This window comes from Lacerta agilis, chromosome 11 (assembly GCF_009819535.1).
Source record: "Lacerta agilis isolate rLacAgi1 chromosome 11, rLacAgi1.pri, whole genome shotgun sequence".
Classification (NCBI taxonomy): Eukaryota; Metazoa; Chordata; class Lepidosauria; order Squamata; family Lacertidae; genus Lacerta; species Lacerta agilis.
Genome location: NC_046322.1, coordinates 20,737,459 through 20,861,706, shown reverse-complemented (window position 1 = coordinate 20,861,706; position 124,248 = coordinate 20,737,459). Strand labels below are relative to the sequence as shown.

The following is a 124,248-nucleotide window of genomic DNA, read 5'->3' as shown; positions in this document are numbered from 1 at the left end:
AGCCTCAACTTCAGGATCTAAAGAAAAATATTGCATAGGAACCTGGAATGTAAGAGTGTCATTTATGTCTTACCAAATGTTTTGTGTTTGCATTTTTCAGCTTAGGATGGAATTTCTGTTTGAAAAATTATACAGATTATTTCAAGACACAAACCCAAAATAATTTCTAGCTCATCTTTAAACAAATGTTGAAGGAGCTTATTAATATTTTGAAAGATAACTCTGGTGGCTTAAAACTTAATGCCACCAGCTCATGAATGAACCAAAAAGGAGTGGAAACCTACAAGCAAGAGAAGAGTGTTTATTCATGTGACAATTTTCATACAAAAAAAAGTACAGTTTTACCATTTTATCACAATGGTAATCCATTGAAATAAAGTTATTTAAATTAATTGATTTTAATAGGTCTCCTCTGGGTATATCTAATGTTGGCTATCACTTTTTGAAATACACATTCTTACACCTTTTGTGGACTTTTGTTACATCTTTCTGCTAAGATAATATTTTTTTCCAAATGGACTTCATTTTTTTCATTTTTTTTTAGAAACAAGCCACTTATATTACTTTACTTTTTTTATATAATGGCTCTGCCCTCTAAAAATCGGGTTCATGCAGCAAGAACTTGATGAAATGCACACCATGAATCAGCAGGATGTTTTCCTGGAGATGTGGTGATTCAAGATAAGCGTCTCATCTGATAAGGCCACACCTCCTCTCCCCCCCCCCCAGCATGCATGCTCACCCTGTATCAACACAAAATGTTGCAACTTCCTCTGAGGAACAATGTTAAGCAGTGTGGGAGAAGTCAGTGAGTCATTTAGATACAGTATGTACTAGTAAGGAAATTCTTAGAAATTCATGCAACAGATAATCTTGAATTTGGACGTTTACATGCAACAGCAATCATTTGTCCTTTTATGTCAACATTTTCATATTCTGCACCTGTGATCAAGTGTTGCACTTTCAAATGTCTACACTTTCAAATATAAAGAAAGCTGCTTCTGTTGTGGGAAAATCTCCAACACCAACGTTTTGTTCCTGGAAAAAACACATTTTCCATGAAAGAGGGGCTTTAGACATATACATATACATATATGTAAAAGGTAAAGGGACCCCTGACCATTAGGTCCAGTCGTGTCTGACTCTGGGGTTGTGGTGCTCATCTCACATTACTGGCCGAGGGAGCCAGTGTACAGCTTCCAGGTCATGTGGCCAGCATGACTAAGCCACTTCTGGTGAACCAGAGCAGTGCACGGAAACATATATACATATAATGACACACAAATACTTGGAGTGTGCTTTCCTTCTTTTTAATAGAGCAACGCCAAGAAGAATTTAGAAAGACCAAAAATAAAAACAAAAAACCTGTGCAGAAGCAAGCTCTTCTTTTCTACTGTTCTCTATCTTTAAAAATGTGTATCTCAAATAAATAAAAAAAATTAAAACATTGTCCAGTAGCACCTTAGAGACCAACTAAGTTTGCTGTGGGTATAAGCTTTCTCAAATAAGCTGCACAACACCAAAGCCATAATGCTCATTATTACCCGTTTCTCTTCTTCAGCTCTAGCATGAGGCCCTATCTGCACTCAACATTTAAAGCATCATCATATCACTTTAAACAGATCATTGGTCCAACCTCCACAGTATCATCAGCGCTGACTGGAAGCAGCTCTCCGGGGTTTCAGACAGGGGTGTATAGACGCCAGGGACTGAACCCTTGATGTTTTGCATGCAAACCAGGGTCTCTATCACTGAGCCATGTCCCTTCTAGCATTATGGTTAAGAAGCAGAGTTGAAGATTAAGAATGTAAGAGCCCTGTTGGATCAGGGCCAAGGCCCATCTAGTCAAACATCCTGTTCTCACAGTGGCCAACCAGATGCCTATGGGAGGCCCACAAGCAGGGCTTGAGTGCAACAGCAATATCCTCTCCTGTGGTTCAGATCTGTCACCTCTGGCTTGCCTAAGGCCACCTGGTGATTACTTTCTGTGCCCCATCAATAATAACTACACCTGACAGGGTTGTTGCATGAAATAATTCACGTGAAGCAGTCCAAACAGTAAAATAAAATCACAACTTCGTCCTACTGATTTCATTGGGTCACAGGCACAACTGATTTGGATTGCAATGCTATATACTTCATTCCTAGAAATGTAATTCAGTGGGACTTGCTTCGGAACAGACACTGAACGATAGTGCTGTGAGGTTGGATCCAGTTCATTACGATACTAGAAATTCCACATAAGGAGGGTGAAATAGAACGAGGCCAAGATTCACTATCTCATCTCTCCAGGTGCACAGCCGACTGATCTTGAGGAATTGCTCAAGAACTAGCAACCTTACAGAGTCATAATTATTCAGAAGTCTCAAGTTGTGGGTCTGTCTGTGGTTTCTGCTAAGTTATATTCACTAAACAAAGGGCTTCTTCAGACAGGATTGTGAAATTGTATTAGGAACAAGCATACACAAACAAACAGTATGCATTCAGGAATGAACTCATGGTTTGTTTCAGACTTACGAATGCTATGGATACTATAAAGCATGAATCAGATTCATTGCATCAATTTGATATAATCACTTAAAACAATAAATGAAAATTTATTTAACTCTGTGTATACTCAAATATATTTAAAACTAATGGTTTGATACTACTGGAATAAACCTTGAGCTAGCCCATTGTTTTGCCCTTCTTCCTGTCTCCTTGTGTTCTCTATTTCAATTAGTTAACTCTCATTTCAGTGCAAACCATAGCTTATGAAAACACGATGGGAAGAAGTGCACAGGGACAAGGCTGGTTCCTGTGGTTTGCTGTCATGTGTGAACTAGCTCATATGCATGTGCTCATTCTTGGGGATAGGAATAACCTACCAACCAAGAATAGTGAAAAATCCAGATAGGGTAGCATAAGAGATAAAACTTTTGAAATTAAACAATATGTACCAAGCTTACATTTAAAATATCCACATTTATATACACACAAAGCTACTCAAATTGTGAATGTACAGCAAAACATTTTCATAGTGCAGAAGAAAGGTGATATATTTGGGAAAAGATAATTAGACTTGCATTAAACAATATTAGATAACAATATGCAGGCAACTTTTTCCAGTAGAGCTCCACTGTCTTAAATTAGACTAAATGGGCCACTGAGTGCAATCTTCAGGCCATGATCCTAAGCAAGTTTACTTTTAAATTGAGTTCCATTAAAATGAATGGATTTCCCTTTTTTAAGTGGCTAATTGGAACAAGTTAGCTGTATCTAAATTTAGTGGGATTTGGGCCACTGTGTTTTGTGCTCTATTAGGATTTTAAACATTCTATCTATTTCAGTGTATTTCTATAGATACAGTGTACATAATAGTGTTTCAGACAGACACTTAACATAGCTACTGTTTAAATAATTCCTCGACACATAAGTAGCAAAACAGGAAAACCAAGGGAGGTCACCTTGCTTCATTGTAGCGCTAGGCTGTTGTTTCTTTTTAATTGCTTGATACTGTGATGCATTTCCCTGTAGGAATCAGTGTATAATCCTAAATCTGAGTTTCCATTCCTTTAATTTATGTGCAAATAACAGGATTCTCGACAAGTTTTTTTTGACAATGTCTTAAATGGCAAACAACAGAATCTCCAGTGTGAAATGTATGCCGTACCAAACAAATATGTGTGATTATGATCAATTCATGCTGTGAATTTCTCACACATCACAATTATGGCCACTTGCAATCTTCATGTAGTTATATGCTAATACAGCTGATCTGTAACCTTGTAGCAATAGGGCAACATAGATAAGTTTTGGATTTGGGCACCACTCCCTCCAATGGACATAATGATATTTGGTCATTCCACGAAATACTTCCTCGCATTTCCAAAATTCCAATGTGCCAGTTAAATTGGAAACAAATATTTAAGCAAATATTCCATTACAAGCCACATGTATGAGAGGATCTTTACTGACCGGCACTATTTTTTTTAAAGCAACAACATTGTCTACATCCTACCCACCCCCAATATAATTGCCAGATTAATGGAAGAAATATATTACAACCACAGTTAAATGCCCACCAGCACCACAGAGCTCACAACCACCCATATACATTTCCCCATCTCTTAAATGTTTGAAAAAGGTGTGTGCAGATTTGATTATCCTTTCGAAAGTCTTGGTGAAACCACAGAAACTAAGCTTGTCTAGGCACACAACCCTCCTTTTGTACAACAGTGAATGAATGAAAAATTTGGGCGGCGTCAGGAATGGACAGCACCAGCACTGCACTTGTATTTATATTTTTTGATGGCCATACAATAAATTGATCAAAACACATTCACGTGTCTCGTTATAAATACAGCAGGGAAGTCTTTCCTTTTCAAAACGATGCATTCTGAGGGTTATTGTTTGAGGCAAATGTCTGTCGCTCAAACCAACAGCTATGTTCAGGATTTGGAATTCAGGCTTACAGTGAAGTACCAAGCTTTGAATTCTTTTACTTATGGGAAATGATTCTTCACCTTCGCCCCTCTTTTGGAACAACAAAACATCAACTTTACAAAATGTTTGCTGTACGTATCAGAGACTGAGCCCAAATCCAATACCCTCTCTCAGCCTGGGGACGGATGGCTGTGCTGTCTGGGGCTAACGTGGCTGTATTCCAAAATATCAGGAGGGCGCCAGATGGGTGGGAAACCTGTCTTATCCGGAAGCGCATTCCATTTAGTTCAATAGAACACACTGCCCTATAAATGTGACAGCCTTAGAGGAGTGCTGCTCCGAAAGCAAACACCATTATTATTATTATTATTTGGGGGGGGGGGTATGACTGGGATCTACAGAGCTGCAGTGCTAAGCTAAGTTACCTTCAGCCAGTTGGTCCCAACCCCACAGCTCCACTGTTTTTTCCTTTCCTCTGTAGACCACTCTCCATTCTGGCCATATCACAAATTGCTTTTAAAGCTCTCCTCGGTTTTAAAAGGAGTCCGCATGCCCCATGGGAATGGGTTGCTGGTATGCAGAAGCAGAAAGTCTCCTTAGACACACAACATGTGCTGTATGCCTTTTCTATCATTGATTTGTTGGCTTCGTGTGTTTGTGTGTGTTTGTGTATGTGTGTGTTTAGTGTTAGGCACTTTCTGTTAGTGTTCAAGAAAACTTTTTGTGACCACCTAGATTGCTCCAAGTCAGTGTTTTACAGTCACATTTCTGAGGAAGACCTGAGGACAAGTCCTTGTAGAATTCCTAGTTTTCTTCTGGAGGGTTTCCCCTTCTCATTTCTCCATTTTCTTCCTTAAAGGCCTGTTGAAAAACCCAGCCTGAAAGGAAAGCGGTAACAACATTTTAATCCAGCTTTGAAAACTTGCAGGGATGTGCAGGGATTGGGGGGGGGGGATTCATTCATTTCCGTTTGTATTTAAGGCCACCCTACCTAACATGCAATTCTCTGCCAAGAGAGGTTTTGCCATTAAAAATCAAGTTTGGAATAACTGATTGTTATAAAACATCAGAAATAGGACACAGTCTCGCAAAGAATGGAAACAATTGAATTAAGACGATAATTGTGCAACTCCTAAGACGCTGATACTTGATTCAAATTGTGCTTACATATTAAATCTGCTTTGTGTTACTATATTTCTGTTCTTTTCTTTCTTTGGCTTTGACAAGGGCCCCCCCTTGTGGTCAAATGCTTAATGCCACCCAGATGCTTACTGCAATGGATGTCATCAGATACCACTTTATGTACTATGGGTGATATTCAATGCTAGAAATCAATGGATCTGTTCTGAGTATGAGTAACATTTAGTCAGCATTCTGTAGCTCTAGCTGTAGTCAGCATTCTGTTTCAGGAGCCCTCCTCACCCTTGAGTGTGTCCCCTCCCTTAAAATATGTTTTTTAACTTCTGCAAAACTTCAGGTTCGTTGAAATCAGCTAACACCTCCCCCCTTATGCATGGATGGTGCTATTTTGGCAGCATAAGAACCGACATTTGGGGAACTGAGATCATTATTCCTTTATATGATATTCCTGCTGCAACAATAGAGGCACAAGGCTGCCTTTATCTGTAAGATAATATGTAGGGAGCAATCAGATTCTGCTGTACTTCTTACTGATCACCCTGTTATGAATTTCACTGATTTTTCACTGAGGGGGTAATAATTCTGAAACACGAAATATGGCATACCTTCCATAATGCAAATATAAGCAGCGTAAGAATCAAAAGTCCAGCAAAAACGCTCAGCAGAATAACCCATAGTGGTACATGACCAGGAAGAAGCTCTTTGGAAATTTTAATAATGGTCTGAAAATTGAAAACACACACACAAATAAATCAGTATTTCAGTAATGATGGAACAAGGGTCTAGGTCTAACCTAATCTGTATTTAATTATGTCTTAACACGCACAAACTTTTAGTTGTATTTAATTTTGAAGTTTTCATGCAAGTGATGGGGTAAAAGAGGCTTTTCATAGCCTATTGTGTGGGATAATATCCTGGGAAAAGCTGTGTGAGAGTTTTGCTTCTACTAGTTACCTGTGCAAATTAGTGCTGTCCCAAAAAGTGTTTTGAAATAAAAACGGCTGCAATTGATCTCAAGGTTTTGTGTACACAAGTACTACTGAAGTCGATGAGATGTAATTACCAATCACTTTAGGCTGAATTCACAAACAAGGCATACTAGCAGCACAATCCAATACATGCTAACTCAGAAGTGCACTTAATCCAAATGCGTTTAATGAGACTTCCTTCCGATAAACTTTGTAAAGAACTGCATCCCAAGAGATCTGAGCAGCTGTTGTGTGATGCAACCACAGGCATGTTTACTCAGAAGTAAGCGTTTACTTGGGAGAAAGCCCCATTGGACTTACTTCTGGAAAAATATGCAGAGAATTGTGCTGCAAAGCTGCTAATGTTAAAAATAAGCACCTTCATTATGCATTAATTTAATTAAGAGTGCAATGGCAGATAAGACATTAGGTGGCTACTTTTCCACATTGTGTGAAAATCAATGAACAGAATGTTTTTCCTACCTTTCCATTGGATTTTAATTGGGAATCTGGTTAAATATTTCTGGACAAATGAGCAGCCAGTCTGCATGTTTACTTAGAAGTAAATTCAGTGAGCCTCATGGCATAATTCATACGTTTAGGATGGCACCCCTTTTTTCCTGCCTTAACTGGTTTGTGGATTGAGCTTCCAGCATTTGCAAGAGTCTGGTGGGACTTACCTCTATTCTTTCATTTTCTTTTTTCAATATTAGTAATGAGTTTCCGCTCCTAAGTAATGCTCTTACGTTGACCTCTGCACTATGAAGATTTGCCTAGAATAAAGCAGAATGAAGCATCAACTTCCAGAGATGAATCAGAACAGAGTATGATTTCTGCTTCTAAGAGGAAATTGTTTAAAAATGTGTAGAACAGCAGGTGGAAAACCTGCTTGACAGGTGATCTAAGAACTACAGTTCTTATCCCACCCACTGACTGGTATCTGGCACTCTGGCACAGAACTTTGCCATGTGCTGAGCATGTACCAATGCAACCCTCTCTCTGATAAACGTTGCCCCCCCCCCCACTTATGACATTCATTGCCACTGTCAGCTGTCTCGCTGAGATGGCCTTGGCACTTGCTTCTTGTCTTGTTGAACAGCTCCTCTTCCTTTCGGGTAAAATGTGGGAAATAAAGGAGCAAGTTAGTGGTTGTGTGCCTTTTTGTAACACTTGCCCCCCAGCTGTCCCCGCCCCTCCACTGCCACCAGAACAACACCAGTGTATTTATTTTACTCAATCTTAGGCATCAAGACAGAGGATGGGGTGGGAAATTTTCACTGGGACTGTACTGGTGTTTAACCCTTTTCTCCTGCAGCTGTGATCCCAACAAACATCCCTGCCTGGTCCAATGATACCTTTCTCCCATACAGCTATGAGTTATGTATAAGGGGGTGTGTCATTTTTGTGTGTCCTTTTTTTAACAAGCAAACGAAACATTCTCTGCTACTTTCTCCTGCTTTATAACAGGCCGGTTGTCTGTCATTAACGACTTCTTCATTTATTAAAAGCTATTAGTATCTTCTTCTTCTTCTTCTTCTTCTTCTTCTTCTTCTTCTTCTTCTTCTTCTTCTTCTTCTTCTTCTTCTTAATTTATATACCGCCCTATACCCAGAGGTCTCAGGGCAGTTCACAGAAAAGATCAACATAAAAACCACCATATATATCATCAAAATAAAAAACAACCCAATAACACCCACCCTCAAAAAAACTACATTTTAAAAGGGTATAGGACATCAATGAGATCAACCAAAGGCCTGGTTAAAAAGCAACGTTTTTGCCTGGTGCCTTAAAGGTGTATAATGAAGATGCCAGGCGAACTTCCCTGGGGAGAGCATTCCACAGATGGGGAGCCACTGCAGAGAAGGCCTGTTCTTATGTTACCACCCTCCGGACCTCTCGAGGAGGAGCCACACAAAAGAGGGCCTCAGAAGAAGATCTCAGGGTCCGGGTAGGTTCATATGTAGTATCCGGGTATGTAGTATCTACCCATTCAGTAACATACAATTACAGTTTCACCCTGGTTTTGCATCTCCTTCCCTGCTCCTGACTGAAAGCAGGGGGTCAGCTCAGCAGAACGCTCCTTCACGAGTGGCTTCTCTACGGGGAAGCCGCTTGCAAAGGAGCAACCTGCAGGATCGATGCCTCCATGCAACAGCTGAGGCATCAATCTTGTAGGGTGCCGCTTCAGAGATGAGACGTCAGGCAGCTGGTGATCAGGTAGGCCTCAGCCCTTTCATGGCGTTCCTTAGATTGCTCTGGGTTGCCCAACCTGTCCTCCAGTACTCCATGGCTACCCCAACCCAACACAGCTGACCAGGGCCAGATTTAGGTTTGATGAGGCCCTAAGCTACTGACGGTAATGGGGCCCTTTATATGACCAGCTGTCCTTTGTCAACAACAAATTTTCGCTGTTTTTGTGTGTTGAATATATGCTATATGGTAATTTATGGACCTAACAGGTATCTAAAGCCAATTGCACAAGTTGCCATGCAACCAGTCCATGCAGAATGTAGGCACCCTATATATAGAAATGAGCAAACCAGTGATATTTTAGGGAGCAGGCTAGCAGGCGGGGCCCATTACTTACATCATAGGAGCCTACACAACACAAAACACTGTTGCTGTATGTAGGTTTTATTTTACTTGTTTTTTATCTTATATTTTGGAAATGTACATCCAGTTTTTTCCCTTTAATTTTTTTGGGGGGCCCCCAAGAGAGTGGGGCCCTAAGCTATAGCTTGTTTAGCTTATACATAAATCTGGCATTGCAGCTGACACCCGAATTAGGTAGAGCTGATGTGGCTGTGGAGTCAGGCCTTGGCCAAATCCAGTGGGCAACCCTAATAGATACATTGGGCAATTATACCTACATATAGAACTGTGACAGTGGCATATTGTTTTGGACTCATGACTGTGACAAAGTTGGGGGTTCTCTTACCTTTTTAAAGGTACGTTTCCAGATTCGGAATGAAATGTTCACATGAGTTATATTTGATGGGGCCACCGTACAGTTAATAGATTCGCAGCGATAAAAATCACAGTTCTGTTTGAAGGATCATAGACAGACATTATTAATTAAACCTTTGCCAAACATGACTGCCCCAAATAGCCTGACTTCAGATATCCTGACAGCCATTTTCTTCACCCCACTGAAGTAAATGTCATTCAACATCTATTATTATAGATTATTTCTATTGAAATGCACAGAGTGGCAGTCATATAGGGTATGTGGTGAAAAAGGGTCCCACAGACTCTGAGACAGAGAGCAACTTAAACCAGTATGCATATTTCCGACTCATAAAATAATGGAAAAAAGAATCAGTTCACTGCAATGGAGTGATGGAGGAAACCAGTGCTGTCAAGTATCCCGTTTTCCCCGGGATTCTCCCTTATTTCAAGCAGTTTCCCGCTGCTCTCCCTTATTTTTTATTTCCCTTAAATTTCCCGTTTTTAATGGAAGCAGCTCCTCCCCTGCTGGCCAGGGACTGGGTGGGAAGACCTCGCCTACTTGGAGAGAAAAGCCTCAGCCCTCAAAGCAAGTGGGAGCCGTTTCCCGCGCTTACAGGGGGGTGTATTCCTTCCCCTGCATCAGCCCCTATCCATTGCCGCGGAGCCCCTCAGCCGGCCAATAGGGTTAGCTGGCGGGCGGAGCCTGGCTGCCTTTGAGCAGCTGCTGCTTCCTGTCCTGTTTTGATGGGATCAGACAAGAAGACGATGGGGCTCCATCGCGCAGAGCACCTGGCTGCCCTCCTCTTTGCTCCGCTCCGAGCCTGCTTGGAGTCTACATTGCTGCTCTGCCCACTTTTGCTTCTGGCTCCGCCCACCACTGACATGTGACTGTCCCCAGGATAGGTGAGACTGCTGATCCCTTATTTTCAAATCCGAAACTTGACAGCTATGGAGGAAACTCAGATCCAAAAGGCTATAAAGGCCCTCAAAACTCAAAACTATACTCCTAAGAAGTCAATCTTTTTGTTCACCATATCTAAATAAGGTGAAAACGTCTGTCAATGGGGCTATTGTAATTGCATGGGCTGGTTATCAGAAGCGGCTTACTGGGTGGAACAGAGCTACAGTGCTAGCTTCCAGGCAGGTGAGTTGCTTTTGCTTCTTGGAAGCGGCAAGGCAACGGTGAGGTCAGCATGGTGCAAATGCACCAGCAGGAGTCCTGGATTGGTTCTACAGTACATTTGCACTGTACATACCCTCTTTACCATCTCATCCGCCCACCTCATGCCCCTCCCACTAACCTGCTTCTCCTTATTATGCATTTCTTACTCCTCTGCATAATATTCCCAGCAAAGGCTAAGAAAAATATGATTATGATTACAGGTAACAATGACAGGAAAATGTTTCCTAACATAACCCAAACTGAAACTAGTCATGTGTGTGATAATATTCAGTTTAAGCGTCCCTAAGCAAACAGACATTTGGAGAAACATACTATTTTTGGATCCTTTAGAGGTTGTCTTATTCCTGATGTCTCGAAGGGAGGGTCACCACCAATTCCCAACGGATTTGTGGAGTGGCTGGAATTGCAGTTTACATTCTGTTAGCGGGGAAAGCAACCAGAAAACAAATATTATCGGCAGTCCAAGACAGTTTTAACCATGTTTAAGTTAATTTCACAAATAAGTTGGCTTATGTCTCTGCAGTTGTTATAAGCTGTATAAAGGATCAGAAAATAGTAATGTAAAAAGCAAAATAATTTTAAACAGGAAGAACAGAATTAGCCCAGCGCTAAGAAAAATATACCATAATAAACAGAAAAGGGTACAGCAAACAGGGTAGATTATTTTTAATCACCTTTCCACATTTTGTTATAACTAAAGCAGAGCACAAATAGTTCTACATGCCCATGTGAGCTTGGACATATAAAAAGAAATTTCTTGCCCAGACCACAACATTTGGTCCAAAGCTGGAGACGGCATCATGGATTTTCTGGTTTCTAACCTGAACAGAGCAGACTGTTCTATTCTTATCCCTTAAACTTCCTAGAAGTTTTTATTTAATTTCATTTACCAAAATTTATATGCCACTTGATTGTAGCAAAAACTTCTAAGCGTTTTGCAATAAATATTAAAGATGATTGTTTCCCATCTTTCATTTAGAAAGGTCAAAGGAAAGAGACATGGAACTTCTTGTCATTCACAATATTAAATCCACACAATGCAGACGAGAAGCTTAACTTCCAATGACTGGGCAATGCTGTTTTCATATAACTAACTTACCTCTGAGAAAGATATTGTGGTCAGGTAGAGGATATAGTTTTCGACTGAAGTCAGGTTAGGATATAAGATTTGCAGTGTAAGTGGCGGCATTGGAAAATGGTCACCTTTTTCAATCTGTGGACAAAAGGATGGAAGTTTCACTTTGATTAGTTCATTCATTCAGTGCTAAGGAACTCATTAATATCCAGCACCATCCTACTCCAGACCTCTTTGAACTATGCACTATGTTTTTTTTTATAAGCTAGGGAGCAATGGATATTGAATGTGCATAATACAGAATACTTGCTATGGTTTGGCACCTGTCCATAGGGTATTATAAGTTCTTACAATCCCAAAGCCTTACAGCATCCGATCATAGTATACTCTGTATAAATCATATAATTTCATAAATGGTAAATTAAATGGCATAAAAGGCTAAATTATAAAGAGGAACAGCTGTAATACTTTTTGATAAATAAATGGCTAAGAAAGACGTGCCAAGAAGTATCTCAGCTCTTTTTTCTGGCTGAATATGCTACTCCTGGATTAATAAGCAGAGGTACAAATACGTAACCAGGAAAAATGGTCTTGAAATGTATGGATGTATCCATTTAAAATGTAAGCGGGGACTAATTATCTTACTTTTGGCTCTGTTTGCAATTAAATTTTGAATATATTCATGAGTGGGGATTTTGACTTTGCTATCACTCTATCAGTCTCTCACTGAATCTCTTTCACCCCATGCCAACACTCTGACTGAAATAAAAAATGGCCCTTTATTCTAAGGTGCCTAAGGGCGGGTTACAAAGCACAAGTGATACAGTTCAAAACCAAATAAAAACAGTGTACGAAACAAAATCCACATTTTGACAATTATAAAGTTGATCACCACAACATGTTTTTCAACTGTCAGCAGAGGCTAGGGTAGATTTACATAGGTAAAATTTTGCTTTTACACATACACGGAAAAGAACAGCAGCCAGAAAATGTCGCAGGCGTTTTCTTACCATGTAGCTTATGTTAATTTCATCTCCGATGTTCTCAGTGGAATTAATATATTTAGGGAAAGTGTCATTTGCAGCAATAATGATGTGAAATGAACTGGGATCTCTGAAAAAAGAAACAAAACAAAAACGTATATAGCTATTTAGAGTTTTCAAAATGTCCCACGTACATCAATGCAGTAACATAAAACCCTCAAAAAGTAGATCAGTGTTCATTACAGTATACCCATGTTTTTAGATAGTGGTGCTGGGGCTGATGCTGAGAAAACCGTGCAGTGATGAAACAAAAACAGTGCTCTTTCACTCTATCAGCCATAGATGTCAAATACGGGTTACAGACTCCGCTAACTCAGAAGTAGTACCTTGGGTTAAGAACTTTGCCCCAGGATGAGAACAGAAATCACACGCTGGCTGCGCAGCGGCAGTGGGAGGCCCCCCATTAGCTAAAGTGGTGCTTCAGGCTAAGAACGGTTTCCGGAGCGGTACCTATTTATCTACTTGCACTTTGACGTGCTTTCGAACTGCTGGGTGGGCAGGAGCAGGGAGCGAGCAACGGGAGCTCATCCCGTTGTGGGGATTCGAACCGCCAACTTTATACCGCCAGACTGCAATCCTATACTCACATGGGAGCAAGCCCCATCTGATGATACTTCTGAGTAAATATGTATAGAATTATGCTTTAGAACAATTTTGCTCTGGCAAAATATATAGAGGTACCTTTTAAATATTAATCCACTTTCATATTTGACTGGTATCACAATACTTCCTCTGTTATCCGCGAGGGTCTCTTCGTGTTCTTCACTGTCACTGAAACAAAAAATTGTTAAGATCAAATATGAAATTCATGCACTACAAGTGGGTCAGATTTTGACAGATTGAAATGCTTGCTGTTGTGCATTAACATATCTATTTGTCTGTTGTTTTAAGCTACAACAGTTTTCAGCATAAAATGAAATATGTGTCCAAAAATAAGGTATATCGGACTAGGCTCCCCATTCAGGTAAGAAACCTGAAGACAAACTGCTGAAGACATAAAATTGTCCTCCTACCCAATAATTTTATTCTGTGGAATTTCTGGCAACAACCAATATTACATCAGGAAATAAAATGATTACAGATGAGCAGTTGTTTGAACCACAGGGCCCAACTTGACTGAGACATTACATTATGTTAAAGTATAAATCGGTTTTCTGAACACTTTGCCAAGGGGCAGCTATAAAACCAGATGCACTTGTACCTCAAGAATACAGACACATAGAATTGTAGAGTTGGAAGGAATATCAGGGATCATCTGGTCCAATTCACTGCAATGCAGGAATCACAACTAAAGAGTCCTTGACAGAAGGCCATCCAACCTCTGAAGAGGAGTCCATCACCTTCCGAGGTAGTCCATTCAATCACTGAACAGCTCTTCCCATCAGACAGTTCTTCCTAATATTTAGCCAGAATCTATTTCTTTAGCCTACTTGATTTGTTACCATCCATGTAATAAATAGCTAATGTCATTTTATAAATGGGGCCTTCATAAATGTTCATATGGAAATGGTATCTCGCTTAGTAGCCTAGGAAGCAAAATTGGGCATTGGTGGGGAGATTAACAATACACTACAAATAACGGTCAGAACTAACCTGGTGACAGAAAACTGAATCACAGTATTTTCCAGAAGCGAAGACACATTGAATTGGAATGCTATTTCGAAGAAGATCTAAATGAAAAGTGAATCAAATGAATGGTGTTCTCAAGTATTTGAAATAAAATGTCTAAATTGTAAAATATTGTTAATAGAAATAGAATGCAGTTTATCATCACTTCCCAGATGAAGAGTATGAGCTGAAAGCATATGAGACTACCACCTTGCTAAAGCTAAGCAGATCTGGGTTCTGTGATTATGTGGATGGATGACTGCTTTGTAACCCCATGCACATTGCCTTTGGTTCCATGATGGAAGACAGCAGGAAAATAGCACCTAAAAAATGGCCCCACCTGGCCTAGGGGGTGGGGCCCAGACTCACCAGCTCTACTAAAGAGGCTCCTCATGAGGCCAGAGGAACATTGCCTGGCCATTGTTTTATCGTTTTATTGATTTAATACGCTGTAAATCGCTTTGAGATTTTTATTAAAAATATAAAGCAGTATAGAAATTTAAAAAATACAAATATAAATATATATTAATAAATCAGGTGTCCTATGTGCAGACACACAGAACAGTAAATCAGTGGAACTAAATGACAAGACAGGAGACCCACCCCATTGAGAAGGAGGGCTGCACACCAACATTGCCCTCATGTTGCCACTGAAACTTGTCAGGAGATACAGCCACAAATTCTTAACATTTAGTCTGAATGGAGGGATACAAATTCAAAAAAAAGAGAGGTGACTCTCAACTACAGATTCATGTCTTTCCAGTTGTATTTTAAAATCTGAACATAGAAGAGGCAGTGGTGTATCCCATTAAAGATCCCAAGGGGGGAAATATCCATTTCATTTGTTCCTAACAGGCAGCCCAGTTTAGGGAAGCTTTTAATATCTGATGAATTATTGTATTTTAATATTGTGTTGGAAGCCGCCCAGAGTGGCTGGGGAGGCCCAGCCAGATGGGCGAGGTATAAATAAATTATTATTATTATTATTATTATTATTATTATTATTATTATTATTATTATTATTATTATTATTATTACTACTACTACTACTACTGGAGTGGCCTCTCTCTCTCTCTCTTCCGCCACCTTCCTACAGAGAGAGAGAGAGAGAGAGAGAGGGAGGGAGGGGAAGGAAAATTACTCTAGCGTAATGCTGTGCTGTATTTTCGGTCAGTACAATATCTTAACTTGAAACATTGGTTCCAATTTTATATAGTGAGTTGTACCAAAGATTGCAGGAGTGAACCTAAAAAGAGCCTGCTGGACCAGGTCAACGGCCTAGCATCCTGTCCTTCCAGTGGCCATCCAGATGCCATGGCAAACCCGCAAGCAGGACCTGAGCACAAGAGCCCTCTCCCCTCCTGCGGTTTCCAGTTAACTGGTATTCAGAAGCACATTGCTTTCAACTGTGGAGACAGAGCATAGCCATCATGGGTAGCAGCCGCTGACAGCCTTATCCTCTATGAATCTGTTGAATTCTCTTTTAAAGCCACCCAAGTTGGTGGTCACCCCTGGCTCCTGTGGGAGTGGGTAGCATAGCTTACCCATGCAGCCCATGAAGTCGTGATTTCTTTTATCTGTCCTGAATCTTCAAATGGAAGGCAGCTTACAATGGCTCTTTCCCTTCTCCCCCTGGAGACCCCAGTATCAGCTGGAAGGCATCTACAGAGGTTTGGTGGGGGGAACCCTCTAAACATCATAGGCTATGTCTTGCAAGGCTACAGTAAGCAGACAAACTGCCTGATACCACACAGGTGCCCAATTTTGACAATTCCCCTCTCCCACTGCTACTCCATAAGTTAACGGCCCACAACATTTGGTACATCTCCTGCAACCGCCTGGAGAGACTTTTTGATCTATACAGAGACCCGTGGCAATTGGCAGCTTCTTTTCCATTCTTGCAGCATGGATACAACCTAATATGTCACTCACATTTACTCTGAATTGCCACAGCATAATCGGGGCTGTTAAAAAGTATTTCGCGAACAATGCACAGAGACACTTCAATTGTTTAATCGTGTTGCTTTTAAGTCTCTGGAGAAGAAGTTGTGGGAAAGTTTGCCGTCAGCCAATTTAGTGTCAAGAGAACAGAGCCAGGTCACAGAATGGGGAACTGGGAATAAATTGAAATTCCACACAAGTTGTTTTTGTAAGGTTATTAAAAGCCTCGACGAAGTGTAGAATTTCACTTTTAAAAACAGAGCAGTGAGTTCCTTGGTTAATATAAAAGCTGAATATTTGAGGTCACCAGAGTAGAGCTGCTGTCAGCCTCAGCCTCAGAGCCTTTCCAGATAATCAGGGTGAAGAAAATCAGATAAACTTAACATTTTAACACATTGAGCACTTTAATTCCTTGTGATTTTAGACTTCCAGCAGAGGCTTTGGTGGATTGGTATGGGGCTTTCTTAGATTGTAATTTTGATCCTGGCTCCAACATTGTCACTGGAGGCTGAGGAGTGTGTGTTTCTAGCTGTGGCCTGTTTTAGACAGAGGTGACTTGGCCATTCCATGCTCTGGTAACTTCTAGATTGCATTATGGGATGGCCCTTGAAGACAACTTGGAATTTTTGTCTGGTCCAAAACACAGCAGCCAGATTGCTGGCTGGGGTTCCAGAACTTGCATGATGTAGCTGCATTGTTCACCTGTGTTCACATTGCTTTTTAAAGCCCTACATGACTGAGGCCCCAAATACCTGAAAGACTGACTCCTTCCCTGAGGACACTCTGAGGTGTTCAGATCAATAGAGGGGACCCTCATTGTGCCCTGGAAATAACTTTCTCTGTGACAACCCCTAAGCTGTGGGATCCCCTCCTCACAGAGGTGCACCTGACACCTTCATTGCTTAGTTTTTGTCATATGCTGAAGATGCGCCTCTTTATCTTTGACACCAGAGGGATATATATTTTGCGTACCCTACTGATTTTAACACTTAGGGCAGGTGAGAAATCCTATTAGCAACAGCAATAGGTAGTTTCACCTCCTACACAACTCTCAGGCTGTATTTTCACACCTTAAGAACGTACCCCTGTTATTGCATGTGGCCAATACAGTGTGCTATAATCTTTGAATTCAGGTTTTTTGTGCCCCCAAAGCAAAAAAAGATTACATGTTGAAGGATTTTAATTGGTCATCTGCTAGACCCTCAGGCAGAATTCAGAAACACAAGGTCTCAGCATTTACCAGACCTGATCTGTGAGTGACCTGATTTGAAATGAATGCAGCTCCCCCACCCACATTGTAGGCTTTGAGACTCTACCCACCCCACGCTAGGATCCTGAAACTGTTTGCGCCCCCATGCTGGCAATTTGTGAAGGGTGTGGCTTTGGAGAGTGTGTGCCGTGGGGAGAGTCTCAAGGGCTGCATGTGGCCCACAGGCCTGTAACTTCCCAATCCTGCCTTAGGGATTCATTTTCAAATCCATACTGGCTGTTTTCTAGCCATTACTGCAGTGAAGATAAGCTTCGAAGTATGTCAGCAAGGCCTAATGAAGAGAAATCACTGAATATGATTTCCACTGGTTGGAGGAATGGGCTTGGTTTATGTCCTCTGTACAGGATAAATGATGTGACCTAAGCCTTGCTAACATTCTCTCCTGGGAAGTAGCTTATGCAAGGAAAGTTTGTAGTGTGTGCATGTAGGCCAAAGTGCATTTTTCCTCCTACATGCACTGAAATAAGATCTCTGGTCCTCAGCGGAAGCTCTAAATGAAGAGATCTTTTGCATAAACTTTGTCCATCTGCAGAAACGAGACTCTTCCGTTGTACAAAGGCTGCAAGGGCAGCTGCCGAGACTAAGAAGATCCCAAGGCAAAGACTGCAAAGTCCTCTGACTTCTGCAACAAAACCCTTTCTGACCCAGGGATTAAACAATAAATAAATATGCTGGCTGCAGGATGGTGCCGTCAGATACTAGGACCACTCTAGAAGCTACTGTTTATATATTCCCATGTACACCATGGTCCTAGGATTCAAATTCTGGCACAGTCAGAGCTTCAAAGCAATGTCCAAGGCAAACATCACACGCTATTGCTTCAACCCTGTTTTGAAAACACTTCCTGTGTCCCAAATGTATGCTTCACAGTTCATGGGTGCCACTCAAAGTAACTGAAGAAGAATCTCTCAGTATACAATTAAAGGTAGAGTGGGAATTCCAATCCAGTGTTCTGATGGTAGGAAAACAGGTGATGAATAGGATAGGGAAAGGTCCTTTGCTTGTAACACACATGCTCTACCACAGATCTATAGCCCTTTTCACCACCGAAAAGTGTCATTTCCCTGTATTTATTACTTGTACGAATAAAAAATAATATAGAAAGCATCCCTGTTTACTGAAGGAAGGGGAAGTGGTGGGTGAGAATTCAGGCTCTGTACTGTTATTTAATGTTTGATCTATGGTATTTGTTTTCACTGGAGGAGACTCTTGAGAGTCCCATGGACTGCAAGAAGATCAAACCTATCCATTCTTAAAGAAATCAGCCCTGAGTGCTCACTGAGTGCTCACATGAGTTTGGCCAAACTGCGAGAGGCAGTGAAGGATAGGCATGCCTGGCGTGCTCTGGTCCATGGGGTCACGAAGAGTCGGACACGACTGAACGACTGAACAACAACAATTTGTTTTCACATTATGGTGTTTTAAATGTCATTAGCTGCCAATGATGGGGCATGAAGACTGGGACATACACATTTTTTCATTAAGAACACATTAGCAAGCTTCGGCTCAAAAAGAACCTGATGTTAGAAATATATAATTAACCAAAACAGCTCATTCACAACAACTCACCTCCTCTCCAGGTGTTAGGAAGGGGTAGCCCACTTTGCAAGTGATATTAGGCCCAGATTCACAGCTATCTTTTGATATTTTCTGCACATAAAATGATAGAAATTATTTCACCTTGATGTAATGTGAGGTATTTCTGATTTATTTTTGAAGAAAAAAAGCTGCAAAATCTGAAGATAAAAATTCAGTAATATACCCCCAAAGAAGACTGTAACAGCCTTATTTGCATGCCACCTTTTTCTTCTTCCCAGGAGCTCATTGTGAAGAGGTATCTTCACCAACACTGCATGAACTAGGCTGAGAGACACTGACTTAAGTCAACTTCATACATGAACAGGGATTTGAACCCAGCCCAATGTCCAAGTTGAACACTCAAGCCACTACAACAGACCTGGGAAACTTAGGTTCCTTCAGAAGTTGTTGGACTACAACTCCCATAATCCCTGAACATTGACTGTGCTGGCTGGGGACTGATGAGTGTTGGAGGCCAACATCTTGAGGGGCATGAGTACCCTGCCCCTGAACTACATCATGCTGGCTGTAACACAATAATATACAGTTATATGTGTCTATTTGCAGAGCAAAGGACCAATATCTACCTACAGGAAAAAATCAATGATTGCATAGGAATCCCTGGCTCTGTGTGGTGTAGTGGTTAAGAGTGGTAGACCTATAATCTGGTGAACCAGGTTCGCGTCTCCACTCCTCCACATGCAGCTGCTGGGTGACCTTGGGCTAGTCACACTTCTTTGAAGTCTCTCAGCCCCACTCACCTCACAGAGTGTTTGTTGTGGGGGAGGAAGGGAAAGGAGAATGTTAGCCGCTTTGAGACTCCTTCGGGTAGTGATAAAGCGGGATATCAAACCCAAACTCTTCTTCTCTAACCTGAATTATTATACATATAAATTCCATCAAACGGACAAGCTGGCTCTACTAGTTCTCCATCACAACAAGACAAGAGGATTATTTTTAAAATAAAAAATAAAAGCATGTACCTCAATGCCAGCAAAAATAATATTTGGAGAATACTGAACAATGACTCTGGTATTATAAGCACTGTCTTTTTTATTCTTAACAAGCATCCGGACCCAGAACTTCAGATTGCTCGACCTGATGATGAATGGTGATGAACTGAAAAATAAACAAATCATTTTAATTTTATTATGAATTTTATTTTCAGTTTTCAAGAATTTACAAATACTCATCTTATAGTCACATACTTCCAATACAAATACATATCTGGCTTCCCTCCCCCACCCCTTTTGTGGTTCCTTCTCTTACCTAAATTTTTAACACTGCATTTTCCACTTTATTCCATTTCTGAATTATTCGACAATTATTCTTGATTATACTTTTGACTACTTGATTTAAGTCAACCCTACCAATGCACTTAGTTGCATACCATGATTTTTCAAATATTCCACAAATATTCCCCATTCCTTAATAACTTTCCCCCCTCTTGGTTTCCTAGCACACCCATTAATTTTGCCATTTTGTCATAATCCATCAATTTAATCAGCCGAAAACAAAACATTTTTAGGTAATAAACAATTTCGAAACAGTTCTGGCTTATGCCTTCTGTAACAATAGTTTCATTGACCCAACCATGCTGAATGTTGTATAAGATATCTATACAAGCATAATTTTGCATGTGTATATAAAAAGGTAGCTTTGTCCAGGTTACCTGTTTCCTTCTATGGCTGCATTGGCAGTCAGCTGTAGATCGGTGATACATTTCTCTTTGGTTCCACAATCCTTTGTGAAAGGGATCTGCAAGAAGTTTAGTCATTCATTCATTTATTTATTCCACAACCTTTATATGTCGCTTGACTGTAATAAAACCTCAGAGTGGTTTACAAAGCAGTTTATGGACTGTGCAACAAGTTCCTCTATGCCTCAGAAGTTCTTGCTGAAGAGCATACTAATAATTTGGGACAATACTTGTCAGGGAACTGTCCCCAATGCAGCGGAAGGTGGTGGAAGGGCTCTCTGGATGCTACAGAGAGCCCCAGTCCCACCTTGCCAGCAGCTCCTCCTCTGGTAGCGAAAGGAGCAGCGAGAGGTCCAGTGGGGAGGGGGAGACTTCACAGGGGAAAGGGAGTAGAGGCTCTGGGGATGCAAGAGAGACCCAGCACTCCCACAGTCCCGAGGGCGATAAAGGGGGAACGCAATTTCCGTCACCCCAAAGACGTCGTGGGGTGAAGAGAAAGGATGGAAGACGGGGTTTTTGTATACCAAAACTCTTTTGTTGGAGTCAGAACCAGAAGGGGCCATTCCCGGATTCTGACACCGCTTGATACAGACATGAACTTTTTAGTTTGCACAATAAAATCTTTAAAGGAAAGAGCGGAGTCCTGGCTGCTTACTCATGAGCAACTAACTGAGAACCTTATAATACTTCTCCAGCTTAGCTCAATGTTAACCCTCAGATGTTTCTTGAACATATTTTTTAATGTTTAATGTTGAGAAGCCTCTTCACTTCTTTTTCTTTCCTTTTTTAGATGAGCCAGTCAGTTTTGTGATTATTTTGCATTGTTCTGTGGTATCTTATGGCATCATTTTGTATTGTTTTATGGTGTCTTATGCTCTCCACCTCCTTGATATTTTTTACGTGAGTTTATAAATTAAATAAATACAGGAATAGATTGATGCACTAATTCACATATCAGATCAAGAAACCAGACCACTTTCCACATTGTAACGACTCACATATTCATATATTGAGTTGGGCATTGCACTGTCCAGGATCGGTCCACTCTCTGGATCAGAGAAGTTGAAGTCCAACAAAACCTTTACAGAATCACGAAAGTCAGGCTGGTCCTAGAAACAAAGCGAAGGCAAAGAAAGCAGTCATTGCAACCTTTCCCCTTCTTCCAATCTTCAGAGTACTAAAAAGAAAGGCATGCTTTTAAAAAGACTATTGGTGGGTGGTCTATACTTTGTATTATTTGCATAAAAGGAAACATGCCAAACAGCAAATTCAAGACAGAACAGGGAGCTTAAGGACCATACTACATAACATATCCAAAGGATTTTCCCTTATGGACTCCAATTGACCCATTTTCTTATCTTGAAATTGCAGACTATGAGTCAGAGCCCAGGTTTCACTGAATAAAAAGCAACCTTCAGGTTTTTCCAGCTAGGCTCATCATAGCAGGCCGCAGACCACAAACACTTTTAAAAAATAGAGAGAATTTAAGATGCAGTCTGGTGTGCCAGCTATGACAACAATGGAAAATAAACCCCAGGAGCACAGATTTTTTCCCCCTGCATCCCATCCCAAAGAAAATGGCTGGGTCTCAGTAAAAGACCAACAGACTTTGTAAGGCCCCAAGCATGTACAAAGTGCCTGTGTAATGATTTTTGTTTTTTGTTTTGGTAGCAACCCTTAACATCAAATAGAATGATACTGTTGAGGGTCCCACTGTCTTCAGATATAGCTAGTCTGGGATATAGAAGGGATGGAGAGAAATCTGGTTCAGTTTGAATTTATCTATTTATGTACAAAATTCTTGTGTACCACAATTCCTGATGTCTGCTTGATTCCTTTTTAGTATGAAATGAAGCTGCATATAATTCTAAGCACCCTATCTTATGCACACCATTATAATATAAGCATTTTTGTACAAATGATTCGATTGGAGGACTTAATGGTGTTATTTTTTATGATGTTCAAGTTCCCCAACTCACTGAGGAGTCTGATTTGCATCCCTGTGCGGGGCAGACAGAGGGCGACATGCTCTTTTTATATGTAGCTTCCTTGTGGGATGGGATGGCCCACTTTGGGAGGGGAGAGCCAATCTGCTATATTTCTTGGGACTTCCCAAGGCAGGGAGTGGACCAGACTGAAGACTCCATTTGGTCTGGTCCAGTTCCAGATTATAAAAGGGATTTTTCCTAAATGTGATGCATACTCAATTGTCAATAAATCATCAGTCTAATATATAGAAATCAATGCATAGCAAACTTATTGGGTTGTCTGCAAGCACTGATAAAGAGAAATGAAATGATACCCAAGAGAGTAAAGAGAATATTGTCCACATACAAATCAGTATAAATTCTCTCTAACTAATTCATTACATAAAAACCACTATTATTTTTAATTGTATGCATCCTTTCCACTAATGCAAAAAAGGGGGGAGAGAGAGAAGGCAATAAGGGGGGGGGTAGCCACTTGATATGATTTACTTGCCAACATGTAGAAGTTATGGTTAACACATTCTGACCCTTTGACTGTGATATTTTTTTGCAACTTCCGTTCAAGAGTTTCTGTGAAAAGGCTTCGTGACAACTTTCTTTGGGCGTCAAGTGTAATCCAGTACTGGATACCTAAGGGGGTGGTGGTGAACAGGTACAATTAATTGCATTTGTGGAGCTTGACCCCAAAATAGTTTTCCTCCCTGAAAGCCCTCCCCCCATCTGCTCCAAATGGTTCCCCAACTCCCTGGAAAAGAAATTCAGGTGAGGAGAGGCGAGGAGAGGAGATGAGGGCGAAGTGTATTGGAGAAGCAGAAGTCTCTTGCAAGAGTGGGATGACAACATTGGGTACAACCCATTGTCTCTTTCGCTGTCCTTTGCTTTGTTGCTTTTCTTGGCCACTTCAGATAGTCTGAAGGAGTGACAGAAGATGCATGAGTAACAAACACTTATTCTCCTACCATCTAAAAGGCTGTCATCTTCCATGCTGACCTGCCTACTCCCTAGAATCTAGTGAAGAGGCCTTTCTCTGTGTCCCATCTTAAGAGAATCTCTACCCAGGCCTGGGAGCTCTATATAACATTGTAAATAAATAACTTAAATTATGACTGCCTGTGTGAAGCTTAAACCCCACAATCCAGGTTCAATCAAGCATGGAAATGGAAACACAAATCCATAATGTTTCCCTTATTTCTGCTTCTTTAGGACATGGGAACTGACCTTCTCTTTATTAATGTTTACCATGCCTTAGATGATGGAATCTCCTGATTACTGCTTTAGTCTAATGTGAAATACAATATTGTAATGGAAAGAACAGTTTATAAAACAGTAATTCTATTGTATCTTTGCATGCAGCAAATGAAAATGCAGTAAAGCCTTTGGCCTACAGTCATTTACCTGTAGGTTCTCCAGCAAATTCTCAAGGAACTGCTATAAAGTGAGAGGTTTTTTGTTTTTGTTTTTAAGTTGGTAGACAATCTACGTAGCAAAATCCAGTGCAATCTACTTACTTGTTTCATTCATTGTGGCCTCCACTGATTTTAATTTGACTTGAAAACAAATTGTGGCATTGATGAACACCCGTTGCTTTTGCATGTCATTGTTTATCTTCTGGATATTAATTTTGCTGGGCGTGAATTCCATGGAAGCATTTACTTCAGCAACATCTCGAGACCTAAGACAGATGCCATCCATGAAACACAAACATGAGATTCCTCAGAAAAGCGTTTTCTAACTTTTTAATTTAAAAATGCTTTTTCTTCTTAGAGCCCCTCCTATTGTTGAATTTCAGTCCTCCTCCAGATTATATCAGATATGGACTCCCCTATTTTGTCATTTTTAATGTGGACCCACTTTCAAAACTGTTCAGTATTTTAATATTGTTGAAAGAAATAATGGGCTGCATCCATCTAAGTTACAGAGTTGACCCATTGAAATTAATGGACCTAAGGTAGAGAGCAATCTTATGCATAAGAAGCTAGCATAAAGCAAGTTAGTGTAAATTAGCTGGCATAAAGTTATACTGATCCAAACCCCATTCAGCAGAGGGAAAACAAGCCTTTAGAACAGGCATAGGCAAACTTGGCCCTCCAGATGTTTTGGGACTACAATTCCCATCATCCCTGACCACTGGTCCTGTTAACTAGGGATCATGGGAGTCCCAAAACATCTGGAGGGCCGAGTTTGCCTATGCCTGCTTTAGAATAGTGTTCTATGCCAGGTCATGTGACTAAGCAATATGGGCTTAGGATCCAACCTAAGTACCTCCCTCTCTGGTCCTGCCCTGCCACACCCCCAGAATGCCCCTTTTGGGGACTTTCACCAGCCTTGGCTCAGCCAGTTTCAATTTAGGTGGCTGAGCCCTGGGCTGAGCTGGGATGAGCAAATGACACTGTTGCATTTTTGGCGGAGACAAAACTGCGGATGTTGGCTGAGATTGGTTGAGCTGGGAATCAGCTGACTGACCCAGCAATCTGCTGCATCCTAATCTACTCATCCCAGTGGATCTTTGCCCTAGAATTGCCCCCTTAGTCATATTACTCTAAGTAGGATTAACATTGAATGTAATGCAATTGGCTTGTCCTATATTCCTATATTTCTGCAGTTGTCCCCCAGTCCTTCCTTCATCTACCAATATGAACTAACAATTAAAAAAAATTAATACAAAATTAAACAAGCCCAAATTTCTCAAGACAAAAGAGTTTCTGGAGCAAAACTGCTGGAGGATTTTACCTCTCCCTTCATAATATTTGGCCTCTCACTGCAGTTTTTCCACCCAGAAATAGTGTGGATAATTTTGCCTCTGTCCTAGCCAATATGAATGATGTTTGTGCTGTTTTGGGTAGACAAGGATCCACACACTTAAGGAACGAGTTAACTAAAAGTCCCAGGTAACAATTACTGACAAACTGAAAGCTTTATCATAAATACCAGAAGAGGGCTGCCCCTCCAAGCCCTCCAATAGTGACATCTGTCAGTCCATCTCCATTCAAATCCATTTCACCATGTATCGACTGGCCAAAAAATTTCATCTTTTCCCCATCGCCACCTGATGCAATGCGCTGTGGAAAGCACAATGACTTTATTACAGTGAACAGGGAAATACAGTGTTTGACACTTCAAGATGGCAGTGTGGATAGGGATACTACTTATTTCTTTACTTTTTTGTTCAACACTCTTAAAGAATTAAATCCTTTCCTGCATTTAAAAATGTATGAAACCAGACAGGCACCAAGTCCCAAATATACTTTTAGAATTGAATTTTAGAGCCTTATAAATACCCAAATATTCGCATTACAGGAAGTATCTAAAATTTAGTTAATGCTGACATTCAAATGTAAATCTAAGCCAGGTTCAGACTGATATTCATCAAAATGTGTCATTTGCTAACATATTAAATTAATCTAAACATAGAAAGTCACTCCAGAGTGACTTTGTAAACAAATCTGTGAATTTTGCAAAATCGAGTACTCCCAAGTTTCTAGCAGTCCCCCATTTCTCCCACCTTCAATCCCACCCCACCCCCCATTCTTGTATCTAGACATACTCTTAATTTTCTTCCATACCTGGGCATATTCTTTCCTTATAGTGTTTCCATTGCCATGGTAAACATACACAGCTCCTCGATGATCATCTTCAAGGGGGGCACCTATGACTATATCATTAAACCCATCAAGGTTGAGGTCTTTTACTGAAGCAATTGAAGTTCCAAAACGGGCCCCACAAGGTTCATTCTTGTTGTGATTTGAGCAGTCATTGTGCTTCAGTAGCGAGCAGCATGTTTGCTTTATAGGCTCAAGGTTCATCTGATGTTCAAATGTTTTCTGTGGAAAAAATAACAATGGATTTCTATCTACTTTGCTAACTTTTCCTGGCTGATGCTCTTCTAGTGCATCTTGCCCATAATACTAGAAGTCCTTCTCATAATACTACAACTCGGAATCATCTAATTTGGAAGATTCAGAACAGACCAGAGGAAGTTCTTCTTCCTCCCACAGTGCAAGGTTAAACCATGGAATCTGTTTCCTACAAGACTGGCTACCAGAACTGGATGGCTGTAAATGAGGGTTAGATAAATTCATGCAGGATAAAGCTATCAGTGGCTACTAGCCACAATAGTAATGTTCTGCTTCATACCACTTGCTAGGAATTACAAGTGGGGAGCACATCATCACACCCACATTTGGCTTACAGGCTTCCCATAGGCATCTGGTTGCCAATGTGAGAAAAGGATGTTGGACATGCTGGAGTAATTGGACATGAGCGAGGCTTAATGGGCGTAAATCACCCCATAGATAAGCTAATTGCAGGTGCAAGTTCAGCTAAGCCAGTTGCTATGGTAATGGAACAGGGCCCCAACTATATCTGTGATTAATGCACGTCAGCTCAATGGTGAGTCAGTCTGTGAGCCTGAAGTTAGTCTGTCTTTCGTTGGTACTACTTTTCCAGTGAGATATCTTGAATTGCTGAACTTATTTAGTGCAACGGAGATATTTTGTCCTTGTATCTATCTCTATATATCTGTATCTGCAAAAGCTTACAAGCTATATATATCTGCATTCAGAACTCTTTTACTGAGCCTTATCTTCTGCAACAGTAAACAATCTGAACCTTTCTCTGCTTCTGACTGGTACTGGGAGCAACTTCCACTGCATGGGTATCTCATCTAAGATTCCTAACATGACAGGTCTTTGGCCTGATCTAGCTGGATTCTTCTTATGCTCTTGCTGTTTAAATCCCAACACAGTTCATTTCTTCCTTACCTGGTTCAATGAATAAACATACACCTTGCCTTGTTCTTCTTTTTCGGTCCCCATGTACATAGGTGCTCCCACGAGAAGAATATCAGTAAATTTATCTTTGTCAATGTCAATGGTTGTGATAACACTTCCAAAATAGGAGCCAATCTGTAATTGTACAAAATAGGATCCCCTCATGTTTGTAATCAATATGCATTTTATTCTTATTTAATGTATAAACCATGTATCGTTAAAGATGCCAAAGCAGTGTGTTCAAAAATGAAGAGATACTCAGTAAAAATAAAAGGAGGAGGATGCTGTTGCTGGTTCTAGAAGTGGGGAGTGGAAACAGCGGCAGCTACTGACTTGTCTACCACACCACAAAAAAGACAAGAGGGTTGCTGCAGTGTGGTCGGTTGTTGCTGAGCTAACCCTGGAGGCTCAATTCCTACAATTTGTAGGGACTCTGGAGGTATGATCCCAAAGACCACTAGGGCACCACCTCCTTCAACTATCTGTTGCTGAATTTATTATATGAATACATGACTGCATCTGATACTTGAAATAAACATTGTGTAGTCATACGTTCAGCATTACTGATTTATAAGCGGCTTCAGACACAGGGTAGAATTGTTCAGAACTGTAGCAATGATTCATGCTCTATTGGTTTTTCTCTACTGTTCACACTTTTTTCTGGCAATATTCAGTATGACACAAATATATATCGTTCTGAAGTATGTAAATTACAATAACCCCACTTACTTGCTCCCCATTTAATCTTTGAAGTATTTCTATATCTGCTCCTCTCATTCGATATATGATAACTTGACCAGTGTGATTATATCGAGGCTGGCCAGCAATGTACAGCACATCTCCAGGCACTGAAGCTGAATTTACTGTATAACCTAAAGTAAAGAATGGGAGAGACAACATTCATTCTCAGGATACTTTGATAATAGCTACTTGTGCTTCTAAAAAAAGAAGGGAAAAGCATGCATAAATATATTTCCAATAGGCCAATGCACTACAATCCTAACTAAGGGTATACATCAGGTTGGCTAGCTGAGAGAAAAGAATGAATTGGAATATTGGAGTCACCTAAGTATGCTGCAAGAGGCTCATTTCTTTCCGAAGACTTGTTATAAAATGTGTCATTTCTTGGGATTTGAAAGGCATTGTCCTTTAGCATGACGACAGTTCCATTCCAGTCATATGCTCCAACCGCTCCAAGCATGATCCAATCCTTGCATAGTAGGAGAAATCAATTAGTTACATAAACCATCTACTTTTAACTATCTCTATGACGACTCTCATTTTACATACCCTTGAGAAAGAGAATGTGTCCTGGAAAAAGAGGATATATGGGAACCCTATGTGGGTGACCTCATAGGAATTATACGTACATATGCCCAGTGTTTTTTTTTCTATTTTAAAAAAATGTTTAGGGGTATTCTCATTCCGTCTGAGGCTCAGGAAACACCGTGACAGGAAATGAGGCCGCCACCGGGGGTAGCAACAGAACTGATGATTCACTGTGCTAGATGCTAGAAAAGAAACTAAGATTCTTTTAAGATTCTTCTTCTGTTAGCTTCACAAAATGTTTAGGGGTCTTGCGTCCCCCCAGAAAAAAGCACTGCACATGCCACCTTGAGTTCCATGATGTTAGAAAGATGAGATATAAATTTCATTTATTTATTTATTTCATTTATTTATTAATTTTCAACTAAAATATGTTGCCCCCGTTTTCAAGGTGGCTAATAATCTCTCATTCCACACTTCCCCTGCCAATTAGCACTCATGTGGTAAATCCACATACGGGCAGGAGCAGGGCCATGCCAACTAGCTCCAGCCCTAACATTGCACATGCCAGCTTGCCCCATGCCTGGCACCTGCACATTCAGCACAAACGTCTGCAATGAGCAACATGTGCCACTGTGCGTGCAAAATTGTCCATGTGATCTGGAACCCCATTTGCAGAGGCTTCCAGGTTGCATGGATGACTTTGCATGCACAGATGTATACAGGAAATCTACCCCACTGCAGATTGTCATGCTAAGCCATTATGGGCGGGACACATCAGTGCTTCCCTTCTTCTTGCTTGAGCATTTGTTTCGAATAGGGCTAGTATCCCCACATCATCAGAAAAGCAGTCTGTGCACACACCCAATGATTTGCCATGTTCATATGTGGGGATGAAGTGAGACCCCCAAAAGGGGAAAAGTCGTCAAGTCCTACCGTGCAGCAACGCAATGAGACATGTCTGAATGGTGCAATGATACTGTTTGGAAGTGTTTAGAAATTGTACGGAGTTTGAAAGGAGGGAGTTATCATCTGTATTTTGGGTAAATGGTAATTTTTAAAAATAACACACACCTAGCCAAAGCATTACAGTGATCTTTCTGTTTGAAGTATTCAAGATCAAACCCCTTCCTTCTTAAGAACAATTTATTTTAAAGAATAGCTATAGCTATAGATGACTGGTTAGTTTACCTGGGAATAATGAGCACTGAATCCAGTTTGAGACATTTCCATTTCAAAAGAGGATGCCAGCTGGTCTTTTGTAGCTATAAAACAGGAAATGCTTATTGTTTCAACACAAATGGATCAAAATGCTGACTATAAATAATTCCAAACTAGAGGAAAGACTAGACCATTTATTAAGAGCTACCAGCACCTTAACTTGGACACTGAGAGAAATATTTCAAACAGATATATTTTATTAGAAGAAATGTCAAAAATCTATCCAGTTCTCTCAAGTAGCAAAATCCTGAATTCTTGAAGTATCAACCATCAGGTGCCTTGTCATTCATCAGATGTCTTCAAATCCCTACCCAGCTCACCAGGTGACTTTGAGCTAGTCATTACTTCTTAGACTAACCTACCTCACAGGGTTGCTGTGAAAATAAAATGTTTGAAGGTGTCTTGTCCAAGCCTGGTTTAAAAATAATCATTTAATGGAGAGCATGATGATTAACTCAGAACCATTGAGTGGGGTCTACTCAAAGTTAAACTTAATTGAATACAACTCAAACATTTTATGCAAATTGTGCCCTGTCTTCCCCTTTGGGGAGGATGCACTTTTTTGGCAACTCACAAATGGCCTTCCTATTGCCAACTGTCTCCCTTCTTTAAAAGTGCCAAAGCTATTAATTTTCAAAAGTACAATCAGGGATAATAAGTAACAGATGTGTTCTCTGTTTCATTATTTTGCGGTTTGAAAGTTATTTTTTATCAGGTCATTAGGTTGACTAACATCTCCAATTACATGTAGGATGAGAGGACAGGAATATTATGCAGCTGGATTTTTTTGCATTTTTTTTTAACAGCAGACTATAAATGTTGAGAGTGAACACCACATGTATCACCAGAATTATTATCTATGGGTTGCACTACCAGGCAACTTAACCAGTTGTGGGCTGGAAGTTATGACATCAAAAGAAATCCAAGTGGAAGATTCACTCATAGGCATCAGTATATTGAACTAAGGCAGTCTCATTAAGTTGAGAGGAAGAATATAACTGTAGTATTGGATCTAGTTACAGTATTTGTTAAAATCATTAATAATCTTCTTTCCAGTCAAGAAACTGAAAGTCATTTGCAAAATAAAATGCAACACTAAAATGTTACAACAAAATAAAAAATAAAAAAATTCCTTCCAGTAGCACCTTAGAGACCAACTAAGTTTGTTCCTGGTATGAGCTTTCGTGTGCATGCACACTTCTTCAGATACCAAAGCACACAAAAGTTCATACCAAGAACAAACTTAGTTGGTCTCTAAGGTGCTACTGGAAGGAATTTTTTTTATTTTTTATTTTGTTTTGACTATGGCAGACCAACACGGCTACCTACCTGTAACTAAAATGTTACAGTTTGCAATTTCTGTGCCAGCTATTCATAGACTTGACAGGGACTTCAAAGGACATCACCTGCCATAGGAATTCTACTACTTCAGCAGAATCCCTCAGAGTTGGCCATCCAGCCTCTGCTTAATCCCCACGTCACACCGCTGAAGAGGCTAGCCATGGTTCTGCTGAAAAGGCAGCTGTCCTCTTCAGCAGCATGAAGCGCTGCTGTGGAAATGGCAACAAAATATCTGGCTGTATAGATTGTTTTCCATTTGCACATACAGATACACAGAGCTCGGCTGGAATACAACCAATTTATAAGTGAGGAAATGAATACTTTTCACTAGCCAACAATATATATATCCCCCTTAATTGAAACAAGCTGCAATGCTGAGAAGCCATTGTGCCCAAACATTGTTTCTGTACAAATCCAATCATTCTAATGAGGTTCCTAATTATTTCTTAGCAATGAAATGCTAATTTGTGTATTTTCATAAGTGAATTCCTATATTTATGCTCTCTGTTGACACTGATGCAAATGTCACCCACAAGCAAGCCTATAATGATTATTCAGGAAAGACTGAGATTTTTCAATGTGAAGTATCCACAGATGTTTTCCCTGCTAGGAAATATAATCATTTACAAATTACTTGTACTGTCGCCTAACATTTTAAAGCACCACTAGCACATTAAGCACCAGAAAGAACACAGAAGCAACACTGTTCCTGCCAAGATGGCTTAGAAAGCAACGAACAGATTAGAATAGAGGCATGCAAAAGATTAACAAGAACAGAAGTTTGACTGATATTTAACATGCCAGGGCTTTAGGTCACAGCAGGCCCTGAATCTTGGTTCCAAAGGATATCTGTCAATAACCCAGCCTGTGCGACGCTGTGATCTTCTGGTGTTTCTGTAAATAATATTGTGTGCATGTATAACATTTTTGCGGCCTTGTGGGATGTTTTCAGGAGAAGAAAAGGCTAAGGAGTAAACCCTACACAAATCCAGAGTAGAGTCCCTAAGGCGACTAGATGACCCCTATTATGCCTCCTTCTGGCAACTCCTGCAGCCAAGCTGGTGCCAAACGTATTGCTCTGCTTTCCTTTAGACCACATCAGCTAGGCCAAGAGGTCACCTGGGCAGCCCAGAGCCTCCATACACTCCTTGCGTCCAGGGAGGTCACTTTGATGCTGCTACGCAGTGGTTTGACCTCACCCCTGGAGGCACACTCCATTGTCTCTCGAGACAGATGGATGCCAACAATATGTAACAATACAAGTGTCATTAGGGTAAAAGTGTCGGTAAGTATAACATGTAGATGTAGGTTGGGGTGGGGGTGGGAGAGGGTATCTGGGAAAGTTGGAAGTCATTGGATAAGGGTTAGAAAGTTTGAATCCTGGTGGGAGACAGTTTAAGAGTCAGTTGAGTTTGAGAATGGGTGGTAGCTGCAGTGAAAGTTGTAGGCGGAGAGAGCATTTGGATGGCAGCAGGATTGGTTTGATAAGTAGCATCAGCATTGTTACATCAGTCATTGTTTTTTTGTGATAAGAAGTAACAAATCAAATAATACAAAACTGACCCCATATGTTTCTGCACACTAAGTGATAAAAAATTGCTTATTTATTTGTGTTAATAAATTGTTGGATTACACCACATGCCTACGTCAAAAGTGGGAAATGTTCAGGTACTATGGTGGCAGCAGTAACAGGTTTTCTATCAGAGACTGAGCTCAGATCCGTACACCTTACGAAGAGTGAACAGGCACGTCGGGGCGAGTCTGAGTAGTGCCAGGCACTACGTAGCCTTGTGGGCAAGGGTGGCATGACAAAATGCACACACCCTCCACCTTTTCACAGATTAAGGTCACTCCTGTATAACCAGGAGATTGAATTTGTACAACATGTTATACTCCTTTGCCCTTTTCATGCTGAAGCTCGTCATCAAATAATTTCCCCTTATTGTCCCAGCTAGCAGGAAGGTCAGCTCAATGCTATGTTAAATATTTGCTGGGAAATAAAATCCCATGGGTGTTAGTAGCGACCAATTTTCTAGCAATGGTAGTGAGAACCTATTAACCATCTGAAGCTGGAATAATCATTATGTGAATATTTGAGCTGATGGTGTTTACGATACGGTTTGCTTTATATTTTGCTTTGTGCTTAAGATGAAGGTATGTACTGTATACAGGATGTTTTTATTTTTCTGGACTCTGGAATGTAATAGATTGATGACTATCTATATAAGGAGGTTGGACCAGTGTCGAATCCAGCACCATGTCAAGGGGCCGATAAGACATAACCCTGACTCAACAGTACCCTGAGTAGAAAGTAACAACTAAAACAACTCATGCGAGAAGATGGTTACAGAAGAGAAAAGCAGGGAAGCAAACTGCAAGCAGATCCTGCATAGACACTAAACTGCATTTATGTCACTTAAGTTGATATTGACTCCATTTAACAGCTGAGGAACACTGAGGCATAATATTAACCAACTAGCCTAAGAACAGTAATTGAATCTGTGGCAGAAAACCCCTGTGTCATCTTCCCTACTAGCTGAAGTCTGGCTATGGCTGATGGGACTTGTAGTCCAAAACAAAGTTTTTAGCCAATGCTGAATCCTGCTGCCACGTCATGAAAGTTCAAATGGACCATTGATCACAGGATTGGCCAAGACACTGTGCAACACGAGGCAGCCGCTTCAAACCGCCTAATGGTAGGACCAGCTCTGATTAGTCTGGCCTCATGCAGCAATTGTTATTTTATTGTATTCCTAAAAATGAAAAAAGGGAATTTCACTGTTGACACTGGAGTGAAAAGAAGAATTCCAAAATTGCCCTTTCTTCATTCATCTGCATAATGGAAAACTCCAGCAGCAGGAAACCATTTCTCCCTCATGAATATTATGCAGGGAAACATTCAAATTAAAGAAAAGAGGCAACCAAAACATACCTTCTAGAGCAAATATTCTCTCTCCAAGAGCTTCAACAATAGTAAGCAGGGCTAATTCATCCGAGACATTGAAGAAATGCTTCTCTGTTGGCTCACTTGCAATCGATTTTATTTCCTCAACCAATTTTTCAGTGCTTAGGTTGCCTCTGTTGTAGTGGCCAAGAATCTATGGCATTTCCAAAAAGACATGCTAGTGTTGCAAGGTTTTAAAAAGACATTCCTGTAGCTCACAAGTGGTACCATATGGAAAATTGAAGAAGCAAATACAGGAACCGTTGCCTTGGGAGATCGCTTAGCCATGGATGTTATATAACTATATAAATAGCCCTGCTGGGACCAGCCCAGACAGAAACACCACTCAAGTCTGGACCTGGCCTGTGGCATTCAGCAATCAGGTCGCATGATGGAGAAAGTCTGGGAGGCTCCCACCACTGAACCTTCTGCTGGGATGTGTGTCCTTGGCAGATGCCTGACTATGCCATCTGTTGATGTTGGCCATGATCTAGAGAGCACTGTCCAAGGTTGCAAAGCCAGCCATATTGTAGCATTATTGCTTCACCGGCCAATTTTGAGAAACAATATACCCCAGCAAGGAAAAGCTTTGTGGGTGCCAAATATGTGATTGTACAATGGGAGCTGGCCATTTAACATAAGAAGAACCTGATGGATCAGGCCAACAACCCATCTAGTCTAGCATCCTTGTCTCACTGTGGCCAACTAGATGCCTATGGAAATCATCCATAAGATCTATATTATAGAAATGTGCTACGTGGATTTATTATGGTGGGAACTGGGAGAAGCCCAAAGCTAAACATATCCATTTCCCAAAGAGGAGCTAAGCTTTGCCAGATCTCCTTAGTCATTGTCTCTATTCAGACCCAAACAAAGAGAATCAAACTTATGTGCACAGTTTGTACAGGCACATAAAGTCCTCCCTCACTTAGCTCTTCATCTGCAAAGTGAAGAAAATAATATAGATCTACCTTGTATGTGGTAGGAATTACTGGGTTGATGTAGGCAATGAGCTACACCTTTATTACTCAATTCTGAAAAGATGGTCATGTAGCTAATGTAGCATGTTTCCAGATAAACTTGAGGGAAATGGAAGCAGAACATTCTACGGATCTTTAGGCTCCTGAAAGTGCCACCCTTCACTTACAGCAATCGAAAATCTCTGTATATTTTCTTTTTCACAATCTTCAATCACTTTCTTTAATCGGAAGTTGTCGTGAGATTCTCCATCTGTCACAACTACCATGACTTTCTGGACCCCTGGGCGTGCTCCACGAGCTTCTGTAAAAGCTTCTTTCCTAAACAGTCAGAGAAAGAGAGCAATGCAAAAGAGAAAAGCAGCTGCAAACATTCTCCCAGCTAACGGCTGCAACCAATTATAAGCAGTAAGTACCAAACTAAGCAGGATCAACAGTCAAAATAAGCAATTATTTATTAAAGCCTAATATTACATCTGTAGAACCAGCAGAATTATATTGGCTGAACAGAGTTTCTGCAACAGGGATGACTAACCTGTCACCCTTTAGTGCAGTTGGACTCCAACTTCCATCAGCCCCAGCCAGCATGACCACTGGTCAGGGATGGTGGGAGTTGTAGTCTAGCAACCTCTGGAAGGTCACAGTCTCCCCATCATTGGGTTGGGGTGTTTGACTTGGGTTCAAATCCTTGCTCAGACATGAAGCTCACTGGGTCAGTCACCCTTCCTTACCCAGACCTTGTATTATGGTAAACAAATGTTCTAAATAAGTAAACAAACTTGGAATTATATCCAACAAAGTCATCCCATTTGTGCGAGTACTTATAATTGTGGACCAGAATTTTCCTTCCCCTTTCCTTTTACCACAGTCCTCCAGATCCTGCAACCCTACTTTCAGGCAGATAGGCCAAGTTAATTCCAGCATCAACAGGACCACATTACAAATATTAACTTGCACAAAACCAACTTGTAAATTGGTGACAATTGGCGAGCATATGAAAAACCAACATATACCAGCTCATGGGGGCTGGTATAGCATATTAACCTTGATAAATATTGCACTGTATGCAGTACTTACCTTGCTGTATCAATTCCAAGAGCTGTCATGGTTTGGCGTCCTTGCCGCTGACCAATTTTCTTTGCTGCAACAAGCACTTCTTCCGTAGTTGTATATGTATTGAGGTTAAATTCATGGGTGACATTTTCTCCATATTGAACAATCCCAACCTATAACACATAAAGTCTGCTAAAGTAAGCATTGCAATGATGGAAGAAGAAGAAGAAGAAGAAGAAGAAGAAGAAGAAGAAGAAGAAGAAGAAGAAGAAGAAGAAGAAGAAGTTGTTGTTTTTTGTACCTCGCCCATCTGACTGGGTGGCTTCCAACAGAATATACAAAAACACAATAGAACTACTCTTGGCACCTGCTCTGACAAGTGGAGGGGGGTGGGAGAGAAGGAGACACACAGCAGCAGTCTGCATGCATCTCCTTCTCCTGCCCTCCAAACTGTATGCTTTACACCAATACCCTCCAACATTTCTCTGATGAAAATAGAGACATCCCATTCCATAATGATAATCCTCACGAGTAAAAGGCAATGACTCAGAATCTGTATATTTACATCAGTTTATTATACAGATATGTACAATAAGAGCTCAAATTCCATGACCGTCTTAGTCACTCTCAGATTCCGGAAGTGGCGCTTTGCGAGAGCGCCTCCAATGAAACAACCTGGGGACCCCAAGTCTCCTCCTTCCGTTTGAGGCCCCTACGTAGTTGGGGCGATGGAACTACCGATTCCCCCTCCGTCCCTGAACTGCTGAGTTGGTGTCGGGACCCTGCAACATCTGACTGCCCCTCCGCCACGGTCCCTCCCTCCACCTCAGCTGGCTCTCCGCTGCCTCTGGAGGATCCCCTGACACCCACACATCTTACTGGGCTGCTTGCCCAGGCAAACTTATGTAAAAACATAATAAAACATTAAACATAAAAAACCTTCCCGATACAGGATTGCCTTCAGGCGGCTCAAGGTTCGGATAACTCCATACTCTCCAACATTTATTCAGTGAAAACAGGGATATCCCACCATACCCTCCAACATTTCTCCAATGAAAATAGGGACATCCTAAGGAAAAGTGTGACATTCTGGGATCAAATCAGAAACTGGGATGGCTTCTCTAAATCTGGGGTGTCCCTGGAAAATAGGGACACTTAGAGGGTCCCAATTAAAGAAGTGCAAGGCCGTCAAATCAAGGCCACTCCAGAGCACCAGATCGGGCCCTGAATGGGGTTGTGCAGAGCCCACATCTATGCGCTTATAGTGGGTTCCTCTTGCTTTCTGCTCAAGACAGAGAAGCCATCTGAAATGTGAAAACTGATTCACACTTGGCAAAAGCTTCCTAATGGAAAACCTGTTCTGGGTAGGACATTAGTACGGATCATACTTGTAACAAATCCTTACATATCCATCACATGAACACATGGCAGGAAGTCGCTGCTGGTGGCAGCTACCCTCTTGCGCTTTTGGCAGTATGGTTGCACGTGCGCGTGCTCATCAAACACACACTGTACACGAATTTCCCAACTTCGCTTGTAAAAGAAACACGAAACAAGAAAAAAAGAAAAAAAGAAAGAAAGATAAACAACTCTCCCCCCACTCTGAAAATAACCTCTTTCTTCATCTCCACTTGCTTTGATGTTATGGGAGGTTCTTGACTAGAGGTGATCTGTGCAATGTTCCATTAGCATATTTCAAGTTTATGTTTGCCTTTGATATTTTGAGTACACGCCGCTCAGTTGTGGGGTGAAAATGCACCTTGATTTGGCATATTTATCTGTTCCTCATCTATTATTAAAAGCCCTGTAACATTGACAGATTGAATATCAATAAGGCCTCTACAGGTTTTATCTAATCGTATTCTTTTATAGCTGGGCCAGTTTGCATTTTTAGTTTAGGCTTTGCAGATGTGCTTCCCAATCAGTTTTATAACCCATCTCTTTTTAGTAAAAAACATCTTTGTTTACTGGCACTCACTGGTGCCATTTTAACCAAAGAACGTGAACGGAAGCACAGATGTTTTACGGTTGCAAAAATTAAAATAATGATACCACAGTTATTACTGCAAATTGCAATTACAGAGTTTCACCTGAAGGAAACATGAAAACCACAGTTATTAAAATAAAATGTTAGTATGGCAGTTCATAGTTATTTTATTACAAATCTGAAACTCCTGGCGCAAGTTGCAGTCATTCCAACCTCCACCTTTGACTATGAGGTTTCTGTTTCAAGTGTGACATGCCTTTACAAATGCGTTACAGCTAAAAGAAAAAGGAAGCAGGCCGAAGACTGGGGTGCAGGAAATGAGAAGGAGCAAGTTCACATTATGATTGCAGAAAAGAAACTAGATACAAACATTCTTCCCCCACCAGTTATACTAGAATTCAGGACTGCGTGAACCAGTAACAAAAAAGTAGTCGATTTGAGACCCACAACACAAAACCTTTGTTCTGGTGTTTACTGAGATCTTTGTTTCCATGTACTCAAATTTTGCCTTGAGACCTTTTTTGGTTTGTTTGTTTTTTAAGAAAGGTGGCTGAAAATGCAAATAACAACACAAAGTCTATAAAAGGGGCTAGATGAACCACTCTAGGAAAAGAGATCCAGAGCCTGGGTGTAGCCGGTGAAAAGGCCCTCTTCTAAGGCCTCACCACACACACCTTAGATAGAGGTAGGACATAGGCTGCCACATATTGGAGAAAAGTGTCCTTCAGGTCAGTGAAGGATATTTTCAGCCATAACCAACACTTTTAATACCATTATCAAAAACAGATTTGAGGAGGCATGTGCTGGAAGGAGAGGGAGGAGAAGTTCTGTTGCATAAGCAGAAGTCCTTCCGCTAATGGCATGACTTCATTGGATACAAAACTATATGCCTGCAACATAAATATCATTGGTTATATAGCTTACAGTGTAATGCTGCACATTTTTAGCTAGAAATTTAACCAATACTCAGAAGCAAGCTTCATCAAGTTCATTGAGACTTACTTCCAGCTAAGTAGATTCAGGACTTCAGCCTTACTCTTTTCCCTTCATCCCCCATCAAAAACGGAAGACAAAACGTGTTTTTCGCCATACCTGTGTCTCTTTGGGGCCTATGTCCATATTTTTCAGCAGGCTGTCCAAGAAAGCAGTGACACTCTCCCATGGGTAAATACTGTTGGAGCCATCAAGAACAATAACAATGTCCAGCTGGGTCTTGCATTCTGCAACGTGAATTGTTGGATCTTAAAGAAGTGCTCCAAGGCATCAGGAGGAAATTAACAATGCCTTTAAAAAAACTAAACTAAATCTTAGCTGGCACTCTCGATGCTTTACTTGCAAGGACCCCTCCCCTTTACTTTCAGTGGAAATCACTTTTAGGTAAATATGCTGAAATCACAGGCTGCAACATTTAATTGTTCGGTCTTGATGGCGTTACTTATACCTCTTCTTCTGCATCCCATTGACATTTCTTCCTCTGGAGTTAATTTCTACAACTGAGACTTGCCGAGACTCTAAATGGGAACTCTGAAAGCAGGAGTATAGGGAGGAAACCTGTGGCCTTCCAGGTCTTATTGGGCTTCAGCTTCCATTACCCCTGAGTACTGGCTGTGTTAACTGAGGCTGATGGGAGTTGGCATCCAAAAACATCTGGAAGGTCACAGGTTTCCCATCCCAGAGCTAATGAAGAAGATTATCAGTTGTTGACCTTTAAAATCAGTGCCTAGAGCAGCCTAGGAAGCCTGATTGCTGGGCAAGAGCATTAGGATGACAAAGGTGAATAGAAAAATTAATATTCAATTACCCTGATATATTATATTCCGATGCATGTCACTGTGTGCAATATTCACCACATTAATGCTTGCCAACCAGATAGTGGACATACAGCTGAGGGTGGAGTTTAGTAAGGAACAGTAAATTTATTACAGTAGTGGTACATAGAAAAGGATACTTTTGTTGGGAAGTATCTAAGGCGGTGGAAGTGTGAACCCAGACACTTTGGCAGTGGCACACTAGTGCCTATTTCCTTGTGCTACTAGAACCATGTTGCAGGCAGAGGGAACAGCTGCCCTTATCCCTAATGCACTACAGCTCAGGATTTCATTGGCATTCCAAATGAGAAACTACCCAGTTCACACTTTTTGAGCCAATATGTGAACTGAAGCACAGCTAACCTTTGAAATTCACACTTCCCCAAATTTTGTGACACTATCTTGCAGCCAAATAATGTGATCACAAATATGTACACTAGGGAATGTTTGCATAAAAACACATACTTTTTTTGGGGGGGGGGAACCAAGATGAACACAAAACTGCAAAGGTGATGTTGGTATCTGACTGTTTTGGATTCTGACTCAATCTGAATCGAGGATTCTGACTCCCAGTTGTTTCAGAAAGGGCATTTTATACTAGTGATCATCCTCAATAGATAGTTCAGATATTTTTACACTTGCCACAAGTTTTTTCAGTTGCTGGCTATCCCAGAGCATGTGATTATGCGCATAAATAAAACACGTTATCCAATTTGCTGTTACTGGCTGGCTGAAATGTCTGATTTCCAATAGAAAGGATGCCTCCAAGATCACAGGAATTGCCGCAACTAATAATATCCAGCATTTCCTGGCTCTCACGTACTTTGACATGTGCAAAAATGTCTGCGATGGGTCACATATGTCAGGGGGGTGCGAGGTATGCAACATTCAAAGTGGCCCTAATTCAAGAAAACAACTGTTCTGGCTTCTTCTGTTATGACTCAGACAAAACCAAAGAAATATGGTTAGTCTGGCATTACTTATAATTGTCCTCAGCCAGGGAGCAAGAAGAAAAACTGGAGAAAGAAAAAGTAAAACCATATGTTCCCACAGCATGCTCTCTGGGAAACGGATCATAAAGTAATTATGAAAACAAGACAGCGCATTTCTTCAATGGGATCTACCTCTGGGAATCAATATAAATAATGGAATGCCATTAAAATAACAGTAGGACAGGTTGGTAATATGTTGAACATCTTGCCTTGCGGGTCAGTCAAGTCACATACTGGAAAGGTCCAGGAGAAACCTAAAAACCTCTCTAGTAGTGTAGGTTTTATATGGGTGGGATCTGAAATGTACCATTGTTTAGGATTCCAGCCACTCCAATCTAGCACCACCTGTGAATTCCTCCACCTCCAACATTCAGTCAGTGTTCCATGGCCACTGAATATGGCCACTCCTAAAGAGGTTCTTTTGGGTCCTCGCTAGGGATGGGTGGAACTGTCAATTTTTGTTTCTCTCATTTTCTCATTTTCCCCCCAATCTAAAGTTCAGTGTTCCACATCAGTTCCTGGGTCCCCCCCCCCCCGTTTCCTAGAAAATTCACCAGCATTTTACTGGGAATGTCTCCTAAAATATAAATGTCTGCACCCTATTTTGCCCAGCACATTTTTCCAAAGCAGTTCCCCCTACAACAGGCACCCCCAAACTCGGCCCTCCAGATGTTTTGGGACTACAACACCCATCATCCATAGCTAACAGGACCGGTTGTCAGGGATGATGGGAATTGTAGTTCCAAAACATCTGGAGGGCAGAATTTGGGGATGCCTGCCCTACAATAATGCATTTATTTATTTTACTAAACTATCTGTTTTCATGGACATTTTGTTCCATTATATGCCTTTTCGTACACACTGCTTGGCTTGAGAACTGCACCTCAAAATTCAGGCAAATGCAAATTTCCAAGGATGACTGTGTTTTGGTTCCAAATTTCTTCCCCATTCCTAATCCTCACCTAGCATTTTCTTACAAAGGTTTCACATCTCTCTACAAAATTTGGGGTTCCCTCAAGCCTGATTTATATTTTATTTCGTGCATGGGGTGTCCTTTTGGCAACATAACCAATGACGTTCACAGCCTGAACATCAGAAATAGAATGAGAGTGGAGCGGCAGCCGCCAGGCCATTTTATGCAAAAATACTGCAGCTTGTGGAATGCCTTCCCAAGGGAAGCTTGCCTGGCCCCTTGTGAAGATGCCATTTCAGTGCCTGGTGCAGGCATTTTCCCAGGCCGTTTAATTATTTGAAGCTGTTGAGAACTAACATGTTTATTATGCTCTGTTGGGTTTTATGTGCTGCGTTCCACTGCTGTTTTAAATTGTTGCTGTGTTGTAAATTATTATTTTATCATTATTATATATATTCTGGACTTTTATAAGTTGACCTGCTACCTGGTGGCAAAAGTGTGGGATATAAATCTTAGGAACAAAAAATAAATAAAAGGTTCCTTTGAAATATAGCCATGATGTTTCATGATGGGTAAGTTCTAGCAGCTGAAAATATGTATTTGCTTTCTAGATAGAATCACATGTCTTTCTATGGACTACTGCCAAGAAGAAATATGGGTACTACTACTGCTGCTGCTGCTGCTACTAATAATAATAATGGCAGGTAAGGTAACGGTAGAAGACCCCTGGATGGTTAAGTCCAGTCAAGGGTGACTATGGGGTTGCGGTGCTCATCTCGCTTTCAGGCCAAGGGAGCTGGCATTTGTCCACAGACAGCTTTCCGGGTCATGTGGCCAGCAGGACTAAACCGCTTCTAGCGCAATGGGACACTGTGAAAGCAACCAGTTTGAATGGAAACACTGTTTACCTTCCTGCCACAGCGGTACCTATTTATCTACTTGCACTGGAGTGCTTTTGAACTGCTAGGTTGGCAGGAGCTGGGACAGAGGAACGGAAGCTCACTCCGTTGCGGGGATTCGAACAGCCGACCTTCCGATCACCCAAATGTACACAATTGCACCAGAACCAATTTGTTCTGCAAGCACGAGGATTTCTACTTCTGCAACAGAACTTACTGTCTCCTTTTGCTCCTGCACCCTCCCCAAATCTGCTCCAGGAGATTGGGGAAAACCCCAGAAGAGATTTAGGGGACACATGGGGGTAAGAGAGGCAGTGGAAGTTCCATTTTGCAAGCAGAAATCTTTGAACTGATGGAACAAGTGAGTTAGACACTGTCCCTTGTTTTCGAGGGAGTTTTATTCTGGGATCTAAACTTGAGCAGGACCTCTCGCACTCCAGATATCAAACAATAGTCAACTAAACAAGTTTATGAGGGCATTTGTCTTCTTAATCTAAAGAGGCACTCAGTTCGCTGTGACTACATAAAGATTATTTTTAGCCTGATCCTCGCCCGTGACAAAGCATCCCAAACTCTGTTTATGCTAAGCAGCAGCCAGAGGCAGCAAGCAGTTAGGTAATATACAGACTATGATAACATTTACTTAACTTGGTAATGCTGGTGGCCTTGAAAAATAGCTTCTGCTTTTTGGTATGCTTCTGTGTATACATTCGTCTCCCTCGGTGCTCAATAATTTCAGCACATAGAAGAGCAGCAGCCTCATATACATACCTTGTACAGATGGGGCGATGGAGTTTACAACCTCAAAAGTGGAGCTGACATTGGAGCAGATACCAGTGGTGTAATGTAAGCGCCCACATTTGTAAGCATAAAGAGGCCCACATGCCTTAAGCAAAGGAGAAAAGGGTTACAGTTTGAAGAAGTCAGCTTACTTCATAATAATTCGAGGTCTGGGGATATCACAAAATGGCAGCGTAAAACACATGGCAAAACCAGTGTGATGCCACATTAGGGAAACTTCTTGTTGTTGTTTCAGTGTTGTGATTTATATATCCTTATGTGAACCACTTTGAGTTCTTCTGGTGATGAAAAGTGGTATATGAAAACATAAAACAAACATAATTGTGAGGCAGAGATGACCCTAACTACAGCTGGACTGGCTAATAGACAACCCATGAACCAGATCTGTTCCCCATAACAATTTGTGAAAATAAAATTTATATATATATATACACACACACACACACACACACACACACACACACACACACAATTCAGAACCCTCTTATCTCTACCAGATTTTTACCAAGGTATAAATAAGGGAAACACAACCAGTAACGTTATATAAAAACTCAACTTGTAAGAAACAGATGTTCCATGCTTTGAGTTGTATCTGCCTCACTCATATTCAAGACTGACCCACTGAAGTCAATAGACCTGCTAGGCTAGCTTGGTGCCAACATTAATATGCAAGAGGAAACAAATTTGTGTCACACAATTAACTCTGGACTGGGCGACCACCCAGAGGTGACAAAGGGGGCGGGAGGAAGAGAGTATTAGTGAAAATTGCCTCTTTCCAATACTTTTTTTTTTTGCAGAAACTCTATGCAAGCCCATGTTGCAAAGAGAAGGGACATTTCTTTAAGTTGAATGACTCCCTCCATTCATAGAAAGACTCTGCTGGTCCAAGGCATTATATACCATATATACTTGAGTATAAGCCTAGTTTTTCAGCACATTTTTTGTGCTGAAAAAGCTGCCCTCGGCTTATACTCGAGTGAGGCGGGCGGTGGGGGTGGCGAGAAAGAAGCCCTTTCTCTCCGCTTGTGCTGCCACCCGCTCTCCCCAGTCAACCATTCCTTAAGAAGCATACAAGAACAGCGGTTCTTTACTCTCCCCAGGCAGCTTGTTCCATTCCTGAACTGCTCGCATAAATGCAAACTTGGCAAAGGAGGAAGAGGAAGGGGCAGCCCAAAGGGCTGCTTTCGGGCTGCTCGTTCCTCCTCCTCCTCCACAGCGGCAAAGGTGAACCAGCTTATACTCGAGTCAATAAGCTTTCCCAGGTTTTTGTAGGAAAATTAGGTGCCTCGGTTTATATTCGGGTCGGCTTATATTCGGGTATATACGGTAAACACATCTACTAAATATTTTGGAAAGCAGTTTTCTGGTTGCGGTGCATTTGGAGGGTACTTAAGATACTGTAACAAGGTTTTGTCTGTAGGTTCAGGAGATCAAGGAGTAGATTTTCATCTATACTTCTATACAGTTGGACACCATTTTGAATCAATATGGCAGACTGAACATTTCAAAACTGCACTGATTTCAACCACTGATTTCAAAACTGCCCTGATTCCCCCCCCCCCACTCAGAATTGCCAAGCAATGCTGGGTATGAGGCTGCTGGCCACTTGTTTCCTTAAAATACTTTATTCGCTCACCAGAAATCCTCCATTTGGGTTAGTCACTAATGTTGCTCCAAGGGTCATGTTCTCCTTTACTTCCGCTACGTGAGGAATGGAGATGTCATCTATAAATAGATCAGAAATGTAAAATATGTGGAAATGTGCAAGCAAGACATTAAATCATGTAGCAGTTTCTCTTAACTAAAACACCCAACCTTTTATATACAAAACACAGTCTTTTTCTGTTTCCCTTCCTCCTCCCTCTTGATTCGGATTCTGATGAACAAGTCAAAGGCCTGGCTCTCATCCCAGAAACTTGGTCTGGGACACTGCTTCACATAGTTTTCTTGATCCTCAAAGAGGATGTCAAAACAGCAATGCAGTGACAGAAGGAGACAAGCATTCACATAAATTACAAATGAGAACAAATCAAACCTTTCCAACTCCTTTCTTGTAAAACTTCTAAATTACTTGGTAGGATATTAAAAGATCAGCAGCATTTGTGACAGTTCAATGAGTAGAAAGGTGAAATAGTTATTGGACAGGATATGTACGTATTAGAATTCACACTGGTCCCCCTATTAGTAAGTTGACCCATGTAGGGACACATTTAAGTACAATTCTTTAATTGTACATTGAAATGGAAAATAACTCTGTATGTGTACTGCTAGAGGGATAATATGGAAACATCTATTGAGCAAAACAAAATCTCTCAGAGCGCCTAACAGATTAATGTATCTCTGCTGCTTTGACACAAGGTGTTTAACTTAGGTCACATGAAAAAGACTGATTTTTCAGCCTTATGCATATGTTAATCTGTGAGCATCCATTTTGTGTGAGACTTTGTTCTCAATCCATGGAAGAGGGTGGTGTGCTAATGACATTATCTCCAGGAGAAAACAGCCTCCAGGCTAATGGAATCTGGGCTGGAGAGCCAGAGCTTTGATTTCAGCTCTGGATAGAATAAATTCATATTTCTAAGATGTTCAGCCTGTGCTGGGCCCACATATATTATGCAACTATCTGGCTGTCATATGGGTTGGACTCAACGACATCATACTCAGAGTAGACCCATTGAAATGACCAAACTTAGTCACGACTGTTAAAATTAAGAGTAGGACTTAGTAAGAATTAGTTGAATGGCACCCCATACCCACTTTGGCGGGAGCAGTCCGAAAGCATAGTAAACTATCTGCCTCTTGAGCCTCTCCAATAGTTGATTCAGATTTCACTCTAGAGTCAGGTGTCAAAAAGGGTTTTTAAAAAAATCAAAAAACTTGTTCCTGCTTTTATGTATAACTGTACAGTCATAAAAGTCCTGTGAAGTCAGGACTGTCAACAGCTTTGCAAATGTTCCAGAAAAGAAACAGGCAGCAATTTAATGCATGATTTGAAAACTAAGAGTCCCGCCTGATAGCTAAACGTTTTTCACACTCTGGAAGAAAGGCAGAGATCAACCAAAGCAGTTAGTACAGAATGGTGCAGCAGGACTGTCAACAGGACACAGAGTATGTTACACTTCTATGCAAAGATCTTCATTGGCTGCTGATTTGTTACCAAGCCAAAAGCAAGGTGTTACTATTTGTATATAAATCCCTTAACAGCTTAGGACTAGTTTACTTAAAAGATCACCTTACACTATACGTACCCACTGGACTGATGTAATAGGTTGAAGTGGAACTTTTACAACTTCCATATAATATTCTTTCTGCACTTGCAGGGGATCAATCTTTTAGTATGGTGTCACCTATGCTCCGGAACTCCGTCCGTTAGTATTAAGCAAGAACTTTCATTGTTCTGTTTTCACTGAACTTTGTCAGGATTCTGCAAAAACTGAAACTAAACTCCGCAGCTGCCCGCAAGAAGGGGAACACACAAGCCCAAAGCTTTGCTTAGGCTTGTTTCAGCAGTTGTGTGCAGTATTAAGCCAAGGTTTACAGTAACAAAAGTAGGGATCTAACGAAGCGAGAGCAAAATGCACGAAGCGCAAAATGTTTTAAATAAATATCTTGTTTATATTGTATCTCATAGAGACTAGTTCAAGGCCTGCTTATTTTTCTCCACACTATTGTATTCAGGTGCTTGACTGTACAGAGGCATATTAGTGTTAACATTGCAGCATCATGGAGATGTTCTTCTGCGATCTCAGCTGCATTTATCCCCAATCTACCCCATTCCACCAATTGCCCTGGTTCATCCCATATAGTGCCTTGCTTTGTACTTTTTCACAACCTCAGGTAATCTGCATGTGTATGGGAAAATGACGAGGTGCAAACCGGCCTTAAAAACAAACATGGGCCTGCACGAGAGAAGAAACATTCACATCATATTTTACATGTAGTGATGCACATGAGAATATTTTCCATGGATAAATATAGATCTAGGAAGAATGCCATATGTGACACAACCCCACGATGATGCAGAGAATTACAAAGAAAATACAGACAAGGTCTTAAACATTCCTGTGTTGGACCTACTCCAAATTTCTGCCAGCCACTTACATTCTTACCTGGTAAGTTTAGTTTTACACATGGCAAACCATGGCCCTGTCCCACAGGGCATTTATAGACATCACCTGTTTTCTTCTGAGGTTGGCCAGCTAAAGGAGAACCAATAAGCACCCTGAAAAACCAAAGAAAGGCGGTCACCTTTTCAATATAGCAGGTAATTTTACTGTTGTTCCCTATAAAGCAGGAACAGGGAGCCTGTGGTCTTGAAGGTATTTCTGGGCTGCAACTCCTTAGCTTCCTATATATATATATTGTGTCACAATGGAATTTTAATGTGGCTTTAAATATTTTAATATGTGTGGTGCTTTTGTTTTACGTTTACATACTGTGAACAGCTCTGGTTTTGCTCAGATGAAGAACGGTGTATAAATAGGTTAAATAAAATAAATTAAATGTGATCAGCTGAATAGAGCAAATAATATGCAGAGCTAAGATCCGAGAGTAAAACACATTTCTGAAAGAGAAGGTGGGAAGGGTTTATGTTTATGTATGTGTGTGTTTTTTTTCTGGCAGGGGAAGAATAAACCCCCCCCCCAAACGTACCATTTTCCTTCTTCATTTTCAAACTGTTGAACAGTGTATCCAAACATATCTTCCACTGGGCCACTGAAGGTCATTGTATCTTTCACATCAACATTGAATGACAGAGCAAGATGCAACAGCGCTGTGAAAAAGAAAAATGTAGGGGGAAAGAATATGAATCACTGTGACTCCATTGTTGGGGGTCAATGTCTGAACACCAGTTCCTGGGAATTACAAGTAGAGAGAGGGCCATAGTGCTCATGTCCTGCTTGGCGGCTTCCCAGTCATCGTAGTCACAGCTGGCCACTATGAGAGCAGGATATGGAACTAGATGAAACATGGTGTGTTCAGTGTATGTGCAAATATGATTACTCTGCCTTTGTGACAGCCTATGGCCAGTTTTATCGAGTGGCTAGACCCAGGCGATCCAACTTTTCATACCAAGTGGGCCGCAAGAGTATTTCAACATGGAACCTGTGGGCTGCACACTGCCTTGTCGTGTCAGAAGGGAGGGAGTCCAAACTTGATGTCCACACCAACCTTCATGCTGTCTTCCCAAAGCTGGCTAAGTAAGGCCCTGGGTTTTGGGGAGGTGTGAGATTTGTGTCTTGAGTCCTAGAACTTTTCTACCTCCTTCTCAAAGCTGGGAAAGCACTAACTAGGCTTTGGAAAGGAGGATGAAGGAGTCTAGGACCCTGTCAGAGCCCTTATATCCCTTTCCCAAAGCCCAGCGCTTCATTTACCCAGCTTTGAGAAAACAGCATGAGGCTGGGGCGGGGAGGGGCTTGATGGGAGAAGCTCAGCATCATAGGTTTCCAAGGATTGATTCAAGTGGACCAAAGTAAGGCCAAACTGCCTAACATGGTGTTTTATCTAAACAACAGACTCGGTTCTTCAGTGGCTACCTTCCTCAACCTGGTGCCCTCCAGATGTTTCAGACGGCAACTCTTACATTCTTCAAACGATGGCCTTGCTGACTGGGGTTGTAGTACAAAACTTCTAGAGGACTACAGGATCTCCAAGTAAAGGCTAAGAGCCAAAGGGTCCAGTCCTACGTAGGCCAAAATAAAACTAAGAAGAGATGCAAAAAGAGTATGATCACGTTTCTTTTGCTCCTCCCTTTTCTTTTAATGGACATTGTAATGAAGGTGTTTCTTGTGGGTTATGTTCTCTGGAGAAGAAGAGTGCATCTCATAAAAAGTTGTTGATAATTAAGTGATGCTAGGATTCACAATGCATTTTATGAGGCCATGATCAAGCTTTTCAGTGCCTTTTACAGTAGTTGAATTCGATAAAAAGAACAGAATTATTGCTTGTAAAAGTCTTGTTGTTTCCATTAGTGCTCTTATGATCCCCAGAAAACAGCAAAAAAGTAGTTTTAAAAGTTATTGTCAGTAAAGGAGAAAGGAAGAGACGTTTTTTGGCTCTGCTCTTTTGACCAATAAATAAAGGAAAATGAATCACACTGCTGTGTTATTTATTCTCCAACAAAATACTTTCAGGTGGCAGCCCGCTAGAAGGCTGTAGAAGTAAAAACCTGAATGCAAAGAAAACTATTGTCATTAGAGAAAAATCCATTGAAAAAGTGAAGTCTCTTGTTGTTACCTATATATTATTGCCAACTAATTTTCCCCAAACACCAATGCTTATGCAGCCAAAACAAGAAGGAAGCATCAGCAAATTTGGGGCATTCTCAAGGTGTTCAGAAATACACACATATATATTGGAAGAAATCCCCTTGGGGTGGAACTCCCAAACAGCTGCATAAGAACTTAATGACATGAGATGTTGAGACACCACATGGGGAAGAACTGTCAAAAGGGTGAGATGAGGCAATGGATTTGAGCAACCTGAAGGGAGAAGCAAAGACGACGATATAAAAAAGGGGGAGGAACCTATCTCCATGCCTGGGTAGGCAATTTCCTGCTTCATACTGAAAAACTATTGTTCCCAGGGATAAAAGATAGGGATGTCTGCAATTGTCAGCTGGGCAACAGTATATCCACCCAGGGACATTTGCAAGATTTTTATTTTTTAGCAACAGTAATGAATTGGTCCATCTAACAAGTGTTTGCACTAGCTTGATGCAACTACTCAGTTGCAAACAGGGCATTCCTAGCCCTACCTGGAAATGCTAGGGATTGAACCTGGGACTTTGTGCATGTGGAGCAGATACTGTCCTACTGAGCTCTGGCCTTCTCTTGTACACTAAATCTACTCCTCCATTGTTACACCTGGCATCCAGACATCTCCTAAACACTGAAACCATTAATTCTTTCATTGACTTCCTCCAGTCCTTAATGGCACCACTGATACAATCAACTTCAGAGCACACTGCAGTTCCCTGGGGGGGGGGGGATGCTCAACATGCGAGAATAATGCAACACCTAGCATTTCTGGGTTGTCATGTATTACTCTAACCCCAGCTTTCCTCCAGCAAAATGTACATCACATACAGAGTATGTGCATTTTTCACAGCTCTTGTAACCCTCACTCTCTCAAAATACTGCAACTGAAATTCATATGGCAATTAATTTCATTTGTGACTAAACACCAGTATTTCAGATAAAACCTTATACAAATCTTTCAGTTTTCCAGCTCAGAATTCGAATCTGCCAATTCCCCTCCCCACAGACCATAAAAGAACTTTTGTTTGAGCTTCTCTGCCTTAATCTTTAACCTTTGCAGAATAATAAACTAAGATTCTGGAGAATTTCCAGTGAACTATACAAAAGAATTAGAATGCTGTTTGTAAAAAAGTAGACAACTGTCTACTAGAGCAAAACAGAGCTAAGGATCTTGCAGATGACTCAGATTTCATAATTAACAGTTGTTCAGATCCAATACTAGGCTTTGTTCAAATTCAGCAAATAATGGGAATTCAAACCCAGAGCACCTTAATTCTAATTCATCTCAACGTAAGAATCTGTTGCATAAACCCAGTGGCCTGTGTAGTACAGCCTCTTCTATTTTCACAGTTACTGAACAGATGCCTGTGGGAAACCTGCCGGCAGAAACAGAGCACAAGAGCACTCTTCCCTCCTGTGGTGTCAAGCAACTGGTAAAAGGCACTAGGACATACTGGCCTTGGTATACAGTTAATTGAGTTCCATTTTCTTGAGCTCTATTGCCCCCCCACAAAAGTCTCCCAGTTTTCTCAGCTTGGGTAAAAGTACAAAGCCTTGATTTAGTACATTTATCAGTTTAACATAGCATTGGTAAGCAGTGAGAAGTGCAAATAACAGTATACGCCAGTGAAGAAACCTTTTCTGCAAAGAAGTTAGCTGAATATTCACCAGTCTCTTGATCTATACCAGCCTTCACCAACCTGTGGCCCTCCAAATGTTTTGGAGCAAAACTCCTATCAGGTCCAACCAGGATGGTCAATAGTCAAGGATGATGGAAGGCATGAAGGTGGTGGACACTATATCACAGCACTATTAATGGAATATAAAGGTTGGGAGGAGCAGAGAAAAATTATGAGACACAGTCTTGAGCTCCTTAAAGGCAAGGTGATCAAGTGCAATAAATAAGGGAAGGAACTATCTGAAGAACTGTTGTGAGAAACTGATACAAGTATACGCCTCAACAATAAATGGATAACTTTCAAAGAGTGAAAGCAGTGGTTAAGGACAGTTATCTAATAGTGCTTTTGCCAAATAAATAAATTTAAGCCATGCATGGGTTCCTTCCATGGAGACCACTTTCCTTCCTGTGTGCATTGGATTGTGGCCTACATAACCTTCCACATATCCAACTACTTCTTGCAGCAAATACATTTTAATAAATATGGAATACATCAAAGAATAAATGTACCAGAGTGTAAATTCATTAAGGATTTCCTCAATGACAGGTTATTAAATTAAAAAGACGACAAAAAGCAGCATTGTTAAGTTAAACTTTTTCTTAACCCAATGCTATTTCCCCAAAAATCAGAGTAAAAAAGATTTGGGAATATTTAACAAATACCTGCTTTGTGCAAAATGTTAGGAAGAGATTTTACATACTGTTTTTATTCTTTCTAGCCGTATCTCAACCATCTTGTCATGTTAATGCAACTAGCATAGCCTGCATGTGGTCTTGCATTCACAGATATTTCATTTAAAATACTAGTATGTTTGTTAATTGATCATTAACTGCAATAACATTCTGGAGTTACAGGAATCAACTATGTCAAATTCAGAGTACGCCCAATGAAATCAGTAGTTATGACTAACTTAAGACCTCAGTAATCGCTAAGGAATATAAATAATATAGCTAAATACAAATATCATGGACCTGACACAGCAACATCCTTCTTTATAATCTAGCCCCGTCTTTACCAAACTGAGGCTGGCTGGGGCTAATGGAAGTTGTAATCCCAAACATCTGGAAAGTGCCAGGTTGGTGAAAACTCACCTAGCACAAGGCAAACATTGTTCTAGTCCAAAGAGGCTACCTGTGTGTTGTAAAAGTTTTCATCTCTCATAAAAAACACTAATTGGTCCTTGAAAGTACTGAATACTGTGGGAATATTTAAATGAACCCAGCTTAAAGAGGGAAATGGCTTTCAGTATTCCTCTGGTGGTCTTAGGTCTAGAGTTCAAGTAAAGAGTCTATAATCCCAAATCCAGAAGATTAGAAACACACATGATAACAAGTTTTGGGATTGCAGAATCCAAGCCCACAAGGAAAAGAAAATATTCCTGAATAACAGTGCAATCTTATATATGTTGACTTGCAAGTAAGCCTAACAGATTTCAATAGAACGTATCTTTAGAGAAAGGTGCCTAGAACTGAGGCCTAAGTTCAGTAGACTGCACACTGGGAACAAAGACTTCCTTCCCCCAACCCAACCACCTTCCAGCTCATTCTTTCACTGATTTTGTTTAGCTGCTCACTTATTGAATCTGTGCTTACTTCCTAATAAAATAAACTAATAGGACACATGAGCAAGACTAGTAAAATCCTCACAAAGTAAGTTTGTTGCCAACATTTTATTAAAACATATGTTTTAGCTTTTTCGTGATTATACTCTTCTATGAAAACTGCCTTTTATGATCTAGGTGGCCATGAGAAATGTGCCATTGTTATGATTAACCCAGCAATAACGATATTTAATAAAATATGGGTAGGCCACACATGACCTGCCTTACGCATTAACAGTGTCCATGGAGTTCTGCTTAAAATCCTTTTTTAATAAATCAAATATTATTTTTGCTTTTAATTTTTTAAAATAGTTATTTGTTGCAACTAAAATTCTCAATTCAACAACAGAGTAAATCAATGGTCGTGTTGGCATGATCAAATCACAGCTTAATAAGTGATATATACTCAAGCATCATGCACCCATATCCAGCCCCTGTGCTCTCACTTCACTTCTCTGTTCATGTAAGTTAGGAAACAAGACTGGAATCCAGTTACCCATACCTTCCTGTTACTTGAATCTATAATTAATGGCTTCCAAACAATTTTATATTGTGGCTTTGTATACTGGCTTGTTTGGAAGCCATTAACCTTTGTTTTGCCACTCATGTGAAGAAAGGAATAAAACAGCTACATGTGGGTGCCTGTAGCTTGTGCCCATCTCAGTGGTAAGTTGAAAGGATTGTGCAAAATCAGCCACAATCTTTCAGACACACAAATTACGACTAAAACACAATTATACTTATAGTATGTCACACCATCTCAACTTAATAAACACTTCAACAATAATCAGTTATAACATCCTAGCATTTAAACAAGTTCCCATGATAACAAGGGGGAGGGGAGAGAAACTTCTGTGTGTGCGCAAAACACAGAAAATACTTAAGCAAAACATTATCTTCTTTCATGGTTTCAGTTTATTGGTTTTCCACATGTTCCACAAAGCACCAGCAATGTTTTCCAATCAGTTGTGTCAGTCCAGTTTTGTTAAGAGAGAACTATCATAATCATTACCACTCACACAAGGAAAATGTATAAATATGCAATATTCTAGAGCAGCACACTAAATGCTCACCTTACCAGTCACTTAAAAAAAATAGTGTTCCCATTGTTTTTCCTTTTGGTAAGGCATGGTACAAAAGCATATAATATTTGGGACAAAGACACCCCCTCCCCTGCTGAAGCAGTCATTACATGAGAAGGGTGAATGAGTACACCATCATCAATCTTCTTCAGAACTGGAATCTTCTTCCTGATCAGAGAGCTCAGCAACAGGAAAACGCAGAATGGCAGCCACACCTGTTAGTTGCCCAAGCTGTTCCCCAGACACATGAAGACTGGAGAAGATGCGAACAGTGCCCATGTTGTCACGCACACTATCAACTAGCCGGACATAACGACTGCGTGCAGCCACATCCTGATGCCTAAAAAGTTCATCACTGATCAATAAGGTATCAATAGCCATGGCTTCATTGGCTTTTTCCACATGCTTGAGACCATAAAAAGCCCGGTCAGGCTCATGTTGTAGCATCTTGTAGAAATCATCTAAGGCTTTGACTTCACCAGCTGCTTTAGTATCAGCAAGTCGACTAGTCACAGCTGGGTCACACAGAGCTTCTTTTAATGCATATTTATGTCCAGAGGAAGAGTGTACCTAGAACAAAAAAGAAAGAAAAGAAACAACTTTGATAATGACTTTTATTTCTCTTGAAAACTGAATTCCTTAAATTTGAGTTGTTTTCAGGTCAGGTAAAGGTTCTCGAATGCAAATAAGGTTTTTTGAACAAATTTCAGTGATGCACATACTACATAGAGTAAGGGTTGAGAATGCATGGCCCTTCTGATGTTGCCGGACTACACCTCCCATCACAAGCTGACCACTGGCAATGCAGGCTGGGCCTATAGCAGTTTAACAATATCTGGAAGGTGGCAGGTTCTCCAACACTGTTGCAGAACATTTCACTTTTTACAAGCATCAGAAGGACTGCCATGTTAAGCATGCTTACTAGTTTTAAGTCTAATTGAACTTATGATAACTTTTGTGTAAACATGTGTAGGATCATACACTACTTCACAAACTTTATGGCCCGCTAGGAAGAGTTCTTAATCACATCCTCCATATTAAGGGCAAGTAGCACAATAGGACACAGTTTCATTAGCATGAGAATTTGCTTCAAAAAGCTCAAACATTTCATGCTCATGCAGGCATTTTTAAAATATAGAATAAAAACTGGTATTTAGTACTGCCACTCTCCTTTCACATATATAGTTTAAGAATCTTAAATTTTGGGAAGGTTTCATTGGCATTAGAAGCATGCTTGCACCTCTCCGTTCCAAAAGCTACATGCAGTTAGAAGTTAAATAATACTTCTGATGGATTTACATACAACCCACAATATTTTGTTCTTTTCATTGAGCAGTATTTATTCAGTCATGCTTTAAAGCTGTTTTAATCTTATTACTTCTTATACCAAAAGTTTCAGCACTGTCATGTATGCCTACAGTAATTTCCAGAGGACCATGCATACAGTTTGAAAGATATTAAGTTTACCAAGTACAATTCTGCATAGCAGAAATTAATAAATCTGAGCAATCTAATAATGCAATGCAACTTATATTAGCATGCATAAATATTGCAGATTTATGTATCAAATAAATGTTGAAGAGTGGATCTCCTTACATCATTCATGACAGGGCATTAGGCACAAATTGATTTTCTGGTTCTTTCAACCAATGTACACTAAAAACAAGTTCCAAGGGAACTGGCAACAAAAAAAGGAAAGGCCCGGGTAAATGATTATCAGTGCAATCTTACACTTGTCAACTGAGAAAGCAAGTCTCAGTAAGGTCAATTGTGTTTATCCCCAGGTAAAGGGACACAGGATTGCAACCAAAGTAACAAGATGAGATTGTATTAGACTGTCATCTGAAGCTGATGTATATAAGCCGATTAAACATGCTTTTTTCATAAATAAGTTCCACAAAAGTCAGTCAACTTACGTAAAAGTAACCATGCTTAGGGCTGAAGCCTTCAAAGGAAGGGATTCAAAGCATCAGTCTTACAGATACTTATCCCAAGTGGATGGGAAGAAAGCCTTCAAAGGACATTAAGTCCCACTTATCTGGACAGGTCTACTTTAAATCTAATTGCCCAATCCAATGCATGTCTGTTCAGAAGTGAGCGCCATTTAATCAACGGTACTTACTCCCAGATAAGGCCTGCATTCACATCCAACCTGCAGCATTGAACTTGGCATCCCCAAGTTGGCTGAATAAGCATTTGTGAAAGGATTTGGATACCATTACACTTAATACAAGTGAACATTATAGGCTGGCCGTTAATGTATTGTGAACATTTTCTTTGCGGCTGTCTTAGATGCATTCACCTAGTTTTATGTAGACACGTGCTGATATTTTGCATGCTCTGGCAAATCACGTTTGCACACCCGCCAACACACACACACACACATATATAATCCATTCCACTTTCGAATAACGATCACCCCTCCCTTGAACTTAAACGGAGCACACTGCCTTGAACTTTACCTGCAAAAACTTGGAGCGGTTCTCCAGCAACAACTTGTTGTCCGTCTTCACAGCCTGCTGGAACATGTAGTCGCAAAACTGCTCCCTCACGAAGCCCGGGCTGGCCACCAGCACGCACTTCACCACGTCGAAGTTGATGTGGCGCTGGATGGCCTGCGCCACCTGCTCGTAGAACCTCTCCAGCGCCCGGTCGTGCTGCGCGCAGCTGCCCTTCCGCTTCCGAGGGATGTTCACCTCCACCTTGGCCCGAGTCAGGGTCATGCTGGGCGTCACCAGGCAGACGTGCGCCAGCCCTTCCTGCATCACCACGGCCGCCACGTCGGCGCTCCACGCCGGGTCGCAGGCCTGCTCGATCCTGTCGAGGACCACGCTGTCCCACTGCTTCTTGGCCAGCGTGAACTGGCGGTTGGGCTCCAGCTCGATGGTGTGGTAGGCGCCCATCTTGACGTACTCGTTCTCCTGGATGTTGGTGCCTTTGACGCGCAGCTGGCACGCCTGGGAGTCGAAGTCGATGGTCTCCACGCACAGCGTCAGGGTGGTGCGCACCCGGTTGCTGCCCACGCTGCCCGTGGCCGACTCCGTCTGCACCTTGCGGATGGTGGAGGCCCTCAAGCTGTCCCCGACCTGAAGCAAGTTGTAGGCGTGCCACATGTCCTCGGCCTCCTCGGGGATGAGCGTCACCTGCCCGGCGTTGTCTTTCTCGATGTCCTTCCGCACCAGCTTCATCCTGCCGGCGCCTCAGGGAGCAGGCGGGCGGCCCTGCCGCACCCGCCTCAAGCCCCGGGAAGAGGGGAAAACGCCAGGCCGCCGCCTCAGAGGCCTGGTTCCTCTCAGCGAGTTCAAAGGATGCGGGGGGTCAGCTATTCATGACTGGGCTGCCGAGGGCGAGGCCTCCCGATGCGGCGCGAGAGAAAATTCCCCTCAGCGACCCATCCCTTCAGCACCGGCGGCCCAACAGCCGCGCTCCGGCCGCTTCTCTCACGCGCTTGCGCGCCCGCCGGGTCCTGATAGGAGGGAGCCCGGCCAAGAGTCGTCGGCTTTTCCTCCTCCCCTCCCTCCGAGCATGCGCGTTGGCGCCACTACGCTCCCGCCGCCTTAGGAGCGCCTGCGCTGTGCTCCCCGCGTCGCGTCATCGGGCAGCGGAAAGTCGCCGGCTGGCAAGGCGGCCGGACGTTCCGCCAGCCGAGCCCCGCGGCGCATGCGCGGAGCTGCCGGCCGGCCGGCTCTGCCCGGGAATCGTGGTCGCAGCAGTTGGGAGTGGCTCGCTGACTTTGTGCTATACAGCGCATGCGCGTCTTTGCCCGCCGCCGCGCAAGTTTCTGGTTTTAATGCAGTACTATAGTTTTAAGAATGAATAGCCTCTTCTAGGAAATGCGCTCGAGTTGCTTGACACTGCAAGCTTTTGCTCGCCCGCAAGGCGAGTACACCCCGTTACATGCAGTGGAGTTTATTCTTGCCTAATAATTTCCAGAAAGACTTCGTTTCTGCAATGCATACATTCCTGAGAGTAAGCCCTATTCAGTTAGAATTGCTTGCGTGCAAATATAAATAAAATAAGGTGTTTTTGAGCTGTTCAGCACTTCTCCTGGCATAGCTGGTTCTTAAACCAGATTTCAATTTTTGGAACTACTGCACATTTCCAGCTCCTGATCTCTTGCTTTTACAGCCCTTGAACAGCAAAACATTTAAATGGAGCTGGTAATACTCTGGCTCAAGTGCCGCTGAATGCTTAAAGGCTGGTATTTAATAAGGGAGTGCTGCTGCTCATGCATGCACGTTTTTCACAGCGTCCATGTGACTTTGATAGCATCAAAGTGTTAGACCATATTCCCCCCCATCCTTTCTATGGAAAATCCATAAAAAAACCAAAACTGGTTTCCAGTATCCTGTTTGCCATATCTAAATGATCTGTTAAGCCCTGGTCTGGAAAAACTGACTGCATACACACCATGCATTTAAAGCACATTGCTTCCCCCAAAGAATCATGGGAGTTGTAGTTTACCCATCACAGAGCTACAATTATCAGCATCCTTAACAAACTACCCTCTGCTTTGCACCATCTTTCCAGTGTGCTAATATCCTGCTTGTGGGAGGAGATCAAATTATGCAGAAACAGTGACTCTGCCTCAGTGGTTCAGCAGGTTTCCTACTGAGGCAGAGTCACTGTTTCTGCATAGTGCCTTGCTTGCCATATAAAGGCAATAGAAACAGCCAATCTTAAGCATCCTGTGCTATAAATTACCTATATAAATTACTCTGAAAGCAAGAACTGTAGCTCTATGTGAATCTCAGTGTGCTTCCTGACTTGCTTTTTGCTAGTGGGATTCCGTGTATAACCGCAAATTCAGGTTGTGCATTTGAAATAGATTTGGGCTCTTGCACAACGGACCCTGTTTAAAAAAATTAAAAACAGACATTTGCAGCAATGAATGTGATGGGGAAATGCATGGGAAAGTGTGGGAAGACAGGTAGTTGATGCAACATCATATAACCTCCCCACAAACTTTGTGCAAACAAATCAGGATCAGTGCCCAGTAAACAGGTAGTATGCAAGTGACTTCATTCTAACTCTTAGGATGGTGCAATCAACAATCTGTGATAAACACTTCAATCAAATAAGTAAATTATTTTTGCAGGGCTAGCATTCCTGTTCAATATAATAGATTAAGTTTCTGATCTACTTTGTAACCTAGAATATTTTTTTTAATAATAAGTGGGTCTTCAGTAGAAGATGTTCAGTTGACCCTTGTGCAATGTTCAGAAAGTGATTAGGAAATACTTTTGCAGTTACTTTGGTTTATTTATTAGGAAAACCAACTATGCAAAAGAGAACTCAGTTGAAAACAACAGTCACAAAATGCATTAGTAATTGGTTTCATTACAAATCCTTATTTTTTCAGTTCTAAGAACATTTGAACAGAAAATGATGTGCCTTAACATCTTTTCTTTTTAAAAACAGGTAATAAACAGTGAAGCTATTCCACTGCAGCATATGGCAAGCTCTTTGTTCACCACTTTTTATTACAACTCCTAGTCTGACAAATATTTAAATTGATGGCATTATTTCACAACTGTAAAGTTAGTCATATCAAATGCCATCAACTCTCATTTTCATCATTTAGCTTACTAAAGAAACAGCTTTTTAAGGCGGAAGTAGTGGATCATGTTTTCAGAACAATTATAATACTGAGGCTTAATATGAAATACTATTGCCACTATTATGGAGATATATCATGATATTATCTCTCTTAATTGAAACCCAAACTTGGAAACAATTGCTGGATGGAGAAATAACAACAAATTATTAGACTATTCTTTTGTTATATAGGAATAGAAAATATTTGATAAATCGCAAATAAGATAGGAAAGGAGCTTGTTGAGAAATAGATGGTCTTATGGTAGACATTTTTAACATTTTCTACAGTTCAGCCACCTATACTTCTTTAAAAAATATTGTTGCAGATCTCGGGAACCAGAGTCTGGGGGTGCAAACAGTGGTGGAGCTTTATGCACCGGGAGGCAGAGAGCAGGCGGGGGCGGGGCTGGCGTGCATCCCGGGGGTGGGGGGCGCCACTCGCAGGGATCCCATCTGCAGGGGCACGGCGCCCAGTGCAGGTGGGGGAGCAGCCGCAATGGCACCCCACAGGGATTGCGCTGCCGGGGGCAGTGTGCTCCCCCCACACTTCTCTTCCTCTGCCAGTGGGTGCAAAGGCGCTCATAATTCTAGGAAGTTAGTGAATGTTAGAAATTAATGAATGTCAGAATTTAGCTAAAACTTGGGGTGGGAAAATACAGGCTTCAGCAATTCTCCTGCAAACTAGTCTGGCTAGACTAGATGAATGGGAGCTTCCGGACAGGTGACTTGGAGTGGCCACTGGGACCATATAACAACAGTCCTAAAAGACCTACATTGGCTCCCAGTACATTTCTGAGCACAATTCAAAGTGTTGGTGCTGACCTTTAAAGCCCTAAACGGCCTTGGTCCAGTATACCTGAAGGAGCGTCTCCACCCCCATCATTCTGCCCAGACACTGAGGTCCAGTGCCGAGGGCCTTCTGGCAGTTCTCTCATTGCAGGAAGTGAAGTTACAAGAAACCAGGCAGAGGGCCATCTCGGTAGTGGCGCCCGGCCTGTGGAATGCCCTCCCATCAGATGTCAGAAGAGATGACCATTTATGCAACCTTCCGTAGACATCTGAAGGCAGCCCTGTATCGGGAAGCTTTTAATGACTGATGTATCATCTGTTTCTTGTATTCTGTTGGAAGCTGCCCAGAGTGGTTAGGGCAACCCATTCGGATGGGTGGGGTACAAGTAATAAATTATGGTGGTGATGAAACAATGGTGAGTCACCAACACATCAAATAAATAACCTTGGGTCTGTGCAAAATGGGGGTTGCCATTACTGTGTGTGTGTGGTGCCACACAGGAAAAACGTGTCCCTTTTAAAACAGAGGTTTGGAGAAGGGAAGGGGCCACTTAGCAAAGGTTCCTGGGAGGGATAAGGATGGTGCTAGAACTGGAGGGAGAGGGCATATGGGGCAGAACCATCTTACCAGGCTGGGTTAGAGGCACAGTAATGGTGTGCAAAATGCCTTGGACCCCAATGCTATGCTGCTAAGGGGAACAACCCCCTCTCAAGATATAATGCTGTGAATTCTCTTCCTCCACCTAGACCCAGGTGTATATAGGTGTAAAATAAACCATACATCTTAAAACACTACCGTTTCCGACAGGCCTGAATTCCCAATGGAAACACGGCCCTAATGTCTGGGTAAATGTCTGGAACCCACAGGAATCTTGCTACTGCTCAGCAGAGATTGGGAGTGGCATGAAACCTCTGCAACAATATGCTATTTCAATACAGAAAAACACAGATTTTCATCACCTGTAGCTCAGTTCTTCACATGCACAGGGAAAAGGGAAATAAATATTCTGAGAAAGATACCAAGTCGATGAGCCTATGTTAAAAAGAAAGAATTGGAGAACTTTAAAGAAAATCCTCAAAAATGCCAAATAGCTGGTTTATACTGGACTATAATTTTGGCCTAATAAAAGACACAATGGGGCTTCTGTATTTGGGATCAGAAATTTGGCCTTATGAAAAAAGTTTCATTTATGTCAGCTCTATACCCTTTCCTGTTCAGTCACATTTGAAAATCTTTAAAGTTCATGTTTATATTTTGCTTAGCATCAGTTCAGAAACTACCATGGAAAGTATGCAGTATTATCCTGCAAATCCTTAACTTTTATATTCTGTTCGGTTTTCAAAAAGGGGAAGGAAAATTGGAAGGCAGTGGCCCCATCAGGCCTATAGCTCAATCCTTAGACATATTTGACTGGCTTGCTATGAAGCGTTCTTAGATCTGTAATCTTAGCTTCAACTCTTGTTCAGTTGTTGTTGTTGTTCAGTCGTTCAGTCGTGTCCGACTCTTCGTGACCCCATGGACCAGAGCACGCCAGGCACGCCTATCCTTCACTGCCTCTCGCAGTTTGGCCAAACTCATGTTAGTAGATTCGAGAACACTGTCCAACCATCTCATCCTCTGTCGTCCCCTTCTCCTTGTGCCCTCCATCTTCCCCAACATCAGGGTCTTTTCTAGGGATTCTTCTCTTCTCATGAGGTGGCCAAAGTACTGGAGCCTCAACTTCAGGACCTGTCCTTCTAGTGAGTACTCAGGGCTGATTTCTTTGAGAATGGATAGGTTTGATCTTCTTGCAGTCCATGGGACTCTCAAGAGTCTCCTCCAGCACCATAATTCAAAAGCATCAATTCTACGGCGATCAGCCTTCTTTATGGTCCAGCTCTCACTTCCGTACATTACTACTGGGAAAACCATAGCTTTAACTATACGGACCTTTGTCGGCAAGGTGATGTCTTTGCTTTTTAAGATGTTGTCTAGGTTTGTCATTGCTTTTCTCCCAAGAAGCAGGCGTCTTCTAATTTCGTGACTGCTGTCACCATCTGCAGTGATCATGGAACCCAAGAAAGTGAAATCTCTCACTGCCTCCATTTCTTCCCCTTCTATTTGCCAGGAGGTGATGGGACCAGTGGCCATGATCTTAGTTTTTTTGATGTTGAGCTTCAGACCATATTTTGCGCTCTCTTCTTTCACCCTCATTAAAAGGTTCTTTAATTCTTCCTCACTTTCTGCCATCAAGGTAGTATCATCAGCATATCTGAGGTTGTTGATATTTTTTCCGGCAATCTTAATTCCGGTTTGGGATTCAACCAGTCCAGCCTTTCGCATGATGAATTCTGCATATAAGTTAAATAAGCAGGGAGACAATATACAGCCTTGTCGTACTCCTTTCCCAATTTTGAACCAATCAGTTGTTCCATATCCAGTTCTAACTGTAGCTTCTTGTCCCACATAGAGATTTCTCAGGAGACAAATGAGGTGATCCGGCACTCCCATTTCTTTAAGAACTTGCCATAGTTTGCTATGGTCAACACAGTCAAATGCTTTTGCATAGTCAATGAAGCAGAAGTAGATGTTTTTCTGGAACTCTCTGGCTTTCTCCATAATCCAGCGCATGTTTGCAATTTGGTCTCTGGTTCCTCTGCCCCTTCGAAATCCAGCTTGCACTTCTGGGAGTTCTCGGTCCACATACTGCTTAAGCCTGCCTTGTAGAATTTTAAGCATAACCTTGCTAGCGTGTGAAATGAGTGCAATTGTGCGGTAGTTGGAGCATTCTTTGGCACTGCCCTTCTTTGGGATTGGGATGTAGACTGATCTTCTCCAATCCTCTGGCCACTGCTGAGTTTTCCAAACTTGCTGGCATATTGAGTGTAGCACCTTAACAGCATCCTCTTTTAGAATTTTAAATAGTTCAGCTGGAATATCATCACTTCCACTGGCCTTGTTGCTAGCAAGGCTTTCTAAGGCCCATTTGACTTCACTCTCCAGGATGTCTGGCTCAAGGTCAGCAACCACATTACCTGGGGTGTATGAGACCTCCATATCTTTCTGGTATAATTCCTCTGTGTATTCTTGCCACCTCCTCTTAATGTCTTCTGCTTCTGTTAGGTCCTTTCCACTTTTGTCCTTAATTGTGGTAATCTTTGTACGAAATGTTCCTTTCATATCTCCAATTTTCTTGAATAAATCTCTGGTTTTTCCCATTCTGTTATTTTCCTCTATTTCTTTGCATTGCTCGTTTAGAAAGGCCCTCTTGTCTCTCCTTGCTATTCTTTGGAAATCTGCATTCAATTTCCTGTATCTTTCACGATCTCCTTCGCATTTTGCTTGTCTTCTCTCCCCCGCTATCTGTAAGGCCTCAATGGACAGCCACTTTGCTTTCTTGCATTTCTTTTTCATTGGGATGGTTTTTGTTGCTGTCTCCTGTATAATGTTACGAGCCTCCATCCACAGTTCTTCAGGTACTCTATCCACCAAATCTAAATCCTTGAACCTGTTCTTCACTTCAACTGTGTATTCATAAGGAATTTGATTTAGATTGAATCTTACTGGCCCAGTGGTTTTTCCTACTTTCTTCAGTTTAAGCTGGAATTTTGCTATAAGAAGCTGATGATCTGAGCCACAGTCAGCTCCAGGTCTTGTTTTTGCTGAGTGTATAGAGCTTCTCCATCTTTGGCTGCAGAGAATATAATCAATCTGATTTCGATGTTGCCCATCTGGTGATGTCCATGTGTAGAGTCGTCTCTTGTGTTGTTGGAAAAGAGTGTTTGTGATGACCAGCTTGTTCTCTTGACAGAACTCTATTAGCCTTTGCCCTGCTTCATTTTGATCTCCAAGGCCAAACTTGCCAGTTGTTCCTTTTATCTCTTGACTCCCTACTTTAGCATTCCAATCCCCTATAATGAGAAGAACATCCTTCTTTGGTGTCATTTCTATAAGGTGTTGTAAGTCTTCATAGAATTGGTCAATTTCGGTTTCTTCTGCACTGGTAGTTGGTGCATAAACTTGGATTACTGTGATGTTAAAAGGTCTGCCTTGGATTCGTATCGAGATCATTCTATCATTTTTGAAATTGCATCCCAGTACAGCTTTCGCCACTCTTTTGTTGACTATGAGGGCCACTCCATTTCTTTTACGGGATTCCTGTCCACAGTAGTAGATATGATAGTCATCCGAACTGAATTCGCCCATTCCTGTCCATTTTAGTTCACTGATGCCTAGGATGTCAATGTTTATTCTTGCCATCTCATTTTTTACCACATCCAGCTTACCAAGGTTCATGGTTCTTACATTCCAGGTTCCTATGCAATACTTTTCTTTACAGCATTGGACTTTCCTTTCGCTTCCAGGCATATCCGCAACTGAGCGTCCTTTCGGCTTTGGCCCAGCTGCTTCATCAGCTCTGAATCTACTTGTACTTGTCCTCCGCTCTTCCCCAGTAGCATGTTGGACGCCTTCCGACCTGAGGGGCTCATCTTCCAGCGTCATATCTTTTATATGCCTGTTGTCTTTGTCCATGGAGTTTTCTTGGCAGGGATACTGGAGTGGCTTGCCAGTTCCTTCTCCAGGTGGATCACGTTTGGTCCAAACTCTCCACTATGACCTGTCCATCTTGACCTGTCCATAGCTTCCCTGAGTAATTCAAGCCCCTTCGCCACGACAAGGCAGTGATCCATGAAGGGGCTTGTTCAGTTAGATGTTGGCAATGACTGTGATGTTGCTGTAGAACTGATGGTCTGATAAGAGCTGGCTTTTATCAGATTTTGTCTTTCAGTATGATCAACAAGGGTCTCTTGCTCTATACGTCCTTTACCCTATATTCATCTCTTACTCGGTATGTCCAAGCTAGATCAGTTTCAGTTCTACATGTAAGGAACGTAAAAATTGAACCTAGGCAAAGCATCAGTTGGAGGGGGAAGAGAAAACAAACAAGAAAAAATTAACCTGAAGGTCAATTCATACTTTTGTTCATCAGTTGACGCCTAAATGAGTATGAAGTATGAATTTTGAGACAAGACACCAGCCTAAATTTCTGTATTCACATTATGTTAAACGTTATCTGGTAAACAGTTCAGACATCCAGCTAGCAAGTCATCAAGAACTGACAAATCAAATGATGAGAAGGGCATGACGTGTGGCAGCCCACACTTCTTTGAAGTTCACAATTCTTAGAAATTCTAACCTCCATCCTGTCTTCAACAACGACATAAATGGATACTATACTGAAGAGGAAAATAACCAACCACCTAAAGCAATAATGGAATATTCCACCCTGTGTTTACCCTCTGCTATCTTCCAGGAATTTGGATGGTATCTAATGACCAACAATCTATGCACTGACTATATGCTGCTGTACAAGTCCAATACTTCCTTTCAATCAAGTGGCCTACGTTTGTGTTTAGATGTTCAGCTCAGAGAGCTCAGAGTAAATTCAACAGTAAATTATTCAACTACTAGTAGCTGGAAGGTGTTGCAGAGCTTGTTGAAAAAGAAATCCAGAAATGGAGTAACAAAACAGTTCATTATCTGTATGAAAAACATCCTTAAACATCACCACCACTGTGTATAGGAAGGAGAATAGTACCATGCTATAATTTTTAGATGTTATAATAATATGACTTGTGCTGCCATTGCTTGGTAAGCTGGGATCACTATAATCAGGCATTGCTGCAACTGCAGTGCACATTTCCGAAGGACAACCCCCAAAGCAAAGACAAAAAGTTGAAAATTTAAACCAAAGTTTAATCCCAAAGTTGTCTCATTAAAAATAAATAAAACTAGCCTGTCGAAAGTGAGTTACAAACTATTAGAGCCAAGCCAAACATTACAAAAGACACAAGCGACAGAAAATAATATTTTCATTTCCCCTTGGGGTGATTTCTGTAAGATTTCCTGGTTACTCTCAGCCTTTGTCAATGTGATGCTCCCCTCCCCACTATTTTTTTTTGTTTTTTGCTTCGCCCACATACTTCAGCAAACCATCCCTCCGAGACCCACAAAGCATTGAGCAATTGCAATTGTGTTCATTTCCTCTCCCACTTCCATTTCCATTTCCTCCCATTCCACCGCCCCAAAACAGAAAATGGTTTGTGTCAGGAAAAGCTGAACTCCCCTGAGTCTATGGTGCTCTAAGAAATCCTCGAGAACACAGAATCCTGAAATGGAAACACCACATGTTTCACTGGCAGTGTTATGCTAAGCAGGAGTAAATCAGTCCCCTTGTCTCCTGTGCAGTTAAGGGGACGCAATTAGCTTCACTGTCCAAAATGATTTGCAAAAGTGAAAGTCAAGCTTGCGCAACAGTCCATTTCAACCCGGTCACCCCCTTCCTCGCTTGCCTAGTTCTATGATTTCTTATTTCCCACTTCCCCCTTTCTTTGCATCTTTCCGTTTAGTTTTAAACAGTTTGTCACCCAAAATCACTGAATCGCTGGTTGTAAAGTTGACTTAAAACTCGGGGTGGGGTGTGTGTGTAATTGGCTGAAAAGCAGACAGACTGAAGGAAGTGGGAATGATGAATTGCTCAATTCTGGGGAGATCCAAAAGGAGAGGGAGAGGTTTCTTCCCTCTCCCAGTTTGGCAGATGCGAAGCCTTCGGAAAGAAGAGAAAGATGTTCTCACCTGTCAGTACCAAGCAGGGGACAGCGACACCTGGAATGCTGCTGCTGGGACTGAGGGAGCAGGAGCCCATGGTTGCAATTGCAAAAAGGAACCCGTGCAGGGGAAAAAATAAGAAAGAAACGAGGCAACCTTGTTAGCAACAGGGGTTCTCTTGTTCGGCTGCTAACTTCACAGCCCTGTTGCCGCTGCCGCTGCCGCTCTTGCTTCTGGTCCCTTCTGCATTAGCAGCAGCAGCAGCAGCAGCCCAGCCAGGCATTTCCTGTTTGTTGTTCAAGCCCTTTAAGTTTCTTTCCCCCTACACATCAAGATGAATTGCACCCCCCTCTCCCCAGCCCCCCTCCCTCTCCTGTTCCAAGTGGGCTCTGAGCCTTTGAAACCCCCACGTGGCTGGATCCCGTAGCTCAGAGACATGTACAAATAAAGTCAGATCTTTAACAGCTCGTGTTTAGGCTGAAGTCGGCAGGCTGCGAAGCAAACCTTAAAGGGACATCTGCATGCTTATAATTAATGGGTGTATCCAGCTACCAGCCAGCCTCTACCAAATGCTGACAGTGAGAAGGCAGGTTTTGGGAACTACCCCTTCCCTCTCCCTCTCTCTCCCTCCACCCCCACCTTTCTTCCCAAACCGTGGTCCTAAATAATACTCTCTTCTTTGCAAGACTGCAAAGATCCCTATTAAGAAGTGTGTGTGTGTCAAATTCAGATTTCGAGACACTTCCAAGCTGAAGCTGCCCTTTGTGGGTCTAATTTTTCCTCCACTTACATCACTCTTTAAAAATGTTTCTCTTCTGTATTGTAGCATATATACTAAATCAAGCCTTTGTAGAAGGCGGTGGCAGTGGGGGGTGGGGGTGGGGAGACTGCAAATTCTCTCATGCAATTTGTATTTAAGATTAACACCTACTGCTTATTTGGATCATTCCTGTTAGCATTAATTGCTCTACAGGCCTTGTCACATACAGTTCTAAATCTGCAGTCAAGCTGCTATCTTTCAGCCCCAGTTACCCTAGCTGTATATTGGGAATAACAGAGACAGTCTCAGAGAGCTATGGTAAGACCAAGGAAAGTGCTATATCATTAATGAAAATTCTAGTTTCCTGTTTGGTGACTATCCTGCCCCCCACCCACGACAGCCTATATATTCTGAATTGTTCAGTGACCAGCAATATTCGATCCACTTCTGTACCAGTTTGTCATTCTGGTTTTGCCATAGTATTGCTTCAGTGTTCTTTGACAGCTGGGAGTCCCTGCACAGCCTAGAATGAAAAAAACATTGTTGTTTGTGAAGGTGGCACCCTCTCGGCAAAGAGATGGGCAGAGAGGTGTGATTTGCCTTCAGATTAAGTGCCTTGAGATTAAGGAACCAACCAAAACAGCAAGCAGGCTTCTAAACTGTCCATATCTATTCCTGAGGCTAGATGTGAGGAAGAAGTCTGGAGACCTCAAAAACTTGCTCACTATTGTATGACATTTTTGTTGGACCTAATAAAGGTATGGGCCAACTATGGATTTTGGGGTGGGGGTGGAGTCCCTTATGGATCTTCAGAATCCTTGCCTGGAAATCTGGCACATGGATAGTCTGTTTATGCACCTCCAATATGTTCTGCTTGCATACTGTATCCGTAAATAATTCAAAACAAGCAACGTAGCCCTTCTTACCACTAGGGATTGTGGATCACATAGCTCTGGAACTTTGGAAAGTAACTGAGCAGGTGTGTGTAGCAGGATGGAGCGAATCACAGCAGTCAACATAAATTTTAGCATCCTTGAGAAATCAAGCAAATAAGGCATTTGAGGAAGAACCTAAAATAAAAGTGAAGGAGAATAGGAGGGGGGGGGGGTTTAAAGAGAAGGGTGAACATTTAGCTAGAGAGATTCCAGTTGTGCCTGGCCAAGGAATTCCAGGAGGCGGATCAGCAACTGATAGGCTTGGACTGTGGAATATTACAGCCAGTATCTAATCAGGAGACTGCCAACAGTGGTGGGAATGCAAAGGTGGTGGAAGAATCCCAGGAAATGGAAGCTGCTAGGAAATCAAATTACAGGAAGAGATGATTAGCAGTCCACTCATTAAGGGAACGACATGGAAGAAGGGACCAGCTGAGCAGAAATGGGGGACTTGTGGCCTTCCATATGTTGTTGGATTCACATCCAACAACTCTGGCTAGGATGTCCAATGGTCAGGGACAATGGGGATTGTAGTCTAGCAACATTTGGAGATCCACAAGTTCTGAGCTACAGACTGCAGACCTGGCTGAAGAAAGAGACCATATACAGTTTTGTTTTTTTAATCCAGTTGTTTCCTATGAGTATTTTAGTGGGTGGGATCAGTTCCCTAAAACTCATATATACTGGCAGGTGCCTAGGGTGATATCCAATGCCAGTCATACTCAGAGCAAACCCTCTGAAATTGATTTCAGTGACACAGTTCTGAATAGGACTGAGCTGGTATCTTGCCTTAGTGTAATCATGAATTTTGCAAGAATAATGAGACCCAAAGCCCATCTTTCTCAGCAGACACCCTTGCCCCTATAGGGACTGGGACAATGGAGAGAAAATGAGTTTACTTGCAGTTGCCTGGACAGAATGGACCTGGCCTGCTAGTCGGGCACAGCATACCCTGGGGCAAGCAATTGTTCAAGGCTTTAGATTGGCCTTCCTCATCCTGGCACATGTCAGAGGTTTGGGACTACAACCTCCATTATTCCTGACTATGCTGGTAGGAGCTGATGGGAATTGTAGCTGAAACATCTGGGGGACACACCAGTTTTTGAGAAGGCTGCCTTAGATCTACAGTTGGTTTTAGGGTATGAGTTAGATTGTCCTGGGAATTAGTTCAGGAGCAGCAGGAGAAAGAAAGGGGTACCCTTTTCAGAGTAGATTAGAGGAGTCCTTTGATTTTGGGGCATATGGAGATGCCTGCTGCGACGCATGATGGGAGACCTTAGCAAAGACCACTTCACTGAGAATGTGATTGGAATTTTTAGATGATTATGATGGCAATGTAGCCAGAGATCATTTGCCAAGCAGCAGGAATCACACACAGGCATACAACAATTCTATTCAGCCAAAGGACAAAAGTGAAGAGAAGCCAAGGCTCACATCAAGGGAATAGTACTGGGTGAACACAACTCCCCCCCCCCAATTTAAATGGGGTATGTTAGAATCATGGTAAACTGACATTTGAGACAAACGAGAAGTTATCGACTGGAACAAAGATACATTTCAGGGGACTGGCGATAGCAAAAGCCTGGGAGGGGGACATGCATTTGCCTCAAAAACTGACCACAAAGGATTTTACTGGCACCCTTTTGCAATATTTGTGCCAGTGTGGAGTAATTTACTCTGCATGGGGAAATGTGTTTGGATGGTGCTGCTCAATGCTCCCAGCAATAGAGCACTGGGATGCCTAGGAACTGCAAGCTCTGGCTTGCCAAATGTTTTGCCTTTGGGGGCAGCAGGGGGGAAAAGGGGGGTTGGCAAATACACAGACGATTAGGGCTCTCAGTGGTAAGAGAGAATGTCTACACTTTGCTGTAACCACATTGGTAAATTCATTGATGTTAGAAAACAGGGGCGTACCCAGGATCAAAACTGGGGGGGGGGCAAGCCATGGTCGTTCAGGTTGTGACATTTCAGCACGGAAAGGCGAATGAAACCAAAATTTTAGGGAAATTATATATAATTATAGCAGTGCTTTATTACGGTAATTATTAAATTATTTGCTTGATTTTTTTTAATTTTTATTCTAGTTACATGTCTTATACCAGGGATGGCCAACTCCCAAGAGACTGTGATCTACTTTCAGCAGTGATCTATTTTTTGGGAGGGGGAGAAAGACCAGTAGTTGAGCTTTTTTAGGAGAGCTTTTTTTTCCTTTTAGGCTGCCGATAACCTTTTTTTTTTTTGCTGGGGGGGGGGCAGTTGCCCCCCCTGCCCCCCTGGGTACGCCCATGTTAGAAAATATGTTAAATAATGGACCTAGAACAGAGAAAGGGGCAGGGAACAAAGCATTGAAGTAAGTATCATGCAGCCTCTCTCTCTACAGCTTCCATGCCTGATCAGTTATAGCAGGTTGGGGAAAGGGGTTTCTTACATGTCTGGGGAAGGGGGACAGGCAGGGAAAGCCATAACTGCTGCCTTAGCTCCTGCTGCTCTGGGAGATTTAAAGATATTTGATTTATTAACGTTCTCCAGCTTTGAATGTAAGAAACCTAAATATAACAAAGGCACCATAAGTCTCCAGATCTCTCTCATCTAAAAGTAACTAAACAGGGCAGTGCTATCCTTGGGCTTAACAATACATTGCCCAGAGCCATTTGAAGAATCAACTGAGAATATAGTGTTTGAAACCCAGCTCTTATCCAGCATTACCCATAGTTGCCAGGGCTGGCTCCAGAGGATGGCAGGGTTGGGCATGTGTCAGGACCCCAAAACTCGCAGTGGGCCCACTGCCTTAAGAGTGCTGTTGTTTCCACTTTGCACAGGTTGTTCAAGGAGATCAGATACAGCTTCAGAGAGTTCTCAGTTTGCATGTTCCACCTCTTTCAACTTAGGTCCCCCCCCCAAAAAAAAACCTGAAGTCAGTAGAGATAGTTGCTTTTATTCTGACATGCTTTGCAGTGTGGACAAAAGCAAAAAGCAAAACTTAATTCTACTCAGTACAGTATACAGATTTTAGATTCCTTTTCAGGGTCCTTTAAACCCTTCCTCTTGGAAATTCTCCATATATTCCACTAGCATTAAACTCCTAAGCTGTTATCATGTTCTGGCCATTTTTAAATGTTTGCTTCACAGTGTTAGCTCTCTAGTTTGCAATTCTTTCTCCCCCCCAACTTTCTCTATACATTCCTTTTTCTAATCACTTTCCTTTCAAAGTGCCTCTTTTACAGTTCAGCTTTTGATCTCATTGTATCATTGTTTGCAAAACAGTAGGAGCTAAGAGCACATCTTTCTGCAGCAAGCATGCAGCTCAAACCAGACTTATCTCAAATATTTGGAGATATTGGGATTAGTAATGACTCTCTTCACCCACACCCTCCTGAGCTGGAGCCAGGATTTTGGCGAATAATCGGAAGTTCATGGAATTTTCCTCTGCTCCTTTGAGGGTAATAAAAAACGGCTGCTAATGACTGCAAGCACTAGTTAAAATGTAGCTGCTATTTTGGTCTTGGATTTTGTGAGAACTCGTTGAACCTACTTTCTATATGTCAGTCCTCTAAAAGAGGCAATTTTCAGGAATCTGCAAATATTTAAGACTAAATTACAACACGCAGCCAGAAGCTACAGAAAAAATGAATGCTCTTATGTCCATCCATATTCATTCAGGGCTGCCAGATCATTCCAGGACTGGGGGAAATTGCCCATTGTTAATATACACGAAATATTTGGTTTAAAAATCAGTATGTAGCATTTTTTTTAAAAAACCTGTTATAGGAATTATGGTTAGCCATTCACTAACCCTAAACCTAGACTGTGCATTCAGCTTGTGAATATGTGTGGGTTGGTGACATTGATTTGAAGTATTGTAGAACTGTAGAGCCAAAGTCAACATTGTGTGTGTTTCCCCTGACCCCAAATTGACAAACCACAATAGAAATAGATTTTTGGCTTATAGAAATATGCGTAGTGGACAGGGAGAGGTTTCGCTCCCTCTTCTAGAAATACCAGAGCCTGGAACCATAGATTGAGCTATCTAGGGGTGCTAACTTGAACAAAATATTGGGGGGGACCCAGGTAAGCCCTGCCTCACATAACTGATCACAAGACGCAGCACACATGCACCATTTAAATGGCAGTGCCTATCAACTTGGGGGGGGGGGTTGCTGGTCCCCTCAAATATATTATGGTGAAGGGAGTTTGGCTCCTAGGAGTTGGCTCCCAAGGAGCTATGCATTCAATGAAGGCAAATGGCAGGAGAACTTAGGGCAGACATTAGGGAAGGGCTGTAGCTCAATGGCAGAGCATCTGTATTGCATGTGAAAGGTCCCAGAAAGAAACTCCTTTAGGATGAACGGTTACAACATCTGAGGCCTTTTCACTTTGAAAAAAGCCAAGGAGGGTCAGGTGTGGCATGATAGAGGGGTACAGAATCATCTATGGTGTGGAGTAAGTGGGGAGAGAGAAGCTGAAGCTGACTGCTGGAAGATCCAAGATAAAGAAAGGATGTCCTTTTTTCACACAGTGTCCACCTAAACTATGGAATTTGCTGTGACAGGATGCAGGGATGGCCACCAAATTGGATGGTTTAAAAAGGACATTAGACAAATTATGAAAGATAATGGCTTCAAGGCTGCTGGCTATGTTGTCATCCAATGTCAGAGGCAATTTGATCCTGAACATCAGTTGCTTGGGTGAGTGTGAGAGAAGTATTGTATTTCCTGCTCACGTAGGGTTGGCATACGTCCGGAATTTCCAGGACAAATCTGGGATTTGTCCGTCAAAAATAGCATCTGGGGGGAATGTTCAAAAACTGGTTAAAATGTATGGGCAGCCCACATCGGAAGTGAAGATTTGTTGGTGAATTTCCAAAAAAATAGCTCAAAAACTTCTTTTTTGGGGGAGATTTTGCAAAAAATAAAAAATAAAAAAACAACAACAACCCAAAAACACACCAACTCAACAACTTTGGCCCCCAAAAGCTCAAGGTAACCCTACATCATGGGTTTCTGATAGGCATCTTGTTAGCAACTGTGAGTAGAGAATGCTACACTAGATGGATCATTGGCCTGACCCAGAACGATTCTTCTTAGGATTTTATGAAAAGTCATAAAAATAGGGATGAGAAGCATTCTGTGGTACTTTCAGGAAAGGGGGTGGGTGGGCTAAAATGTGATCTACAAAGCAGATTAGCATGCTCTTCACATTATATGCCACAGCTGCAGCTAGCTAGACTACTACATGCAAGGAACTGGAAAGGAAAGATTATTCCCACAAAGGAAGGTTGGATATGTAAATTAAGCAAATTCACCGAGTTGGCGAAGTTAACAGCAACCATAAGGCATCAGACTAATCAGAATTTAAGGTCAGAATGGCAATGCTTTTAGGATTACATGAAAAAACACTGTTCTAAGGATATGTTGATATGTATAGATTATGTTTGAAATGTAGAACTAGAAAAAAGTAATTTATTAAGGATATTAAGAATGACCCAAAGATGCAATGTTAATAAGAATCTAAAGATTAAGAGATGACGAGTATTGGGGGAGGGAAGCCACATAGGTGTATGATTTGTTTGTTTGTTTTTTGGTTGGTTTGGTTATTATTTTGTACAGTGGTACCTCTGGTTGCGAACGGGATCCGTTCCGGAGGCTCATTCGCAACATGAAAAGAGCGCAACCTGAAGTGCTGAATCTGCACACGTGCATGGCGTGATTTAGCCAAACCGGGAAGTAACCCATTCCAGTACTTCCAGGTTCAGCGCATTTGTATCCCGTGATGAACGAAACCCGCAGCGAACGCAACCAGAGGTATGACTGTATTGTTATTGCTAATTGAATATTGTGTACCTTTGGAAAATAAAATAGAAGTATGGGAGGGGGGGGAGAGAATGTGATCTACAAAGCAGTTCAGCACGGCACACTTCGGCTCTTCACATTGCAGGAAAAAGCATTGGGTCCCTCCACTCGCTCCAGTAGTCTAACCTTCAACATTCAGGCTTTGCCAATACATATGACTCGCAGTGAGATGAGAGCTGACTTGAGAGAAGTCACCTACAATTCTCCAAATTCTTGCACGTAGGCGGCTTGGCAGAAACTTGAATTGCTGCATTCAAGTTTCTTTGGAGTGGTTGTTAAGTGTGCTAATATTAGTTATCAGAAAATAGGCAGGTAAGGTTGAACCACCTATTACATTTGCACTTTGCTCCGTTATTGTAGTACAAGAAGGCACCAAGGACAAAAATGAAATAAGGAACAACAAGAAGGAACTAAGGGTCTTCATAAGCATTGGTGGTGGGAGAGACTCAATTCCTCAAGTGCTGGGGCAGCCACCAAGGACATTACAAGAAAGGGAAAAAAATAAGTTCACAAAGAAGGAGTGGAAGGCAAGCAAACTGCCCTGTTCTCCACTAATGTTGTCAGAGACAACAACCCAGTGTTATTTTCTGATAACTGAGGCAGGCCTTCTTCTTCTTCTTCTTCTTCTTCTTCTTCTTCTTCTTCTTCTTCTTCTTCTTCTTCTTCTTCTTCTCTTTACTTTTTCATTCTGCAGAACGAGGTGGCCACTGCAGGCAGCTATTTGGGGTATCATGAAAGAGAAGGAAATTTTTAGGAATTTAATATCTGTATTTTTTTTTTACTGTCCTTTGAAGAGAAGCACCTGTGAGGGTTTTCTGCTAAGGTGCCAAAATAATTTGACTGGCCTTAGGTACCAAGGTACCTTGGCCTGGGGGAAGGGCACCAGGATGTATCAGGGCCAGCCTTGATAACTGGGAGCACTTTTCATTGCTAACACCTCCAGTGTTAACTTTAGCATGTTGAACTGGTAAGAGTCCTTCCCTAAGAGAGAAGCACACCCCTTGCAGTCTGTGTGAGTCAGTGTTCTGAAAATGCTTCCTGGTTGGAAAAGCAATGGTCCAAAATGCTATGAGAGATGCACAGCCAGTCTGAAGTGCTTAAATGTTCCATTCAAAACTGATACAGAGAGACAGTAGAGTTACTCACCTTCAGTTGAACCCAATCGCAGAGAGAGAAGGCCAGAGTAGTGAGCCATGCAGGGATGCAGCAGGAAGTTTCCTGCTAGGACTCCAATGATGGCCAACCAGTGATCATGCAGAAGACCACCCTTATGGTTCAATAGGAGAAGGATTCAATCCAACCATATCCCAGTTGCTTGGTCAGCAAAGGCAGAACTGAGGTTAGTCGAGAGGGGAACCAGAATATAGGGAGACATGGCTCAGCAGCCATGGCAACCATGAATGGAAGCCCAAATGGGATGGCTGGCCACTCAGTGTTCCTGCCAAACCTGTATGTGGCTGTTCATAAGTCAGCCAGAAACCCAGACCTCTCTAGTGGCAGAGAGAGAATTAAGAGTGTCTTGTTTTTGTGTTCCTGCAATTAGACTTAGATTTTTGTGTGAACTGCTTTGAGCACAGATTTACTTGTGCAGAATGTGATATACCGGTATTTAAAAAATTGCCAGTGACAACAACGACTCTTGGTGATGCTTGTACACCCACATTCAATCTAGCAACGAGTCAACTATCTACAGGTAGATTTTCAGTTTTCTGGTATCTGCCTAACTTACCATGGTTTCTGAAATCAGGTCTTCTGGTTTAAGTATGTGGCATCATTGTGCTATTAATAATAAAAATCAATGTGATTTGATCAAATTGGTTTTAATGTGTATTTCATCCTATTCAGGGCTGCATTTAGGTTTGATGAAGCCCTAAGCTACTGAAGGTAATGGGTCCCTTTATATGTCCAGCTGTCATTTGTCAACAACAAATTGTCGCTGTTGATTGTGTTGAATATATGCTATATGGTAATTTATGGACCTAATAGCTATCTAACCAGTGATGTTTTAGGGAGCAGGCTAGCAGGCAGGGCCCATTACTTGCATCATAGGAGCCTACACAACACAAAACACTGTTGTACACTGTTGTTTTCCTTTAATTTTTTGGGGGGCCCCCAAGAGAGTGGGGCCCTAAGCTATAGTTTGTTTAGCTTATACGTAAATCTGGCACTGATCCTATTTCATTTTGTGAACAGCTCTGGTATTATTCAGATCAGGTGTGGGGAACCTTTGCCCCTCCAGATGTTGCTGAGCTACAACTCCCAACATTCATTGCTGGCTGTAGTTGATGGGAGTTGTTGCTCAGCAACATCTGGAGGGGCAAAGGTTCCCCGCACCTGATTTACATGAAGAACAGCACTTAAATATTTCCAAATAAATAAAGAACAAGAAATTCTAATCTCGTTCTCTCCCATCAGACACAGCACAGTCATGCTAACGAAAACTAAATAAGCTACAGTTTTAATTTAGGATATGCCTTGGCTGGCTTTGAATTCATCACATGATTCATATAATGATTATTCACATGCTAGCAATATCTTTCAGGGAATCCACCTCGTTCTTATTTGGCTGCAGGAAATACAAGACAGACGGATTCTATACAATTGGAAGAATTGTGGAGAAGGCATTCAACATTTCTTTGTGGCAACTGTGACTAAAAAGCAAGTCCTAGGAAACAGCAGTTGCTGAAAGTTAGTGCCGAAAGCCAGCCACTCCTTTTCCTGAAATGCAGGATGCAAATGCTCCTTTTGTTAAAATTGACCCAGAACATGGAAGGAAATGCTCTAAGACGCTATTCTACAACTATTGTGTGTGTACAAGAATTCAATTTATCGCCTGGAATAAAAGGACTAGTCCATAGGGCAATTTATATTTTATGGTGAGGCAAAGATGGGGAATGTCAGGCACAGCAACCAAGTGCAGGCCTTTCTAGGGCCCTTGGGATTCTCCTTGGCCATGCCCTCAACCTAGAACACACCCTACCCCAGCTCTACTTTGCACCTTTCTTCACTGCTTTCCTCTGCTGTAATGTGTCCTCAAACTGTGATGGCACCTCTTGCTTGGTAGTGGGTGCATGATGGACCACTCCACTCTCTTGAGCTCACATTTTCCAGGGCTGGCTTTCTCCCCACCCCCCGCAAGACTCCAACATGTCCTCACTAGCTGCATCTCAAGAAGAAACCATCAGTCCATATGTCTGAAGGACAGCCTGGTGACATTGACCGTTGGCTTGGGATTTCAGGGCAATATGATCCTGAGTCTGTGGCAGGCCTATCTTGATGTCACAGATACCGCCTCTTGGAAACTTTTCACACGCACCAGATTAACCCCAGCAAATTAAGAAATGGGTTGTGGATGCAGGACAAACTAGAAGACACCCAAATGCCCTGGTTAGCACAACATCAACTGCATGCCCTCTTAAACAACCCACAATAAAACAGACAGTCACAGGGACAAAAAATTACAGAGACTAGAGTAAACTAAAGCCATGAAAATCTCTAGAATGGGTAGTTATAATATATAGTTCAATATAAGGAAAATACAACAATTTAACATAAATTGCCTGACAGAAAAATATACAGAGCCTAAATAAGGACAACAATGCCCACTTACACCACAAAGAACTCATAACCCATTTACTCTTAGCAGCCAGAAACATCATAACCAGACACTGGAGAGACCTGTCAGGAGTAAGCATGGACCAATGGTACCAAGTAGTATGGGAAACAGCCCTACTAGAAAAACTAACCAATAAGCTGAAACTGACACGGGGACAAGTAGAAGAAGACACCTTCACCCCGGTATGGATCCCCTTCATCACACACAAAGCCCAACAAGACAATGACAAAAATCTACCGACAGCATACAAATCAATATGGCTAACCTGATCAAAAACACTCATCCATCCCACTCACACAGGAAACCAAAGACCACCACAGCCAACCACAAATGAACAATCACACGCTACGCCAACCCCGACCTCTCTCACCACCAAAGGAGCACAAGCGAACAACAGAGAACCTGCACAAACGACGCTGACACCAAACCCTACATATATTAAGTAAAGTAGAAACATCGCCACCCCACCCCACCCATATCTCCATCCCTCCCACCTCCCTCCCCTTTTCTTCCTAATGTCTCAACAAACGAATCTGATGCGTAAAAATGTTACATGGAAAAATACGAGAGACACATTGCATATACCTTTGTAAAACAAGAAAATCCTTAATAAAAATATTTTTTAAAATGTCATTTTGGACTTCCCCATGAAAAGAATACAAAGTCCACCCCACCTGGGAAGCCTTCATGTAACCATGAGCTGTTCTATCCACTTAGGGCTCCTTTTCCAGTCACCGTGCTCCTATCACCAAGCATTGAAGCTGGGCCTTCGCTGAACACACAGAGGGTTCTCCTTGTGTTTAACCTGCAGTTACACGTACTTTTGCAGAGGGAAAGGAGGCCATTTACTGTGTTTTTCCTACAGATGTTTTGTGAACTCAGGTTAGGAAGGTACAATGAGAAGTGACCCTGAACAACTGATCAGTATGAGAATGCCAGTCTCTTGCTGCATGATGTTAGGTCTCTAGCTTCCATCTGTTTCTTCTTTTTCAGTAAATGCTTCATTTCAGAGAGCAGCGGCAAACACTCAATAAGAGGAAATGCTCATTTAGCTCTTCAATACATCAAACTATCTCATTTTGTTCCATAACTACCAGTTACAGTGTGCTCTGCTGAAGATGATATATATTCTCTCCTGGAAGGCAGTTATTAGTATCTGCAGTGGCAATTAAGATTATATTGCATTTTCACATGGCTTTCTAAAGATTTATTTATAGTTTGTAATTAAAGTAGCTATTCAGCCCTACAGATCAGCATTGCTGTGGATCAAAGAGGGAGTAAACAGCAGAAATGTCTGGTTATCGTGTTAAGAAAGCATGCAGAGCTAAAAGGCTTCGTGAAAGATTAAAGAACACAGTCGTTGACAGTGCAATCTACTCAGAGGAAAGCCAGCACCATAGAATTATAGAGTTGGAAGAGACCCCAAGGATCATCTAGTCCAACCCCCTGCAGTGTAGGAATATGCAGATGTCCCTTATGGGGACTGAACCTGCAACCTTGGCATTTTCAGCACGATCAGTGCTTCCCCCCCTAGAAAAATAGGTGCTGTTACTCACCATGAAGTTTTTACAGTAAGTGCCACACTTTTTAAGAACAAAAAAAGAAGTGCCACTAATGCAGATCCTTGAGTAACCCCTGAAAAAAAAGCACTAAGCACGATGCTCTAACCAACCTAGCTATTCACACAGTTGAATGGGTTGCGTGTTGAGACCCCAAAGCCGCCCTCCCAGGAATGAAATAAAAACACCAGGACACAGAATATAAGGTTAATGTGATTGGGTAAAAATTTGGCCACAACTTTATTGGTTACAGCATGTGAGCGGTATTGGCTTAGGCATTGAGTGGACCTGACTATATCTGACTCCTGCCCGCAGAGCAGGAAGTCCAGTAAGGGTAAACCACTGATAAGGGGAGCCCCGTCGATTCAGACCAACTCGAGTTCCCCTTGGGTTCCAATGGGGTCATGGCATGGCCCTAGCCCCGCCCCGGGCTTCGGACAAGATCCCACACCCCTGGATTCCTTTAACGGACTACCCTTAAGCTTGAAGGGGCAGGCGATGGCCAGGCCTCCCCTCCCCCAACATTAGGTCACTCAATGCCTAACCGCCACAAGGAAGCGAGCCGAAAGGAGGTCTCTCGGCTTGCGCCTCTCCTTTGAAAGGGAGCCCCAGGCCACGCCCCCAGCCGGCTGATTGGCCGGTTGCCTGCTGACGTGGCCGGGGACTCCTCCGAGCAGCGAGGGACAAAGTCCCCCGCCCACAGGAAGTGTGGAGAGCGGCTCTGCGGTCCACCGCAACTCCTCCCCACGAGGAGGTGGAGCGGATTTGTTCACCCTGGATTTTGGTTAACATATTGGTTTGGGAAGAGTGAACAAATTTCTCTCCCTTCCCTAGGTATATGCTAGATACTGCAAAGCTACTGAGACTGAGCCAGCAGCCAAGACTGGGATTATAGACACAGTGATAGTATCCAAAATTTTGTCTTCTTTCTCATTCCAGAGTGTCACTGACTGTAAGACTAAGAGGTCATGTCATGTTCCTTTCTGTTTTAGTTACCCATAACAGAACATGAAATGAGTTTATATACTTAAAATTCCTCCACATGCCTTGAAAGTCATAACGTTGACCTCTTAAAACATCCATAATTTGACCGGCCTTTCCTGTTTCTTCTGCGTTTCACCCGCCAAAAAAGAGATGCAAAGCAGACAGGCAGCTGAGAATATACAAAATACTACATGGTAGGTAACAGCAGGGCGAAACTAAATCTCCTACTGATCAAACTGGTCAGCCTATTAAAATAAATAGCAATCTATTATAAAATAGGAATGGTGAGAAGGAAAGGTGAACAGCTCATATCCTCCCAAACAGGATGCGACCAAATCATAACTCCTCTCCTCCAAAGAGGGAGTAGGCAATATTTTTTTAAGAAATAAAAACAAGCCTCATATCAAGTTTCCTGCTGGAAAGCATTCTGATGACTTTTTAATGCTGATAATAAATTGGGTTGTGTGTTTAATGTAGTTTAATTTTTTTGTAAGCTGCATTGGAAGGGTTTGGATCCTGATAGGCAGGATATAAATAATTGTGATTAATAAATAATTTCAGTGGGACTGTTGCAGCCTAAAGCTCATATCTTGCAGAGTGTGTGAGAACCTGAATTCATGTTTTCTTATTGCCAAGGAGAAATACAATGGAAAGCAATAGCTTAGCTCCCATAATGATTTCCTAAACATTGCATAAGATACACTTCCAGAACTTAGGGAAACATTTCAATGCTTATGCCAAACATTAGCCCCCCCCCCCCCAAATTACGCAAAGTGTTGCTGGTCCTTTTTGTAACTTGGTTGCGATGAAATGTGCATACCAGCCACAGTCTGTTAGGCTTGTATAACCAGATGAAATTTTGGGACATGAAATGTGCTTGCGGAAATTATTCATTCTGAGCTCTAAGCCCATGTGTTTTTCTTTTTTCCTTTTAGGCAACTGAGTTTGATTTAGCAGGCATGTGAAAAGTGTTTGCAGAATTTGCAGCCCGAAAACCTTCAAAGCAAAGCCAAAATGTATTTGTGAATCATGTATTCAAATTGTATCTGTTTGTGGTTTCAAAGCACTCAAGTTTTTTGAGTCATTTTTTCTTCTTAAAAGCTTAAGAAAATGAAAACTGAATTAATGTTCATCTCAAGTTTTGAAATCAAGTTTTTTTTTTTAAAAAAAACCTCCATGTTAATGATGCTGGAAGAACAGTTATTTGGCAATCTTGCATTTACTACATAATTTAATTTGGCTTGCTGGATTTAATTACTTACTAAAAGACTATTTAGTTTTATGTCTGAACATTTGTTTCTATCACAAATCAAGGATCATATGAAAAAGATGTGGATTTCTTGTTTTAAACATAATAGTTTGTGTGGTTAGCTAACTTATTACACCACTATGATCCATAGATGTGAATGTTACTTCTGGAATTTACTTAATGAAATGAAGTTTTGTTTCCTCATTGCAGACTTTTGAGATGTTTTCAGAAAGGAACATCAATGCATCCTCTTTTTTGCCTTTCAAAAGAAAAGGAAAATAGAAGCTTCTCAAGGTGCTTTCCCCTTTGCAACAACTTTATGCTTCTCTTAATATAAAATTGTGCCCATTTGCCTTTGGAAACCAGTTGTTTAGGACAACAAACCTTCTACCTTCTCCTTTTGGCGGGTCCACACCACACATTTATAGCACATCCAACACAGCTTTAAACCACACGACTTCTCTGAAAGAACTCCGAGAAGCCAGTAGATGCCATTTCCTGGTGACACAGTTCTGTTGACACTTGTCATTTGCTGATCCCAACCTGACACCGGTGGTGATGTTGACAACTATGACAACAAACAGAAGCATACAAACCTCTGGTGCAGCCTTCCCCAACTTGGTGCCCTCCAGATGTTTTGGACCACGGCTCCCATCCACTTCAGCCAGCATCGTTGTGCTAGCTGGGGTTGATGGGAGTTGTGGTTCCAAAACATCTGGATTGCACCCGGTTGGGGAAAGCTGCTCTATTCCATGCCAACATGTGAAGCAGCGATGCTCTTCTTAATCTCCAGATGTTCGTTTCTGTCTCTCAAATGGGCTGGCTTAATATTTATGCTTTCTCCTGGGAAAGTAGGGAAAACCCAGTCTCCAGATTTCCCACTCTTTGAAAGACCCAGGAATACTATCTCTCACACTTCTTCTTGGCTGACCTCGGAATGTAAGGACATGCATCTGACAAGCTCGGGTGTCTCTCTCACTATAGATGACGCTTCACGCCACATGTGAAATTACATTGTTTTATCATGTGCCTAAATAAAAGCATAAATAGCATCACACATATTTCTGCTGAAAAATACAATGGTGTATCCTTCCTTATTGTACGGCATTCCTGATGGCCTGACATGCTGCCTAAATTTCCCAAATGCTTTTAGTTCATAGAAACTAAATGCCAGTTTTATGGTAGCAGTGCATCAACCAGAAGAGATCCCCATGATAGTTATCTGGACACCCACTGCAGGCCCAATAAAACGATTATAGCAAAGCATCAAAGTGCATTCGAACCTGCCTTTTAAGGCTTGTGTTGCACATTTAATGACTGTGGTGATAGCTGCTTGAAGGATTCGTTATGGAGCCGCCTCCATTGTGATGAATGAGTTTTCAAAACAGAGAGGCGAGTGGGAAAGATTCTCTTTTGATATTGGAGCGGATAGACCACCACAGAGCACAACTTCTCTAGGTAATAAAATGAAGATTTAGTTGAGCAATAGCCTGACAGGGAGAAGAAAACAGAGGCAGAATAATAAAAATGAAATTCATTTGGAAGAAAAAAAAACTCCTTTGTGTCAGGCATAAATCCCATGCTGTTTGGGTATGAATAAAAACCCTTGGGGGAGTGTCAGAGGAGGGAATAGGAGCAGTTTTATTTCCTTATTTATTTTTTTGCCAGTACTGAAAGGTTTTGTTTTGTTAAGCAATTTAAGAGAGCTCACCTTAAGAAGATAGTGGAGAAGCTGAGGTGGTTATATATGGGTTGCACAGTGGCAGGCTGTCTTATTTCGCACTCCTTTAATGGCAGCCTTACAAAAGAAAGCCCCTCCTTGTACATTCTAAGTCAGAATGAGTTAAGGCCTCATCTTTACAGCCACTTTAGTCTATCATGTCTGCAGCAAACATACAGGCCCATACAGGCTCACAATTGCATCGCCTCACAATGAAGTGGTTATGTATGTGCCCTCACCATAAATGGAACTCGGCCTGGATTGACTTTCACTACAAATTCCCCTTTGACCATTTGCAGTTCTTTGCCAATAGTTAATCTAGATTGAATGAAATTAGCCCATGGAAGGGTTGAAAATTGCCATGGCCTAGACCAGGCATAGGCAAACTCGGCCCTCCAGATGTTTTGGGACTACAACTCCCATCATCCCTAGCTAACAGGACCAGTGGTCAGGGATGATGGAAATTGTAGTCTGAAAACATCCGGAGGGCTGAGTTTGCCTATGCCTGGCCTAGACTTTTTACTATATTCTATTTAATGCATCTATACATCTCAGCTATTCTCCAAGGAGTTCAAGGTCATCGGGGGAAGGGTATGTACATATCCCCCTGCCTGTATCCATGGACACAGAGTGCACCCGAAAGTCTGTGGGCAATGACTAAGCTAAGCTGAACTACACTATGGGTGGTTCTAGAAACCACAGGAAGAAAACTAGACCATGATGAGTGTTTATGTTATGCCACTGTCATATCTTCAAATTTAGGGTATGTTCACATTTCCCTCCACTGCATTTCAAGCTGCACGTGCATGCTGCTGTTCACCAGAGAGGGGGTGGGGATGTCTTCATCCAACGCCATGACCCTTTTGGTTCCACTGCACACCCCACACCCTGAATTTCTATTTATGAAGTTCTCCTCTGAGCATTCGAGCTCATGTACACACGTGTGACGGCTGTCTCAAATATTCACTTGACCACTTACGCCACATTCAGTTTTCTGGTCAGATTGATGCTGACTTGAGAAAAAGAAAATGCTTCTATTTTCAATAAACTACAGGATATATATGGACTGTGGCTAATGTTGTTTGAATGTAGTTTTGAAACAGATATAGGCAACCTCAGCCCTCCAGACGTTTTGGGACTACAACTGCCACCATCCCTAGCTAACAGGACCAGTGGTCAGGGATGATGGGAATTGTAGTCTCAAAACATCTGGAGGGCCGAGGTTGCCTATGCCTGCTTTTAAAAACTAGCAGAGGAGTATGCTGAATGTTGAGTAAGTGGCGATGTGAGCATACCCTTAGTCTCAGTTGGCTTTCGGTGTATCACTGTAAATTGCTCAGCGTGCGATATGATTAGCCACATGTGCACAGCACCATCAATACACATGCTGAAGTGGGAGAGGCACTCAGAGATGGTAGGAGCGTAATCCTGGAAAAGAGCTGAGCTTTGCCCAAGAATTCTCTGAGAAAGTTGTTGGTGCTGTAAGGTCTGCAAATACCATTGTGATAGGAGAACATCTGGAATCTAGAAACTGCCAAAAGAACAATGCACAATATGAGATTCTTTAATGGACTACAAAACCCAGAGCATTTCCAGGCTGCACGATGGGACTTTATTTCTTGCACGACTTCAAAAGATCTCCATAACTCTCTCAATTTCCCAATGCATGAAGCATGGACATCTGAAGACTTCTCCCATTGATATATCCATATGCTTTGATGCTATCTGAGTGATAGAACATGGCATTATCTCTTGTTTGTTGTAGTATTTTGCATATGTTCATGAAACCTTTTAAAAAAGAAAGTTGTTATTGCTAAGGTGATTCCAAGTTCACCCATCAGCAGAATGTGTGGAGAGCTTCTATCTATTATCACTGAGACCCAAGGCTTGAGCTGATGAACTTCTTCTTAGGATAGTCACTGCCCTCCATGGTGGCTGACTGTTGCACCAAACAAGTAAGAATACCCAGTACCTTTCCTGAGGTGTTCAGCTTCAGTTACTAAAACTCAGCCTTTTGCTATGGGATGCCTTCCAGTTGTTGGTCTACAACTCCCATCAGCCGTAGTCAGCACGAGCAATGGCTAGTGATGATGGGAATTGTACTCCAACAACATCTGGAGGGCATCAGTGTGGGGAAGGCTGCTAACCTCATGGGGGGTCACAATAGGTAAACAAACTGTATCCCATGTTATGCTTGCTGTTACCCAAAGGAAATGTGTTGCACAGGAAATGTCTCCAAGTGACCGAGCCCCAGAGTCCTTTTCTGAACTTTGTGCTGTTTTTACAGATGGTTTGATAACACAAACAAGCTAAACATGGGTGTGATTGGCCCCTCCTGTGGCAGGCCAAAAGGGAAAGAAATTCTCTGTGAGGATCTTCTCTTTCAAAGAGGAGTCATTGTATGTCCTCATAGAGATGGCTCTAAGCCACATACAATATGAAGAAAAAGCTGTCAAAAGAAGAAGCAGCAGGATTTGCTCATCTGGATGTTTGGTTTCATGCTTTTGGGATGCTTGGTGAATCTCTTAACCACATAAGAAGGTGAAGCTACTTGCAGTGGATGTGACACAATCTAATTCAGGATCCATCCTCATGTTGTCATGCTTTACTTATTTAAGCTGCTCAGGCTATGTTTTATCTTTGACTGCATCAGTTGGTGAAGCTGTAGCTAATACTGGAGTTTAGTCACCAAGCTAGTTTTGATGGCACACCACTTTCTGTTTTCCTTGAGAACTCAGCATGTTTAAACTATACATTTCTTTTGTGTCATAATGGAACACATATCGTTCTCAGGGAGTTTCCCATCCAGACGTTGACCAGACCTAGGCCTGCTTAATTCCCACAAGTTTGCTTGTATCTTTGGACCAGCCAATGCAACACCTTCCAGATGGTGGTAGACTACAACTTCTGCCATACCTGACCATTGGCCGTGATGACTAGGGCTGATGGGAGTTGCAGTCATTTGGAGGGTGCCATGTTTGCTTTCTCTTATGGAGAAAGCTAGAGAGTTCCAGAAAAACATCTACTTCTGCTTCATTGACTACGCAAAAGCATTTGACTGTGTCGACCACAGCAAACTATGGAAAGTTCTTAAAGAAATGGGAGTGCCGGATCACCTCATCTGTCTCCTGAGAAATCTCTATTTGGGACAAGAAGCTACAGTTAGAACTGGATATGGAATAACTGATTGGTTCAAAATTGGGAAAGGAGTACGACAAGGCTGTATATTGTCTCCCTGCTTATTTAACTTATATGCAGAATTCATCATGCGAAAGGCTGGGCTGGATGAATCCCAAACCGGAATTAAGATTGCCGGAAAAAATATCAACAACCTCAGATATGCTGATGATACAACCTTGATGGCAGGAAGTGAGGAGGCATTAAAGAACCTTTTAATGAGGGTGAAAGAGGAAAGCGCAAAATATGGTCTGAAGCTCAACATCAAAAAAACTAAGATCATGGCCACTGGTCCCATCACCTCCTGGCAAATAGAAGGGGAAGAAATGGAGGCAGTGAGAGATTTCACTTTCTTGGGTTCCATGATCACTGCAGATGGTGACAGCAGTCACGAAATTAGAAGACGCCTGCTTCTTGGGAGAAAAGCAATGACAAACCTAGACAGCATCTTAAAAAGCAAAGACATCACCTTGCCAACAAAGGTCCGTATAGTTAAAGCTATGGTTTTCCCAGTAGTAATGTACGGAAGTGAGAGCTGGACCATCAAGAAGGCTGATCGCCGAAGAATTGATGCTTTTGAATTATGGTGCTGGAGGAGACTCTTGAGAGTCCCATGGACTGCAAGAAGATCAAACCTATCCATTCTCAAGGAAATCGGCCCTGAGTGCTCACTAGAAGGACAGATCCTGAAGTTGAGGCTCCAGTACTTTGGCCACCTCATGAGAAGAGAAGACTCCCTGGAAAAGACCCTGATGTTGGGAAAGATGGAGGGCACAAGGAGAAGGGGACGACAAAGGATGAGATGGTTGGACAGTATTCTCGAAGCTACTAACATGAGTTTGGCCAAACTGCGGGAGGCAGTGAAGGATAGGCGTGCCTGGCGTGCTCTGGTCCATGGGGTCACGAAGAGTCGGACACGACTGAACGACTGAACAACAACAACATGTTTGCTACACCTGCCCCTGTTCACCCGTTGCATTTGTGTGATGGAGTAACAGTGCGAGTTCATTCCCTCTTAGTATGCACCTAACACTGAGCATGAAGAAGAAGCTGCACTTGAAGGACTGATTCATCAACAGAACCAGGTGTTTATGCAGAGTCTAGTTCACCACTGATATTCAGTGTCTTGAGGATAGAAGAGTCCCACATTGCTCTTCAATGCAAATTGAATAGCAGCTCTGGGGGAAGGTCTGAACTTGGGCTTAGCGCTTTATGTTATGAAGCATTCTGTATCCTCCCAAATGATCCCAGTGATGTTGGGTCCTTTTTTGGCAGTAGAGTTACATTTTCATTATTATTTCCATGTTGAAGTTTGCATATTGTAATAGATATGTATGGTGTAAATGAATGCTCAGCACAGTCTGATGATTTAATTGATAATATATGATATTAGATCTGCCCTCTCCTGAGAACACCAAATTGGTTGCTCCTGTTTAGACTATGTCCAAACCCTGGACATTTTGTTACAAATGAAAAGAAATGATAGTAGAATCAGAAGCAGTTTTTTATTTTAATAAGAATGTATAGATAAATAGATCAAAAACTTTTCTTAATAAGCATGAAATTACTAAAAAGAGAGAGGTGGGTATTGCAAAAATTCTGTGAATCACAGTTTCACAAATTTAGTTGTACATCAAAAATGCTAAAAGGTAATTCAAATTAATGTCCGGTGAGATCCCCAAGTCTTCTTAAGTCTCCATAAATGCTTAAATCAGTGGGTCCTCTATGTATACGTGTCCTCTATATGCATATGTAGGAGTCATGCTGTTGTGAAAGCTTTTCAGACTATGGCAAGTTCATGGCATTTTCATGAACACATAACTAAAAGAAAAAGGCAAATGAATGGGACAAATAGAGCAAATTGGTGAATCAATGCAAACAAGCATTCAGATTTGTACCTAGTAGGGATGACATAAATGAGGCTAAGTAATTCTCCAGAAAGTCCAGGCATTTGTGCCTAATATTTGATGTTTTATTTTACATTTAAAGCAGGACATGTAAAGCAGGGCATGAGTGAAATAGCCCTCTTTTGTGCTGAGTAGCATGGTGGGCTTTGAGTACTTTAAAGGAGACAGTGGTTCCTAGTGATCAGATGAATAGAGTGAAGTGTCTCCAACCCTTCTTTGGAGATCTGGAGCTGGAATATCCTTTGCTCTTCATGATTTGAGGCTCATCACATCTTGCAATATGTTGAAGACACTCCTCACTACTGCTTACCAACCAGTCTTATGTCTTGCCTTTGCTCATGCACCTTCCCTTCACCTGTGTTGTAGGCTGCTGAAGACTGTCTTCTACCACAACCAATTCTTGTGGTCCTGGTTCTCCCTAGGACTTCCCCATCATCACTTCCTTCTCATTGACATCTGGCAGAAGACTACTCTCCAACCCCTCTGCGTTTTCTCCACTGGCTTTCCAGCTGTTGACTCAAATCCAATCTGTCCTTTATCTCAAAGCACTGCACATATACCTTATGCAGGCACATGCTCATTTATGCTGATTACCATAAAGTTTGCATGAAGTCAGTTGATTTTTTTAATCCTTGAGGAGAAACCATTTGCCCAGCCTTCCCCAACCTAATTCCTTCTAGGTATTTTAGGCTACAACACCAGTTATCTGGGATTGGTAGGAGTTGCAGTCCAAAACACCTGGAGAGCAGAGGATTGAGAAGCTGCATTAGTCTTATGACATTTGTTGAGTTAAAGCTTTTCTAGACATCTGTGGAGTGCACAGTTTTACTGAACACAACACAACTAAGTGTGTGTGATCTAGGAAGTATTTTTTAATGACATCGACACAACCCCTGGCATGCTAAGAAATAGGTAGATTTTGAAGCAATTAAAATGGATGAACGAATGAAAAGCAGCTGCCTGCATTTAGAATCCAGCATGGTTTGTTGAAATCACTGGGCTTATTCTCTCTGCTTCTTTTCTGTTTTCTTATTGGCTTGATGGCCCATGTATGGCTCTCTGCTCCACCCCCTGCTTCTAAGGAATAGATAGTCATTGTCCTTTGTCAATGATTCCAGTGAAGCAGGAAACATGGAATCATAAGGTCCTGCCTCTGAAACTGAGCCAGTTCTGTTTTTGAATGAGATATCAAAGCTACGATGGATCTGATTTCATCAGCTTCCTCCACTTCCTTTCCCTTTGTGTCTTGAGTATCTATGAGAAAGTTGTTTTCTTCCATAAGTCTGCCTAACAAAGCATCTGTGTGAACACACTTTCTCCTACTTATTGATTGCTTTCAGACACTGAGCACCCAAGGAGCTCCTACATATGCATATAGAGAACACATATACATAGAGGACACATACACACAAACATGCATGAGGCTAGTTAGAAGTAGAACCCATTGATTTAAGAAGACTTGGGGATCTCACCAGACATTAATCGGAGTTACCTTTTGGGATTTTTGATGTATCTTCCTTCTAGTCTGGTTACAATAGTAAGGAGGGGGTCAACGATGGGGGCTTTGCAGTTGTAACATTTACCCTTCCAATCTCCCTTTGGTTTGACCATTCCACATGTGATTTGATCCAAAGCAAACTTTCTTTCTAAAGTCATTTGTATGATGTAATTGATCACAGAATCAGAATTGTAGAGTTGGAAGGGACCCAAGGGTCTTCTAGTCCAACCCCCTGCAATGCAGAAATCTCATCTAAAGCATCCATGACAGATGGCCATCCAACCTCTGCTTTAAAAACCTCCAACTACAGAAAGTCCACAGCCACTTGAGGGAGACAGTTCCACTGATCACTTTGATGAATTATATGCTTCTATGTTGCCTTTATTACCTGTTTTGATCATTTGTTTCTTTGTGATTTTTATTTAATATTCTGCATATTGCTTTGAGAGTACAAATGCAACACATGAATGCTAGAAGTAAAATCTACCTGTCGTATCAAGGCTACACACCAGAACTCTGCAGAGTGTTTGAGGTCTGGGACATTCGCAGGGAAACAAAAATGCTTGTTTACTAAGCTATCGTACTACCAACCTTACTGTATGCCTGTGAAACATGGACCACTTATAAACACAATCTCCAACTCCTTGAAAGATTCCATCAATAGTGTCTCCGAAAATTTTACACATCACTTGGGAAGACAGGCGAACTAATGCCAGTGTACTGGAAGAAGCAAAGATCTGGTAATGTTGTGTGGATGCCTGATTATCACCTTCCAAAGCAACTACTCTATTCTGAACTTAAAAATGGAAAGCATAATGCTGGTGGCCAGCAAAAGAGGTTTAAAGACTCTCTCAAGGCAAATCTTAAATAATGTAGTATAAACACCAACAATTGGGAAACACTGGCCTGCAAGCACTCCAATTGGAGAATAGCCTTTACCAAAGGAGTCATGGACTTTGAAGATGCTTGAACTCAGGACAAAAAGGGAGAAATGTGCTAAGAGGAAGGCACTTTTGGCAAACCCTCACCATGATCAATTCCCACCCAGAAACCTATGCCCCACTGTGGAAGAACGTGTAGATCCAAACAGTCCCAACAGTCACCAACGGACTCACTGTTAAGACCGTGTTCATGGAAGGCAATCTACAAAGTGATTGCCAAAGAAGAAAGAAAGAAAGAAAGAAAGAACACATCAGAATTTTGAGCATCATGGTAGGGGTGAACTGTCAGGAGTGCATGCAGGAGCCAGGCCCTGTGACCAGTAGGGCTTCGCAGGACTGGGGCTTTCCTAAGTTTGTTCTGAAGAGTCAAGGTGTGGCTGCACAGGTGAGGCCGATTAGTAACGCACAACACCTGGTGGCAAGAGCTGGGAAGGGATATAAGGTCAGCATTTCCCTTTGGCTCTTTGCCACAGCAACACACTTCCTGCCTTGCTGTGTTTGGCTTCTTGACTACTTGTTTCCTGATCCTTGTACCCTTGGCTTCTTGATTCCTTGCCTCCTGACCCTCGGACCCTTGGCTTCCTGACTCCTGGCTTCCGGACTCCCGTTGCTGCTCCCTCCCCACCATCTTTCCCCTGGTCCCAATGTCCTCATCCAGGATTTCGACCGCCCATAGACCAGACTGTGACACTGCCCATGTGCACTGTATAATAACCTATCCCAGATCCCACAATTATCTGGTTAGAAACCTTTTATATTATTGAATTCTAGTTTTTCTGGGTGACACTAAATTTAAGGATAGAATAAGATGTAAGTGTTGGTTGGAGTCTGTTTTTACACTGGTTGTCAGTTTGGCATGCGTTAACCATTCCTTCAACAAGAGGAAACTTTTCTTTCACTCAGTGGTTTTCATTTCATTGTTCTAAACACTGCTTTCTCATCTCATGCAGAGTTTCTAAGATTTTGTGTGAATCTAGGAATGCTTTTTATTTTTAAGAATATGTATAAACCACCAACTCATAAAAATATCAAAAACATTAAAATCTTACATTTATAGAATCATAAAATACTGGTCAAATGACCAACACTGAATCAACATTGAGTAGAAATCCAGTGTGGCGTAGTGGTTAGAGTGTCAGACTAGGACCCTGGAGACCAGGGTTTGAGTCCCTACTCAGCCATAAAGCTCACTGGGTGACCTTGGGCTAGTCACTTCCTGCATCACCAGGGTTGCCACTGGGGTTAAATGAGGTGGGGGAGAAGCAATGTACGCCACCCTGAGATCCTTGGAGAAAAGTGTGAGGCATAAAGGCAATACATTAAAAAAACTGGAAATGTTGATGAAGGTGTGGAAGAAGTAAGAGTGTTTGTTTTCATCTGCTTGGTTTATGCTCTCCAGCTCCTTCACACTTAAAATTATAAATTATAGAATGGAGATGCAGCATTTTAAAATTTGGAGGGGACCATGGAGGTTGACTAATCCAACCCCATGCTCAGTGTAGGAACCACAGCAAAGCATGCATCTCTTACAGATGGCCGGCCACCCACACTGCTGAAATACCTCCAGCGAAGGAGAGCCCACAAAGATAGCCTGTTCCACTGGCAAACAACTCTTACCATTAGGACGTTCAGCTGAAATCTGCTTCCTTGTCATTTCCACCCATTTAGTTCCAGTCCTGCCTTCTGGAGCATCTGAGTCTCCTTGTATGAATACTTATGAGTGTTTCTGTTGTACCAGCATTTCTGGTTCAGGGCCCAAACCTTTCGTGGCAGATTATTGGAGTGTTTTCTTAAGTGCACAAGAATCGAAAAACCACCAGACATTTTCATCCAAAGCTACAGGTTCTCTCCAAGGCTTATGGAAGAATGAGACTTGCAGTATACATTTTACACAGAGTTCTTTGCTGGGGCAGAATCTATGAAATGGCATGTCGTCAATTACATCATTGTACTGAGCATTCAATCAAGCAGTGTATAAATTGTGTGGAATAACTAAACAATGATCTCTACAATCTGGAGCAGAAGGACACAGCTGACTTCCCACGGTAAGCATAAAGTTGTCTGGGGAGGCTGAGGTTCCCCACTCCCAACGGAGAATAAGCTGTGCTATACTTTGGATCCTGGGAACACAGTTCACTACTTCTTAATTTGGACCTAGTCCACTGGCAACGGTCACCCACCTTGCAATTCCCCCCTCCCTGGAATTTTTGCAAGAGAATTTCTGCAGCGCCAGCATACATGTTTCCAGGGGAAGAGAAGAATCGTGTGCTTTATTGTTGGAAACGGTGCATTTGCTTGCCATCTGCATCTGATTAAACGTCATTTCCGGGACTGGACAGTGTAACTGCTCAGCTACTGCTGCTGTAATCTCCCACCCACACCATAACAAGGTTTCAGACTTTCTGTTTCATGGCCCCTGTGTCATGCCGCACTTTGGTAAGTCTTAGAAGTGTTCTTTTTTTTTTTGTCTTTGAAGCAAGAGAGAGCTACATTTTGTGTGTTAAATGGGAAGGGAAAATATAACAAATGTTCTCCCTGACTTTTATATAGCTGCTGCAGTGCCAACAGCAACATGCTTCGTCATCGAACTGCATAAGCATCCAATGTGAAGCCACTGGGACACTTCCTTCACAATATGTGGCATATCAGTTGCAATCAGGGGCAGAGCTACTATGAAACTAATGAAGCTTAAACTTCAGGGCCCCTAATCCTGGAGGGGCCGCAGAGGTGACTTTAATCCACATTGCTTAAATTTTGGGGGTCTAATATGACTGAAATTGTTTTTTGTTTGGTATTTATTTCAACAACAAAATATTGTCAGTAACATCTGTCAGTATCACTGATGTTGTAAAGGTGGAGTGTTGCAGTAAGTTGGCTGCTCTGCTGTGGCTAATGAATCCCCCCTTTTTAACAGAGGTCAGGACCCTAGAGGAATGACGAGGAGTTCACAAAAATGCAGATTCACAAAAATTTGTGGTGATATCTGTCATGGAACAACCCCATTGAAGAAGTTAACAGTAGTTACCCAGACCTCATTGCTGGTTGTGATGGGCCTCCCCTAACAGTTCAAGCTTAACCCCCCCCCCCCAATATAGGTCCATCGCAATGCCATTCCCACATAGGACTATCTAATACAAAACTGATGCAGGCAGAGTGTAATTCAGGGAGAGAACTCAGGTGTGCTTGTATTAGACAAAACACTTATTTCTCTTTGACAAATGGTTGGTAAGTAACTCCCCTCTCCCTCTTCAGCTGCACACAGTGTCTGAATGATAGGCTGGATGAGGACCAAACATATGAAGGGCTGCGGCACACAGAAGAGAGAACAGTCTTGTTCTTTGTTGCTCTAGAGGGCAGGACTAGAACCAATTAGTGGAAATGGCAGGCAAGTCAATCACAAGGAAATATGGCTGTTGAGCTGAAAAAAACCTTCCCCAACCCTGAACTAAAAACAAACACAGGCAAAAGATCCAGTAGTGTCATTTTATGTATCAGTCATCAGGACACAAAGCTCATTCCAGGATGGATGCATATGGATAATAGATGAGTTCTTTTGAACTTGCATTTCAGTCCATATTCAAAGAAAATGGAATTCCTTCCCTACTGTAAACATATGCTGTGTTACATGGCAATGACACTGCAATGTGGGGATTATGAAGTAGCAAATTGAAGTGTTCCCATGATTAACACAGTAACCTAGACCAGGTTCAAGGTTCCCACCACTGTATTTCCAAGCACAGCAAAATATTGGCATGCGGGCCACTCAGGAATGTCTGGGATATGTTTTGTTTCACTTTGCATGGGAATCAAACTTTTCCTGTTCCATCCAGAATTCAGATCAAGTCAACGGTTCTTCTGCTATCTGGTGGCTGTAAAGTGAAATGTCAAACTCAGAAGCCCAATTGCTGAAGACAATTTCCCTTCCATCTAATATGTATGTCTGCATTTGACTCCTTGCCAAACCTTCAGCATCAGAATATATGAAAGTCAGGTTTTTTAACCCTTTCTTGAAGGCTCATGCTGGTAATGCCACATTGTAAAAACAGCATATAAACATTAAATTAAAGCTATCCAGAGTGAATGTCTTATGCTATGCAGTCTATAGCGGTTGAGAGTGTGAGGCAGAAAGTCTTACGCTAGCTACAGATTCGTTTAGTAGTTTTTTAGGCAAGACGTACTTTCTTAGTCTCAGCCTTCATCTGCTCCCTCTCATAGTGAATGTGAGTTGTGGTGCTGATAGGGTAGGGGCCACAATGGGGACACTCAGAAACAAGAGGGAGGCGGCAAGCATGCTAGGGGGAACTCCAAGGAAGTACAAAACAACACCCAAGGTTGCAATATCTTTTTTAGAAAACAAGAACAGCCCAAGTCTATAATAACCATTACACTCACTTTTCTTCCCTCATTATACAAATGGTTATAACCAATGTTAGTCCTACTCAGAGTAGATGCATTGAATTTAATGGGTCTACCCTATTTCAGTTGGATACACCTATACCTTGTAAGGTGTATCTGAGTGGTTCCATAATAAGCTTTCCGTAACTTTATATATTTTAAGAGGCAACTATTGTTGACAGGTTCATAGGCTTCAGCAGACTTCTACCGTTATGTTCGAGAAAGACATATTGAGCTCTTGATTTAATCTACCAACTCATGATTACAATGATTTTAAGGTGCCTACGGTGATCAGCACCCAACTGAGCAATCAGAAATTGTTCAAATCCACAAAGAAACCAAGTGGTGAAGTGGAGAAACCTTTCTGACAATTGTTTAATGTATTTTAATGGTATGGTGTGAAGGCCCATGATACAGGAACCTTGCTGAAGGTCTGAATATGGCCAGTGGGAGACCACCTAAGTCCCTGTATTTATTGCCTTTAATGTGCCACAAGAAATGCACAATATAAATAGAACAGATATTAAACAATGTATTCCTGGGGCCGAGTCTTTTGTATGGCAGTCTGATATCTGTTGAAGTTTCTCATAGATACTGATGGAGTACCTTGAGCATGTGTTCATTGTTATATCTATTTCCTAGGGTTCATCTTTTGCAAATGGATATATTTCTGGCTTCCCTCTCAAACTTCCTGCTCACCATATGGAAGCATGAACATAAGAAGAGTCCTGCCAGCATCCTGTTCTCACAGTAGCTAACCAGATGTCTCTGGGTCGCCCACAAGCTGGACATGAATGCAACTGCACTCTCTCGCTTGTGTTTCCGGCAACTGGTATTCCGAGGCATGGTACATATGATCCTGGAGCCTGTACAGCATGAATCATAGGATTGTAGAGTTAGAAGAGACCCCAAATATCATATAGTCCAATCCCCTAGATCATACATGACAGATGGCATTCCACCCTCTTCAGGGAATGAGAGTCCATCACCTCTTGTGGGAGCCTGTTCCACTGTCAAACAGCTCTTACCATCTGATGTTTAGCCAGAATCTCCTTTCTTGTAACTTGAATACATTGGTTTGGGTCGTAGCAGGAGAAAACAAGCTTGCTCCATCTTTCATATGATAGCCTTTTAGATATTAGAAGATGGCAATCATATCTTCTGTCAGTCTCCTCTTTACCAGGCCAAGCATACCCAATTCCCTCAATCGTTCCTCATAAGGCTTGGTTTTCAGGTTTTTAATTATCTTGGTCGCCCTCCTCTACACATGTTGTAGCTTTTCAATATCTTTCTTAAATTATGGTACTACTGACAATCCAGATGTCCCCTCCCCCATTCTATATTTGTGCAGCTGATTCTTTCTGCCTATGAGTAGAACCTTACATTTGACTGTATTGAAATCCATTTTGTTAGCTTTGGCCCACCAGAGCGGTACATGCCCTGGTTATCTCCCGCTTGGACTACTGCAGGCATGGCCAAACTTGGCCCGCCAGCTGTTTTGGGACTACAATTTTCATCATCCCTGACCACTGGTCCTGTTAGCTATGGATGATGGGAGTTGTAGTCGCAAAACAGCTGGAGGGCCAAGTTTGGCCATGCCTTGACTACTGCAATGCACTCCATGTGGTGTTACCTTTGAAGGTGACTCAGGAACTACAACTAATCCAGAATGCGGCAGCTAGACAGGTGACCGGGAGCAGCTGCAGGGACCATAGGTCAACACAGATTGCATTATTAAGAACATAAGAAGAGCTCTGCTGGATCAGGCCAATCTAATCCAGCATCCTATTCTGGGATGTGGTAGTTGAATGCCACCCCAAGCCTACAGATTTTGTCAATTGCACTAATAATCAAGCAAACCAAACCAAACCAAACCAAACCAAACCAAACCAAACCAAACCAAACCAAAACAGGTTTGATGAATCAAATGCATACTTCTGATTCTGTGTTGACTGGATCACCAAATAGGATGGCAATGTTTCAACAAAACCTGAAGGGTGTGACCATGGGAGATCATACAGATTCAATGAATGATGCTTCATCTTTTCCTTGCACTTTATGTTTACGGCATCTCCCACTGCAACCACAAGAAAGAAGCACATCTGTTCTCCTGCCCTGGCGTGTTTTATCTGCAGGCATCTTAAAAGCTTTCACTTCCTCTGGCAGATTCCAGGGATCAGCTGCACCTGAAACTTATTAAGAAGACAGCCATGGAAGCTCTTGTTTAAAAGAGGCCGAGGAAATCCCCATTATTTATCACTTCCTTCTTCAGGATATTACTACTGTTTTGAAGAACAACTCTCTCTTTCTCTGTGTGTTAAATATATGATGTACACAACATATATGATGTCAATAGATTTGTTCCTTAAGTAGGATATAAATGGTTATTTTTTAAAAACTAGGAAACAAATTCTGTACTTCCTAGAAGTTGCTCTTGGTGGAGTGGAAACAAGATCCAGAAGTTGAAACTAAGTACCACCTTCTGAGCTCAAGGTGACACAGGGCAGAAGCTATCTGAGATGGAAGTTGCAAAGTATGAGATAGGCATGGCATATGTACCCCTGCCAAGGGACTGTATAAATGTCAGCACACCTGTTATCCAGATGGCAGCCTGGCCAGTTTCCTTAGGATACTGTGTTTATTGCACTAATACTGAAATAAGCCATGTTGATCTTTTCTTTGCCAGTAAAGGAAGAACTGAGTGATCTGTCCTCAGGAGGAAGAGCTCCTTTGCAGTGCGACCATAGCAATTGCACTGAACTTGCAATATGGACTGCATATTTATCATCACTCTGTATTTTCCTGTAAATCTGTCAACATACATCTACACACACACACACACACACACACACACACACTATAGTTTAGCATTTGGGAAAGATCCATGCTTAATATTGCATGGGATTACAATATTGGTCCAACCATCTCTAGGCACTAATGCCATTTTCCTTTTCACCTTAGTAAATGTGTCCTTGGTTTGATATGTGAAATGTCAGAGGCCCACTGTCTACATTCACACTGCACATGTGATGTCATGGCTTCCCTTAAAGATTGCTGGGAGCTGTAGTTTGTTAAGGGTTCTGAGTTTTGTTAGGAGACACCTATTCCCCTCAAAAAGCTACAATTTGCAGAGTGGCTTTACAATCAATTCCTCTTTTCCAGACCTCACTCTGAACCTGGATGACATTTATCCACGTTTAGGGAAATGTTTGCAGAGCAAATTATGAAGGATTGGGATATAAAACAATCAAACAAATCCCTGAAAGTTTAACCAGGGTGCTTTTAATAACAGTTTGATTTGGAATGACTATTATTTGTATGGGATGTTTGATTTTATTGTTGGTTTCTCTCTGGGCACAAACTGTAAAGTTATGATTTCACCTATAACATAAAGTAAGTGCTACTGCTCCATGTTTCTGTGTGGGACAACCTTCCTCAACTGAATGTTCTCCAGATGTTTTGGACTACATCTCCCATCTGCTCCAGCTAATGCAACCTGGACCAAGAGAGCATCAGGTGGGAAATGTTGGTGTGGGAAATGGTTGCAGATTTGAAAAAAAAGATTCATGTGGCACCATGCTTTGAAACACCTAACCTCCAATACCTTAAACAAAATAAAAATAAAAATCTGGAGCTGGTACAGTCCCATCAAAAGATTGTACCATCTCAGTTTCTCAGCATTTTAAGTGGCACACAGACATAAAGGAGGAGCCAGGAGGAACTATCTAAATGAATAAAGCACATGTTCTATGACATCTGGTACCACAACTAGGGATCTACATATATTTGGTATATGCGATTAAAATAAAGTTGATGGTTTGAATACCTGCCTGCCTCAAAATAACTATGGTTTTATCCCTTACATTTAGAAACCATGTCCTTATATAAATAAAGATTGTGTTCAATATTCCTAAATAGATGTAACATCAGTTAGAGATGAGCCACTAGGTGGCACTTAACCTGCAAGGTTAAGTCAGTGGAAGAGCTGGCTTCAGTTCCTGCTATGTGATGCACAGACTCCAGCATTAATATCTGCTGAGCTATAATCACACCTGAGAAGGCAATGTTGTAGAACAACATTTGGCAACCTGGTGCCCTCCAGATATGCTGGCTGGGACCGACATGAGTTCTAGTCCATAGCATCTGAAGGGCGCCAGGCTGGGAGAGGAGGAACTGCTATTGCTAGTCCAAAGCCTGTAGGTTCTTTCTGTATTCTCCACAACATGATTTCTTTTTCTACCTTCTCCCATGACTGTTTTGTTCTCCATGTTCAATTTCCCTGTCTATGGATAGCTCAATCGGTAGAACATGGGACTCTTAATCTCAGGGTTTGTGTGTTTGAGCCTGATGTTGAGCAAAATATTCTTGTATTGCAGGGGGGTTGGGCTAGAATGATGACGCTCAGAAGATCCCTTCCAACTTTACGATTCTATGATTCTGTATAAACAGAGACAGAAAGCTAGATTTTAAACCTTCCTTAAAAAAAAAAAAGCTTAAGGTGTATATAGTGTGCATTACCCATTGACCTTCCGTAGCTGAAGGACATTAACAAAAAAGGACGCTCACATTTTTATTTCCTACTAGAGAGGTGATGTCTTTAACAGCTGAATGGCAGGCAAAAAATCAACCAGTTCAGCATTTTCCACAGTTGTGTCTTCAGGCTACTGGCCTATATCATGCCTCCTTCCTGTGCCTACTACGCAGACACTGTGACAAAAAAATAGACAGGATCTGGTGGATTTTAAGGATCTGGTGACTTCTGTTTCAGTGTATCTGAAGAAGTGTGCATGCACACGAAAGCTCATACCAGGAACAAACTCAGTTGGTCTCTAAGGTGCTACTAGAAAGAATTTTCAAAAAAATAGACAGGCATGGCCATTCCCATATCACACAATGCATGCATCTTTCAACCTGAGTACAAAATACGTTATAAATGCATATGTGAAAAAGAAGAGTAGGAATGCTAATTAACAAGTGAGCAATTCTACTCTTGGTGTAAAATGGTAGCATAATTCTCCAGGCAAGATGTGTAATGAAATTATTCGGTCTTGGTGTTGTAATTGGGTCATTGTGTGTGTCTCAGCATGTTATCTGGGCTCTGGGACTAATCCTAATAACGGGTCCTTCATCTGTGTTCTCTTAGCAGACAAGAGACTAGCAGTTCAAAGTGGAGATCTTTTTTCTCTTTCCTTCAGCCTTCCATAGGCCTAAGCTGCATGTGAAGACAGCAGGCCCTTCAGGCAGAAGAAGAAGAAGAACAAGAAGAGGAGGAGGAGGAAGAGGAGTTTGGATTTGATATCCCACTTTATCACTACCGTAAGGAGTCTCAAAGCGGCTAACATTCTCCTTTCCCTTCCCCACAACAAACACTCTGTGAGGTGAGTGAGGCTGAGAGACTTCAAAGAAGTGTGACTAGCCCAAGGTCACCCAGCAGCTGCATGTGGAGGAGCGGGGAAGCGAACCCGGTTCACCAGATTATGAGTCCACCGCTCTTAACCACTACACCACACTGGCTGTCCTGTGAAACCAGGGCAAATTGTTCTTTAACAGGCCAACTGGGAGCTGGACCCACTGCCCTTATTCCTGTTCCCACCGCCCACTGCCCTTATTCCTGTAGTCTGCCCTCTAGGTGCAGACTCTAGGTGCTTTTTATCCTAGGGATGCTGCGAGCGTTTGCTATGGGGCTCTTGCAAAAGTGAGAGGGCTTTGAGGAGGACTGAGGTCAGCAGTGGCAAATATTCCCTGGGCTCAAGTATTGGAAGTGACCAAGACAGCACAGATGTTGCTGAGACAGCAGTGCAAACATGCTAGGAATGTGGGCTTGGGAGAGCACATCTTTGATTTAAATTCTGTCCTGCCATGTTAAACCCCAAATCAGGGCTGGATTTAGGTTTGATGAGGCCCTAAGCTACTGAAGGTAATGAGGACCTTTATATGTCCAGCTGTCCTTTGTCAACAACAAATTGTTGCTGTTTTTTGTGTTGAATATATGCTATGTGGTAATTTATGGACCTAAAAGGTATCTAAAGCCATTTGCACATGCAGAAGGTAGGCACCCTATATATAGAAATGAGCAAACCAGTGATATTTTAGGGAGCAGGCTAGCAGGCGGGGCCCATTACTTACACCACAGGAGCCTACACAACACAAAACACTGTTGCTGTATGTAGGTTTTATTTTATTTGTTTTTTATCTTATATTTTGGAAATGCACATCGTTTTTTTCCTTTATTTTTTTTGGGGGGGGCCCAAGAGAGTGGGGCCCTAGGCTATAGCTTGTTTGGCTGATACGTAAATCTGGCATTGCCCAAAATCCTCCTGATGCAGCATATGTCGAAGGCATTGAGGCGTCACTCCTGACTGTTGTAAGTTGCCCACGACTCACTTCCATGAAGTCGCGTGCTCAGCACCCAAGTCTGGTTGACCTTCATCATGGTATTGGACATTAGCGTTGCATTCTTCCATCCCCTTTTGAAGAGGTGAGCCATTGCTGCAGCTGCCTTGCCAATACGCTATGTAAGTTATTGTTAACAATATTCTGTTACCTGATATAGCAAGTAGACTTCTGTACGTTCCTCAAGAATCCGATTCCTGCAAACATGCAGGAGGATCCAGTCATACGTATGTCTTCATTTTCAAGTCTTCAAATGCTTCCTTTTATTTTAAAATATGAAAACACTTTAAGCAGAAAAAAGGCTCTCCAACTCAGGTGCTTACATGATACTTATTCATTAGTTTGACAGAGATTTATATATTCTAAGATAGCTAGGCCACACCGGCAGGACGAGACACCGCTGTGCTCTGGAGATAAATCAAGGGTTTGCTTCCCAGTGATATTTTATGCAGAAATTCTTCAACAATTGAACTCAGAAAGAATCCTATAAATGCTCTTAAGTAACATAGCAAACCAAGCTGTGACTTACACTGCTATCAGACCCTCCAAGTGTCCCATTTTCCAGGGACGTCTTTGATTTACAGAAGCCGCCCTCGGTTTCTGATTTGATCCCGGAATTTCCCACTTTTCTTTAGGATGTCTCTATTTTCACTGAAGAAATGTCAGAGAGTATGGTAAACTGAATGAGCCTTGCCAAAGTGAGTTTAGGGCTAAGGTGAGATTGAAGAAGTCATTTTACATTTACATTTATTTTATTTAACAGATGTAAAGACTGCTTCACGACCCTAGGCCATCAATGTGGTGTACAAAATAAAAATAGTATAAAGCACCAAAAAAACCAACAACCCAATAAAATCACTTCTAGAAAGCTCTAAAAGCAATAAAGCCATATTTACATATATGCAAATAATATTCCATGGGTGACTTGATAACGCACCAGGAGAGCTTTCTTGAACAAAGAGACTTTATAGCACGTAACTTATGCTCTTTACTGCTATAGTACCCCAGATCTTGCTTTTCATGTAATCCTAATAGTAAACAATAGAAATTAGTGGCTTGCAGTGATATTGCTCATTTCAGGACTGTTCCTTGCTCATTTCAGCACTTTTATTAACATATCCTTTACCTACATCAGCCACAAGATGGGAGTATCGACCTTTGAAGTTGCAGCCTTTGTGCCCTGTAAGTGACTGATGGCAGGACGAAGAAGGGACCTTGTGCAGGTGTTATGTTCTGGGAGTTCACGTGAAATGGTCCATATTCTGAACTGAGGAAATTGTGCTAGCCATTCTTTTCAATAAATATAATTACGCCAGACGGCATTTAACCTCTTAAGAGCTCCTTCTCACTATCCGCACACCCTGCACACTGTTTATCACAGGAAAAAAAGCAAGCAATGCTTTTTACTGATAATTTAAACATTTCTAGTAAACCGCTTAGAGGTTTACAACAAATCAAGTGGCATATAAATGTTGTTAAAGAAATAAAATTAAAACAACCCCCCCTTTTTATAATGATTTTTTTTTTTTTTTTACAGAAGCTGTCCCAGTTTCTAATTTGATCCTGGAATGTCCCGCTTTTTCTTAGGATATCCTGATTTTCATCTGAGAAATGCTGGACAATATGGAGTTATGTGACTCCTGAGCCAAGGAGATAAGTAACTACACAACCTTTGGAAAATATCTGATGGCAGCCCTGTATAGGGAAGGTCTTTAATGTTTAATGTTTTATTATGTTTTTATATATGTTGGAAGCTGCCCAGAGTGGCTGGGGCAACTCAGACAGTTGGGTGGGGTATAAAAAATAAAAGTATGATCATCATCATCATCATGGAGTAGGATGTCCCTATTTTCATCAGAGAAATGTTGAAAGGTATGCATCTTTGGAGTGGGAAGAAGGATGCTATTGTTTTATAAACACAATTTTTTTTTGGCGACCACACCTCCCATATCATGCCAGTTTGGCCCTTACAACCAACATACATTTTAGCAATGGGGAGAGAGAGTAGAAGATGGGAGGGAATTGGAGGGTAAGGAGAAAGAAGAGAACCAAGAAATGAATAAGCTTATAAGAGGGGATGGAGCCTCTGTTATTAAGCAAGGAGTTCACAGAAAGGGTGGATTTTGAGGAGTGCTTTAAAGGAGAGTCTCTCTCTCTCCCCCCCCCTTTTCTGTAAATTACTAATTCAGCACTATTTATTACACATCCTGGCAAAAAGCTCAGCTGCATTCAGCTTTCTGAGCAATAAGATGCTGAAAGTAGCTCAGCACAATTCTGTACCTGCTAAATTGGAAGCGAGTTCCAGTATATATTCAGTAGGACTTTCTCCTGATTGTGTGTGTGTGCTTAGGATTGCAAGTTGTAAGCTTTGACACACACACACACACACACACACACACACACTCAGATGCAGAGTGAATATTTTGCAAATAAGTCTGTGTGGAGCACATACATAAATTCTGTTTCCTTTTAATAGGATTTGTGCATCTGAAGAGCTGGATGTGCTTGTAAGAGGTCATTGAGTATTTAATCTCCAGTCAGGTGGAAAAGCAGGGCCAGCATTTATTTAAAGAGGCTGCCATCAAGCCAGTGCTTAATATGAAGGCAACTGAAACGAACATTCAGACAGGACTTACCAGGGCTAAAGGGAAGCAAACAAACAAGCACATGCCATTGTTTAAGAGCCCAAGAAATTATACTGGCTTCATAAATGAAGTTTGATTTGTGCTAGAGGTGAGCCAAATCTTGTGTGTTTCACTTTTCTCTCTCTTCCTGTAGGCCAACACGTTCATGTCTGATGAGAGAGAACAGCAAATCAAATCACACACACAAATCTAAAGTGCACACCTCCTTTTTATCCAAATCCTGGATAGGGGTGGGAGAGAAATTTGACCCAGTTCACCTACTCCACACTTTCCAAATAACACGCGAACCAAAACACAGCCAAATGTGAGCTTCTCTGAATTTTGCAATGCAGTTCTTCTAAATGTAGTGTGAACAAAAAAGCATACGTTAGCGAGAACAACATTCCTATATATTACACTAGAGAAGTATGCTTTGCTAAAATGTGCACATTAGGCCAAGTTGCACACACAAAAAATGTGCATATCGGGATAAATTTGCAAATGAATGTTCATGAGGAAGTTTTAATCAAACTGATGTGGAAATGTGCAAAACTGAACTTATGACTGGAAAAAATGAGAAACCGAGAAAAGCCAAAATTGACAGATTTGAGCACCTTTCATCTTGGAAAGTAATAATCATGGTGAAGAGCTGCACAAAACCCCCTAAAGGCTGATTCTTAAGGCTCCAGTAAATGATGTAGTCCTTGAGTCAGCCTACAGGGCACATTTTAGTGAAGGTGCCTCAGGCTTAGGCATAAAGGAGCTGTGAAATCCCTGAGTTTGTCTGACAAAGCTCCTGTCTGAGCTAAAGCTTAGGCGACACTCCTTTATATATTCTCAGTAAGCTTTATCCACAGATTACTTACGATAGGATTTAAATATTTAGGTGTTTTCTGTAACTTAACCCTAAATTTCACAACTCTCTGTGACAGTCATATCTGAGGGCTTTTGCAGACCTCCTTTTAGTGACAAGGTCTTGGATGAAAAATTGAGGAACTTTAGTAAGGCACTTCTGAGAAATGGAAGGGCTTTTCATCTATTGTGTAGCAATTTTTTTTGGAAACTTCACATAGCCGGAGCTGTGCAGGTCCAGAGGGTGGCAACATGAGAACGGGCCTTCTCTGCAGTGGCTCCCCTTCTGTGGAATGCTCTGCCCAAGGAAGTTCGCCTGGCACCTTCATTATACACCTTTAGGCGGCAGGCAAAAACGTTCCTTTTTAACCGGCTTTTGGTTGATTTGATTGACATCCTATGCCTTTTTTAAAAAAATTGGGGGGAGTTATTGGGTTGTTTTGGTTTTTATTTTGATTATAGATTTTGTGGTTTTATATTTTGATTTAATTCTGTAAACCGCCCTGAGACCTGCGGGTATAGGGTAGCATACAGTGGCGGAGCTAGGCTCCGCGGCACCCGGGGCGGCAAAGGAAACGCCCCGGGGGCGGGGCGTCGTGACGTCACATTGTGACGCCACGATGCCCCGCCCCGGGGGCATTTCCGGGAGTGCCGCTGCTGCTTCTGCAGCCCCCTTTTAAGCCGAAGAGCCCGCTTTTAAGGCTCTGCGGCTCAAAAGGAGGCTGTGGAAGCGGCGGTCCGACGCTGCTGCTCCCGGGGCGACTGAGCCAGCAGCAGCGCGTGGGGGTGACAAGCGCCGGCCCCTCCTGCCACTCCCCACGCTGCCGGTCACCCCGGGAGCAGCAGCGCTGCACGGACGGGGTGCTCCCTCGGCCGTGTGCTGTTGCTCCTGGGGTGACGGAGGGAGCGGCAGCGCTTGGGAGTGGCGGGAAGGGCCACCGCTTGTCACCCCCACCTGCCGCTTGTCACACCTGCCACTAGGGGCGTACCGCCCCCACCGCACCCCCCTAGCGACGCCCCTGGTAGTATATAAATTCAATATGAAGAAAGGAAGGAAGGAAGGAAGGAAGGAGGGAGGGAGGGAGGGAGGGAAGGAAGGAAGGAAGGAAGATGATGATGATGATGATAACAGTAGTCTCTGTTCTAAAACAGCTGCATGGATTGCCTGGTTGTTTGCAGTCTGAATTCAAGGTGCTCATATCAGTGTTTAAAGCCCTAAATGCAGGGCTTTTTTCCAGCTGGAACTCATATGCTCGTGGGCATATGGATCACAGCACAATATAATTCTGAATTACGCAATTGCTTTCTAGTAATCTATAAGAAATACACACCCTTTGAAAAGTGCTGCTATGCACTAAGGTTAAAGCGGTAAATGCTAAACGGTGGTGGTTGGTTTTTTTTAAATAAAACAAACAAAATTAGTTTGTTTCTCAAAGACACCTGAAGTAATGATGCATTCATTTGTTTAGATTAGGCTCTGATTAAAAGAGAGAGGGACTGAGCTCCACTACTTTAGCTAAAATCAATGCAGACACAATAATGTCTAATTAGATTCTCCCAATACAAATCAGTAAAGCGTGTCTTCTTAGTTAATAGCAGCAGCTAGTCTAACAAATGGTAAAAGCTAACTGTTACTTGAGATGGATCAAAGGATGACCCGGGGAAACCAGGAAATTTCAGGCAAAAGAGACCATTGAGAAGAAGCTTGAGGCAGTAATTCTTCTGCATACCAGCTGCTGGAATCTGCAGGAGGGGAGAATGCTTTTGTGTTCAGCTCCTGCTTGCAGGCTTTCCATTGGAACATCTGATTGGCCGCTGCGAAAACAGGATTCTGCTGGACCAATGGGCCAATGGCTTGATCCGTAAGACTCTTCTTATGTTCTTACGCTCTAAGATAGCTTGCTGGGCACATTTATAACAATCCCTCAGACAAGGGCCTGCACACTTTGTGAACCTTCAAGCTGAAAACATCCCACCACCAACAAATTATGGCCTACCAGTTTCTTGAAAGCCCCCTGTTATTGCAAGCAAGCAAGCAAGCAAGCAAGAAGAACAGGAGGTGTTTTTTGACCCCCTGCGAAAATCTCCATACATAGTTGCAGAGTCTTGCTGAGACAGATAGAAGCCTCTTGATAACAGGTTGCTGAGGAAGTCAGCGCATGAAACTGCTATATGGTGATGTCTTCTGTTATTTTGAGGCCCACATTTCTTCAACCTCACGTACTGCACCTGTGCCTAGACTTTGGCTGTGTACACATTACCGTCTAAAAATGCAACTAGGATGTTCTTTTACTCAATTTGGATTGAAGCTGGTTGGGGGGGGGGCGAGGAAACACATCAACACATCAAAACACAGTGTTCCATAAGAAACAACAGGAAGGATACAGGATGGATATGGTTTGCAGGTAATGTTGCATGTGCACAACTTCCCAAACCAGTGGTGGGAGCGCATGAGATGTAGAGTAAATGGCAGTGTGTGTACCTAGCCTTTATTTCTACCGGAGTGACTAAAATGACAGATTTCGAATAGGATCATCTGACAGGGAAGGAAAGCCAGTTGTTCAAAGTTCTAAGCTGCCACAGAGGACAACTAATGTATAGGGCAGCAGTCTAAACCCTAACTTTGATGATAGATCCAATGGACGTAATCAGAGCAATCCGAAGAAGACATCTGAAGGCAGACCTGTAGAGGGAAGTTTGATGTTTTATGGTGTTTTGAATATTTTGTTGGGAGCCGCCCAGAGTGGCTGGGGCAACCCAGTCAAATGGGTGGGAAGTAGACAGATAGATGATAGATAGATAGATGATAGATAGATAGATAATGTTTAATCAGTTCTATTGAATTCAGTGGGGGTTACTCCCAGATGAGTGGGTTAGGATTGCATTCTTCTAAACATGTAAATAGGCATAGGATGCACTGTGGAGGATGATAGGTGAGCAAGAACAGTTCTGTTTCTGCACTGGGAGGTCAAAGTTGGCACTGTGCATGTTGCAAATGCCAAGGATTGTGCTGGTAGGAGCTCTTTGTTGGCCTCTCTTGTTCAGGCATGGAGAATTTCTACCCTTCCATACATTGTTGGACTGCAACTTCCAACATCTCTGGCCATTCTCAGACGTTTGGGGGTGACAATGGCAGTCCAAGAGAGGGCATCAGCCAAACTATAAAATTCCCTCTTCATACATATGCTGAAGACACACCTCTTTACCCTGGCTTTGACACCTGGTATATTTATCCCACGCTAATCTTCTGGTTGTAAACTGTTTTGACTTATATTAATTTTACTGTTGTGTAAACCACCCTGGAATCTTATGGTGAAGGTTGGGTAGGAAATCCAATCAATATGAATAGTAGGCCTAATAACAACACAGCATGTTCCCACCTCTGCTTTATTGATTGAAAACAGGCAACTTTAATTAACATTGGAAAGGGACTTTCTTGACCAGGATGTGCTTGAGAGTAAACATTATATAAAGACAGTGGCAAAGAGGAAAGGCATTGCTAACTAATATTGCACTATGTTATGCGAAAGTTCTGTTGTAAAATATCAATGCCTCAGAAGCAGTGGAGGGCTGAAGCATGGGAGCTATCATTGTCAAACAGATCAGTGCTCGATCAGAGTCCTTCCTGAACCCTGGATCACTCATGGTATGCAGTTAATTCTCCAACAAAAATAACTCCCCGCCTCTTCTTCCCACCTCAAGTAGAGTGATTTCCTTTAAGCAAATACAGCAGGGGGCTGGTCAATTCAGTGACAAAGTACAGAATCAATTTATGGGACTGATCAAATAGGCCAAAATTCACATTCTCCTGCTGTTCCTGTGTGTCCTGCTAACCTCAAGCCTAGAGTAACTTACCTCCCCCCTTCAGATGTTTCTGATGAAAACCTGATATTTTCGCCACTCCAATAGAAACAAAAACTAGGCATGGATCCAGCACACGAGAATGAAGAAATATGGGCTTCAGAATGACAGGTGGTATTACCATACAATAAATATTGTATTTCAATAAAAATAAGGTGACCTTTCTGGATTCACTGCAGCTTCCAGCTTTTATGGGGATATTGCATCATTTGTAATTTCAGTAACCACGAAATTCTGGTGCTGGATTATCAGCTGTCCTTTAAATCAATATCTAACCCAGAAACAATAGCTTTGGGGGCAATGACACCTTCTCCTTGGATAGATCTGCTTCTTCAAGCACTTATTCTGTACTGTGCCTTCCCACATCAGCCAAGGACACCAGGCCTTTACATTCTGCTTACCTCTGCAGGCCCAAGTTGGACTCTGTCCATTCTCATCTCATCCACCAAAGTATTTCTTTGCTAAATTATATGGCTGGTGTTGTGCGGAGTCATGAATTGTGCCAAAGTAGCACAGAGGTCTGTGGAGGAATATTAGTAAGAACTGAAGCTGCAGTCCTAAGAACTAGAATAAGTCTTCCTGAACTCAGTAGGATATGACTTAGAGCAAACATGTCTAGGATCCTGTGGACCAAGTGTTGATCTCCATGGTATGGATTTTGTGTTTCATCTGAGTTGTGCAACTGACTTAAAAAAAAAATGGTATTACGAAGCAGATATGGGTTAAATAATTTTATAAATTGCAACCTGTGGATCTGCCCCACTGGGTGAGTCACTCCTGGTTGTATTTCAAAACATCTGGAGCACACCAAATTGGAGAAGGCAGGTGCAGAGAAAGTGGAGAGAGAAAGTGGAAAGAGAGAAGTCCCCTGCCCCTCATATTGTAAGACTTGAGGGTCTTCCAGTGAAACTGAATGTTGGGAGATCCAGAACTAAAAGGCAAAAGGAAGAACTTCTTCATACAGTGCATAACTACAAAAGGGGGTGAGGCAAATTATTGAGGCTACTACTCATGATGGCTTTATGCTACCTCCAGGATCAGAGACAGCTTGTCTCTGAATATCATTTTATGGGAACTAAATCAGGTATTGCTGTCACAACCTGCTTCTGGGCTGGTTGACCACTGTTTGAAGCAGGATGATATAGACCTATGGTTTGATCCTCCAGGGCTTTCCTTGTGGTTTTTATGCTGAGGAAAACCAGCCTCTCTAGGATGACTGACCTCCCCCTTGCTGTAATAGATGGAAGTTCTCACCATCTAGTTCACATTATGAATCTCCACTTACCTGTTCCATGTTCCAGGCAATTGTTGAAGACATGCGGATGCACGCGCACGCACACACACTGGACATGCTTCACATGATGACAACTTTCTTAAGTTATGGAGGTGTGGAACAGTCACCAAAAGGAGGTGGTTTTAGGTGGCATTGCCACGGCAAATGTAATATGTGCTTTAGCTATCTGTAGGGTTGCCACTTGCCCTCTCAAAGAGCTAATGCATAATGCAAGATGGCAGTGATTTGCATAATATATGCACATGCTATTTTATGTATGGAGGGTGCAAGTTTACAGATAATTTCTACATTTACTGTAATTTAAATAAAAATGCATCTCGCCATACTGCTGCCCAGGTGCTAATTGTTGATGGGCAACTTCAGTGCCTTTGCTCTTCCTTCTTTATCCTCAAAACAGACTTGGAGCAGACAAACTTTCAAAAAGAGAATGCCTTTAACTAGAGGGATGTCCTTTGATAGCCCTCCATAGAGAGGACTGCTGGTGGCTCAGACACTTGTCCCAGGAAGATCTCTCTTCTGCAACTCTCTACCCTGAGTGGCATATCTATTATGAAGGCCTCTGAATATCAGTTGCTGGGCAGCAAGTGGGAAGAGTTCTCCACTCGGGTCCTGCTTGCATAGGCATCTGTTTGGCCACTGGAGAAACTAGATGGGTCTTTGGCACTGCCGAATTTAGGGTAGTGCGGGTGGTTCGCCTGCAAAGGGTGCCAAATCGAGGGGGTGCATCATACTACTACTACTATTACTACTACTATTTATATGTATATGGGTACCTACTCAAAGTTGCGGGGGCACCAAATTTTGTCCTATTACCAAAGTCCGCTGCTGGCCTTTGTTCTGATCCAGCAGGGTTTTTCTTATATGCTACCGCATGTCATAAAAGTGCAACAAATCGCATCAAATTTCTCTCTGTTACTGGGAGCAAGTTGGTAGATATATGATACACCAGAGAGCCTTCATCAACAGTTTATGAAATGTATTCTGTTTATGCAGAAAAGCACTCCATAATCACCACTCTACACTGATGGCCCAATAGGGTGTTGCTAACTAGATATTGTTTAATAAAAGTTTCTTTTGAGTGCTCAGCAGGCTTTCATCAGAGGGTGATTTTTGTTTTGTTTTTATCTTTGTTTTCTGCGAACATTAGGAGGTAATCAAGAAGTTGTAAAAGCTGGTGATTTATACTGCTTTTGAAAAAGTGGGTTCAGTTTCAAGCTAGAGTTGCTGCTTATGTCGATCAAACAGTCCATAAAAGCATGATAACGTTGTTGACTTAAAGTACTATTAAAATGATTTCCCATAGTAAGATGTTAAGCAAATAGATATATAACCTGAATTTTGGGTTAATGGTAGCCTCTATCAATATGGAAACCTTTTTCTTTTTCAAAAGCTTCTGTGGAACATGGCATTTCCATAAACCTCCAGATGTTGTTGTACCCTAACTCTTGTCTGCTCCAGCCAGCATATCAAATGGTGAGGGATAATGGATGCTGTATCCCAGCAACATCTGGAGTTCCCCATCCTTGTGATAAATATTTGTCCTAAGATTCTGTGGCAGATTGACCAATCTACATGGTTACTTCACTGCCATGGCTCTTGACTGGCTCCTCTCCACCCTGCTACAGAACACCAGAGGTGTCGAGTCTGGGAGGAAAATACAGGAAGGTTAAGGTCTGTGGAAGGTCAGAAGAGAGCAGACACAGTGGGAAGAATCCATTTGATTACCAGATATCCTTTCAGCTAGATACAAATACCTTGTTATGGAGGATGGATGTTAAATAGTAGATGATGGATGGACCCCTGGATGTTGAATTTGAGTATTGGGTGTGGTACTCATTTCTGCTTTCAGGCCAAGGGAGCCAGCATTTGTCCACAGACAGCTTTTCTAGGTCCTGTGGCCAGCATGACTAAACTGCTTCTGGTGCACAGAATACCGTGATGACATGGAAACACTGTTTACCTTCCCACCGCAATGGTACCTATTTATCTACTAGCGCCACTATGCTTTCAAACTGCTAAGCTGGCAGGAGCTGGGGAAAAGATGATGATGTACCTTGCCCTGAGTTAAAAGGCACCAAACAGCAGCTGAGTCTCTGTGGTTTATCGTTATTCGTGGTTTTAAGCCTGCCTCCAGCAGCCTTCTAAAAAAACAGGTTTGTTAATAAATAAGAACTGGAAGGGAGTTCGGTGCAAGACTAAGCATGGCTGGGACCTGCTGTTGGGTTATTTAGTTGTATTCCAAATAATAATAGTTGTTCCTTTGTCCTTCTGTCTTCATCACCTAAAAAGGCAAGTATTTTACAGAAAGAATAGGCACACTGGTTCCCCATCGGAAAGACTAAGTTGCTTCTTACCGATTTTGTGGTTTGGCTGAGCATGTCTGGAAGTTCTGGGAGTCACAGCAAAGCCAAAGTCACATCAAGATATACCTAAAACTGACCCATTGCCAGTGGTCCTGGCAAACTAGGGAGGCATTGTTTCAGATGATGCATTGAGTTATACTGAAAGAGAGCAGGTGTTGTGGGGTCAGCCTGGAGCAAATTCTGATTTGTCCATGTTTCATGGTTGTCCTATAACATGCACAAGTCTTGGGCTTGTTTGAAACATGCCCTTTTCTCAGTATGTGACAATCCATATACTGCTCTTTGGGGACATCAGTGCCTCTTGGCTAAGCTAGAGGACAGTGCCAACAAACAATAGAGTTTGGCCAATAAACAATAGAGCCACTGAACTATAAATGGGCAGGCACAAAACAGATTCTGTATAGGAGAAAGTGACCCACTTTTAGATAGCAGCGTGACCCAATTAAATCCACACTGAAAAATAATAATAGACAATTCAGCCTAAAACTGTTGAAACAGGAAGTATGCAGAACACAGGAAGCTGTTTATTAAGAAGTGGAAATACTCATAGATCACCAGTTTTTTTCTGATTTATAGAGGATTTGAAAATAATAACAAAAACAGGAGATTACATATTTCTCCCAAGAACCTGCCAATAATGTCACAATGTTCCTTTGTTCCATGCTGTGACATCTTGTTGCCTGCTTTTGCATGTAATAATCATGGAATTACAACTTTTTCTCTAAAATGTTAGATCTCATACCAGAAAATGATGACTACATTGGAGTTTTGATTCAGAGCTGCATGCATAGATAAGTCTCCTATTGCAATCCATGGTTCTTGACAACCATACAGGGAACTGTTTCCCATGCTGATAATTAGAGATAGAATTTTCTGAACAATCTTGATGTTGAGCTTATCTTGCTCCTTGAACTTGAAGAGAAATGAGGTTTCCCGCCCACCATTTCCGCCAAAAATCCAAACAATTTTTATATGTTTATAATATGTATTATGTATATAATACATATTGTTATAAGCATACTTACTTCAGGTTTCCCAAAGTAGAAGCACATAAACAAATGTATACAACAATGCATATAATGGCCAATAATATGTATGTGAATGCTTCTAAAGTTATGCATGCAGCTTCTCCTTTATATGCATCATATACATGTAAATAATCTACTTCTATGCATGCAAAATTCTATGCAAAATTTGACACACACAAAATAATTATTCAGGTTTTTTAATTAAAAAAAAACTGGCAATGCATAAGCCAGGCATAGGCAAACTCTGGCCCTCCAGATGTTTGGGACTACAATTTCTATCATCCCTAGCTAACAGGACCAGTGTTCAGGGATGATGGGAATTGTAGTCCCAAACATCTGGAGGGCCGGAGTTTGCCTATGCCTGGCATAAGTGGTTCAGACATAAGTGGGCTCTCAGTGCAAGAGGTGGGCTGATGGGGGAAAAGCTTGATCAGGTCAGAACCACCAAATTACTGTATATATTGACTTAAAATATGCCTATCCTCAAGCCCCACTGGCTTCCATGTTCTGCCATATGTAAAGCACCAAGGGTATCACTAAGATGATGGTGACAGAAGGACTGAGAAAAACAGCACTCTCCAGATTTCCAATTCCCAGCAACTGCTATACAGAGGCATAATGGGATCTATGGATGAAGCGTGGTACACAACTTTATTTATTTATTTATTTATTACAACCACTATTCATAATAACAATACTGCTTCCAACAGTGGAGGTAGAACATAGCCATTGTGGATAGTAGCCACTGATAGCCTTCACTTCCACGATTTTCTCTAATTCTCATAAAGCCATCTAAGTTAGTGGCCATCACTGCCTCCTGGGGGAAAGAGAATTCCATGATTTAACTTTGTGCTGGGTGAAAAGGTACCTTCTTTTGCCTGTTCTAATAATCTGAGGAAGGTTCATCTACACAGGGAGCTAACACTTTTAATAATAATAATAATAATAATAATAATAATAATATTTTTTCAGATAAAAGTTTTACAATCAATTATCCAACAATCACCATAAAAACAAGATTCCAAAGAATCTCCTGGACTTCCCTCCTCCCCTTTGTGGGTCCTTTTGATAACCATTTCCTCCTGTATCTTTTATTATAATACAAATCTTTTACATCTCCATTATATCCAAAATACAACATTAAACCACAAGTGCTGTTCCAATCCTACTAACGATTTTAGCTGTTTACAATGTTTTTTAAGATACATTTTATATTTCCCCCATTCCTTATTAAAATGTTGGTCTTCCTGATTTCTGGTTCTTCCAGTCATTTTTGCCAATTCATCATAATCTATCAAATTAATCTGCTGTTCTTCTCTGGTAGGGACTTTATCTTCTTTCCATCTCTGGGTGATTAACATCCGAGAAGCAGTGGTCACATACATAAATAGTCTTTTCTGCTCCATTGGGATTTCGGCACCTAAAATTCCTAAAAGAACCTTTTTTTCAATTCATTATATATCATTTCCCAAAATTCTTTTACTACCATACATGTCCACCACATATGGTGAAAGGTGCCTTATTTTTTCACAGGGAGCTAACACAATCCACAGTGTCGGTTGTAATGGAGGTGGGGTTGGCATATTCAGAAGAAATGTTCAGCATGTTGTCGGGGGGAAGGCAGATAAAATCACATTGTTGAAACTTTACTGTGGCTGAAAGTAATATGAGAATGAATATGCACAACATGGTTATCTACTCCATTTGTGCTTATTTCACGGCCATATTACCTATGGTAAAATGAGTTGTGGCCAGCACATCACTTCAGAGGTGTCACTGGACAATCCAATGGATAAATGGGACCCTCTTTAAAGGTTCCTGGTTGCGCATGGGCGCCTAAGACACCCCCCCCACTAGGTTGAAGGTGCTGGGCGTGGCCCAGGCTTTGTCGGTTGGCCCCACAATCACGCCAGGCCGTTTGAGCCAGTCAGCGCAGGTGGCGTGATTGGTGGGGGCCTATAAAAACGGCAGCGTGACATGGCTGAGGCACTTGCTTCGCGCTGCCGAACACCTGCCCTCCTATCCCTATTTGTAGGTGTTGGTTCTTTGGCCTTGCTTCAGATATTGGTTGGTCGCCTGTTTTGGAGCAGGGGCCAGGTAGGAATTTTTCCATTTGGCAAATTGGCAGTGGCCACTTGGTTTTCACCTACCCCCTTAGCAATCGTCACAACTTTGTAAGGTTTGGCGGTTAGGCTTTGGCTTATTGAAGTGTTTGGGAGGGGAGGTGCGGCCATCACCTGCCCCTCCATGAATAAAGGAATCGGGGGGTCCTGGATCTCATCTGAAGTCAGCTTGAGGGGCTAGAGCAGGGGTCAGCAACATTTTTCAGCTGTGGGCTGGTCCACCATCCCTCAGACCATGTGGTTGTGGTTGTTCAGTCGTTCAGTCGTGTCCGACTCTTCATGACCCCATGGACCAGAGCACGCCAGGCACGCCTATCCTTCACTGCCTCTCGCAGTTTGGCCAAACTCATGTTAGTAGCTTCGAGAACACTGTCCAACCGTCTCGTCCTCTGTCGTCCCCTTCTCCTTGTGCCCTCCATCTTTCCCAACATCATGGTCTTTTCTAGGGTGTCTTCTCTTCTCATGAGGTGGCCAAAGTACAGGAGCCTCAACTTCAGGATCTGTCCTTCTAGTGAGCACTCAGGGCTGATTTGTTTAAGAATGGATAGGTTTGATCTTCTTGCAGTCCATGAGACTCTCAAGAGTCTCCTCCAGCACCATAATTCAAAAGCATCAATTCTTCGGTGATCAGCCTTCTTTATGGTCCAGCTCTCAATTCCATACATTACTACTGGGAAAACCATAGCTTTAACTATACAGACCTTTGTAGGCTGGAATATATATATATATATATATATATATATATATATATATATATATATATATATATATATGGATGAACGAATTCCTATGTCCCACAAATAACCCAGAGATGCATTTTAAATGAAAGGACACATTCTACTTATGTAAAAACACGCTGGTTCCCAGACTGTCCGCGGGCTAGATTGAGAAGGCGAATGGGCCTTAGGTTGCCTACCCCTGGCCTAGGGCCATGCCAGGACCACAGGAAGCCCGGGGTGAGCTTCAGTTGATTTTCATCGATGTTGCTCCCTTGTTTGGTGTTTACCCTTTCAGACTACCAGCCAGAGAGGCAGGAGTCAGTTATAGTCTGTTGCCAATGCCTAAGCCAATAAGACTCACTGTGATGGCCTGGGAGTCAGACTCTGATGCTGAACCTGAGGGATCCCAGCCTGCACAGGATTCCCCGCCTCCAGAACCAGCTGAGCTGGGGCCAGGGCTTGAGCCTGAAGGATCCCCACCTGTGCTGGATCCCCAGGTGCAGGCATCAGCAGAGTCTGCTCTGGCTCCTGATGGGAGGGAGGACCCATTGCCTGCAGGTGCTCCACTCCCAGCCTCTTCAGAGGAAGCTGAGGCATCCCCTGGGTCCAGTAACCCACCAGCCTCTCCTGAGCTACAGAGGCTCAGGGCAGAGAGGCGAACGGAGTTAATTGTCTGCAGGAGGAGTGCTCGCCTCCAGGCCCGGAAGAGAGGCGAGTCTCCAGAGGATCGGGGCGGCCCTAAGCATAGGGCCAGATAAAAGCCAGCCAGACCCAGCCCAAGTTGCATGAGCAACTTAGTTGCAAGCGTGTGCTCAACCTGCAACCTTGTGCCTGAACCTGCCTTGGACCTTGACCTGCTCCCTGCCTCGCTCCCCGCCGGACTGACCTCCTTTGGACCCCTAGACCCAGGACTGGACTTGGACCTCGCTTCATAGACAAACCCTTGGGGCCAGCACACTCACTTTGCTGTAATCAATATAGTTGTGGCCTAAATGTTGCCCATTAACTTAAACCAAAATTACGTGTCAATGTGAAGTTATTTACTTGGGAAAGGGCTTGGGGCGCAACAATATTAAGGAAAAAACAACAATCTCGTACTGCATCTGTTTTGAATTTATGCTAGGAAAGAAAAGGTGAAGTACATAACCTCCTGTTGACCTCTGCCTTCCCACCCCAATACCTCATATTCACAGCTTTGGGTCTCATCTTGCATGTTGGCTAATTTCATATAAACAGCCTTTTTTCTGCTCAGTCGTTAAGGCTGATCCCTAACCTTGGTTACATGTACTATTTCATATACACAGATCAGGTGCTTGTGATTAAAGATATATCCTCACCACAGCATCATGTTTTTCACAGGAACCTTGGCAGCTCCCATATGCCCTTCTGATTGCCTCAAAACCCTAATGCAGGGATTTAGTATCAGAAATTGAAGCTAATTGCTTCAAGATAAGAGCAGTGCCGGTTGTTATGTAATGGAAAATAAATAAGACAGATTGTTGTCTCAGATTAGGGGGCACTGGGCTGTTTTAGCTCTGAAAGGTTTCCATCATAAATGCAGTTCTTTATGATGAACATTATACTTTACCGATCTATTTCCAGGTCAGTTTTGGGCAAATAAACTTGACTGGAGCAAGTTGAACCCCATTTATTTCACCGGGACTCACATCCTCATATTTTGGTTTTACCTATCATTTTATTTCTTAAGCATTAACACATGTGAGAGACATGTTGTGGCGTGCCTCCTGTTAAGATACCGTCATCATCATCTTGTTAATAATTTTACATTCATTGGAATAATCATGCTACTTAAATACCCATATATTGCATTGTATCACAGTTTCAAGCACTCACTTCTTCCTTCTTCCTTTTTTATTTCCTTCAATTTATTTCCCCACTGAAATTTTTCATATATATATGAAAGATACCACCCTCATCTTAATTATCATTTATTATTTTCATTTTCCTGCTTTTCTTCTCCTACAAATGTGCAACGCTGTCATCATTCCTGCCTAAATCTGATTCGTTTTGCTGTTGCAGCTTTAGCCTGGCCTGTTAGGGTCGTTTACGGTTTTCAGTATATTCTATGTTTTATGTAATCATTCTACCTAAGTAGGTGGCTTAGTCTGTTTTCATTGCTGGTCTATAAAAAGTCCTGCAGCTGCCCTTCCAACTGTAATTAAAACTGACAATTTCCAATGGAAAGTTTTGTTCCAATGAGCATCATAAAAAGATTTTGCAAGAACCAGATTTTAAAGAAATGCATTCTCACTTGGTATTAGTTTTACAGAATAAAATATATTAAAGACGACTTTGCTTGGGCTCTGGATTCCATTTTGACACTAGACCTATGCATTATGCAGATGTTAAGTTTGATTATGATGCTATCTTTGATAGTTATGTGATGTTTTGAAGGGAGGCCCATAGTTCACTGGCAGAGAGCACACTTTGTACGCAAAAGGCATCATGTTCAATCTAGGGCATTTCCAGGTAGCACTGAGAAAGACTGGGACAGAATTACATATTTTGTTCAAAGAGAAACTCAGATTTCTGCACAGAGCAAGTGCAGTGCTCCACTAGTGTTTGTGCACCTATAACTTGCTACAGCTCCTGTAGGTCTGTGCAAATAATTTCAAAGGTTAAGTTCCACTCTGGGACTTAATAATGACTGTCAGGAATGAAATAATCAGGGAAGTAAGGAAATGAAAAACCGAACTGTGGCAAAAAAAAAAAAAGTCCTTTACGTATCTCATTGTATTAGTTAACTTCTTCTGGAATTTCGGCCTGCATTTTTACTATTTTATATTAGTGCTTGTACTGGGAATTGAGATATGTAATTCCCAACAGATTTTCCATTTACTGTAAATCCGTCCAAGAATTCAGATACAAAGAGCTCATTTACATACTATTCCCCCCCCCCAGCTGTACAATCACTGCTGTGCATGATTTGGAAATCATGTCTGGAAACTTAGGAAACCTTAATATTTAAATGTGTGATAATACATAAAAATTGCTTTTCTATGATCTGTTATGCACAGGGCAGGGCTCTGGGACCGAACTCAGGAAAATATCTGAAGAAGTGTGCATGCACACGAAAGCTCATACCAAGAACAAACTCAGTTGGTCTCTAAGGTGCTACTTAAAGAATTTTCTATTTTGTTCAGGAAAATATGTCACATGCATTACAAATTAGGGCATGACATTTTCAGTTCCTTGGAGGTTGGCTCAAGTCTGCATTTACAAATCAGGCAGTGTAATGTGGTGCAGTTGTGAAGAGTGCTGAGCTTAAATAGGCAGGTCCATATTTAAACCCTCTGGACAGTCACTCTCTCTCAGCTTAGCCCACCCCAAAGGGCTGTTGTGATAATAAAAGAGGAGCAAGTGCACCACCCTGAGCTCTTGGGAAGAAGGGAAATAAATGAATAAACACAGAAGCTCCAGGAAGTGTATTGGGATCCATGGTTCAAGGGGAACAGCTCTATGCTAAATCGAGGCAGATGCAGCAACCAACCATTAAGGATTATGGGAGGAATTGAACATTGTGCTAAGGTGATGGTTCTGTCATTGGTTTGCTGGATGAACTGATTCCCCTCCCCACTGTTCTGTGGTTCTCTTGACTCCCAATTTGGGGGGTGGCAAGGGGCACATTGGAGAGGGGAAGGGGAGAACCCCATTGTGTAAACAAATGACAGGGCTTCCACTGAAAGGGACTCATTAGTTGAATCCTGCCCTGTTGTTGTTGTTTAGTCATGTCCAACTCTTTGTGACACCGTGGACCAGAGCATGCCAGTCACTCCTGTCTTCCATTGCCTCCCGCAGTTTGGCCAAACTCATGTTGGTATCTTTGAGAACACTGTCCAACCATCTCGTCCTCTGTCGTCCCCTTCTCCTCGTGCCCTCCATCTTTCCCAACATCAGGGTCTTTTCCAGGGAGTCTTCTCTTCTCATGAGGTGGCCAAAGTATTGGAGCCTCAGCTTCAGGATCTGTCCTTCCAGTGAGCACTCAGGCCTGATTTCCTTAAGAATGGATAGGTTTGATCTTCCTGTCGTCCCATAGGAGTGTTAATAACAGTACTGGATATACAATGACTAAATAAGAGGGTGCTCAAACTATGCATTTGAATAATTATTCGTTTGCTGTGGTAGGGTTGTCTTTCCTTTGACTTCTGCCAAATTAAACTTTTGATGGCCAAAACCCTCATTTCTTTGCGGGTTTCCCTTTAAACAGTACCCTACAAAGACCATTCTTAACCATAACAATTAGACCACAATGGGAAAAAGCAACGGAAAAGGTAAAAACCAAGAACTTCTATGCAACCCCCCCCCCAAAGAAATATATGTTAAGTCACACTTCATTGCATAAGTAATAAATGTGAAGTACTTTGTCCTCTTCTGGCCAAAGTTTTGCTTATTTGGGTAACAAATAACTCCATTTTTGAGAGAAAGTACCAACTAAATTTATCTCTGTTGGTCTTCTTCCAAGTAAATACTTCAAGACAGCCTAAAGCACCTTCATAAATTTCAGCAGTGCCATGCATTTACATATGAGCTTTGGGGAAGGGGGGTGTTGCATCTCCATAGCAATGTGCTCTAGATTACCAAGTGTTACGAAATGCAAGAGCATGGAAGTATAATATTTATGAGGAATCTAGCTGGTTTTGGGGTGGAAGTGGGAAGACCATATTTCATCATTATTGAAAATAACACTCACCTTCTATGAGGATTTACCACACTCCTATATGCTGGGGTGGCCGTTGTAAGAAAGTAGGACGAGAGGAGACAGTTTCAGTGTTGTGGTTGTTGCTAGACAAAGAAAACAACTACCTGGTAACTAATCCCTTGGCCAGCCAATTTTCCCACTAATAAATTTTATGATAATCTCCAACAATACCTTTGTGGAGTTGAGGACCTCATTCCCTTGGGGGGAAGTGTTTACAGGCCACCTACCAATGACAACATATGAGTGGGACACATTCTCTGTCTGTCTGTCTTTCTCTCAATTTATTTATCACAAAGTTAGTGCTGGCTGCTCAGTAGTCACTTGCCTGCACTGCGCTGACCCACCCATTCACCACCACCACCTTGCAATGACCATTGATAAGGGTACTGGACCCTTGGAAATCTTCTCATGCCACACCCCCTGTTCCAAGGTCACATCCTTCACTCCCCCTGCTTCATACCATCCTGGAGGATTTTTGTGTGGCTGAAATGTGTCCCTAAACTCTGATAATGCCCTTTGCTTGCCTGGATGGAGGATACAGAGGGGTACATGTAGAACAGGCTTCCTCAAACTTGGCCCTCCAGATGTTTTTGGCCTACAACTCCCATGATCCCTAGCTAGCAGGACCCAGGACCCAGGATCCCAGTGGTCAGGGATGATGGGAACTGTAGTCTCAAAATATCTGGAGGGCCGAGCTTGAGGAAGCCTGATGTAGAAGCTAATCTGCTACACAAAGGTAACATTTACATTCTTTGCTCTACCCACATTTGCCTCTAGCCCCATCCACCAATGGAATGTGGCCTTGCCCAGAAGGGAATGAGGCCCTCAGGCTGAAAAAGGTCCCACACCCATCTTAAAATATCAACATGACATGCCCATCAATTGCTTTGATTTCAGCAGGACATGCCGGAATTACAGAAGCCATCCCAGCTTCTGATTGTCCTGTTTTGGCTCCCATGAGAGCGCGGCCCCCCAAAGACACCCATTTTTGGGTACTGTGCTCTCGCATGAGTCAACTGGCTGCTGCAAGAGCACAGTCATAAACGACATGTGTTCTGATTTCCCTCTGTGGTATGTTGGAGTGTATGATATGATGCGGGTTTTATCTAGAAAGAGGAAATGGCAATCCAGACAATTCTACAGTGTAAGAACTGGCCCGAGCCAATCTTATAAAAGGAGTGTTGAAGGTCTAACATCTTGAGATCAACAGAGCCTTTGATGCATTTAGAACAGGAAGAGTAACACTTCTGGCTTACTGGTCACCATAAATGGTCCCACCTGCCAGTCCTTACTTATTTGCAGCTAACAGAGCTCAATGGGGCTTTGTCCTTCTCCCCTGCAGTACCTGAAATTAGCTTAGAGTGGTTGGAAGTGTTAGGATCGTTCTACACTCGTGTAGGACCATGGTAGAGACACATGCCCGACTGGCATGTTCTCTCCCTCCTGGTCGGTTGTTCAGGAGCTTGAAAAGCTTTCTCTTCTCTGAACATCACAGCGACTGATACCAAAAGACATTAGCACGCTTAAGGATCCGCAGAGTATTCGCAGTTTGCGTAACAGAACTCAGTAGCACAGCATTTTGGCTAATCTACTTTATTTACATATAATACACTTGAGCATTCTGACTTAGCTCCTTCCTCTTTCTCATCAGACAGCAAAGAGAGAAAGAACAAAGCACAATAGTCCCACTTCACGGAACACAGTAACACAAACATCCTGTCTCCGTCACTTCCCACATTGTGGAATGAAAACATGTGATAGACAACAATCCCATGACTGCAAACACGGAGCAAGAATCCTAACAGGAAGAACCTCCAGAACAGCACATAGGGGGAGGAAAGGAGGAATCACTCCACCTGCTGCGGGGAATTGCTTGTACAGAGCAAATGTTTGTAATTGTGTGACACTGACTTCCTCCCAATATGCTCTACCAGGTAGGAATGGAGGTTCTACCAGATACGAATAGTTGTTTTTTGTATAAAAAAACGAAAAAGATATCATACCAAATTGTTGGCCACCATTAATACTAAGCAGAATTAGCAAAATAGACCAACAACCATCTGTGTAAATGGGCAGTGCTATTTCAGTTTTTGCACAACTGCTACTAAAGTCCAGTTTCCTTTAGTCCTGAATGGTACCTGAAAAACCCAATGCTTTATTAATAAATCTGACAACTCGTCTAATCAACCCCTAACCACATGGTTCACCTTGAGTTGGGAGAAGGTGAGTTTTAAATCACACAGCCG

General features: G+C 42.0%; 2 protein-coding genes across 2 annotated transcripts; both read right to left on the bottom strand.

The window, feature by feature from the left end:
- Nucleotides 1-2,559: 2,559 nt before the first annotated feature.
- Nucleotides 2,560-67,746, bottom strand: ITGA1 (integrin subunit alpha 1). Its single transcript, XM_033164833.1, has 30 exons — nt 67,463-67,746; nt 48,492-48,612; nt 47,948-48,060; nt 45,475-45,563; nt 43,809-43,923; nt 39,518-39,645; nt 36,463-36,611; nt 35,556-35,706; nt 34,397-34,562; nt 30,094-30,167; nt 28,702-28,846; nt 28,366-28,508; nt 27,628-27,771; nt 26,431-26,688; nt 25,796-25,926; nt 24,376-24,539; nt 23,361-23,497; nt 21,878-21,988; nt 20,853-20,938; nt 20,164-20,299; nt 19,172-19,252; nt 14,377-14,453; nt 13,465-13,554; nt 12,751-12,853; nt 11,765-11,878; nt 10,978-11,082; nt 9,472-9,576; nt 7,214-7,306; nt 6,171-6,287; nt 2,560-5,303 (listed from the first exon to the last, which is right to left on the bottom strand). Exons 1-30 carry the CDS (start codon nt 67,530-67,532, stop codon nt 5,259-5,261), a joined length of 3,561 nt encoding a protein of 1,186 aa, XP_033020724.1. The 5' UTR covers nt 67,533-67,746; the 3' UTR covers nt 2,560-5,258.
- PELO (pelota mRNA surveillance and ribosome rescue factor) lies at nt 53,432-57,885 on the bottom strand. Its single transcript, XM_033164834.1, has 2 exons — nt 56,922-57,885; nt 53,432-55,029 (listed from the first exon to the last, which is right to left on the bottom strand). The coding sequence occupies exons 1-2, from the start codon at nt 57,645-57,647 to the stop codon at nt 54,598-54,600; spliced, it is 1,158 nt and encodes a 385-aa protein (XP_033020725.1). The 5' UTR covers nt 57,648-57,885; the 3' UTR covers nt 53,432-54,597.
- Nucleotides 67,747-124,248: the final 56,502 nt, after the last annotated feature.

Excerpts from the sequence above, each read along its gene's own strand:
- PELO (XM_033164834.1), bottom strand. The coding sequence starts at position 57,647 with ATGAAGCTGGTGCGGAAGGACATCGAGAAAGACAACGCCGGGCAGGTG. Across the intron at positions 55,030-56,921 it reads ACCGCTCCAAGTTTTTGCAG|GTACACTCTTCCTCTGGACA; the intron begins GTAAAGTTCAAG and ends TTTTTGTTCTAG.
- ITGA1 (XM_033164833.1), bottom strand. The coding sequence starts at position 67,532 with ATGGGCTCCTGCTCCCTCAGTCCCAGCAGCAGCATTCCAGGTGTCGCT. Across the intron at positions 34,563-35,555 it reads TACAGAGATTTTCGATTGCT|ATTCTTGGCCACTACAACAG; the intron begins GTAAGTGAAGGG and ends GAAATGCCATAG. Across the intron at positions 24,540-25,795 it reads GGAGGGGCAGCCCTCTTCTG|GTCTCGAGATGTTGCTGAAG; the intron begins GTATTTATGATA and ends CATCTGTCTTAG.